At 43.8% G+C, this 136,804-nt stretch overlaps 17 protein-coding genes and 1 pseudogene across 17 annotated transcripts; 13 read left to right on the forward strand and 5 right to left on the reverse strand.

Moving 5' to 3' along the window:
• Positions 1–726: 726 nt before the first annotated feature.
• LOC107974625 (uncharacterized) lies at positions 727–17,779 on the reverse strand. Its single transcript, XM_054685371.2, is given in 4 exon segments — positions 727–953; positions 956–1,378; positions 17,117–17,607; positions 17,700–17,779. Coding segments are annotated over 3 exon segments (975 nt in total). The 5' UTR covers positions 17,520–17,607; positions 17,700–17,779; the 3' UTR covers positions 727–804.
• LOC129143932 (TATA-box binding protein associated factor 11 like protein 2-like) lies at positions 10,974–11,530 on the forward strand. Its single transcript, XM_054684191.2, has one exon. The coding sequence runs from the start codon at positions 10,974–10,976 to the stop codon at positions 11,496–11,498; it is 525 nt and encodes a 174-aa protein (XP_054540166.1). The 3' UTR covers positions 11,499–11,530.
• Positions 17,780–17,982: 203 nt separating the features above from the next.
• Positions 17,983–33,985, forward strand: LOC129144150 (TATA-box-binding protein-associated factor 11-like protein 5). The gene is made up of 2 exons (XM_054685372.2): positions 17,983–18,024; positions 33,384–33,985. Exons 1-2 carry the CDS (start codon positions 17,983–17,985, stop codon positions 33,738–33,740), a joined length of 399 nt encoding a protein of 132 aa, XP_054541347.2. The 3' UTR covers positions 33,741–33,985.
• A 2,831-nt stretch (positions 33,986–36,816) lies between these two features.
• LOC134810001 (TATA-box-binding protein-associated factor 11-like protein 5) lies at positions 36,817–37,418 on the forward strand (the record flags this gene model as incomplete). Its single annotated transcript, XM_063811000.1, has 1 exon — positions 36,817–37,418. A coding segment is annotated over one exon (357 nt), but the record flags the coding sequence as incomplete, so codon positions are not given.
• Positions 37,419–40,249: 2,831 nt separating this feature from the next.
• On the forward strand, positions 40,250–42,010 carry LOC134810002 (TATA-box-binding protein-associated factor 11-like protein 5; the record flags this gene model as incomplete). The annotated part of the gene is made up of 1 exon (XM_063811001.1): positions 40,250–42,010. A coding segment is annotated over one exon (357 nt), but the record flags the coding sequence as incomplete, so codon positions are not given.
• Positions 42,011–43,682: 1,672 nt separating this feature from the next.
• Positions 43,683–44,284, forward strand: LOC134810003 (TATA-box-binding protein-associated factor 11-like protein 5; the record flags this gene model as incomplete). The annotated part of the gene is made up of 1 exon (XM_063811002.1): positions 43,683–44,284. A coding segment is annotated over one exon (357 nt), but the record flags the coding sequence as incomplete, so codon positions are not given.
• A 2,831-nt stretch (positions 44,285–47,115) lies between these two features.
• Positions 47,116–47,717, forward strand: LOC134810004 (TATA-box-binding protein-associated factor 11-like protein 5; the record flags this gene model as incomplete). Its single annotated transcript, XM_063811003.1, has 1 exon — positions 47,116–47,717. A coding segment is annotated over one exon (357 nt), but the record flags the coding sequence as incomplete, so codon positions are not given.
• A 2,831-nt stretch (positions 47,718–50,548) lies between these two features.
• LOC134810005 (TATA-box-binding protein-associated factor 11-like protein 5) lies at positions 50,549–52,150 on the forward strand (the record flags this gene model as incomplete). The annotated part of the gene is made up of 1 exon (XM_063811004.1): positions 50,549–52,150. A coding segment is annotated over one exon (357 nt), but the record flags the coding sequence as incomplete, so codon positions are not given.
• Positions 52,151–53,981: 1,831 nt separating this feature from the next.
• LOC134810006 (TATA-box-binding protein-associated factor 11-like protein 5) lies at positions 53,982–55,583 on the forward strand (the record flags this gene model as incomplete). The annotated part of the gene is made up of 1 exon (XM_063811005.1): positions 53,982–55,583. A coding segment is annotated over one exon (357 nt), but the record flags the coding sequence as incomplete, so codon positions are not given.
• Positions 55,584–60,607: 5,024 nt separating this feature from the next.
• LOC134810007 (TATA-box-binding protein-associated factor 11-like protein 5) lies at positions 60,608–61,204 on the forward strand. The gene has a single exon (XM_063811006.1). It carries the CDS (start codon positions 60,608–60,610, stop codon positions 61,202–61,204), a length of 597 nt encoding a protein of 198 aa, XP_063667076.1.
• Positions 61,205–64,280: 3,076 nt separating this feature from the next.
• Positions 64,281–65,163, forward strand: LOC134810008 (TATA-box-binding protein-associated factor 11-like protein 5; the record flags this gene model as incomplete). Its single annotated transcript, XM_063811007.1, has 1 exon — positions 64,281–65,163. A coding segment is annotated over one exon (357 nt), but the record flags the coding sequence as incomplete, so codon positions are not given.
• Positions 65,164–72,737: 7,574 nt separating this feature from the next.
• On the reverse strand, positions 72,738–73,456 carry LOC100610779 (histone H3.X-like). Its single transcript, XM_024353702.3, has one exon. It carries the CDS (start codon positions 73,454–73,456, stop codon positions 73,013–73,015), a length of 444 nt encoding a protein of 147 aa, XP_024209470.2. The 3' UTR covers positions 72,738–73,012.
• Positions 73,163–82,109, forward strand: LOC107971480 (TATA-box-binding protein-associated factor 11-like protein 11). Its single transcript, XM_016944980.4, has 3 exons — positions 73,163–73,567; positions 80,131–80,683; positions 80,898–82,109. The coding sequence occupies exon 3, from the start codon at positions 80,986–80,988 to the stop codon at positions 81,580–81,582; it is 597 nt and encodes a 198-aa protein (XP_016800469.1). The 5' UTR covers positions 73,163–73,567; positions 80,131–80,683; positions 80,898–80,985; the 3' UTR covers positions 81,583–82,109.
• Positions 82,110–87,859: 5,750 nt separating this feature from the next.
• LOC129143933 (TATA-box-binding protein-associated factor 11-like protein 12) lies at positions 87,860–88,666 on the forward strand. The gene has a single exon (XM_054684192.2). It carries the CDS (start codon positions 87,951–87,953, stop codon positions 88,545–88,547), a length of 597 nt encoding a protein of 198 aa, XP_054540167.2. The 5' UTR covers positions 87,860–87,950; the 3' UTR covers positions 88,548–88,666.
• Positions 88,667–102,310: 13,644 nt separating this feature from the next.
• Positions 102,311–103,057, reverse strand: LOC129144132 (histone H3.Y-like). Its single transcript, XM_054685357.2, has one exon. The coding sequence runs from the start codon at positions 103,055–103,057 to the stop codon at positions 102,311–102,313; it is 747 nt and encodes a 248-aa protein (XP_054541332.2).
• A 2,608-nt stretch (positions 103,058–105,665) lies between these two features.
• On the reverse strand, positions 105,666–106,356 carry LOC129144151 (histone H3.Y-like; annotated as a pseudogene).
• Positions 106,357–115,880: 9,524 nt separating this feature from the next.
• LOC129143934 (TATA-box binding protein associated factor 11 like protein 2-like) lies at positions 115,881–116,405 on the forward strand. Its single transcript, XM_054684193.2, has one exon. It carries the CDS (start codon positions 115,881–115,883, stop codon positions 116,403–116,405), a length of 525 nt encoding a protein of 174 aa, XP_054540168.2.
• Positions 116,406–121,759: 5,354 nt separating this feature from the next.
• Positions 121,760–122,738, reverse strand: H3Y2 (H3.Y histone 2). Its single transcript, XM_024356552.3, has 2 exons — positions 122,611–122,738; positions 121,760–122,518 (listed from the first exon to the last, which is right to left on the reverse strand). The coding sequence occupies exon 2, from the start codon at positions 122,428–122,430 to the stop codon at positions 122,020–122,022; it is 411 nt and encodes a 136-aa protein (XP_024212320.2). The 5' UTR covers positions 122,431–122,518; positions 122,611–122,738; the 3' UTR covers positions 121,760–122,019.
• Positions 122,739–136,804: the final 14,066 nt, after the last annotated feature.

Genomic DNA, 136,804 nt, shown 5'->3' on the forward strand with positions numbered 1-136,804 from the left:
CAGCGCTCCCGTCTCCTTGGGCTGAGCCTGGGCAGCTGCAGGCTGTGCCCAGCCCTCCAAGGCTTGGGCTGCAATGGGGATTTGTCTCCCCACATCTCACACACGTCCAGGGCCTCTCCTACCACCTCCCCGGCCAAGACCTGGGTCATTTCAGCCAAGGCCACGACTGTGATCAGGTTCTAGGACACTGACCTGGAGCTGATGGACTGAACTGAACTTGTAACGGGTGCCTCTCTCCCTTTCCCACCCACAAACACACACTGGTTTTCCTGCCTCCTGTAATGTGAAGTGACTTCTGGATAGAGAGTCTATTCAACTTTCAGAAAGTAGAGTTGAATGTATGTTATAGCAAAGGAGCAGGAACAGCCCAGGAGACAGGGAACATTGAGAAAGTGGAGCCGCATATAGGAAAAGTCAAAGTGTGAATCTCATCTGCTGTTTGATCAAATGCAGGAGACATTATCTATTTGCCACCAATAAGAAATTTATTTGGTTTTCAATAATATTAATGAACAAATTTTTCACAATTGTTCTTGATTTGAACTGTTGAAAGGTGTTGAGTGAGAAATTCCCAGTTGACATGAATGCATTAGACCCTCAATGTAGATGGAAAGTTTACAAACAAAAGCAAACAGTAACAGTCATACCCGTTATATCTGCCTCTGTTGTTACTCCCAATCATATGCAGGGCTACTTTTGGACCCCGTGAGGGAAATAAAACCAAAAGTGAAGAAAAATGCTAATATCAGATCCAGGATGAACGCAGAGAAGAGTAAAAACACAATCAAACGGAAACGAAGCCGTCTAAAGTGCAGTGTTTGCCAGGAGTGTGGGCTCTCCGCGGAGGCGATGGGCCAGCTGCATGTCTCTGGGCATAACTGTGACACGCCTGGCATGGATTGCACATGGGTTGGCGTCTTCAAAGAGGCGCACCAGGTAGGCCTCGCTGGTACCCTGAGAGCACCAATGGCAGCGATCTGGAAGCGCAGGTCCGGGTTGATAGCCTGGGCGATCTCGCGCACCAGGAGCTGGAAGGGCAGCTTGCACAGGAGCGGCTGCGTGGACTTCTGCTGGTACTTTCTGATTTTGCGCAGCGCCAGTGTGCCAGGCCTGTAGCGCTGAGGCTTCTTGATGACTCCTGTGAACGGCGCCCTCTTGCCAGCGGCCTTGGTGGCCAGGGTCTTCCTTGGGGGGCAGAGGGTGGCTTTGCGGACGGTGGGCTTGGTGTGCGCCATGGTGTGGGTCACGGCCTTTCCTGTGTCCTTGGGCTGAGCCTGGTGAACAGGAGGCAGCGCTGGTACCTGACAGCAATGATGGTGGGGCTGTGGACAGGATTCAGCTGCAGGCTCTCCCCTCTCCTTGGGCTGAGCCTGGTCAGCTGCAGGCTACCCTAGCGTCAGAGAGCGAGGGCAGTGGGGCTATGGACAGGATTCAGAGAGCCTGTGAGTTGAGATCCATGAAGAAGATGCACCCACACGCTTAGCCCTTTCCAACCCAGCCCTGGACTTACCAGCTCCCAGGTCTGCGGGTCAGAGGCCCCACTGTTCCTTCTCCCCTGTGGGTTTCAGGCTTCCAAGGTCTACACAGCAGCAGCCAGGAATCTCCCTTCCAAGCTCTCTGGCTCTGGCTGAAGATCTCTGTGGTCTCAGCCAAGTGCAGCCTCTTATAAGGGGTCAGATGATTGCATTAGAACCACCCAGCTACCTTCCATTGTTCTCACTGCTTCACTAGACCCTCAACCTCATCAGGGCTGTGAAAACCTAATCAAATCCTTAGGTTCTGCTCACACCCAATGGAGGGAGGAACCTCTGGACTGTGCCTCATGAGAGGGATGGTAGGTGTGAGTTAGCTGGAATCTGGGTGCGAAAATGATTCTGAAAGTTTACATCTCATGATCATCATGGAAATAGTTACAATGAAAACGACATTTGAATAAAGTCACACGTTCGATGACTTTCATGACTGCTGCAGAACTCCACTGGGTGCCACCATGAGGTGTCTCTCAGATTCTCTGAGGATGAGGTGAAACAGGGAGGGAAAGATGGAAAACCGAAATGGTCACTCCTCTATCAGGGACCCCCCCAGGGACATTTTTCTCCCCAAAAGTGACATTCATGAAAATCTGCCTTGGGGAGAAAGCTGAAGTCTTTTTGATAAAAGTCTTTTTGATAAAAGTCTTTTTGATAAAATGGTCACATGTGCCCGTCACATCATATCATAGAAAAACTTTAGGTTTATGGCAAAATTGGGCAGAAGAAACAGAGGTCCCCTATATCCTCTACCCACTTACACTATCAACTTTCTGCCCTAGTCATTATTCTGACTCCAAGACCATTGCTCTCCTTAGGATTCACTTGTGTGTTGTACATTCTATTGGTTCAAGTAAAGGCATAATTACATGTATCCACCAGTATCGTATCCCAAGGAAGAGTCTTGTGGAGCAGTTTCACTTCCGTCCAAATCCACGGTGTCTTGTCTCTTCACTGCTCCTTCACCTTCCATCCTTTGCAACCACTCAACTATTGATTTATTTATTCATATTTAAATAAACACATCTCATTGTACCTATTTCTTATGTACAAAGTGATGTTTTAAATTATGTACACATTGCCTGATGTCTAAATCTAGGTAACTGAGAGCCATATGACCTCACATATGTACTATACTGGTGAGAACACCGCACATCCATGCTTTTAGCATTTTTCAAGAATACGATCTATTGTTAACTAAGTTACCATGTTGTACAATGCTTCTTGAGATTTTTTCCCCTGTGTAACTGAAATGTTGTGTGTTTTGACAAACATCTTCTCAAATCATGCACCTGCAGCCACCCCATCCCCTGACAACCACCATTCTTCTTTTTGACATCTAGTAGATTAACTTTGTGAGACTGCACATACCATTGAGATCATATAGTATTTATATTCCTCTGCCTGGCTTACTTCACTTAGCATGATGCTCTCCAGGTGCACTCATGTGTCATAAATGACAAGATTCCCTTCTTCTTTAAGGCTGCATAGTATTCCCTTATATATATATATATATATATATATATATATATATATATATATATATATATATATATATAAATATATGATACATATATTATATGATATATAATATATATCGTATATAAATAATATATATCTCATATATACATAATTTTTTCCTCATCCTGTCTTCCACTTTGGACATTTAGGTAAATTCCACATCTTATCTATTGTAAATAGTGCTGCAATCAATGTGGGAGTGCAGATATCTTTTCAATAAAATGATTTCATTTCCTTTGGATATATACCTAGCAGTGTGAGACTGCTGGATCATATGATAGCTCTATTTTTTCACTTTCTGGAGAAATATCTGTAATGTTTTCTTTAATGGCTGTCCTAATTTATGTTCCCAGGAATAGTGCAAGGGTTTCCTTTTCCTTCACATCCTCATCAACAAGTGTTGTTCTTTGGCTTTTTGATCATAACCATTCTAATGAGTGTGAAGTGATACATTATTTCAGTTTCAATTTGTGTTTTGCTGATGATTAGTGATGTTGATATATATATATCAACAGATATATGATGTTTATATATATCAACATATATATGATGTTTATATATATATCAACAGATATATGATGTTTATATATATCAACATACATATGATGTTTATATATATATCAACATATATATGATGTTTATATATCAACATACATATGATGTTTATATATATCAACATATATATGATGTTTATATATATACATATATATATATGTTGGGCACTTGTATATCTTATTGTCAGAAATGTCTATTATTTAGATTCTTTGCCCAGTCTTTAATTTGTGTTGTTTCTTGCTATTGAGTCGTTTGTATTCCTAGTATATTTTGGACAGTAATTAATCCCTTATATAACGTAGGGTTTGCAAATATTTTCTCCATTATGATTTTGTCTCTTCATGATGTTGATTTTTTCCTTTGCTGTGCAGATTTTTCTTTTCCAGTTGGATGCGAGCCACGTGTCTGTTTTCCCTTTTATTGTCTGTGCTTTTGGGTCATAGTCCAAAAATCGTTGGCTTTACCAATGGCAGGCAGGATGTTCCCTGTTTTCTTCTATAGGTTCACAGTTTGAAGTTTTTAATATATTATGGTCTATTCTTGTGTATAGTGAAAGATAAGAGTCTAATTTTGTTTTTCTTCATGTAGATACCTAGTTTTCCTATCAGCATTGATGGAAGAGACTGTCCTTTTGTCGTGTGTTGTTTGCACCTTTGTAAACAATCAGTTGGCTGTACGTGTATGGATTGATTTCTGGGTTCTCTGCTCTGTTCCAGTGGCTTAGGAGTCTGTTTTTATGCAAGTGTTATGCCGTTTTGGTTCCTACAACTTGATAGCATACTTTCAAGATAGGAATGTTTTATTTTCTCTACAGTTTGCCCTGTGACATCACCACTCAGTCAGATGTCCAAATAGATATTGATTCTTTACATTTTTAGTTTTTTACATTTGTTACCATTTGTCTTATATTCAGGGTATTTGATCAATTACATGTCAGTATAATTGCAAATAAGATTCAATTACACAAAATGCTTAATGCTCCAATTCCACAGTGAGAGGACATTTTATTTTTAACTTCTGTTATTTTGGTACAATAATTTGGAAATAAAGTAAAAATACAATATTATTTAGTATAAAAATACATTATTATTGCATATATTTTTGTTTTAGTGAAGCACAGAACAGTGATCAATATGTTATTTTAGCCATAAACATAGGTTACACTGGAACAAATTCTTTGGAGGTGAAGGCATGGAAATGAATGCAGAGATTGGACAGGGTTTCTGAGGTCCGTGTTTCTCTGACTAGTTTTCCATGCTGCTCCTAGAGTGTGTTACCCTCCTAACATCCTCAAAGATCACTCCCTGACATGAAATAGTCTTGGGAGAAAAGTGAAAAAATAATTTTGTAGGAAAAAGTGGCTTTTAGTTTCATTTTTATGTTTGCAAGCTGGAAAACAGTTTATTGATTCCCTAGGTAAAGTTATGGAAAAATATTAAATGTTTACAAGGGCAACTATTCCAGTGCTCTTAGAAAGCCCAGGGCATTCAGGATAGAGTATTGTAAGGGAAGACTTTTTCTTTATCTCCTAAAAATCACATAGGAGAAAAAACATTGTAAGTCATAGCAACTTCAGGATTCAGTGTGAATGCACAATAGTCTCTTTAAAAAATTTTTTTTCCCATAGGTTATTGGAGTACAGGTGGTATTTGGTTACATGAGTAAGTTCTTTAGTGGTGATCTGTGAGTTTTCGGTGCACCCATTACCTGAACAGTATCTGCTGCACCCTATTTATAGTCTTTTATCCCTTGCCTTCCTCCCACCCTTCCCCTCAAGTCCCCAAAATCCATTGTATCATTCTTATGCCTTTGTGTCCTCATAGTTTAGCTCCCACATATCAGTGAGAACATACAATATTTGATTTTCCATTCCTGAGTTACTTCACTTAGAATACTAGTCTCCAATCTCATCCAGGTTGCTGCAAATGCTGTTAATTCATTCTTTTTTATGGCGGAGTGGTATTCCATCATATGTATATACCACAGTTTCTTTATCCACTTGTTGAATGATGGACATTTCGATTGGTTCCACGATTTTGCAATTGCGAATTGTGCTGCTATAAACATGTGTGTGCAAATACCTTTTTCATATAATGGCTTCTTTTCCTCTGAGTAGATACCCAGTAGCAGGATTGCTGGATCAAATGGTAGTTCTACTTTTAGTTCTTTAAGGAATCTCCACACTGTTTTCCATAGTGGCTGTACTAGTTTACATTCCCACCAGTGGTGTAGAAGTGTTTCCTGATGGCTACATCCACGCCAACATCTACTGTTTTTTGATTTTCTGATTATGACCATTCTTGCAGGAGTAAGGTGGCATCACATTGTGGTTTTGATTTGCATTTGTCTCATTATTAATGATGTTGATCATTTTTTCGTATGTTTGTTGTCCATTTGAATATCTTCTTTTGAGAATTGTTTATTCATATCCTTAGCCCACTTTTTGATGGTATTGTTTGTTTTTTTGTTACTGATTTTTCTGAGTTTATTGTAGATTCTGGATGTTAGTTGTTTGTCAAATTGTATAGATTGTGAAGATTTTCTCCCAATCTGTGGGTTGTCTGTTTACTCTGCTGACTGTTCCTTTTGCTGGCAAAAAAATTAGTTTAATTAAGTCCCAACTAGGTTATCTTTGTTTTCATTGTATTTGCTTTTGGGTTCTTGGTCATGAAATTCTTGCCTAAGCTAATGCCTAGAAGGGGTTTTCCAATGTTATCTTCTAGAATTTTTATAGATTCAGGTCTTAGATTTAAGTCCTTATCCATCTTGAGTTGATTTTTGTAAAAGGTGAGGATCCTCATGTATAAGATAAGGATCCAGCTGGGCGCGGTCACTTATGCCTGTAATCCCAGCACTTTGGGAGGCCGAGGCAGGCGGATCACGAGGTCAGGAGATTGAGACCATCTTGGCTAGCATGGTGAAACCCCTCTCTACTAAAAATACAAAAAATTAGCCAGGTGTGGTGGCAGGCGCCTGTAGTCCCAGCTACTTGGGAGGCTGAGGCAGGAGAATGGCGTGAACCTGAGAGGTGGAGCTTGCGGTGAGCCGAGATATGCCACTGCACTCCAGCCTGGGTGACAGAGCGAGACTCCATCTCAAACATAACAACAACATAGAATTAGTTTTTCTAATTCTATAAATAATGATGGTGGTATTTTGACGGGGATTGCATTGAATTTGTAGATTGCTTTTGGCAGTATGGTCATTTTCACAATATTCTATCCATCCATGAGCATAGATTGTGTTTCCATTTGTTTGTGTCACTTATGATTTCTTTCAGCAGTGTTCTGTAGTTTTCCTTGTAGAGGTCTTTCACTTCCTTGTTTAGGTATATTCCTGAGTATTTAATTTTTTGCAGCTATTGTAAAAGGGGTTGTTATTGATTTGATTCTCTGCTTGGTTGCTGTTGGTGTATAGAAGAGCTGCTGATTTGTGTACATTAATCTTGTATCTGGAAACTTTGCTGAACTGTTTTATTAGTTCTAGGAGCTTTCTGAAGGAGTCTTTAGGGTTTTCGAGGTAAATGATCATATCACCTGCAAAGAGTGACAGTGTGACTTCCTGTTTACCAATTTGGATGCCCTTTATTTCTTTCTCTTGACTGATTGCTCTGGCTAGGACTTCCAGTACTATGTTGAAGACGAGTGGTAAGAGTGGGCATCCTTTTCTTGTTCCAGTTCTCAGAGGGAATGCTTTCAACTTTTCCTCATTCAGTATTATGTTGGCTGTTGGCTTGTCATAGATGTCTTTTATTACATTGAAGTGTGTCCCTTGTATGCTGATTTTGCTGACAGTTTTAATCATAAAGGGATGGTGAATTTTGTCAAATGCTTTTTCTGCATCTATTGAGATGATCATGTGATTTTTGTTTTTAATTCTGTTTATGTGGTGTATCACATTTATTGACTTGTGCATATTAAACCATCTCTGCATCCCTGGTATGAAACTCATTTGATCATGGTGGATTATCTTTTTGATATGTTTATGGATTTGGTTAGCTAATATTTTGTTAAGGATTTTAGCGTCTATGTTCACCAGGGATATCAGTCTGTAGTTTTCTTTTTTGGTTATGTCCTTTCCTGGTATAGTATTAAGGTGATACAAGCTTCATAGAAGGAATTAGGGAGGGTTCCCTCTTTATCCTGTGGAATACTGTCAAAAGGATTGGTACCAATTCTTTTTTGAATGTCTGGTAGAATTCTGCTGTGAATCCATCTGGTCCTGGACTTTTTTTTGGTAATTTTTAAATTACCATTTAAATCTTGCTGCTTGTTATTAGTCTGTTCAGGGCATCTAATTCTTCCTGATTCAAGCTAGGAGGGTTGTATTTTTTCCAGGAATGTATACATTTCTTCTAGGATTTCTAGTTTATGTGCATAAAGGTGTTCATAGTAGCCTTGAATGATCTTTTGTATTTCAGTGGTGTCAGTTGTAATACCTCCTGTTTTGTTTCTTAATGAGGTTATTTGTATTTTCTCTCTTCTTTTCTTGATTAATCTTGTTAATAAGTTTATCAATTTTATTTATCTTTTCAAAGAACCAGCTTTTTATTTCAGTTATCTTTCGTATTTTTTTTTTGTTTCAATTTCATTTAGTTCTGCTCTGATCTTGGTTATTTCCTTTCTTCTTCTGGGTTTGAGTTTAGCTGCTTCTTCTTTCTCTAGTTCCTTGAGGTGTGACATTAGAATGTAAGTTTGTGCTCTTTCAGTCTTTGATGTAGGTGTTTAGGGCTATGAACTTTCCTCTTAGCACCACCTTTGCTGTATCCCAGAGGTTTTGATAGGTTGTTTTATTTTTGTCATTCAGTTCAAAGAATGTTTTAATTTTCATCTTGATTTCGTTTTTGACCCACGGCTGGATTGGGTTAATTCAAGGACCTTGTCTTCAAGCTCTGAATTTCTTTCTTTTACTTGTTCAATTCTATCGCTGAGACTTTCCAGAGCATTTAGCATTTCTATAAGTTTGTTCAATGCTTCCTGAAGTTTTTATTGTTTTTCTGTATGCTATCTATTCCCTTGAATATTTCTCCCCTCACTGCTGGTATCACTTTTTGGATTTCCTTGCATTGGGCTTTGTCTTTCTCTGGTCCCTTGCTGATTAGCTTAATAACTAAACTTCTGAATCTTTTTCAGGTAAATCAGGGATTTCTTCTTGGTTTGGATCCATTGCTGGTGAGCTAGTGTGATTTTTTGCGGGTGTTAAAGAGCCTTGTTTTGTCATATTGCCAGAGTTAGTTTTCTGGTCCCTTCTCATCTGGGTAGGCTCTGCCAGAGGTAACGTATAGGGTTGAAGGCTATTGTTCAGATTATTTTGTCCCACAGGGTGTTCCCTTGATGTAGTACTCTCCTCCTTTTCCTATGGATGTGGCTTCCTGTGAGCCAAGCTGAATTGATTGCTATCTCTCTTCTGGATCCAGCCACCCAGGAAGTCTACCAGGTTCCAGGCTGGTACTGGAAGTTTTCTGCACAAAGTCCTGTGATGTGAACCATCTATAGGTCTCTCAGCTGTGGATACCAGCACAGTATCTGGGGTGTCTTCAGGTCCTGCAGAAGCAGTCCACTTCCTTTAGAGGGTCTGTGGGTCCTCTTGGGATTCCTGGTTTATTTTTGCAGTTGTTCTGGAGCTAAAAATTCCACCATAGTCTCTTAAAAGGGTTTATTTTTTCTCTCTGAAACAGCTCCCTATCCACAGGATGTTCAAGGGCCATACACCTTTCTTCCCTCAACTAGGAAGACCCAGAACAATGCCTGCCCATTCATGGACTTCAGAGATCCAAAGATGATGATGATAATTGTTATTTTTTTTAGACAGAGTCTTGTTCTCTTAGCCTGGTGGGAGGGCAGTGTTGCCATCTCGGCTCACTGCAACCTCCGTCTTCCAAGACTTAAGAAAGATGTTAAATCATGGGTAAATCCAGGATGGGCTGAGGTACTGAAGCTCCAGCCCACAGAGGATCCTGTCATAGAAAGACTGGGATGAGTAATTTCTTCTTTAAGATCAGGCCTTTCTATCTAAGCTGAGGTCCAGAGGGAGATGATTTTTTTTTGTACTCAGTGTTTGGGAAGTGGCCCCTGGGCTGTTGCCTGCTAAAGGCCTCCCTCCAATGCTTGGATTGCAGTGGCGGTATGTCTCCCCACATTGCACACATGTCCACAGTCTTCCCTACCACCTTGATGATCAAAATCTGGGTCATCCCAGCCATTACCTCATTCTAGGGCATCCACCTGCCAGTGATGGACTTCATCAGACTTCTAAAGTGTGCCTCTCTCCCTTTTCCATCCATGAACAGACCTACACTGGGTTTTCTTCCTCCTTTAATGTGATATGACTTTTGGATAGAGACTCTATTCACATTTCAGAAAGTAGAGTTGAATGTATGTTCATAGCCAATTAGCAGGAACAGCCTAGGAAACAGGGAACTTTGAAAACACATAGCTGCATATAGCAAAAGTCAAAGTGTGGATCTCACCTACTGTTTTGTTCAAGTGTAACAAACATTGAGTTGCCATCAAGAAGAAATTTATTTGGTTTGAAGTAGTCTAAATGTAGGCATAGTCCAGTGAAATGGACTATGTGAAAATGAACCGATTTCTTAACAATTGATGTAAACTTCTGAAACTCACTCACTGAGACACATCCACTTGACACTAGTGCCTTACAACCCTGGGGTTTCTTTGCTCCGACATTTAAGTTGTCTAATATGCAACTTCATAAAATATGTAATTTTTGCTGTCAATGTTTTCTTTATTGTTGTGAAATGTAAACTTTGAGATTCTGTGAGGCACACAGAATTCTTAAATGCCCCACACATTTCCTGCCCCTTGGAGACACACCCTACATCTGACCGTCCCTTGAGTGTGGGTGGAATCATGAATTGATGAGCCCACAAATCCCTGATTAGATTAGGGATACCCTGAACCAATGGACATTAAGTGCTGGGCCTGATCCAATCATCTGAGCTCTTTATAAGGAACTGAACCTCCCTAAGATCACAGAGATCTCCAGGCAGAGAGAAATTTTTCCCCACTGGAGAGTCCCCAGCGGTGGCTGTGCAGATCCAGAGATCCCCACAGCCCACACCTGAGTGACACCTCTAGGAGTGAGAATTTATTATGCATTGATCTAAAACTAATATACTCTCCATACACAAGTTTCTTCACATTGTGGAAGTCAGAAAAACCAGTGTGTATTTTTGTATGGGGGAGGGGGAGGCAGGGAGCTGTGCCTAGTTGTGGCTGAACTATGGCTCAGAAGAAACACAGTAGCTAAAATCTTTGAAAGGTTCTCATTGCAGATCCATAATCAAACCACCTTAGCTGGAACTTCTGCCTCTACAGCGCTGCCATGGACTAGATCTGCATCTAGCCCATGGTGACAGGCAGACAAACAGGTGTGTCTGCTGAGATGTTCACCATGCCCCGAGGTCTGAAGGGCAGCAACAAGGATGGAATCCCAGAGGACCTAGATGGGAACTTGGAAGAACCCAGGGATCAGGAAGGTGAGCTCAGGAGTCAGGACATCTTGGTTCTCAGAGCAGGTGACAAAGAAGCCTCAGCCTCAGCTCCTCCTGCAGCCAAAAAATGGAAAACAGATACCAAAGGAAAGAAGGAGAGGAAGCCCACCGTGGATGCAGAGGAGGCTCAGAGGATGACAACCCTGCTTTCTGCCACGTCTGAGGAGCAGCTGGCCCGCTACAAAGTGTGTCGCCGGTCAGCTTTCCCAAAAGCACGCATTGCGGGTCTGATGCAGTCTATCACTGGCAGATCGGTGTCTGAGAACGCGGCCATTGCCATGGCTGGAATAGCCAAGGTCTTGGTTGGAGAGGTGGTGCAAGAGGCCCTGGACATGTGTGAGATGGGGGAGAAATGCCCCCGCTGCATCCCAAGCATTTAAGGGAGGCTGTTCACAGGTTAAAGCCCAAGGGCCTCTTCCCCAATAGCAACTACAAAAAAAAAAAATATGTTCTTTTAGGCCCAAGGCCAGAGGGAAAGGTCTGTTTGTGCAGGAATAAGTATTGCATTCGTCTTCCAATGACAGGACTGTGTTTGCTGGAGCTTCTGCATCTCAGTCCACCCTGGATTTACTCACGACTTTAATGTCTTTCTCAAACTCTGACATTGGCCTTCCCTAGATGAAGACAGTGGCTTGTTTCATAATCACTTCGACTCAATATTTGGGCTTCCTAGGGCATATAGAGGCATTTTTCTGGGTCTGCCTAGTTGGAAGAAGATGGGTACATGGGCCTTGAGTGTTTTGTGGGCAGGGAGATGCTTTCAGAGAGGGAAATCTCTTCCAGGGGACTTGTATGGTTTTATACTGAAGCCTGGAGTTGCTGTGTCTTAGCTTTTATGATTATGTCTGGTATCAATAAATGAAGCCTGCAGAGACTTTTCTCTTGTGTTCTTCTGCCCTGAAGGCTGTGTCTGAGCAGGAGCACTGCAATTGTTGTCCTTGTATGTATTTTAAATACTTTTATGGATTTTTTTGGGTCATCATTGAACTGTTTCCAACCTGAGGAAATAAAAACAAAATCACAAAGCATTATTTTCTCTTATTTGACTGTTCTCATAGGTATTCCTCCCTACTTTGCTTTATGTCAGCAAGTTGATTGTCTACATTATTGGAAATTAACATAGTATAGGAGAATCTTATAAGACTAGAGAGAGAGAAACAGATTCCAAAAACCACCTGTCTGTGAACACCCATTTGTAATGATCATCCACAGTTTAAAAGACACATATAGAGAGAGCCTATTGATCCTGCAGGTTTGCTTCACGTGGTAATATTACCAGTGCTTCTATAGGCACCCAAATTTAGTTTAAAACACTGTTACAGAGTATTCTTGATTTTATGCTTTCTAGAGGCAATCTGCTCATAGAATCGAACCTGAGTACAGCAACATAAAAAATAAATTATTGAGATATGGAACAAAGTAGGTTCATCAGGAGTTATAAAGTTATCCCATAGTCTCCTTGTACATACTCTACTTTACCTTTATTATGGCAAAGAAGACTTTTCCATCATAAAATAAAGACCTGAGATTTATTATCAAATCATTGTGAACATTCCCAGCACAACTCGCAGATATTGACGGTGCTAGTTCAGCCTGTTTACCTTTGCCCTGTGCCCCCTAAATCACAGAATATGAGCAAAAAGGATCTAAAACCCCTTCCAGTTCAGTTCTAATATTGAACAGAGAGTAACATCAATTATTTTTTCCTGAAGCCAAATAGACCCCCTCAAAACTGTTACTTTGTTTATTTTTAAACTTAGCTTTTGCTCTTAAAATGGTACTTATGGTACATAGAACCTATCTTTGATTGGGTGAGTATTACAGAAACTTTTAAACTTTAACAAGGATGGGGAAATTCTGTTTCACACCACCATATTTTGACATTACATAGCTTTCATTTTATTTTACCAACTTCCTTGTAAAGGCATATAACAAGTTAGACTACTGGGTCTAAGGGAGGGATATGGAGGGTACAGATTCTTGGAAGAACTCATGGAGTTGGGAGGGCTCTCTCAGAAATTAAAGTGCTTGAGCAACCAAAATAAGGAAGATCCAAGGGTCTCAATATCACCCAGGCTTTATACTGCTGTCAGCTCATTCCTTTTTCCATGGCACTGGGGAGTCTTGGAAGCTGTGTTCTGGCAGATGTGGCAGGCCTAGTGCTCTCTGAACACTAGAAGTAAAGAGAACCTTGCCCAAGCAACCTGAGGTGGGACAAAAATCTACAGATAGCAGTGAGAGTAGTGATTGGACACACAAGGTTAGAATGTTTTTCTGGCCCCCACGTAGAACTCAATGCTTTTCGTGGTCTGAGTAAAGCTGAACTGCTGAAGACAGAAACAAGATCCCATCAAGGTCTCAGAGGTCAGGTCAGTTCAGGAGCAGAAACACAGTGTTGTTTTTTCAAAGAGGAAAAATGGATTCGCTGAGAAGGTTCAGTGCCCCTACACATTCTAAATCTTCTCAATATGTAATATCATATAGCCACAGTTCTCAAGAAGAAAATTTGTAGAAAGTGATATCTTTCCAGGAAAAATCTTTGACAGCTTTCATGGCTGGTTGTATTACATGTTAATAACAATGTAAGTTTTCCTGGAGCTTCACTGCCATTATTAAAGTCTATCTCATAATGTGCATTTGGAGACTGCCTAGAAAAATGTGGCCTCTGGTTGGAACTGGTGAGGTAGTGAGGAGATGACTAACAAATGAAGGGACTGCACTTCACAGCTTCTTTCTCTTTCTTTCCTTTCTTTCTTTCCTTTTCTTTCTTTCTTTCTTTCTTTCTTTCTTTCTTTCTTTCTTTCTTTCTTTCTTTCTTTCCTTTCTTCTGTCTTTCCTTCTTTCTTTCCTTCCTTTTTCCCTTCCCTTCCCCTCCCCTTCCCTCCCCTCCCCCTTCCTCTCACCTCCCCCTCCCTTCCTCTCCCCTCCCCCTCCCTTCCCCTCCCCTCCCCTTCCCTTCCTTCCCTCCTTTCTTTTTCTTTTTCTTTTTTTTTTTGATGGAGACTTGCTCGGTTGCCCAGGCTGGCATACAGTAGCATGATCTTGGTTCACTGCAACCTCTGCCTTCCAGGTTCAAACAATTCTCCTGCCTCAGCCTCCAGAGTAGCTGGGATTACAGTCATGTGCCACCACACTGGTTAATTTTTGTATTTTTAGTAGAGATGGAGTTTCACCATGTTGGCTAAGCTGGTCTTGAACCCCTGACTTCAAGAGATCCACCCGCCTCGCCTCTCAAAGTGCTGGGATTACAGGTGTGACCCACCGCATATGGCCTACAACTTCACAGTTATTTTCAATAATTTAGGATCACTCTGGAATAACCTTAACATCCGCCCTGCCTGCCTTTGCCCCAGAAAAGTACTTAGTCTGTGCCCAAATAAAGTTTAAACAATCTAGCTGCACTGTTTCCAAGTGTGTAGTATCTAGGGTCTGGTCTTCAAAAGTACAACTAAACAAACTGTTGTACCCCAATTAGACAAGTTTAAATAATAATTTGATGGTGTTATGTTTTCTATGAAGAAGGATACAAAGTAGAGTGGTAACTTTCATATATGGCGGAGAAGGGGGCCATGCTCTCACAAAATGAATGGAGTCAGATCTTTGTAAGAGTTTAATAACTATCATGAATATTGGAGAGACACATCATATAATTTCGAGTTAGTGCCGAGTATAGGAATATCTAGCAGTCTATTTTATAAGAAAATATTTTCTTTTATATGAACCTATTAATGAGATAGATGAAGTTTTTTTGTTTTTAATTCATTTTTCTTAGGCATATATTCAAGGGAGCATACTAGTGTTTGGTAAAACGAGATGATTCTGCATCAGGTTTTTGTTTTTAAAGATGAAAGAGCTAAAAATCCTTGTTTTGTCACAGCAATGCCATCCAGTTATTCAAATTTTTTGAGATCGTAATTCAAAAATTACATTGTGATTTAGCTTCAGATTTTTTTTTTTGTAATGACCTTTGAATTGACAACTCATTAAAATCTTCTGTAGTTTGGATAAAAACAAAACATTTGAAATCATCTAAATTGAAAAAATCGTGTTTGTCAAAATCTACCTCCTACTCCCTCACCTACCATGCCATGTTCAACTCTTGTACTTGAAAAGCATTGTAAAATTTAAGTTCTGTTAATTTCAATCCACTTTCACCAAAGTAATATTTTTTGTGAGAAAGCCATAATCTCATCAATAATGCCTTTAAAAAAATTCAACAGAAAATATGAACTAGTAACTGATCTTGATAAGAAAATAAAACCCAGAAAAAGCAAAGTCCTAAGGCAGAGCAACTTCTGTCTTCAATGTGAAATCACCATAGTCTCTTGGAAGTGGTTTCTCTTTCAAAGCAGTTTGCTGTCCAGAGGGTGCAAAAGGCCCATACAAGTTTATTCTTCCAAATAGGAGGATGTAGAAAAAACTCAGATGTCAGAAACGATCCAAATATTTAGTCAAAGTGATTATGAAATAGGTTGCCTCCTTCATCCAGGTGTGGCCAATTTAAGAGTTTGAGGAAGATATTAAAATTGTGGGTAAATTCAGGGTAGATTGAGACACTGAAGCTCTGGCACACAAAGTCTTCTGTCATAGGGAACATGGAACAAGTACGTTTCCCCCCAGGATTTCTTTTCTGGCCTTGAGTCTAAAATCACATGATTTTTTGGTACTTGTTAAAAATGTGGCCCTCTGTAATCCCAGTACTTTGGGAGGCCGAGGTAGGCAGATCACGAGGTCAGGAGATCGAGACCATCTTGGCCAACATGGTGAAACCCCGTCTTTACTAAAAGTACAAAAATTAGCTGTGCATGGTGGCGCGTGGCTGTAGTCCCAGCTACTCGGGAGGCTGAGGCAGGAGAATCGCTTGAACCAGGGAGTCAGAGATTGCAGTGAGTCGAGATCGCGCCACTGCACTCCAGCCTGGCGACAGAGCGAGAGTCCATCCCAAAAAAAGAAAAAAATTGGTTGAGCATGGTGGCTCACGCCTGTAATCCCAGCACTTTGGGAAGACAAGGTGGGTAGATCTCGAGGTCAGGAGATCGAGATCATCTTGGCTAACATGGTGAAACCCTGTCTCTACTAAAAATACAAAAATTAGCTGTGCATGGTGGCGGGCGCCTGTAGTCCCAGCTACTCAGGAGCCTGAGGCAGGAGAATGGCGTGAACCCGGGAGGCGGAGCTTGCAGTGAGCTGAGATCGCGCCACTGCACTCCAGCCTGGGAGACAGTGAGACTCCATCTCCAAAAAATAAAATAAAATAACATAATAAAAAAAGTAATAATAATAATAATAATAAGTGGCCCTTAAACTTGAACTTGCAGACAGCCTGCCTCAAATGGTTGGGCTGCAGCGGGGGCGTGTCTCCCCACGTCTCATACACTTCCAAGGCCTCTCCTACTACCTCCCCTACTAAGACCTGGGTCACTTCAGTCATGGCCATGGATGCGACCATATTCTAGGACGCTGAACTGCCAGAGATGGACGGTATCAGACTTCTAAAGGCTGCCTCTTTCCCTTTCCTACCCACGAACACACCCACACTGCCTCCCATAATGTGAAGTGACTTGTGGATACAGTCTATTCGTATTTTAGAAAGTGGAGTTGAATGTGTGTTCATAGCGAACTAGTAGAAACAGCCCACGACACAGGGAACATTGCAAACACAGAGGTGCATACAGGAAAAGTCGAAGTGTGGATCTCATCTACTGATCAAGTTAAACAAACATCACTGAGTTGCCATCAGGAAGAGATTTATTTGGTTTGAAGTAGTCTAAACACAGGCATAGTCCAGTGAAAATGAACAGGTTTCTTGAAAATTGATGTAGAGCTGAAGTGCTGAAACTCGCTCACTGAAACATTCCCACCTGACACTAGTGCCTTATGACCCTCAAGGTAGATTAGACATTAACAAACAAAAGCACACAGAAACACCACCAAGACCTGATTTCTGCCTGTTTCCACTCCCAATCCTATGCTTAGCTACCTTCGGGCTCTTAAGGACCCTCTCTGCGGAGGCGGCGGGCCAGCTGCATGTCTCGGGGCATAATTGTGACGCGCCTGGCATGGATGGCACACAGGTTGGTGTCTTCAAAGAGCTGCACCAGGTAGGCCTCGCTGGCCTCCTGCAGGGCGCCAATGGCCGCACTCTGGAAGCGCAGGTCCGGGCTGATGGCCTGGGCGATCTCGCGCACCAGGCGCTGGAAGGGCAGCTTGCGCAGGAGCAGCTGCGTGGACTTCTGGTACTTTCTGATTTCCCGCAGCGCCAGGGTGCCAGGCTTGTAGCGGTGAGGCTTCTTGATCCCTCCTGTAGGCGGCGCCCTTTTTCCAGCGGCTTTGGTGGCCAGGGGCTTCCTGGGGGCCTGCCAGGCGGTGGCTTTGCGGGCGGTCTGCTTGGTGCGCGCCATGTCGCGGGGCCTTAGCCTCTCCCCTGTCCTTGGGCTGAGCCTGGCCGGCTGCAGGCGGTGCTGGCGTCAGAGAGCGAGGGCAGTGGTGCTGTGGACAGGATTCAGAGAGCCTGTGAGTTGAGATCCATGCGCATGACTCTCCCACACACTTAGCCCCTGCCAACCCAGCCCCACACTTACCAGCTCTCAGGTCTGTGGGTCGGAGGCCACGCTGCTTAGTCTTCCCGGAGGGTCCTGGGTTTCCTTGGTCTACAAAGCAGCAGCCAGGAATCTCCCTCGCAGGCAGTCTCTTTCTGACTGGAGATCTCTGTGGTCTCAGTAAAACCCTGCCTCTTATAAGGAGCTCAGATGATTGGATTAGACCCACCCAGCTCCCTTCCATTGTACTTCCTGCTTCACTAGATCCTCAACCTAATCAGGGCTGTGAAAACCCAATCAAGTCCCCGGGTTCTGCACACGCCCAATGGAGAACGAACCTTCTGGAGTGCGCCTTGTGGGAGGGATGGTAGGTGGGTGGGTCACCTAAAGTTCTAGGTGTGAAAGAGAGTCTGAAAGTCTACATTTCTCCATCATCATGGAAATATTGACAGTGAAAAATTTTTTTTAATAAAGTCGAAAGTTAGCCAACTTGCACATCTGCTTCAAAACACCAATGCATGAGATCATGAGATTTTATCAGTTCCTTTGAGAATGAAGTGTTCCGGGAGCGGGGTGGGCGGGGGGCTATGGAAATTTGAAAAATTTGAAATGGTCACTTCTCTGTCAGGGATTCTCCTCTGACATTTTCTCCCCAAAAGTGACACTCGTGAAAATCTCGTAGCCTCCAGCAGGTTTGGCTCCGGATAAGCCAAAGCTTTCCTGAGAAAAGAATCACGTGACTGTCGCTGGTGCTCCCCCTCAGCCCCCTCAAGCTCCTTTTCCCCTATGAAGGTGGAAGGGACACCTGAGCTGAGCTATCCTGCCGTTGCCCATGATGGGAATGCCACGAGGTCCTGAGAAGCCAGCTTTGACCTCACTGACCTGCTGACCCGAGGTCACAGCAGAGCTAAGAAAACATTGAATATATTTTGTTATTTCAATATTTGTAGGGGTACCTGTGGTTTCAGGTTCCATGGATAAATTGTGTAGTTGTGAATTCTATTCAAATATACTGCTAAAAGACTTTAGTGATACCTATAGTAGAAATTAGTGCCCAATTCAATGTAGGTATGGCACACAGAACAATAGTTTCCATGTTATCAGTACTTACAAAATAAGTTCGTATTAGTGTTTTAAGATTCGAGCTTATTATTATTATTATTTTGTTGTTAAATTTTTAAAAATGTGTTTCAATAGCTCTAGGAGTACAAGTTGTCTTTCGTTCCGTAGATGAATTGTATAGTGCTGAAGTCTGGGATTTTAGTGCACTTATCACTCAGTTTACATTTTACTCAACAGGCAGTTTCTTCCTCCATCACCCTCCTCTCACCTTCCCCACTTCTGAGTCTCTAATGTTTAGTATACTACACTGCATGCTTTTGTGGACCCATAGCTTAGCTTTCACTTCTAGGTGAGATGGTGCACTATTTGCTTGTAGATTGCTGAGTTACTTTACGGAGAATAATGGCCTCCAGTTCCATCCAAGTTGCTGAAATGACATAGTTTCATTCCTGTTTATGGCTGAGTAGCAGTCCATGGTGTATATGTTCCTGTTTTCTTTTTGTTTGTTTTCTTTTGTTTTATTATTATTTCAATAGTTTTTGGGGAGCAGGTGGTGCTTGGTTACACGGATAAGTGATTTAATGGTGATTTCTGAAATTTTGGTGTGCCCATCACCTGAGCAGTGTACACTGTACCCAATGTGTAGTCTTTTATTCCTCACCCCTTTCCACCCTTCCATCTAAGTTCCACAAGGTCCACTGTAACATTCTTATGTTTTTGTGTTGTCATAGCTTAGCTCCTGTTTATAAGTGAGAACATATGATGTTTGATTTTCCATTCTTGAGTTACTTCACTTAAAGTAATGGTCTCCAATTCCATCCAGGCTGCTGGGAATACCATTATTTCTTTCCTATTTTTGGCTGAGTTGTATTCAGTGGTATATCTATACACACACACACACACATCTATATAACATTTATATATATATATATAACATTTTCTGTATCAACCCGATGATGGGCATTGGTTGTTTTTTTTTTTTTTTTTTTTTTTTTTGAGATGTAGTCTCACTCTGTCACCCAGGCTGGAGTGCAGTGGCACGATCTTGGCTCACTGCAAGCTCCACCTCCCGGGTTCACGCCATTCTCCTGCCTCAGCCTCCCTAATAGCTGGGACTACAGGTGCCTGCCACCACGCCTGGCTAATTTTTTGTATTTTTAGTAGAGGCAGGGTTTCACCATGTTAGCCAGGATGGTCTCGATCTCCTGACTTCATGATCCACCCACCTCGGCCTCCCAAAGTGCTGGGATTACAGGTGTGAGCCACTGTGCCCAGCCTGGTTTCATATTTTTGCAATTGTGAATTGTGCTGCTATAAACACGTGTGTGCAAGAGTTTTTTTCATATAATGACTTATTTTTCTCTGGGCAGATACCCAGTAGTGGGATTGGTGGATCAAATGATAGACCTCCTTTTAGTCCTTTAAGGAATCTCCACCCTGTTTTCCATAGTGGTTGTGCTAGTTTACATTCCTATCAGCAGTGAAAAAGTGTCCCTCACCTCATCCACCATAACATCTATTATTTTTTGATTTTTTTAATTATGGCGTTCTTGCAGGCGTAAGGTGGCATTGCATTGTGGTTTTGATTTACATTTCCATGATCATTATTGAACATTTTTTTCATATGTTTGGTGGCCATTTGTATATCTTCTTTTGAAAATTGCCTGTTTATGTTTTAGCCCACTTTTTGACGGGATTGTTTGTTCTTTTCCTTGAGGCTTTGTTTTAGTTCCTTGTAGATTCTGAATATTAGTCCTTTGTAAGATACACAGTATGTGAATATTTTCTCCCACTCTATAGGTTGTTTACTCTGCTGATTCTTACTAAGTTTTTTTGCTGTGCAGAAACTTTTTAGTTTAATTAAGTCCTATCTATTTATCTTTGTTTTTCTTGCATTTGCTTTTGGGTTCTTCTTGGTCATGAACTCTTTGCCTAAGCTAATGTCTAGAAGAGTTTTTCTGATGTTATCTTCTAGAATTTTTATGGTTTCAGGTCTTAGATTTAAAGTCTTTCATCCATCTTGAGTTGATTTTTGTATAAGGTGAGAGTTGAGGATCTGCTTTCATCCTTCTATATGAGGCTTGCCAATTATCCTGGCACTATTTGTTGAATAGGGTGTCCTTTCGCTCCTTTATGTTTTTGTTTGCTTTGTCGAAGATCAGTTGGCTGTAAGTATTTGGCTTTATTTCTGGATTATCTATTTTGTTTCATTGGTCTATATGCCTATTTTTATACCAGTAGCATGCTGTTTTGGTAACTATAGCCTTGTAGTATAATTTGAAGTTGGGTAATGTGATGCCTCTATATTCCTTCTTTGTGCTCAGCCTTACTTTGTCTATGCAGGCTCTTTTATACCTCCATATAAATTTTAGAACAGTTTTTTTCTAGTTCTGCGAAGAATGATAATGGAATATTGATGGAAATTGCATTGAATTTGTAGATTGCTTTTGGCAGTATGGTCATTTTTACAATATTGATTCTACCCCTCCATAAGCATGGGATGATTTTATGTTTGTTTCATCTATGATTTCTTTCAGCAGTATTTTGCACTTTTCCTTGTAGAGGTCTTTCACATCCTTGGATAGGTATATTCCTAAGTATTTTACTTTATTTTTTGCAGCTATTATAAAAGGGGCTGAGTTCTTGATTTGATTCTCAGCTTGGTCACTGTTGGTTTATAGCAGTGCTATTGATTTGTATACACTGATTTTGTATCCTTAAACTTTGCTGAATTCATTTAACAGATCTAGGAGCTTTCTACATGAGTCTTTAGATTTTCTAGGTATACAATCATACCATTGGAGACAGTGACAGTTTAACTTCCTCTTTAACAATTTGGATGCCCTTTATTTCTTTCTCTTGTCTGATTACTCTGGCTAAGACTTCCAGTACTATGTTGAATAGGAGTGGTGAGAAAGGGCAAACTTGTCTTGTGCCAGTTTACACAGGAAGTGCTTCCAGCCCTTGACCATTCAGTATGATATTGGCTGTGGATTTATCATACACGGCTCTTATTATTTTGAGGTATGTTCCTTTGATACCTAGTTTATTGAGAGTTTTTAACATGAAGTGATGTTGAATTTTATGAAAGGCCTTTTCTACATCTATTGAGATAATCACGTGGTTTTTGTCTTTAGTTCTGTTTACGTGATGAATCACATTTATTGATTTGTATATGTTGAACAAACCTTGCATCACAGGGATGAAGCCTACTTGATTGTGGTGGATAAGCTTTTTGATATGCTGCTGGATTTGGTTTGCCAGCATTTTGTTGAAGAATTTTGCATCAATGTTCATCAAGGATATTAGCCTGAAGTTTTCTTTTTTTGTTGTATCTCTGCCAGGTTTTGGTATCAGAATGATGCTGGCCTAATATTTTGGAATAGTTTCTGTAGGAATGGTGCCAGCTCCCTTTTTTTTTTTTTTACTTCTGGTAGAATTCAACTGTGAATCCTCTGGTCCTGGGCCTTTTTTTGGTTGGTAGGCTATTAATTACTGCTTCAATTTTAGAACTTATTGGTCTATTTGAGTATTTGATTTCTTTCTGGATCAGTCTTGTAGGGTATACGTGTCCAGGAATTTATCTATTTCTTCTAATTTTCTAGTTTATGTGCATGGAGGTGTTGTTTATAGTCTCTGATGGTTGTGTGTATTTCTGTGGGGTTAGTGGTGATATCCCCCGTATTTCTGATTTTGTGTGTGTGTGTGTGTTTTTTTTTTTTTTTGAGACGGAGTCTGTATCACCATACTGGAGTGCAGTGGCGCTATCTCGGCTCACTGCAACCTCCACCTCCCGGGTTCCAGCGATTCTCCTGCCTCAGCCTCCCGAGTAGCTGGGACTACAGGTGCACGTCGCCATGCCCAGCTAATTTTTGTATTTTTAGTAGAGACAGAGTTTCACCATTTTGGATCAGGATGGTCTTGATCTCTTGACCTTGTGATCCACCCGCCTCGGCCTCCCAAAGTGCTGGGATTACAGGCGTGAGCCACTGCACCCAGCCTGATTGTGTTTATTTTAATCTTCTCTTTTTCTTCTTTATTAGCCTAGCTAGAAGTTTATCTATTTTATTAATTTTTTCAAAACACCTGCTACTGAATTCATTGATTTTTTGAAGGGTTTTTTTGTGTCTCTATCTCCTTCAGTTCAGCTGTGATCTTGGTTATTTACTATCTTCTGTTAGCTTTGGCATTTGTTTGCTCCTGTCCTCTAGATCTTTAGTTGTGATGTTAGGTTTTTAACAAGTCCTTTCTAACTTTTTGATGTGGGTGTTTAGTGCAACAAATTTCCCTCTAACCCTGCTTTAGCTGCATCCCAGAGATTCTGGTACATTTTTATCTTCATTCTCATTAGTTTCAAAGAACTTCTTGATTTCTGCCTTAATTGCGTTATTTACCCAAAAGTCATTCCAGTGCGGGTTGTTCAGTTTCCACGTAGTTGTACGGTTTTGAGTGAATTTCTTAATTTTGAGTTCTAATTTGATTGTGCTGTGGTCCAAGAGACTGTTATAATTTCAGTTCTTTTGCATTTGGTGAAAAGTGTTTTACTTCCAATTATGTGATTAATTTTAGAGTAACTGCTGTGTGGTGATGAGAAGAACGTATATTCTATTGTTTTTGGGTGGAGAGTTTTGTTGATATCTATGAGGTCCATTTGATCCAGAGCTGAGTTCAGGTCCTGAATATCTGTTAATTTTCTGTCTTGATGATCTGTCTAATATTGTCAGTGGGGTGTTAAAGTCTCTCATTATTATTGTGTGGGAGTCTAAGTCCGCATTGTTTTATCATTATTCTTAGCTTCTTTCCATTGGGTTACAACATGATCTTTTAGGTCAGCGAAGTTTATTTTTATCCACATCCTGTAATTTTTTTATTTTTAAATTAAAAAAATTTTTTTTATTATACTTTATGTTCTAGGGTACATGTGCACATTGTGCAGGTTAGTTACATATGTATACATGTGCCATGCTGGTGCACTGCACCCACTAACTCGTCATCTAGCATTAGGTATATCTCCCAGTGCTATCCCTCCCCCCTCCCCCCACCCCACAACAGTCCCCAGAGTGTGATATTCCCCTTCCTGTGTCCATGTGATCTCATTGTTCAATTCCCACCTATGAGTGAGAATATGCAGTGTTTGGTTTTCTGTTCTTATGATAGTTTACTGGGAATGATGTTTTCCAATTTCATCCATGTCCCTACAAAGGACATGATGGCAAATTTTAGCCATCTCAGTCTCAGCCAATTTCTGAGCCCTTGGTGGAGAGGTGTTGTGGTCATTTGGAGGAAAAGGGGCACTCTGGGTTTTTGAGTTTTCAGGGTTTTTTTGTGCTAATTCTTTCTTTTCTTTTTTTTTTTTTTAAGAATAAAAAGAAGCAACATGAATTTCTTTTTTTTTTTCAGAATTGAAACTGATGAATATCAACATCACTTAGTAAAGTTCAGGAGAAAAAAATCAAGTTAGATATGCAAAAATGTGATATGAATGTGATAGAAGATGTTATTGTCTGAAGCTTAATTTCATCTGAAAGAAATGTAAGAGAAAATAAAAAGCATTGTCAAATTCTTTCTTATCTTTGTGGGTTTATCTAGCTTTAAGCTTTGAGGTTGCTGACCTTTAGATGGGGGTTTTGGTTTTGTTGTGGTTGTTTGCTGTTTGATTTTTTTTTTTTTTAAACACTCTGGCCACTCTTCTGTAGGGCTGCTGCAGTTTGCTGGGTGTCTGCTCCGGATTGTAGTCACCTGGGTTTTTCCCATACTTGGAATTATCACCCTTGAAAACTGCAAAACAGCACAGATGGCATCTTGCTTCTTCCTCTGGAAACTTTGTCCCAGGAGGGTACTAAACTTGTTACTGGCTTGAATGTATATGTAGGAGGTGGCTGGTTACACTGCTTGGGAAAATCTCATGCAGTTGAGGGGAATAGGATCAGGGACATACTTAAGCAATCTAACTGCTTTTTGGTGGAGCAGCTGTGCTGTATTGGGGATCCCTTCAGCCCCTGATCCATTAAGGCTCTCCAAGGCCCACAGGCTGGACCAGCTGAGATGCCTGAACAGTCATGGTGGCAGCATGCCCTACTTCATGGGCACTTAGACTCAGGGAGAAATTAGAACTCTGTCAGCTGTAGAACAGAGGCAGGTATGGCTGGAGGCCCTGGCTGGGAGGACCCACCCCACAAGGAGCAGTGGATTGAGGTCCTGCTTAAAGAAGCAGTCTGGCCACATTCTGGGAAAGCAGCTGTGCTGTGCTGGGGGTACTCTACCTCATCCCGACCATTTGGACTCTCCAAAGCCCACAGACCGAAACAGCCGAGTTGACCAAACAGCATAGATAGCAGCTTGGCCCTTTCCTGGGGTCTCTGTCCTGTCTCAGGCAGGCTCCACCTTGTTTCTTGTGGCTGGCTAGAATTCCAAGCCAGTGGATCCTATCTTGTGAGTTGCCATGTAAGTGGGGCCTGCAGATTGAAGCTGCTCAGCCCCCAGGATTTAGCCCCCTTCCTAGGGTTATGCACAGACCTTCTGCCTTGCCTGAGCTGCAGATGCCCTTGCCAGGGATCCCGAGGCCAGAATATGTAAAGCTCCTGGGTCTCTGTACATGTTCGAGCAGCTGCTCTGTGGAGACTCCACACAGCTGTGTGCATCAGATCCAAGGCGCTGGAGACACGGGCCTATAAGGGGACCTCCTGATCCACAGATTGCAAAGATCCACGGGAGAAGTGTGGTTTCCCGGGGGCACGCAATCACTCACTGCTTCCCTCCACCGGGGGTGCGGGTTCCCTTGGCTCTGTGTTGCTCCAGGGTGGACCGTTTCTCCACCCTGTTTTTCTTTTTCTTTTTCTTTCCTATTTTTGGCTGAGTTGTATTCAGTGGTGTATATACATATATATAAACATTTTCTTTATCGACCCGATTGATGGGCATTGGCTGGTTTCTTTCTTTCTTTTTTTTTTTGGGACGGAGTCTCCCTCTGTCGCCCAGGCTGGAGTGCAGTGGCGCAATCTCGGCTCACTGCAAGCTCCGCCTCCCAGGTTCACGCCATTCTCCTGCCTCAGCCTTCCGAGTAGCTGGGACTACAGGCGCCCGTCACCACGCCCGGCTAATTTTTTCTATTTTTTAGTAGAGATGGGGCTTCATCGTGTTAGCAAGGATGGTCTCGATCTCCTGACCTCGTGATCCGCCCGCCTCGGCCTCCCAAAGTGCTGGGATTAGAGGCGTGGGCCACCGCGCCCGGCCCATCCTGCTTTTCTTCATTCTCCATGGCTCAGGTTGTTTTCCTACATAGTCTCAATGTGAGTACGTGGATATTTCAGTTAAAGGTGCTGCATTCACTCGCCTCTCTTCCTCTCTGTGAGTGCCACAGACCAAAGCTGCTTCCGATTGGCCATCTTGGGACCCACTCGTCAGTTGATGGGCACTTAGGTTGATTTTATATCTTTGCAATTGTGAATTGTGCTGTGATAAAAATATGTGTGCAGGTTTCTTTGATATAATGACTTCTTTTTTTTAGGTGTGTACCCAGTAGTGGGATTGCTGGATGGAATGGTAGATCTACTTTGAGTTCCTTGTGAAATCTCTACACTGTTTTCTGCAGAGGTTGTACTAATTTACATTCCACCAGCAATGCCTAAACGTTTCCTTTTCACCACATTTACGCCAACACCTGCTGTTCTTTGACTATTGAATAATGGCCATTCTCGCTGGGGTAAGGTGGGTGAGAAACTCAGCTGTTTTTCATTGTGGCTTTAATTTGCATTTCCCTGATAATTAGAGATGTGAAGCATTTTCCCCTGTTTATTAGTTATTTGTGTGTCTTCTTTTGAGAAACGTCTATGCATGTTGTTTGCTCACTTTTTAATGGGATTATTTGTGTTTTCTTTGATTTGTTTCAATTTCTTGTAGATTCTGGATCTATCAGTCCTTTGCCAGAGGCATAATTTGCAAATAGTTTCTCCCATTCTGTAGGTTGTTTGTTTACTCTGATGATTTATTTTGCTTTGGAGAAGCTTTTTCTTTTCATTAGCTCCCACTGATTTATTTTTGCTTTTTTTGAATTTGCTTTTGGGGTCTTTGTTATAAGTTCTTTGCCTAGGCCAATGTCTAGAAGAGTTTTCCTGGTTTTCTTCTAGAGTTTTTATTGTTTCAGGACCTAGATTTAAGTCTTGAAGTCACCTTAAGTAAATTTTTGTGTATGATGAAAGATAGGGATCCAGTTTCCTTCTTCTGTGTGTGGCTATTCAATGTTCCCATCACCATTTATTCAATAGGGTGTTATTTCCCCAGTCGATGTTTCTGTATGCTTTGTCAAAATCAGTTGGCTTTATTTTTGTTTTCTCTATTTTGTTTCATTGGTCTGTGGATCTACTTTTATGCCAATACCACATTGTTTGGCATAGCCTTTTGGGATACTTTGAAGTCCGGTAATGTGATGCCTCCATATTTATTCCTTTTCCTTAGGATGGCTTGGCTATCCTAGCTGTTTTTGGTTCCATATGAATTTTAGAATTTTTTTTTTCTAACTCTGCATAAAATGACATTGTTTTTTGGGAAGAAATTGCATCGAATCTGTAGTTTGCTTTGGGCTGCATGGTTTTTTTTTTTTTTTTTAAACAATACTGTTTTTTCTAATCCACGGGCATGGAAAGTATTTCTGCTCATTTGTACCATCTATTACTTCTTTCAGCAGTGCCTTGTAGTTCTCCTTGTTGGGATCTTTCACTTTCTTTCTAAAGTATATTCCCATATACATATGTAGCTACTGTAAGAGGGATTGAGGTTTTGATTTAATTCTCATCTTGGTTGTTGTTGGTGTATAGCATGCTATTAATTTGTGTGCATGACTTTTGTAACCTGAGATTTCACTGAATTTACCTATAAGGTCTGGCTGTCTTTTGTAGGAGTGTTTAAGGTTTGCTGTGTATACCATCAGATCACCAGGCAACAGAGATAGTCTGAGTTGCTCTTTTCCAATGTTAATACCTTTTATTTCTTCCTCTTGCCTGATGGCTCTAGCTAAGAATTTTGTGCTCAATTTATAGAAAAGTTTTAGTTTTATGCAAAATCGGGCAAAAATTAGAGAGTTCCCCTATATCCTTTCCCCCACATAGGCATAGCCTCCCTCCGGTATCAACTCTCTATCCCAGATTGTATGTGAGTTACAATCATTGAACCCACATTGACCTATTATTATCACTCAAAGTCTGTAGCTTACATTAGGGTTCACTATGTTTTTGTTGTACATTCTATGGGTTTGGACAGATGCATCATGACAGGCATCCGCAACCATAGTGTCCTATGAAATAGTTTCACTTCTCTAAAAATCTTTTGTCTCTAGCTTCTCTATTCCTTCTTTCAACACCAACCCCTTCCAACCATGGATCTCTGTATTTATTTATTGGTAAATCTTGTCTACTGACATTTCATATTGTATATACTTGTTAGGTACAACATGATGTATTATATACATTTTACAATGTCAAAATCTAGCTAATTTTTACATAGTTATTGTAGTTTTGTCAAGAACACTTCACATTCACTCTTAGCATTTTTCAAGAGCACGGTATATTGTTAGGTGGAGTCACCACGCTGTAAAATAGATCTCTTGAACTTATTCCTCCCACGTGACTGAAATTTTGTATAGTTTGACTGTCTCCTCAAATACCCCACCCCTGCCACCCCAACCCATGGTAACTACCATGCTACTGTCTACTTCTATAAGATCAACTTTTTTAGATTCTACGTAAGATTGAGGTCAAGTAGTATTTGTCTTTCTATGCCTTGCGTATTTCACATAGCATAACTTAGCATAAGGATCTCCAGGTTCATCTATGTGTCCTTATTTTTTTAGGCTATTCCATAAGTAGCCTTAAAATATAAGAACACATAGATGAACCTGGAGATGTATTTTGTTGTGTATACATATCACATCTTCTTTATCCAATCATCTTTTTTTGGACACTTATGTTGATTTTATATCTTAGCTATTGTAAATACTGCTGCAATAGACATGAGCATACAGATAGCTCTTCAGTATACTAATTTTATTTCCTCTGGATATATATTTAGCAGTGTGGCATTGGTGGAACATATCGTAGCTCTATTTTTAGTTTTTGGAGGAACTGCCATACTAGTTTCTGTAGTGGTTGTACTAATTTGCATTCTCACCAACAGGGCAAGCGGTTTCCCTTTTCTTCGCATCTTCATCTACAATTGTTATCTCTTGACATTTTCATAACAGTTATTCTAATGGGTGTGATGTAATATTTTATTTTGGTTGTAGTTTGCATTTCTGTGATGGTTAGTGATGTGGAGCATTTTTCCATACACCCACTGGCCATACCTTTCTGTCTTTTTTTTAATAAATGTCTCTTTAGGTCTTTTGGTTATTTTTATTTTGGATTTTTGTTTTCTTCCTATTGAGTTGTTTGAGTTTCTTAGGTATTTTGGAAATTTATTCCTATCAGATATATGGTGTGCAAATATTTTGTTCCATTCTGCTGATTTCCTCTTCACTCTGATGATTGTTTCCTTTATTGTGCAGAAACTTGTTAGATGTAATTCCTTTTGTCTACTTTGCTTTCGTTGTCTGTGTTTTTGGGTTATATCTAAAAGATCACTGGCCTAACCAGCGTTGGGGATGTTTTTCCCTACGTTTCTTGTAGTAGGGTCATAGTTGAGGGTCCTGCTCTGAAGTTTGAAAGAGATTTTAGTGTATTTTTGTATATGCTAAGAGAAAACGGTGTAATTTGATTATTTTGCATGTGGATATCTAGTTTTCCTGTCACCATTGATTGAAAAGACAGTCATTTCTCCATTGTTGTTGTCACCTTTGTGTAAACTCCGTAGGCCGTACATGTCTGGATTGACTTCTGTGGCCTCTATTCTGTTCCAGTGGTCTAAGTGTCTGTTTTTAAGCCAGTGTTATTCTGCTTGGGTTACTATCATTTTATAGAATACTTTGAAGTGAGGAAAGCACAGATCTTTTTATTTTCTCCGCAGTTTGCCCTGTGACCTCACTACTCAGACAAATGTCAAAAGAGGTGTTGATTTTTCACTTTTTTTTTGAGACAGAGTTTCACTCTTGTTGCCCAGGCTGGAGTGCAATGGTGCGATCTTGGCTCACCGCAACCTCCACCTCCTAGGTTCAAGCGATTCTCCTACCTCAGCCTCTCGAGTAGCTGGGATTATAGGCATGCGTCACCATGCCCGGCTAATTTTTGTATTTTTTTTTTTTTTTTTTTTTTTTTTTTAGTAGAGATGGGGTTTCTCCATGTTGGCCAGGCTGGTCTTGAACTTCCGACCTCAGGTGATTTGCCTGCCTCAGCCTCCCAAAGTGCTGGGATTACCGGCATGAACCAGCATGCCTGGCCAATTTTGCACTTTTTAAATTTTATGCTTGTTGTTAGGGCAGAGTGATGACGACTAAGCTCCATCCACGCCACCGTGAACACTGGAAGTTCATTTGATTTTTTATTATACATTTGTTCCCATTTCTCTTATATTCAGAGTATTTGATGAATTATATGTCAGTGTAATTAGAAAGAGTGTTTTATTTTAATGAAAATATTTAATGCTTAAATCTTATAATCATAGGAATTTTCTCTTTAATTTTTGCATTTTAACACCATAATATAACATTAAAATATGTGAGAATTCTTATGTACTATAAAATTACATGTCAGATGTATTTTTCTTTCTCAGAAGGACAACAGAGAGATCAGTATATTACCTTAGCTATAAAAATAGTTTACAGTAAAACCGATTCTTCAGAGCTGAAGGCATGGAAATGAGTGCAGAGACTAGACAGTGTTTCTAGGGTCTGTTTTCTCTCTGAAGTTTTCCATGCAGCTTCTAGAATACTTTACCATTTTAATATTATCAAAGAGCCCTCCCTGACATAAAACAATCTTGGTAGAAATGTGAGTAAAGTCATTTTAGACAACAATTTGGTGTGTAATTTTAATTTCATTCTTGCAAAAGTCAGAAAATAGTTCAGTGGATGACAAATGAAAATTCAATTTTCATTCATTCAAATCAATTCCAGTCTCTTGGTCAGGACACAGCCTTCTGGATAGACTACCATAAGGAAATAGTTTCTGGAGGCTTCACCTGTTGAAATCAAGCAACAAGCATAAAAGCTAAGACATTGCAACTCCAGGCTTCAGTATGAAAACACATAAGTCTCTTGAAAGCGTTTTTCTCTCTGAAAGTAGCTTCCTGTCCCCAGGATGCTTTGGACTCACACAACTTTTTTCTTCCAGGTAGAAAGAAACAGAAAAATGTGTCTATATGCCCTTAGAAGCACAAATATTTAGTCAAAGCAATTATGAAAGAAGCTGCTGCCTTCATCTACATGAGATCAATGACACAGTTGGAGAAAGACTTTAAAATCATGGGTCAATTCAGCCTAGACTAAAACACAGAAGGTGCAGGGCACAGGCAGTCCTGTCATAGAAACAGTGGATTCAGTTCTTTGTCCTTTAAGAACAGGCCTTTCTATCTAGACTGGGGCCCAGAAGAAGATAGTTATTTTGTACTAGGTGTTGAGGAAGTGGCCCTTGGGTTTTCATCTGCGAACAGCCTCCTTCTAATGCTTGGGCTGCAGCGGGGCGTCTGATTCCCCATCTCACACACACCCAGGGCTGCTTCTACCACCTCCCTGAATAAGACCCCGGTCATTCCAGCCATGTGCATGGCCATGACCATGTTCTAGAACGCTGACCTACCAGTGACAGACTGCATTAGAAACTTCTAATAAGTGTCTCTCTCTTTCCTACCCATAAACAGACCCACGTTGGCTGTTCTGCCTCCTGTAACGTGTACCCTTTCAGCTACCATGCCACGTTCAACTATTGTACTTGATAAGTATTGGAAACTGAAGGTACTGATAATTTCAATAGAGTTTCACCAAAGTAGTATTTCTTGTGAGAAAGCCATAATCTCATCAGTAATGCCTTTCTAGAAGATCCAACAGGAAAGATGAACTAGCAACTCATCCTGACAAGAAAGTAAAACTCAGGAAAAATCCTAAGGCAGAGCAGCTTCGGGCTTCAGCGTGAAACTATCATAGTCTGGGCGCGGTGGCTCACGCCTATAGTCCCTTCTCTTTGGGAAGCCAAAGTGGGGCAGATCACCTGAAGTCAGCAGTTCAAGACCAGCCTGGCCAAAATGGTGAAACCTCGTCTGTACTTGAAAAGATACAAAAATTTGCCCGGCGTGGCAGCGCGCACATTTAGTCCCAGCCGCTCTGGAGGCCGAGGCAGGAGAATCCGTTGAGCCTAGGATGCCGAGGCTGCAGTGGGCTGAGAGCAGGCCGCTGTAATCCAGCCTGGGGGACAGAGCGAGACTCTGTCTCAGAAATAAAAAAATAAACCAAACTAAACTAAGATAAAATGACGTAAAATAAAAATTGAAATAATATTTTCACGTTTCCCTCACCCAGCCCATTTTGTTTTCAGAGTATTTGATAAACCGCTTGTTTCCCCGTGCGTTAGAGAGTTTTTTTCTCAGACATCGAAGTTTTCTAATGCTCAACTTCGTAAAATGTCTCATTTTTTACTGTAAATAGTTTCTTTATTGTTGTGAAATGTGAACTTTGCGATTCTGTGAAGGAGACTGAATTCTGAAATGCCCCCTGCATTTCCCGCCCCTCAGAGACTCGCCCTGTGTCTGCCCCTCCCTTGGGTGTGGGCGGAAGCATGAATTGATGTGCCGGCCCAACTTCCTGATTAGATTAGGGCTATCCTGAACCAATGGCTGCTAAGGGCTGGGTCTAATTCAGTCATCTGAGCCCTTTGTAAGGGACGACTGAACCCCCCTGTGATTACGCTCCCCTGTGGGAGATTCCCCAGCACTGGCTGTGCACACCCAGGGAGCCTCACAGCCGAGACCTGGGCAACACGGGTAGGAGCTGAGAGCCTCCTCACGGCAGCCGGCAGAACCAACAAGTGGGCCTGGGGCTCACAACCCCAAGGCACTGTTGAATTCTGCCACCAACTCGAATCGGATCGAAGCCAGACCCTTCTCGGGTGGAGGCGACGACCACACAGCCAGACCCATCCTGGAGGTCCCTCGTGTGCCTCTGAGCAGGAGGCGGTCACTTGGCCTAGCAGAACTTCTGACCTGTGAGCTGGTGTTTGTTTTAAGTATCCCAAATTGGTGAGAATTCGTTCTGCATTGACCTAAAACTAACATACTCTCCTTCCACAAGTTTCTTCACATTGTGGAAGTGAGAAAATTCAGTGTGTGTGTGTTTGTGTGTGGGAAGGGGAGGCCGGGAGCCGTGTCCGGTTACGGCGAAACTGGCTCAGCAGAAGCACAGCAGCTAAAATCTTTGAAAGGTTCTCATCGCAGATCCAGAATCAAACCACCCCAGCCGGAACTTCTGCCTGTACAGCTGCTGTCACGGAGCAGGCTTGAATCTCACCCATGGAGACCGGCAGGCAAACAGGTGTGTCTGCTGAGATGCTCGCCATGCCCCGAGGTCTGAAGGGCAGCAAGAAGGATGGAATCCCTGAGGAGCTAGATGGGAACTCGGAAGAACCCAGGGATCAGGAAGGTGAGCTCAGGAGTGAGGATGTCATGGACCTCCCAGAAGGTGACAATGAGGCCTCAGCCTCAGCTCCTCCTGCAGCCAAAAGACGGAAAACACATACGAAAGGCAAGAAGGAGAGGAAGCCCACCGTGGATGCAGAGGAGGCTCAGAGGATGACAACCCTGCTGTCTGCCATGTCTGAGGAGCAGCTGTCCCGCTACGAAGTGTGTCGCCGGTCAGCTTTCCCGAGAGCACGCATTGCGGGTCTGATGCGGGCTATCACTGGCAGTTCGGTGTCTGAGAACGCGGCCATTGCCATGGCTGGAATAGCCAAGGTCTTTGTCGGAGAGGTGGTGGAAGAGGCCCTGGACGTGTGTGAGATGTGGGGAGAGACGCCCCCGCTGCAGCCCAAGCATTTAAGGGAGGCCGTTCGCAGGTTAAAGCCCAGGGGCCTCTTCCCCAACAGCAACTGCAAAAGAATCATGTTCTAGGCCCGAGGCCAGAGGGCAGGGTCTGTTTGTGCAGGAAGAAGTACCGCGTTCATCTTCCAATGACAGGAGTGTGTGTGCTGGAGCTCCTGCATCTCAGTCCCACCTGGATTTACCCACGATCTCAGTGTCTTAAAATGTGCAGTTGCCCTTACCTGGATGAAGACAGCAGATCGTTTCATAGGAGCCTTGGCTAAATCTTTGGGCATTTTAATGGGATGTGGAGGCGTTTTTCTATGTCTTTCCAGTTGGAGGACTCGAGGTGCCTGGGCCCAGAGCATCCCGTGGACAGGCAGCCGCATTCAGAGAGGGAAGCCCTTCCCAGGAGATCTGTATGGTTTCCCGCTGAAGCCTGGTGTAGCTGTCTCTTAGCTTGTATGCTTCTGTCTGGGTTCCGGTGATTGGAGCTTGCAGAAATGTTTCCCCGATTGTTGTTCTTCTGTACATTTTCAATGCTCATATGTAATTTTGTGAGCCATCACGAGAACAGTTAAACTGAGCAACTGATTTCCAAACTGCAGACATCAAAATGAAATCACAAAGCACTTTTTTTCCCCCTAAGTTGACTCTTCTATTCCTGCCTGCTGTGCTTTATGTCAGCAAGTGACCCTTTCCTGCATTATAATGCAATAGAGTATAGATACATCATGTAAGACTAGAGAGAAACCAATTCCAAAACCACCTTTCCTCAAGCCGCCATTTGTAAGGATCATATGGGCGGTTTAAAGGACACAGAGAGAGCCCATTGATACTTCACTGTCGCTACACGTGGTGATTTTTCCAGTGCTTCCGGAGACACTGAAATTTAGTTGCAAACATCGCCTTAGAGGATTCTTGATTTTATTCATTCTACCGATGATCCGCTCAGAAAATCAAACCTGAGTACGGAGACATTGGAGAAGTCGTTAAAGTATTGGACCAAGTCGGTTCGTCACGAGTGACAAAGTTATTCCACACTCTACTTGTACATACTCTGCTTCACCTTCGTGATGGAAAAGAGTAATTTTTCGCTATAGAGTAAAAACCCGAGATTTATTATGGAATCAGCGTGAACCTTCCCAGCACAGCTCACAGATCGTACGCCAAAAATTACCCTGTGATTCCGTCTCAAAAATTCTCTGTAGTGACCTGTGAATTGACAGCTCGTGAGGACATTCTTTAGTTTGGCTGAAACCAAAAAACCTGAAACCATCGAAACTGAAAAAAATGGAGTCTGCCAAACTCTGCCTCTTACCCTTTCAGCTACCATGCCACGTTCAACTATTGTACTTGATAAGTATTGGAAACTGAAGGTACTGATAATTTCAATAGAGTTTCACCAAAGTAGTATTTCTTGTGGGAAAGCCATAATCTCATCAGTAATGCCTTTCTAGAAGATCCAACAGGAAAGATGAACTAGCAACTCATCCTGACAAGAAAGTAAAACTCAGGAAAAATCCTAAGGCAGAGCAGCTTCGGGCTTCAGCGTGCAACTATCATAGTCTGGGCGCGGTGGCTCACGCCTATAGTCCCTTCTCTTTGGGAAGCCAAAGTGGGGCAGATCACCTGAAGTCAGCAGTTCAAGACCAGCCTGGCCAAAATGGTGAAACCTCGTCTCTACTTGAAAAGATAGAAAAATTTGCCCGGCGTGGCAGCGCGCACATTTAGTCCCAGCCGCTCTGGAGGCCGAGGCAGGAGAATCCGTTGAGCCTAGGATGCCGAGGCTGCAGTGGGCTGAGAGCAGGCCGCTGTAATCCAGCCTGGGGGACAGAGCGAGACTCTGTCTCAGAAATTAACAAATAAACCAAACTAAACTAAGATAAAATGACGTAAAATAAAAATTGAAATAATATTTTCACGTTTCCCTCACCCAGCCCATTTTGTTTTCAGAGTATTTGATAAACCGCTTGTTTCCCCGTGCGTTAGAGAGTTTTTTTCTCAGACATCGAAGTTTTCTAATGCTCAACTTCGTAAAATGTCTCATTTTTTACTGTAAATAGTTTCTTTATTGTTGTGAAATGTGAACTTTGCGATTCTGTGAAGGAGACTGAATTCTGAAATGCCCCCTGCATTTCCCGCCCCTCAGAGACTCGCCCTGTGTCTGCCCCTCCCTTGGGTGTGGGCGGAAGCATGAATTGATGTGCCGGCCCAACTTCCTGATTAGATTAGGGCTATCCTGAACCAATGGCTGCTAAGGGCTGGGTCTAATTCAGTCATCTGAGCCCTTTGTAAGGGACGACTGAACCCCCCTGTGATTACGCTCCCCTGTGGGAGATTCCCCAGCACTGGCTGTGCACACCCAGGGAGCCTCACAGCCGAGACCTGGGCAACACGGGTAGGAGCTGAGAGCCTCCTCACGGCAGCCGGCAGAACCAACAAGTGGGCCTGGGGCTCACAACCCCAAGGCACTGTTGAATTCTGCCACCAACTCGAATCGGATCGAAGCCAGACCCTTCTCGGGTGGAGGCGACGACCACACAGCCAGACCCATCCTGGAGGTCCCTCGTGTGACTCTGAGCAGGAGGCGGTCACTTGGCCTAGCAGAACTTCTGACCTGTGAGCTGGTGTTTGTTTTAAGTATCCCAAATTGGTGAGAATTCGTTCTGCATTGACCTAAAACTAACATACTCTCCTTCCACAAGTTTCTTCACATTGTGGAAGTGAGAAAATTCAGTGTGTGTGTGTTTGTGTGTGGGAAGGGGAGGCCGGGAGCCGTGTCCGGTTACGGCGAAACTGGCTCAGCAGAAGCACAGCAGCTAAAATCTTTGAAAGGTTCTCATCGCAGATCCAGAATCAAACCACCCCAGCCGGAACTTCTGCCTGTACAGCTGCTGTCACGGAGCAGGCTTGAATCTCACCCATGGAGACCGGCAGGCAAACAGGTGTGTCTGCTGAGATGCTCGCCATGCCCCGAGGTCTGAAGGGCAGCAAGAAGGATGGAATCCCTGAGGAGCTAGATGGGAACTCGGAAGAACCCAGGGATCAGGAAGGTGAGCTCAGGAGTGAGGATGTCATGGACCTCCCAGAAGGTGACAATGAGGCCTCAGCCTCAGCTCCTCCTGCAGCCAAAAGACGGAAAACACATACGAAAGGCAAGAAGGAGAGGAAGCCCACCGTGGATGCAGAGGAGGCTCAGAGGATGACAACCCTGCTGTCTGCCATGTCTGAGGAGCAGCTGTCCCGCTACGAAGTGTGTCGCCGGTCAGCTTTCCCGAGAGCACGCATTGCGGGTCTGATGCGGGCTATCACTGGCAGTTCGGTGTCTGAGAACGCGGCCATTGCCATGGCTGGAATAGCCAAGGTCTTTGTCGGAGAGGTGGTGGAAGAGGCCCTGGACGTGTGTGAGATGTGGGGAGAGACGCCCCCGCTGCAGCCCAAGCATTTAAGGGAGGCCGTTCGCAGGTTAAAGCCCAGGGGCCTCTTCCCCAACAGCAACTGCAAAAGAATCATGTTCTAGGCCCGAGGCCAGAGGGCAGGGTCTGTTTGTGCAGGAAGAAGTACCGCGTTCATCTTCCAATGACAGGAGTGTGTGTGCTGGAGCTCCTGCATCTCAGTCCCACCTGGATTTACCCACGATCTCAGTGTCTTAAAATGTGCAGTTGCCCTTACCTGGATGAAGACAGCAGATCGTTTCATAGGAGCCTTGGCTAAATCTTTGGGCATTTTAATGGGATGTGGAGGCGTTTTTCTATGTCTTTCCAGTTGGAGGACTCGAGGTGCCTGGGCCCAGAGCATCCCGTGGACAGGCAGCCGCATTCAGAGAGGGAAGCCCTTCCCAGGAGATCTGTATGGTTTCCCGCTGAAGCCTGGTGTAGCTGTCTCTTAGCTTGTATGCTTCTGTCTGGGTTCCGGTGATTGGAGCTTGCAGAAATGTTTCCCCGATTGTTGTTCTTCTGTACATTTTCAATGCTCATATGTAATTTTGTGAGCCATCACGAGAACAGTTAAACTGAGCAACTGATTTCCAAACTGCAGACATCAAAATGAAATCACAAAGCACTTTTTTTCCCCCTAAGTTGACTCTTCTATTCCTGCCTGCTGTGCTTTATGTCAGCAAGTGACCCTTTCCTGCATTATAATGCAATAGAGTATAGATACATCATGTAAGACTAGAGAGAAACCAATTCCAAAACCACCTTTCCTCAAGCCGCCATTTGTAAGGATCATATGGGCGGTTTAAAGGACACAGAGAGAGCCCATTGATACTTCACTGTCGCTACACGTGGTGATTTTTCCAGTGCTTCCGGAGACACTGAAATTTAGTTGCAAACATCGCCTTAGAGGATTCTTGATTTTATTCATTCTACCGATGATCCGCTCAGAAAATCAAACCTGAGTACGGAGACATTGGAGAAGTCGTTAAAGTATTGGACCAAGTCGGTTCGTCACGAGTGACAAAGTTATTCCACACTCTACTTGTACATACTCTGCTTCACCTTCGTGATGGAAAAGAGTAATTTTTCGCTATAGAGTAAAAACCCGAGATTTATTATGGAATCAGCGTGAACCTTCCCAGCACAGCTCACAGATCGTACGCCAAAAATTACCCTGTGATTCCGTCTCAAAAATTCTCTGTAGTGACCTGTGAATTGACAGCTCGTGAGGACATTCTTTAGTTTGGCTGAAACCAAAAAACCTGAAACCATCGAAACTGAAAAAAATGGAGTCTGCCAAACTCTGCCTCTTACCCTTTCAGCTACCATGCCACGTTCAACTATTGTACTTGATAAGTATTGGAAACTGAAGGTACTGATAATTTCAATAGAGTTTCACCAAAGTAGTATTTCTTGTGGGAAAGCCATAATCTCATCAGTAATGCCTTTCTAGAAGATCCAACAGGAAAGATGAACTAGCAACTCATCCTGACAAGAAAGTAAAACTCAGGAAAAATCCTAAGGCAGAGCAGCTTCGGGCTTCAGCGTGCAACTATCATAGTCTGGGCGCGGTGGCTCACGCCTATAGTCCCTTCTCTTTGGGAAGCCAAAGTGGGGCAGATCACCTGAAGTCAGCAGTTCAAGACCAGCCTGGCCAAAATGGTGAAACCTCGTCTGTACTTGAAAAGATAGAAAAATTTGCCCGGCGTGGCAGCGCGCACATTTAGTCCCAGCCGCTCTGGAGGCCGAGGCAGGAGAATCCGTTGAGCCTAGGATGCCGAGGCTGCAGTGGGCTGAGAGCAGGCCGCTGTAATCCAGCCTGGGGGACAGAGCGAGACTCTGTCTCAGAAATTAACAAATAAACCAAACTAAACTAAGATAAAATGACGTAAAATAAAAATTGAAATAATATTTTCACGTTTCCCTCACCCAGCCCATTTTGTTTTCAGAGTATTTGATAAACCGCTTGTTTCCCCGTGCGTTAGAGAGTTTTTTTCTCAGACATCGAAGTTTTCTAATGCTCAACTTCGTAAAATGTCTCATTTTTTACTGTAAATAGTTTCTTTATTGTTGTGAAATGTGAACTTTGCGATTCTGTGAAGGAGACTGAATTCTGAAATGCCCCCTGCATTTCCCGCCCCTCAGAGACTCGCCCTGTGTCTGCCCCTCCCTTGGGTGTGGGCGGAAGCATGAATTGATGTGCCGGCCCAACTTCCTGATTAGATTAGGGCTATCCTGAACCAATGGCTGCTAAGGGCTGGGTCTAATTCAGTCATCTGAGCCCTTTGTAAGGGACGACTGAACCCCCCTGTGATTACGCTCCCCTGTGGGAGATTCCCCAGCACTGGCTGTGCACACCCAGGGAGCCTCACAGCCGAGACCTGGGCAACACGGGTAGGAGCTGAGAGCCTCCTCACGGCAGCCGGCAGAACCAACAAGTGGGCCTGGGGCTCACAACCCCAAGGCACTGTTGAATTCTGCCACCAACTCGAATCGGATCGAAGCCAGACCCTTCTCGGGTGGAGGCGACGACCACACAGCCAGACCCATCCTGGAGGTCCCTCGTGTGACTCTGAGCAGGAGGCGGTCACTTGGCCTAGCAGAACTTCTGACCTGTGAGCTGGTGTTTGTTTTAAGTATCCCAAATTGGTGAGAATTCGTTCTGCATTGACCTAAAACTAACATACTCTCCTTCCACAAGTTTCTTCACATTGTGGAAGTGAGAAAATTCAGTGTGTGTGTGTTTGTGTGTGGGAAGGGGAGGCCGGGAGCCGTGTCCGGTTACGGCGAAACTGGCTCAGCAGAAGCACAGCAGCTAAAATCTTTGAAAGGTTCTCATCGCAGATCCAGAATCAAACCACCCCAGCCGGAACTTCTGCCTGTACAGCTGCTGTCACGGAGCAGGCTTGAATCTCACCCATGGAGACCGGCAGGCAAACAGGTGTGTCTGCTGAGATGCTCGCCATGCCCCGAGGTCTGAAGGGCAGCAAGAAGGATGGAATCCCTGAGGAGCTAGATGGGAACTCGGAAGAACCCAGGGATCAGGAAGGTGAGCTCAGGAGTGAGGATGTCATGGACCTCCCAGAAGGTGACAATGAGGCCTCAGCCTCAGCTCCTCCTGCAGCCAAAAGACGGAAAACACATACGAAAGGCAAGAAGGAGAGGAAGCCCACCGTGGATGCAGAGGAGGCTCAGAGGATGACAACCCTGCTGTCTGCCATGTCTGAGGAGCAGCTGTCCCGCTACGAAGTGTGTCGCCGGTCAGCTTTCCCGAGAGCACGCATTGCGGGTCTGATGCGGGCTATCACTGGCAGTTCGGTGTCTGAGAACGCGGCCATTGCCATGGCTGGAATAGCCAAGGTCTTTGTCGGAGAGGTGGTGGAAGAGGCCCTGGACGTGTGTGAGATGTGGGGAGAGACGCCCCCGCTGCAGCCCAAGCATTTAAGGGAGGCCGTTCGCAGGTTAAAGCCCAGGGGCCTCTTCCCCAACAGCAACTGCAAAAGAATCATGTTCTAGGCCCGAGGCCAGAGGGCAGGGTCTGTTTGTGCAGGAAGAAGTACCGCGTTCATCTTCCAATGACAGGAGTGTGTGTGCTGGAGCTCCTGCATCTCAGTCCCACCTGGATTTACCCACGATCTCAGTGTCTTAAAATGTGCAGTTGCCCTTACCTGGATGAAGACAGCAGATCGTTTCATAGGAGCCTTGGCTAAATCTTTGGGCATTTTAATGGGATGTGGAGGCGTTTTTCTATGTCTTTCCAGTTGGAGGACTCGAGGTGCCTGGGCCCAGAGCATCCCGTGGACAGGCAGCCGCATTCAGAGAGGGAAGCCCTTCCCAGGAGATCTGTATGGTTTCCCGCTGAAGCCTGGTGTAGCTGTCTCTTAGCTTGTATGCTTCTGTCTGGGTTCCGGTGATTGGAGCTTGCAGAAATGTTTCCCCGATTGTTGTTCTTCTGTACATTTTCAATGCTCATATGTAATTTTGTGAGCCATCACGAGAACAGTTAAACTGAGCAACTGATTTCCAAACTGCAGACATCAAAATGAAATCACAAAGCACTTTTTTTCCCCCTAAGTTGACTCTTCTATTCCTGCCTGCTGTGCTTTATGTCAGCAAGTGACCCTTTCCTGCATTATAATGCAATAGAGTATAGATACATCATGTAAGACTAGAGAGAAACCAATTCCAAAACCACCTTTCCTCAAGCCGCCATTTGTAAGGATCATATGGGCGGTTTAAAGGACACAGAGAGAGCCCATTGATACTTCACTGTCGCTACACGTGGTGATTTTTCCAGTGCTTCCGGAGACACTGAAATTTAGTTGCAAACATCGCCTTAGAGGATTCTTGATTTTATTCATTCTACCGATGATCCGCTCAGAAAATCAAACCTGAGTACGGAGACATTGGAGAAGTCGTTAAAGTATTGGACCAAGTCGGTTCGTCACGAGTGACAAAGTTATTCCACACTCTACTTGTACATACTCTGCTTCACCTTCGTGATGGAAAAGAGTAATTTTTCGCTATAGAGTAAAAACCCGAGATTTATTATGGAATCAGCGTGAACCTTCCCAGCACAGCTCACAGATCGTACGCCAAAAATTACCCTGTGATTCCGTCTCAAAAATTCTCTGTAGTGACCTGTGAATTGACAGCTCGTGAGGACATTCTTTAGTTTGGCTGAAACCAAAAAACCTGAAACCATCGAAACTGAAAAAAATGGAGTCTGCCAAACTCTGCCTCTTACCCTTTCAGCTACCATGCCACGTTCAACTATTGTACTTGATAAGTATTGGAAACTGAAGGTACTGATAATTTCAATAGAGTTTCACCAAAGTAGTATTTCTTGTGAGAAAGCCATAATCTCATCAGTAATGCCTTTCTAGAAGATCCAACAGGAAAGATGAACTAGCAACTCATCCTGACAGGAAAGTAAAACTCAGGAAAAATCCTAAGGCAGAGCAGCTTCGGGCTTCAGCGTGCAACTATCATAGTCTGGGCGCGGTGGCTCACGCCTATAGTCCCTTCTCTTTGGGAAGCCAAAGTGGGGCAGATCACCTGAAGTCAGCAGTTCAAGACCAGCCTGGCCAAAATGGTGAAACCTCGTCTGTACTTGAAAAGATAGAAAAATTTGCCCGGCGTGGCAGCGCGCACATTTAGTCCCAGCCGCTCTGGAGGCCGAGGCAGGAGAATCCGTTGAGCCTAGGATGCCGAGGCTGCAGTGGGCTGAGAGCAGGCCGCTGTAATCCAGCCTGGGGGACAGAGCGAGACTCTGTCTCAGAAATTAACAAATAAACCAAACTAAACTAAGATAAAATGACGTAAAATAAAAATTGAAATAATATTTTCACGTTTCCCTCACCCAGCCCATTTTGTTTTCAGAGTATTTGATAAACCGCTTGTTTCCCCGTGCGTTAGAGAGTTTTTTTCTCAGACATCGAAGTTTTCTAATGCTCAACTTCGTAAAATGTCTCATTTTTTACTGTAAATAGTTTCTTTATTGTTGTGAAATGTGAACTTTGCGATTCTGTGAAGGAGACTGAATTCTGAAATGCCCCCTGCATTTCCCGCCCCTCAGAGACTCGCCCTGTGTCTGCCCCTCCCTTGGGTGTGGGCGGAAGCATGAATTGATGTGCCGGCCCAACTTCCTGATTAGATTAGGGCTATCCTGAACCAATGGCTGCTAAGGGCTGGGTCTAATTCAGTCATCTGAGCCCTTTGTAAGGGACGACTGAACCCCCCTGTGATTACGCTCCCCTGTGGGAGATTCCCCAGCACTGGCTGTGCACACCCAGGGAGCCTCACAGCCGAGACCTGGGCAACACGGGTAGGAGCTGAGAGCCTCCTCACGGCAGCCGGCAGAACCAACAAGTGGGCCTGGGGCTCACAACCCCAAGGCACTGTTGAATTCTGCCACCAACTCGAATCGGATCGAAGCCAGACCCTTCTCGGGTGGAGGCGACGACCACACAGCCAGACCCATCCTGGAGGTCCCTCGTGTGACTCTGAGCAGGAGGCGGTCACTTGGCCTAGCAGAACTTCTGACCTGTGAGCTGGTGTTTGTTTTAAGTATCCCAAATTGGTGAGAATTCGTTCTGCATTGACCTAAAACTAACATACTCTCCTTCCACAAGTTTCTTCACATTGTGGAAGTGAGAAAATTCAGTGTGTGTGTGTTTGTGTGTGGGAAGGGGAGGCCGGGAGCCGTGTCCGGTTACGGCGAAACTGGCTCAGCAGAAGCACAGCAGCTAAAATCTTTGAAAGGTTCTCATCGCAGATCCAGAATCAAACCACCCCAGCCGGAACTTCTGCCTGTACAGCTGCTGTCACGGAGCAGGCTTGAATCTCACCCATGGAGACCGGCAGGCAAACAGGTGTGTCTGCTGAGATGCTCGCCATGCCCCGAGGTCTGAAGGGCAGCAAGAAGGATGGAATCCCTGAGGAGCTAGATGGGAACTCGGAAGAACCCAGGGATCAGGAAGGTGAGCTCAGGAGTGAGGATGTCATGGACCTCCCAGAAGGTGACAATGAGGCCTCAGCCTCAGCTCCTCCTGCAGCCAAAAGACGGAAAACACATACGAAAGGCAAGAAGGAGAGGAAGCCCACCGTGGATGCAGAGGAGGCTCAGAGGATGACAACCCTGCTGTCTGCCATGTCTGAGGAGCAGCTGTCCCGCTACGAAGTGTGTCGCCGGTCAGCTTTCCCGAGAGCACGCATTGCGGGTCTGATGCGGGCTATCACTGGCAGTTCGGTGTCTGAGAACGCGGCCATTGCCATGGCTGGAATAGCCAAGGTCTTTGTCGGAGAGGTGGTGGAAGAGGCCCTGGACGTGTGTGAGATGTGGGGAGAGACGCCCCCGCTGCAGCCCAAGCATTTAAGGGAGGCCGTTCGCAGGTTAAAGCCCAGGGGCCTCTTCCCCAACAGCAACTGCAAAAGAATCATGTTCTAGGCCCGAGGCCAGAGGGCAGGGTCTGTTTGTGCAGGAAGAAGTACCGCGTTCATCTTCCAATGACAGGAGTGTGTGTGCTGGAGCTCCTGCATCTCAGTCCCACCTGGATTTACCCACGATCTCAGTGTCTTAAAATGTGCAGTTGCCCTTACCTGGATGAAGACAGCAGATCGTTTCATAGGAGCCTTGGCTAAATCTTTGGGCATTTTAATGGGATGTGGAGGCGTTTTTCTATGTCTTTCCAGTTGGAGGACTCGAGGTGCCTGGGCCCAGAGCATCCCGTGGACAGGCAGCCGCATTCAGAGAGGGAAGCCCTTCCCAGGAGATCTGTATGGTTTCCCGCTGAAGCCTGGTGTAGCTGTCTCTTAGCTTGTATGCTTCTGTCTGGGTTCCGGTGATTGGAGCTTGCAGAAATGTTTCCCCGATTGTTGTTCTTCTGTACATTTTCAATGCTCATATGTAATTTTGTGAGCCATCACGAGAACAGTTAAACTGAGCAACTGATTTCCAAACTGCAGACATCAAAATGAAATCACAAAGCACTTTTTTTCCCCCTAAGTTGACTCTTCTATTCCTGCCTGCTGTGCTTTATGTCAGCAAGTGACCCTTTCCTGCATTATAATGCAATAGAGTATAGATACATCATGTAAGACTAGAGAGAAACCAATTCCAAAACCACCTTTCCTCAAGCCGCCATTTGTAAGGATCATATGGGCGGTTTAAAGGACACAGAGAGAGCCCATTGATACTTCACTGTCGCTACACGTGGTGATTTTTCCAGTGCTTCCGGAGACACTGAAATTTAGTTGCAAACATCGCCTTAGAGGATTCTTGATTTTATTCATTCTACCGATGATCCGCTCAGAAAATCAAACCTGAGTACGGAGACATTGGAGAAGTCGTTAAAGTATTGGACCAAGTCGGTTCGTCACGAGTGACAAAGTTATTCCACACTCTACTTGTACATACTCTGCTTCACCTTCGTGATGGAAAAGAGTAATTTTTCGCTATAGAGTAAAAACCCGAGATTTATTATGGAATCAGCGTGAACCTTCCCAGCACAGCTCACAGATCGTACGCCAAAAATTACCCTGTGATTCCGTCTCAAAAATTCTCTGTAGTGACCTGTGAATTGACAGCTCGTGAGGACATTCTTTAGTTTGGCTGAAACCAAAAAACCTGAAACCATCGAAACTGAAAAAAATGGAGTCTGCCAAACTCTGCCTCTTACCCTTTCAGCTACCATGCCACGTTCAACTATTGTACTTGATAAGTATTGGAAACTGAAGGTACTGATAATTTCAATAGAGTTTCACCAAAGTAGTATTTCTTGTGGGAAAGCCATAATCTCATCAGTAATGCCTTTCTAGAAGATCCAACAGGAAAGATGAACTAGCAACTCATCCTGACAAGAAAGTAAAACTCAGGAAAAATCCTAAGGCAGAGCAGCTTCGGGCTTCAGCGTGCAACTATCATAGTCTGGGCGCGGTGGCTCACGCCTATAGTCCCTTCTCTTTGGGAAGCCAAAGTGGGGCAGATCACCTGAAGTCAGCAGTTCAAGACCAGCCTGGCCAAAATGGTGAAACCTCGTCTCTACTTGAAAAGATACAAAAATTTGCCCGGCGTGGCAGCGCGCACATTTAGTCCCAGCCGCTCTGGAGGCCGAGGCAGGAGAATCCGTTGAGCCTAGGATGCCGAGGCTGCAGTGGGCTGAGAGCAGGCCGCTGTAATCCAGCCTGGGGGACAGAGCGAGACTCTGTCTCAGAAATTAACAAATAAACCAAACTAAACTAAGATAAAATGACGTAAAATAAAAATTGAAATAATATTTTCACGTTTCCCTCACCCAGCCCATTTTGTTTTCAGAGTATTTGATAAACCGCTTGTTTCCCCGTGCGTTAGAGAGTTTTTTTCTCAGACATCGAAGTTTTCTAATGCTCAACTTCGTAAAATGTCTCATTTTTTACTGTAAATAGTTTCTTTATTGTTGTGAAATGTGAACTTTGCGATTCTGTGAAGGAGACTGAATTCTGAAATGCCCCCTGCATTTCCCGCCCCTCAGAGACTCGCCCTGTGTCTGCCCCTCCCTTGGGTGTGGGCGGAAGCATGAATTGATGTGCCGGCCCAACTTCCTGATTAGATTAGGGCTATCCTGAACCAATGGCTGCTAAGGGCTGGGTCTAATTCAGTCATCTGAGCCCTTTGTAAGGGACGACTGAACCCCCCTGTGATTACGCTCCCCTGTGGGAGATTCCCCAGCACTGGCTGTGCACACCCAGGGAGCCTCACAGCCGAGACCTGGGCAACACGGGTAGGAGCTGAGAGCCTCCTCACGGCAGCCGGCAGAACCAACAAGTGGGCCTGGGGCTCACAACCCCAAGGCACTGTTGAATTCTGCCACCAACTCGAATCGGATCGAAGCCAGACCCTTCTCGGGTGGAGGCGACGACCACACAGCCAGACCCATCCTGGAGGTCCCTCGTGTGACTCTGAGCAGGAGGCGGTCACTTGGCCTAGCAGAACTTCTGACCTGTGAGCTGGTGTTTGTTTTAAGTATCCCAAATTGGTGAGAATTCGTTCTGCATTGACCTAAAACTAACATACTCTCCTTCCACAAGTTTCTTCACATTGTGGAAGTGAGAAAATTCAGTGTGTGTGTGTTTGTGTGTGGGAAGGGGAGGCCGGGAGCCGTGTCCGGTTACGGCGAAACTGGCTCAGCAGAAGCACAGCAGCTAAAATCTTTGAAAGGTTCTCATCGCAGATCCAGAATCAAACCACCCCAGCCGGAACTTCTGCCTGTACAGCTGCTGTCACGGAGCAGGCTTGAATCTCACCCATGGAGACCGGCAGGCAAACAGGTGTGTCTGCTGAGATGCTCGCCATGCCCCGAGGTCTGAAGGGCAGCAAGAAGGATGGAATCCCTGAGGAGCTAGATGGGAACTCGGAAGAACCCAGGGATCAGGAAGGTGAGCTCAGGAGTGAGGATGTCATGGACCTCCCAGAAGGTGACAATGAGGCCTCAGCCTCAGCTCCTCCTGCAGCCAAAAGACGGAAAACACATACGAAAGGCAAGAAGGAGAGGAAGCCCACCGTGGATGCAGAGGAGGCTCAGAGGATGACAACCCTGCTGTCTGCCATGTCTGAGGAGCAGCTGTCCCGCTACGAAGTGTGTCGCCGGTCAGCTTTCCCGAGAGCACGCATTGCGGGTCTGATGCGGGCTATCACTGGCAGTTCGGTGTCTGAGAACGCGGCCATTGCCATGGCTGGAATAGCCAAGGTCTTTGTCGGAGAGGTGGTGGAAGAGGCCCTGGACGTGTGTGAGATGTGGGGAGAGACGCCCCCGCTGCAGCCCAAGCATTTAAGGGAGGCCGTTCGCAGGTTAAAGCCCAGGGGCCTCTTCCCCAACAGCAACTGCAAAAGAATCATGTTCTAGGCCCGAGGCCAGAGGGCAGGGTCTGTTTGTGCAGGAAGAAGTACCGCGTTCATCTTCCAATGACAGGAGTGTGTGTGCTGGAGCTCCTGCATCTCAGTCCCACCTGGATTTACCCACGATCTCAGTGTCTTAAAATGTGCAGTTGCCCTTACCTGGATGAAGACAGCAGATCGTTTCATAGGAGCCTTGGCTAAATCTTTGGGCATTTTAATGGGATGTGGAGGCGTTTTTCTATGTCTTTCCAGTTGGAGGACTCGAGGTGCCTGGGCCCAGAGCATCCCGTGGACAGGCAGCCGCATTCAGAGAGGGAAGCCCTTCCCAGGAGATCTGTATGGTTTCCCGCTGAAGCCTGGTGTAGCTGTCTCTTAGCTTGTATGCTTCTGTCTGGGTTCCGGTGATTGGAGCTTGCAGAAATGTTTCCCCGATTGTTGTTCTTCTGTACATTTTCAATGCTCATATGTAATTTTGTGAGCCATCACGAGAACAGTTAAACTGAGCAACTGATTTCCAAACTGCAGACATCAAAATGAAATCACAAAGCACTTTTTTTCCCCCTAAGTTGACTCTTCTATTCCTGCCTGCTGTGCTTTATGTCAGCAAGTGACCCTTTCCTGCATTATAATGCAATAGAGTATAGATACATCATGTAAGACTAGAGAGAAACCAATTCCAAAACCACCTTTCCTCAAGCCGCCATTTGTAAGGATCATATGGGCGGTTTAAAGGACACAGAGAGAGCCCATTGATACTTCACTGTCGCTACACGTGGTGATTTTTCCAGTGCTTCCGGAGACACTGAAATTTAGTTGCAAACATCGCCTTAGAGGATTCTTGATTTTATTCATTCTACCGATGATCCGCTCAGAAAATCAAACCTGAGTACGGAGACATTGGAGAAGTCGTTAAAGTATTGGACCAAGTCGGTTCGTCACGAGTGACAAAGTTATTCCACACTCTACTTGTACATACTCTGCTTCACCTTCGTGATGGAAAAGAGTAATTTTTCGCTATAGAGTAAAAACCCGAGATTTATTATGGAATCAGCGTGAACCTTCCCAGCACAGCTCACAGATCGTACGCCAAAAATTACCCTGTGATTCCGTCTCAAAAATTCTCTGTAGTGACCTGTGAATTGACAGCTCGTGAGGACATTCTTTAGTTTGGCTGAAACCAAAAAACCTGAAACCATCGAAACTGAAAAAAATGGAGTCTGCCAAACTCTGCCTCTTACCCTTTCAGCTACCATGCCACGTTCAACTATTGTACTTGATAAGTATTGGAAACTGAAGGTACTGATAATTTCAATAGAGTTTCACCAAAGTAGTATTTCTTGTGGGAAAGCCATAATCTCATCAGTAATGCCTTTCTAGAAGATCCCACAGGAAAGATGAACTAGCAACTCATCCTGACAAGAAAGTAAAACTCAGGAAAAATCCTAAGGCAGAGCAGCTTCGGGCTTCAGCGTGCAACTATCATAGTCTGGGCGCGGTGGCTCACGCCTATAGTCCCTTCTCTTTGGGAAGCCAAAGTGGGGCAGATCACCTGAAGTCAGCAGTTCAAGACCAGCCTGGCCAAAATGGTGAAACCTCGTCTGTACTTGAAAAGATACAAAAATTTGCCCGGCGTGGCAGCGCGCACATTTAGTCCCAGCCGCTCTGGAGGCCGAGGCAGGAGAATCCGTTGAGCCTAGGATGCCGAGGCTGCAGTGGGCTGAGAGCAGGCCGCTGTAATCCAGCCTGGGGGACAGAGCGAGACTCTGTCTCAGAAATTAACAAATAAACCAAACTAAACTAAGATAAAATGACGTAAAATAAAAATTGAAATAATATTTTCACGTTTCCCTCACCCAGCCCATTTTGTTTTCAGAGTATTTGATAAACCGCTTGTTTCCCCGTGCGTTAGAGAGTTTTTTTCTCAGACATCGAAGTTTTCTAATGCTCAACTTCGTAAAATGTCTCATTTTTTACTGTAAATAGTTTCTTTATTGTTGTGAAATGTGAACTTTGCGATTCTGTGAAGGAGACTGAATTCTGAAATGCCCCCTGCATTTCCCGCCCCTCAGAGACTCGCCCTGTGTCTGCCCCTCCCTTGGGTGTGGGCGGAAGCATGAATTGATGTGCCGGCCCAACTTCCTGATTAGATTAGGGCTATCCTGAACCAATGGCTGCTAAGGGCTGGGTCTAATTCAGTCATCTGAGCCCTTTGTAAGGGACGACTGAACCCCCCTGTGATTACGCTCCCCTGTGGGAGATTCCCCAGCACTGGCTGTGCACACCCAGGGAGCCTCACAGCCGAGACCTGGGCAACACGGGTAGGAGCTGAGAGCCTCCTCACGGCAGCCGGCAGAACCAACAAGTGGGCCTGGGGCTCACAACCCCAAGGCACTGTTGAATTCTGCCACCAACTCGAATCGGATCGAAGCCAGACCCTTCTCGGGTGGAGGCGACGACCACACAGCCAGACCCATCCTGGAGGTCCCTCGTGTGACTCTGAGCAGGAGGCGGTCACTTGGCCTAGCAGAACTTCTGACCTGTGAGCTGGTGTTTGTTTTAAGTATCCCAAATTGGTGAGAATTCGTTCTGCATTGACCTAAAACTAACATACTCTCCTTCCACAAGTTTCTTCACATTGTGGAAGTGAGAAAATTCAGTGTGTGTGTGTTTGTGTGTGGGAAGGGGAGGCCGGGAGCCGTGTCCGGTTACGGCGAAACTGGCTCAGCAGAAGCACAGCAGCTAAAATCTTTGAAAGGTTCTCATCGCAGATCCAGAATCAAACCACCCCAGCCGGAACTTCTGCCTGTACAGCTGCTGTCACGGAGCAGGCTTGAATCTCACCCATGGAGACCGGCAGGCAAACAGGTGTGTCTGCTGAGATGCTCGCCATGCCCCGAGGTCTGAAGGGCAGCAAGAAGGCTGGAATCCCTGAGGAGCTAGATGGGAACTCGGAAGAACCCAGGGATCAGGAAGGTGAGCTCAGGAGTGAGGATGTCATGGACCTCCCAGAAGGTGACAATGAGGCCTCAGCCTCAGCTCCTCCTGCAGCCAAAAGACGGAAAACACATACGAAAGGCAAGAAGGAGAGGAAGCCCACCGTGGATGCAGAGGAGGCTCAGAGGATGACAACCCTGCTGTCTGCCATGTCTGAGGAGCAGCTGTCCCGCTACGAAGTGTGTCGCCGGTCAGCTTTCCCGAGAGCACGCATTGCGGGTCTGATGCGGGCTATCACTGGCAGTTCGGTGTCTGAGAACGCGGCCATTGCCATGGCTGGAATAGCCAAGGTCTTTGTCGGAGAGGTGGTGGAAGAGGCCCTGGACGTGTGTGAGATGTGGGGAGAGACGCCCCCGCTGCAGCCCAAGCATTTAAGGGAGGCCGTTCGCAGGTTAAAGCCCAGGGGCCTCTTCCCCAACAGCAACTGCAAAAGAATCATGTTCTAGGCCCGAGGCCAGAGGGCAGGGTCTGTTTGTGCAGGAAGAAGTACCGCGTTCATCTTCCAATGACAGGAGTGTGTGTGCTGGAGCTCCTGCATCTCAGTCCCACCTGGATTTACCCACGATCTCAGTGTCTTAAAATGTGCAGTTGCCCTTACCTGGATGAAGACAGCAGATCGTTTCATAGGAGCCTTGGCTAAATCTTTGGGCATTTTAATGGGATGTGGAGGCGTTTTTCTATGTCTTTCCAGTTGGAGGACTCGAGGTGCCTGGGCCCAGAGCATCCCGTGGACAGGCAGCCGCATTCAGAGAGGGAAGCCCTTCCCAGGAGATCTGTATGGTTTCCCGCTGAAGCCTGGTGTAGCTGTCTCTTAGCTTGTATGCTTCTGTCTGGGTTCCGGTGATTGGAGCTTGCAGAAATGTTTCCCCGATTGTTGTTCTTCTGTACATTTTCAATGCTCATATGTAATTTTGTGAGCCATCACGAGAACAGTTAAACTGAGCAACTGATTTCCAAACTGCAGACATCAAAATGAAATCACAAAGCACTTTTTTTCCCCCTAAGTTGACTCTTCTATTCCTGCCTGCTGTGCTTTATGTCAGCAAGTGACCCTTTCCTGCATTATAATGCAATAGAGTATAGATACATCATGTAAGACTAGAGAGAAACCAATTCCAAAACCACCTTTCCTCAAGCCGCCATTTGTAAGGATCATATGGGCGGTTTAAAGGACACAGAGAGAGCCCATTGATACTTCACTGTCGCTACACGTGGTGATTTTTCCAGTGCTTCCGGAGACACTGAAATTTAGTTCCAAACATCGCCTTAGAGGATTCTTGATTTTATTCATTCTACCGATGATCCGCTCAGAAAATCAAACCTGAGTACGGAGACATTGGAGAAGTCGTTAAAGTATTGGACCAAGTCGGTTCGTCACGAGTGACAAAGTTATTCCACACTCTACTTGTACATACTCTGCTTCACCTTCGTGATGGAAAAGAGTAATTTTTCGCTATAGAGTAAAAACCCGAGATTTATTATGGAATCAGCGTGAACCTTCCCAGCACAGCTCACAGATCGTACGCCAAAAATTACCCTGTGATTCCGTCTCAAAAATTCTCTGTAGTGACCTGTGAATTGACAGCTCGTGAGGACATTCTTTAGTTTGGCTGAAACCAAAAAACCTGAAACCATCGAAACTGAAAAAAATGGAGTCTGCCAAACTCTGCCTCTTACCCTTTCAGCTACCATGCCACGTTCAACTATTGTACTTGATAAGTATTGGAAACTGAAGGTACTGATAATTTCAATAGAGTTTCACCAAAGTAGTATTTCTTGTGGGAAAGCCATAATCTCATCAGTAATGCCTTTCTAGAAGATCCAACAGGAAAGATGAACTAGCAACTCATCCTGACAAGAAAGTAAAACTCAGGAAAAATCCTAAGGCAGAGCAGCTTCGGGCTTCAGCGTGCAACTATCATAGTCTGGGCGCGGTGGCTCACGCCTATAGTCCCTTCTCTTTGGGAAGCCAAAGTGGGGCAGATCACCTGAAGTCAGCAGTTCAAGACCAGCCTGGCCAAAATGGTGAAACCTCGTCTCTACTTGAAAAGATACAAAAATTTGCCCGGCGTGGCAGCGCGCACATTTAGTCCCAGCCGCTCTGGAGGCCGAGGCAGGAGAATCCGTTGAGCCTAGGATGCCGAGGCTGCAGTGGGCTGAGAGCAGGCCGCTGTAATCCAGCCTGGGGGACAGAGCGAGACTCTGTCTCAGAAATAAACAAATAAACCAAACTAAACTAAGATAAAATGACGTAAAATAAAAATTGAAATAATATTTTCACGTTTCCCTCACCCAGCCCATTTTGTTTTCAGAGTATTTGATAAACCGCTTGTTTCCCCGTGCGTTAGAGAGTTTTTTTCTCAGACATCGAAGTTTTCTAATGCTCAACTTCGTAAAATGTCTCATTTTTTACTGTAAATAGTTTCTTTATTGTTGTGAAATGTGAACTTTGCGATTCTGTGAAGGAGACTGAATTCTGAAATGCCCCCTGCATTTCCCGCCCCTCAGAGACTCGCCCTGTGTCTGCCCCTCCCTTGGGTGTGGGCGGAAGCATGAATTGATGTGCCGGCCCAACTTCCTGATTAGATTAGGGCTATCCTGAACCAATGGCTGCTAAGGGCTGGGTCTAATTCAGTCATCTGAGCCCTTTGTAAGGGACGACTGAACCCCCCTGTGATTACGCTCCCCTGTGGGAGATTCCCCAGCACTGGCTGTGCACACCCAGGGAGCCTCACAGCCGAGACCTGGGCAACACGGGTAGGAGCTGAGAGCCTCCTCACGGCAGCCGGCAGAACCAACAAGTGGGCCTGGGGCTCACAACCCCAAGGCACTGTTGAATTCTGCCACCAACTCGAATCGGATCGAAGCCAGACCCTTCTCGGGTGGAGGCGACGACCACACAGCCAGACCCATCCTGGAGGTCCCTCGTGTGACTCTGAGCAGGAGGCGGTCACTTGGCCTAGCAGAACTTCTGACCTGTGAGCTGGTGTTTGTTTTAAATATCCCAAATTGGTGAGAATTCGTTCTGCATTGACCTAAAACTAACATACTCTCCTTCCACAAGTTTCTTCACATTGTGGAAGTGAGAAAATTCAGTGTGTGTGTGTTTGTGCGTGGGAAGGGGAGGCCGGGAGCCGTGTCCGGTTACGGCGGAACTGGCTCAGCAGAAGCACAGCAGCTAAAATCTTTGAAAGGTTCTCATCGCAGATCCAGAATCAAACCACCCCAGCCGGAACTTCTGCCTGTACAGCTGCTGTCACGGAGCAGGCTTGAATCTCACCCATGGAGACCGGCAGGCAAACAGGTGTGTCTGCTGAGATGCTCGCCATGCCCCGAGGTCTGAAGGGCAGCAAGAAGGATGGAATCCCTGAGGAGCTAGATGGGAACTCGGAAGAACCCAGGGATCAGGAAGGTGAGCTCAGGAGTGAGGATGTCATGGACCTCCCAGAAGGTGACAATGAGGCCTCAGCCTCAGCTCCTCCTGCAGCCAAAAGACGGAAAACACATACGAAAGGCAAGAAGGAGAGGAAGCCCACCGTGGATGCAGAGGAGGCTCAGAGGATGACAACCCTGCTGTCTGCCATGTCTGAGGAGCAGCTGTCCCGCTACGAAGTGTGTCGCCGGTCAGCTTTCCCGAGAGCACGCATTGCGGGTCTGATGCGGGCTATCACTGGCAGTTCGGTGTCTGAGAACGCGGCCATTGCCATGGCTGGAATAGCCAAGGTCTTTGTCGGAGAGGTGGTGGAAGAGGCCCTGGACGTGTGTGAGATGTGGGGAGAGACGCCCCCGCTGCAGCCCAAGCATTTAAGGGAGGCCGTTCGCAGGTTAAAGCCCAGGGGCCTCTTCCCCAACAGCAACTGCAAAAGAATCATGTTCTAGGCCCGAGGCCAGAGGGCAGGGTCTGTTTGTGCAGGAAGAAGTACCGCGTTCATCTTCCAATGACAGGAGTGTGTGTGCTGGAGCTCCTGCATCTCAGTCCCACCTGGATTTACCCACGATCTCAGTGTCTTAAAATGTGCAGTTGCCCTTACCTGGATGAAGACAGCAGATCGTTTCATAGGAGCCTTGGCTAAATCTTTGGGCATTTTAATGGGATGTGGAGGCGTTTTTCTATGTCTTTCCAGTTGGAGGACTCGAGGTGCCTGGGCCCAGAGCATCCCGTGGACAGGCAGCCGCATTCAGAGAGGGAAGCCCTTCCCAGGAGATCTGTATGGTTTCCCGCTGAAGCCTGGTGTAGCTGTCTCTTAGCTTGTATGCTTCTGTCTGGGTTCCGGTGATTGGAGCTTGCAGAAATGTTTCCCCGATTGTTGTTCTTCTGTACATTTTCAATGCTCATATGTAATTTTGTGAGCCATCACGAGAACAGTTAAACTGAGCAACTGATTTCCAAACTGCAGACATCAAAATGAAATCACAAAGCACTTTTTTTCCCCCTAAGTTGACTCTTCTATTCCTGCCTGCTGTGCTTTATGTCAGCAAGTGACCCTTTCCTGCATTATAATGCAATAGAGTATAGATACATCATGTAAGACTAGAGAGAAACCAATTCCAAAACCACCTTTCCTCAAGCCGCCATTTGTAAGGATCATATGGGCGGTTTAAAGGACACAGAGAGAGCCCATTGATACTTCACTGTCGCTACACGTGGTGATTTTTCCAGTGCTTCCGGAGACACTGAAATTTAGTTCCAAACATCGCCTTAGAGGATTCTTGATTTTATTCATTCTACCGATGATCCGCTCAGAAAATCAAACCTGAGTACGGAGACATTGGAGAAGTCGTTAAAGTATTGGACCAAGTCGGTTCGTCACGAGTGACAAAGTTATTCCACACTCTACTTGTACATACTCTGCTTCACCTTCGTGATGGAAAAGAGTAATTTTTCGCTATAGAGTAAAAACCCGAGATTTATTATGGAATCAGCGTGAACCTTCCCAGCACAGCTCACAGATCGTACGCCAAAAATTACCCTGTGATTCCGTCTCAAAAATTCTCTGTAGTGACCTGTGAATTGACAGCTCGTGAGGACATTCTTTAGTTTGGCTGAAACCAAAAAACCTGAAACCATCGAAACTGAAAAAAATGGAGTCTGCCAAACTCTGCCTCTTACCCTTTCAGCTACCATGCCACGTTCAACTATTGTACTTGATAAGTATTGGAAACTGAAGGTACTGATAATTTCAATAGAGTTTCACCAAAGTAGTATTTCTTGTGGGAAAGCCATAATCTCATCAGTAATGCCTTTCTAGAAGATCCAACAGGAAAGATGAACTAGCAACTCATCCTGACAAGAAAGTAAAACTCAGGAAAAATCCTAAGGCAGAGCAGCTTCGGGCTTCAGCGTGCAACTATCATAGTCTGGGCGCGGTGGCTCACGCCTATAGTCCCTTCTCTTTGGGAAGCCAAAGTGGGGCAGATCACCTGAAGTCAGCAGTTCAAGACCAGCCTGGCCAAAATGGTGAAACCTCGTCTCTACTTGAAAAGATACAAAAATTTGCCCGGCGTGGCAGCGCGCACATTTAGTCCCAGCCGCTCTGGAGGCCGAGGCAGGAGAATCCGTTGAGCCTAGGATGCCGAGGCTGCAGTGGGCTGAGAGCAGGCCGCTGTAATCCAGCCTGGGGGACAGAGCGAGACTCTGTCTCAGAAATAAACAAATAAACCAAACTAAACTAAGATAAAATGACGTAAAATAAAAATTGAAATAATATTTTCACGTTTCCCTCACCCAGCCCATTTTGTTTTCAGAGTATTTGATAAACCGCTTGTTTCCCCGTGCGTTAGAGAGTTTTTTTCTCAGACATCGAAGTTTTCTAATGCTCAACTTCGTAAAATGTCTCATTTTTTACTGTAAATAGTTTCTTTATTGTTGTGAAATGTGAACTTTGCGATTCTGTGAAGGAGACTGAATTCTGAAATGCCCCCTGCATTTCCCGCCCCTCAGAGACTCGCCCTGTGTCTGCCCCTCCCTTGGGTGTGGGCGGAAGCATGAATTGATGTGCCGGCCCAACTTCCTGATTAGATTAGGGCTATCCTGAACCAATGGCTGCTAAGGGCTGGGTCTAATTCAGTCATCTGAGCCCTTTGTAAGGGACGACTGAACCCCCCTGTGATTACGCTCCCCTGTGGGAGATTCCCCAGCACTGGCTGTGCACACCCAGGGAGCCTCACAGCCGAGACCTGGGCAACACGGGTAGGAGCTGAGAGCCTCCTCACGGCAGCCGGCAGAACCAACAAGTGGGCCTGGGGCTCACAACCCCAAGGCATTGTTGAATTCTGCCACCAACTCGAATCGGATCGAAGCCAGACCCTTCTCGGGTGGAGGCGACGACCACACAGCCAGACCCATCCTGGAGGTCCCTCGTGTGACTCTGAGCAGGAGGCGGTCACTTGGCCTAGCAGAACTTCTGACCTGTGAGCTGGTGTTTGTTTTAAATATCCCAAATTGGTGAGAATTCGTTCTGCATTGACCTAAAACTAACATACTCTCCTTCCACAAGTTTCTTCACATTGTGGAAGTGAGAAAATTCAGTGTGTGTGTGTTTGTGCGTGGGAAGGGGAGGCCGGGAGCCGTGTCCGGTTACGGCGGAACTGGCTCAGCAGAAGCACAGCAGCTAAAATCTTTGAAAGGTTCTCATCGCAGATCCAGAATCAAACCACCCCAGCCGGAACTTCTGCCTGTACAGCTGCTGTCACGGAGCAGGCTTGAATCTCACCCATGGAGACCGGCAGGCAAACAGGTGTGTCTGCTGAGATGCTCGCCATGCCCCGAGGTCTGAAGGGCAGCAAGAAGGATGGAATCCCTGAGGAGCTAGATGGGAACTCGGAAGAACCCAGGGATCAGGAAGGTGAGCTCAGGAGTGAGGATGTCATGGACCTCCCAGAAGGTGACAATGAGGCCTCAGCCTCAGCTCCTCCTGCAGCCAAAAGACGGAAAACACATACGAAAGGCAAGAAGGAGAGGAAGCCCACCGTGGATGCAGAGGAGGCTCAGAGGATGACAACCCTGCTGTCTGCCATGTCTGAGGAGCAGCTGTCCCGCTACGAAGTGTGTCGCCGGTCAGCTTTCCCGAGAGCACGCATTGCGGGTCTGATGCGGGCTATCACTGGCAGTTCGGTGTCTGAGAACGCGGCCATTGCCATGGCTGGAATAGCCAAGGTCTTTGTCGGAGAGGTGGTGGAAGAGGCCCTGGACGTGTGTGAGATGTGGGGAGAGACGCCCCCGCTGCAGCCCAAGCATTTAAGGGAGGCCGTTCGCAGGTTAAAGCACAAGGGCCTCTTCCCCAACAGCAACTGCAAAAGAATCATGTTCTAGGCCCGAGGCCAGAGGGCAGGGTCTGTTTGTGCAGGAAGAAGTACCGCGTTCATCTTCCAATGACAGGAGTGTGTGTGCTGGAGCTCCTGCATCTCAGTCCCACCTGGATTTACCCACGATCTCAGTGTCTTAAAATGTGCAGTTGCCCTTACCTGGATGAAGACAGCAGATCGTTTCATAGGAGCCTTGGCTAAATCTCTGGGCATTTTAATGGGATGTGGAGGCGTTTTTCTATGTCTTTCCAGTTGGAGGAATCAAGGTGCCTGGGCCCAGAGCATCCCGTGGACAGGCAGCCGCATTCAGAGAGGGAAGCCCTTCCCAGGAGATCTGTATGGTTTCCCGCTGAAGCCTGGTGTAGCTGTCTCTTAGCTTGTATGCTTCTGTCTGGGTTCCGGTGATTGGAGCTTGCAGAAATGTTTCCCCGATTGTTGTTCTTCTGTACATTTTCAATGCTCATATGTAATTTTGTGAGCCATCACGAGAACAGTTAAACTGAGCAACTGATTTCCAAACTGCAGACATCAAAATGAAATCACAAAGCACTTTTTTTCCCCCTAAGTTGACTCTTCTATTCCTGCCTGCTGTGCTTTATGTCAGCAAGTGACCCTTTCCTGCATTATAATGCAATAGAGTATAGATACATCATGTAAGACTAGAGAGAAACCAATTCCAAAACCACCTTTCCTCAAGCCGCCATTTGTAACGAGCATATGGGCGGTTTAAAGGACACAGAGAGAGCCCATTGATACTTCGCTGTCGCTACACGTGGTGATTTTTCCAGTGCTTCCGGAGACACTGAAATTTAGTTGCAAACATCGCCTTAGAGGATTCTTGGTTTTATTCATTCTACCGATGATCCGCTCAGAAAATCAAACCTGAGTACGGAGACATTGGAGAAGTCGTTAAAGTATTGGACCAAGTCGGTTCGTCACGAGTGACAAAGTTATTCCACACTCTACTTGTACATACTCTGCTTTACCTTCGTGATGGAAAAGAGTAATTTTTCGCTATAGAGTAAAAACCCGAGATTTATTATGGAATCAGCGTGAACCTCCCCAGCACAGCTCACAGATCATACGCCAAAAATTACCCTGTGATTCCGTCTCAAAAATTCTCTGTAGTGACCTGTGAATTGACAGCTCGTGAGGACATTCTTTAGTTTGGCTGAAACCAAAAAACCTGAAACCATCGAAACTGAAAAAAATGGAGTCTGCCAAACTCTGCCTCTTACCCTTTCAGCTACCATGCCACGTTCAACTATTGTACTTGATAAGTATTGGAAACTGAAGGTACTGATAATTTCAATAGAGTTTCACCAAAGTAGTATTTCTTGTGAGAAAGCCATAATCTCATCAGTAATGCCTTTCTAGAAGATCCAACAGGAAAGATGAACTAGCAACTCATCCTGACAAGAAAGTAAAACTCAGGAAAAATCCTAAGGCAGAGCAGCTTCGGGCTTCAGCGTGCAACTATCATAGTCTGGGCGCGGTGGCTCACGCCTATAGTCCCTTCTCTTCGGGAAGCCAAAGTGGGGCAGATCACCTGAAGTCAGCAGTTCAAGACCAGCCTGGCCAAAATGGTGAAACCTCGTCTCTACTTGAAAAGATAGAAAAATTTGCCCGGCGTGGCAGCGCGCACATTTAGTCCCAGCCGCTCTGGAGGCTGAGGCAGGAGAATCCGTTGAGCCTAGGATGCCGAGGCTGCAGTGGGCTGAGAGCAGGCCGCTGTAATCCAGCCTGGGGGACAGAGCGAGACTCTGTCTCAGAAATAAACAAATAAACCAAACTAAACTAAGATAAAATGACGTAAAATAAAAATTGAAATAATATTTTCACGTTTCCCTCACCCAGCCCATTTTATTTTCAGAGTATTTGATAAACCGCTTGTTTCCCCGTGCGTTAGAGAGTTTTTTTCTCAGACATCGAAGTTTTCTAATGCTCAACTTCGTAAAATGTCTCATTTTTTACTGTAAATAGTTTCTTTATTGTTGTGAAATGTGAACTTTGCGATTCTGTGAAGGAGACTGAATTCTGAAATGCCCCCTGCATTTCCCGCCCCTCAGAGACTCGCCCTGTGTCTGCCCCTCCCTTGGGTGTGGGCGGAAGCATGAATTGATGTGCCGGCCCAACTTCCTGATTAGATTAGGGCTATCCTGAACCAATGGCTGCTAAGGGCTGGGTCTAATTCAGTCATCTGAGCCCTTTGTAAGGGACGACTGAACCCCCCTGTGATTACGCTCCCCTGTGGGAGATTCCCCAGCACTGGCTGTGCACACCCAGGGAGCCTCACAGCCGCGACCTGGGCAACACGGGTAGGAGCTGAGAGCATCCTCACGGCAGCCGGCAGAACCAACAAGTGGGCCTGGGGCTCACAACCCTAAGGCATTGTTGAATTCTGCCACCAACTCGAATCGGATCGAAGCCAGACCCTTCTCGGGTGGAGGCGACGACCACACAGCCAGACCCATCCTGGAGGTCCCTCGTGTGACTCTGAGCAGGAGGCGGTCACTTGGCCTAGCAGAACTTCTGACCTGTGAGCTGGTGTTTGTTTTAAATATCCCAAATTGGTGAGAATTCGTTCTGCATTGACCTAAAACTAACATACTCTCCTTCCACAAGTTTCTTCACATTGTGGAAGTGAGAAAATTCAGTGTGTGTGTGTTTGTGCGTGGGAAGGGGAGGCCGGGAGCCGTGTCCGGTTATGGCGGAACTGGCTCAGCAGAAGCACAGCAGCTAAAATCTTTGAAAGGTTCTCATCGCAGATCCATAATCAAACCACCCCAGCCGGAACTTCTGCCTGTACAGCTGCTGTCACGGAGCAGGCTTGAATCTCACCCATGGAGACCGGCAGGCAAACAGGTGTGTCTGCTGAGATGCTCGCCATGCCCCGAGGTCTGAAGGGCAGCAAGAAGGATGGAATCCCTGAGGAGCTAGATGGGAACTCGGAAGAACCCAGGGATCAGGAAGGTGAGCTCAGGAGTGAGGATGTCATGGACCTCCCAGAAGGTGACAATGAGGCCTCAGCCTCAGCTCCTCCTGCAGCCAAAAGACGGAAAACACATACGAAAGGCAAGAAGGAGAGGAAGCCCACCGTGGATGCAGAGGAGGCTCAGAGGATGACAACCCTGCTGTCTGCCATGTCTGAGGAGCAGCTGTCCCGCTACGAAGTGTGTCGCCGGTCAGCTTTCCCGAGAGCACGCATTGCGGGTCTGATGCGGGCTATCACTGGCAGTTCGGTGTCTGAGAACGCGGCCATTGCCATGGCTGGAATAGCCAAGGTCTTTGTCGGAGAGGTGGTGGAAGAGGCCCTGGACGTGTGTGAGATGTGGGGAGAGACGCCCCCGCTGCAGCCCAAGCATTTAAGGGAGGCCGTTCGCAGGTTAAAGCCCAAGGGCCTCTTCCCCAACAGCAACTGCAAAAGAATCATGTTCTAGGCCCGAGGCCAGAGGGCGGGGTCTGTTTGTGCAGGAAGAAGTACCGCGTTCATCTTCCAATGACAGGAGTGTGTGTGCTGGAGCTCCTGCATCTCAGTCCCACCTGGATTTACCCACGATCTCAGTGTCTTAAAATGTGCAGTTGCCCTTACCTGGATGAAGACAGCAGATCGTTTCATAGGAGCCTTGGCTAAATCTCTGGGCATTTTAATGGGATGTGGAGGCGTTTTTCTATGTCTTTCCAGTTGGAGGACTCAAGGTGCCTGGGCCCAGAGCATCCCGTGGACAGGCAGCCGCATTCAGAGAGGGAAGCCCTTCCCAGGAGATCTGTATGGTTTCCCGCTGAAGCCTGGTGTAGCTGTCTCTTAGCTTGTATGCTTCTGTCTGGGTTCCGGTGATTGGAGCTTGCAGAAATGTTTCCCCGATTGTTGTTCTTCTGTACATTTTCAATGCTCATATGTAATTTTGTGAGCCATCACGAGAACAGTTAAACTGAGCAACTGATTTCCAAACTGCAGACATCAAAATGAAATCACAAAGCACTTTTTTTCCCCCTAAGTTGACTCTTCTATTCCTGCCTGCTGTGCTTTATGTCAGCAAGTGACCCTTTCCTGCATTATAATGCAATAGAGTATAGATACATCATGTAAGACTAGAGAGAAACCAATTCCAAAACCACCTTTCCTCAAGCCGCCATTTGTAACGAGCATATGGGCGGTTTAAAGGACACAGAGAGAGCCCATTGATACTTCGCTGTCGCTACACGTGGTGATTTTTCCAGTGCTTCCGGAGACACTGAAATTTAGTTGCAAACATCGCCTTAGAGGATTCTTGATTTTATTCATTCTACCGATGATCCGCTCAGAAAATCAAACCTGAGTACGGAGACATTGGAGAAGTCGTTAAAGTATTGGACCAAGTCGGTTCGTCACGAGTGACAAAGTTATTCCACACTCTACTTGTACATACTCTGCTTTACCTTCGTGATGGAAAAGAGTAATTTTTCGCTATAGAGTAAAAACCCGAGATTTATTATGGAATCAGCGTGAACCTTCCCAGCACAGCTCACAGATCATACGCCAAAAATTACCCTGTGATTCCATCTCAAAAATTCTCTGTAGTGACCTGTGAATTGACAGCTCGTGAGGACATTCTTTAGTTTGGCTGAAACCAAAAAACCTGAAACCATCGAAACTGAAAAAAATGGAGTCTGCCAAACTCTGCCTCTTACCCTTTCAGCTACCATGCCACGTTCAACTATTGTACTTGATAAGTATTGGAAACTGAAGGTACTGATAATTTCAATAGAGTTTCACCAAAGTAGTATTTCTTGTGAGAAAGCCATAATCTCATCAGTAATGCCTTTCTAGAAGATCCAACAGGAAAGATGAACTAGCAACTCATCCTGACAAGAAAGTAAAACTCAGGAAAAATCCTAAGGCAGAGCAGCTTCGGGCTTCAGCGTGCAACTATCATAGTCTGGGCGCGGTGGCTCACGCCTATAGTCCCTTCTCTTCGGGAAGACAAAGTGGGGCAGATCACCTGAAGTCAGCAGTTCAAGACCAGCCTGGCCAAAATGGTGAAACCTCGTCTCTACTTGAAAAGATAGAAAAATTTGCCCGGCGTGGCAGCGCGCACATTTAGTCCCAGCCGCTCTGGAGGCTGAGGCAGGAGAATCCGTTGAGCCTAGGATGCCGAGGCTGCAGTGGGCTGAGAGCAGGCCGCTGTAATCCAGCCTGGGGGACAGAGCGAGACTCTGTCTCAGAAATAAACAAATAAACCAAACTAAACTAAGATAAAATGACGTAAAATAAAAATTGAAATAATATTTTCACGTTTCCCTCACCCAGCCCATTTTATTTTCAGAGTATTTGATAAACCGCTTGTTTCCCCGTGCGTTAGAGAGTTTTTTTCTCAGACATCGAAGTTTTCTAATGCTCAACTTCGTAAAATGTCTCATTTTTTACTGTAAATAGTTTCTTTATTGTTGTGAAATGTGAACTTTGCGATTCTGTGAAGGAAACTGAATTCTGAAATGCCCCCTGCATTTCCCGCCCCTCAGAGACTCGCCCTGTGTCTGCCCCTCCCTTGGGTGTGGGCGGAAGCATGAATTGATGTGCCGGCCCAACTTCCTGATTAGATTAGGGCTATCCTGAACCAATGGCTGCTAAGGGCTGGGTCTAATTCAGTCATCTGAGCCCTTTGTAAGGGACGACTGAACCCCCCTGTGATTACGCTCCCCTGTGGGAGATTCCCCAGCACTGGCTGTGCACACCCAGGGAGCCTCACAGCCGAGACCTGGGCAACACGGGTAGGAGCTGAGAGCATCCTCACGGCAGCCGGCAGAACCAACAAGTGGGCCTGGGGCTCACAACCCCAAGGCATTGTTGAATTCTGCCACCAACTCGAATCGGATCGAAGCCAGACCCTTCTCGGGTGGAGGCGACGACCACACAGCCAGACCCATCCTGGAGGTCCCTCGTGTGACTCTGAGCAGGAGGCGGTCACTTGGCCTAGCAGAACTTCTGACCTGTGAGCTGGTGTTTGTTTTAAATATCCCAAATTGGTGAGAATTCGTTCTGCATTGACCTAAAACTAACATACTCTCCTTCCACAAGTTTCTTCACATTGTGGAAGTGAGAAAATTCAGTGTGTGTGTGTTTGTGCGTGGGAAGGGGAGGCCGGGAGCCGTGTCCGGTTACGGCGGAACTGGCTCAGCAGAAGCACAGCAGCTAAAATCTTTGAAAGGTTCTCATCGCAGATCCATAATCAAACCACCCCAGCCGGAACTTCTGCCTGTACAGCTGCTGTCACGGAGCAGGCTTGAATCTCACCCATGGAGACCGGCAGGCAAACAGGTGTGTCTGCTGAGATGCTCGCCATGCCCCGAGGTCTGAAGGGCAGCAAGAAGGATGGAATCCCTGAGGAGCTAGATGGGAACTCGGAAGAACCCAGGGATCAGGAAGGTGAGCTCAGGAGTGAGGATGTCATGGACCTCCCAGAAGGTGACAATGAGGCCTCAGCCTCAGCTCCTCCTGCAGCCAAAAGACGGAAAACACATACGAAAGGCAAGAAGGAGAGGAAGCCCACCGTGGATGCAGAGGAGGCTCAGAGGATGACAACCCTGCTGTCTGCCATGTCTGAGGAGCAGCTGTCCCGCTACGAAGTGTGTCGCCGGTCAGCTTTCCCGAGAGCACGCATTGCGGGTCTGATGCGGGCTATCACTGGCAGTTCGGTGTCTGAGAACGCGGCCATTGCCATGGCTGGAATAGCCAAGGTCTTTGTCGGAGAGGTGGTGGAAGAGGCCCTGGACGTGTGTGAGATGTGGGGAGAGACGCCCCCGCTGCAGCCCAAGCATTTAAGGGAGGCCGTTCGCAGGTTAAAGCCCAGGGGCCTCTTCCCCAACAGCAACTGCAAAAGAATCATGTTCTAGGCCCGAGGCCAGAGGGCAGGGTCTGTTTGTGCAGGAAGAAGTACCGCGTTCATCTTCCAATGACAGGAGTGTGTGTGCTGGAGCTCCTGCATCTCAGTCCCACCTGGATTTACCCACGATCTCAGTGTCTTAAAATGTGCAGTTGCCCTTACCTGGATGAAGACAGCAGATCGTTTCATAGGAGCCTTGGCTAAATCTTTGGGCATTTTAATGGGATGTGGAGGCGTTTTTCTATGTCTTTCCAGTTGGAGGACTCAAGGTGCCTGGGCCCAGAGCATCCCGTGGACAGGCAGCCGCATTCAGAGAGGGAAGCCCTTCCCAGGAGATCTGTATGGTTTCCCGCTGAAGCCTGGTGTAGCTGTCTCTTAGCTTGTATGCTTCTGTCTGGGTTCCGGTGATTGGAGCTTGCAGAAATGTTTCCCCGATTGTTGTTCTTCTGTACATTTTCAATGCTCATATGTAATTTTGTGAGCCATCACGAGAACAGTTAAACTGAGCAACTGATTTCCAAACTGCAGACATCAAAATGAAATCACAAAGCACTTTTTTTCCCCCTAAGTTGACTCTTCTATTCCTGCCTGCTGTGCTTTATGTCAGCAAGTGACCCTTTCCTGCATTATAATGCAATAGAGTATAGATACATCATGTAAGACTAGAGAGAAACCAATTCCAAAACCACCTTTCCTCAAGCCGCCATTTGTAACGAGCATATGGGCGGTTTAAAGGACACAGAGAGAGCCCATTGATACTTCGCTGTCGCTACACGTGGTGATTTTTCCAGTGCTTCCGGAGACACTGAAATTTAGTTGCAAACATCGCCTTAGAGGATTCTTGATTTTATTCATTCTACCGATGATCCGCTCAGAAAATCAAACCTGAGTACGGAGACATTGGAGAAGTCGTTAAAGTATTGGACCAAGTCGGTTCGTCACGAGTGACAAAGTTATTCCACACTCTACTTGTACATACTCTGCTTTACCTTCGTGATGGAAAAGAGTAATTTTTCGCTATAGAGTAAAAACCCGAGATTTATTATGGAATCAGCGTGAACCTTCCCAGCACAGCTCACAGATCATACGCCAAAAATTACCCTGTGATTCCGTCTCAAAAATTCTCTGTAGTGACCTGTGAATTGACAGCTCGTGAGGACATTCTTTAGTTTGGCTGAAACCAAAAAACCTGAAACCATCGAAACTGAAAAAAATGGAGTCTGCCAAACTCTGCCTCTTACCCTTTCAGCTACCATGCCACGTTCAACTATTGTACTTGATAAGTATTGGAAACTGAAGGTACTGATAATTTCAATAGAGTTTCACCAAAGTAGTATTTCTTGTGAGAAAGCCATAATCTCATCAGTAATGCCTTTCTAGAAGATCCAACAGGAAAGATGAACTAGCAACTCATCCTGACAGGAAAGTAAAACTCAGGAAAAATCCTAAGGCAGAGCAGCTTCGGGCTTCAGCGTGCAACTATCATAGTCTGGGCGCGGTGGCTCACGCCTATAGTCCCTTCTCTTTGGGAAGCCAAAGTGGGGCAGATCACCTGAAGTCAGCAGTTCAAGACCAGCCTGGCCAAAATGGTGAAACCTCGTCTCTACTTGAAAAGATACAAAAATTTGCCCGGCGTGGCAGCGCGCACATTTAGTCCCAGCCGCTCTGGAGGCCGAGGCAGGAGAATCCGTTGAGCCTAGGATGCCGAGGCTGCAGTGGGCTGAGAGCAGGCCGCTGTAATCCAGCCTGGGGGACAGAGCGAGACTCTGTCTCAGAAATAAACAAATAAACCAAACTAAACTAAGATAAAATGACGTAAAATAAAAATTGAAATAATATTTTCACGTTTCCCTCACCCAGCCCATTTTATTTTCAGAGTATTTGATAAACCGCTTGTTTCCCCGTGCGTTAGAGAGTTTTTTTCTCAGACATCGAAGTTTTCTAATGCTCAACTTCGTAAAATGTCTCATTTTTTACTGTAAATAGTTTCTTTATTGTTGTGAAATGTGAACTTTGCGATTCTGTGAAGGAGACTGAATTCTGAAATGCCCCCTGCATTTCCCGCCCCTCAGAGACTCGCCCTGTGTCTGCCCCTCCCTTGGGTGTGGGCGGAAGCATGAATTGATGTGCCGGCCCAACTTCCTGATTAGATTAGGGCTATCCTGAACCAATGGCTGCTAAGGGCTGGGTCTAATTCAGTCATCTGAGCCCTTTGTAAGGGACGACTGAACCCCCCTGTGATTACGCTCCCCTGTGGGAGATTCCCCAGCACTGGCTGTGCACACCCAGGGAGCCTCACAGCCGAGACCTGGGCAACACTGGTAGGAGCTGAGATCATCCTCAGCTCAAACATCCTCAAACATCACTCCTCTGCCTGAGAGAGTCTTGGTAGGAAAGTGAAAAGAGTCATTTTAGAGAAGAATCGTTTTTTAATTTCATTTTTATTTTTACAAGCTTGGAAAGAGGTGCTTGATTCCGCAGGAATAGTTATGGAAAAGTACCATATGTTTCCAAGGGCAGCTACTCCAGTACTCTTAGAAAGCCCAGCACCTTCAGGATAGAGTATTGTAAGGGAGGACTTTGTTGTGTCTCCTTAAAATCACATATGAGCAAAATAAAATTGAAATAGTATTTTCATATTTCCCTCACCCAGCCCATTTTATTTTCAGAGTATTTGATAAACCGCTTGTTTCCCTGTGAGTTAGAGATATTTTCTCTGACATTGAAGTTTTCTAATGTGCAACTTCATAACATGTCTCATTTTTACTGTAAATAATTTCTTTATTGTTTTGAAATGTGAAGTTTGTGATTCTGTGAGGAAGACAGAATTCTGAAATGCCCCCTGCATTTCCCGCCCCTCAGAGACTCGCCCTGTGTCTGCCCCTCCCTTTAGTGCGGGCAGAATCATGAATTGATGAGACCACCCAAATCCCTGATTAGAATAGGGATACCCTGAACCAATAGCTGCTGAGGGCTGGGTCTAGTTCAATCATCTGAGCCCTTTATAAGGGAGGACTGAAGCTCCCTGAGATTACATTCCCCTGTGGGAGATTCCCCAGCACTGGCTCTGCAGACCCAGGGAGCCTCACAACCCAGACCTGGGCAACACTTGTAGGATCTGAGAGCATCTTCACGGCAGCAGGCAGAAGAAACAAGTGGGCCTGGGGCTGACAACCCTAAGGCATTGAATTCTGCCACCAACTCAAATCAGATCGAAGCCAGACCCTTCTCAGGTGAAGGCAACGACCATACAGCCAGACCCATCCTGGAAGTCCCTCGTGTGACTCTGAGCAGGAGGCAGTCACTTGGCCTAGCAGAACTTCTGACCTGTGAGCTGGTGTTTGTTTTAAATATCTAAAATTGGTGAGAATTTATTCTGCATTGATCCAAAACTAATATACTCTCCATCCACAAGTTTCTTCACCTTGTGGAAATGGGACCATTCAGTGTGGGCGTTTGATTGTGGGAAGGGGAGGTAGGGAGCTGTCTCCAGTTATGGTTAAACTGGCTCAGCAGAAGCACAGCAGCTAAACTCTTTGAAAGGTTCTCATTGCAGATGCATAATCGAACCACCCCAGCCAGAACTTCTGCCTCTACAGCTTCTGTCACGGAGCAGACTTGAATCTCACCCATGGAGACAGGCAGGCAAACAGGTGTGTCTACTGAGATTTTCGCCATGCCCCGAGGTCTGAAGGGCAGCAAGAAGGATGGAATCCCTGAGGACCTAGATGGGAACTCGGAAGAACCCAGGGATCAGGAAGGTGAGCTCAGGAGTGAGGATGTCATGGACCTCCCAGAAGGTGACAATGAGGCCTCAGCCTCAGCTCCTCCTGCAGCCAAAAGACGGAAAACACATACGAAAGGCAAGAAGGAGAGGAAGCCCACCGTGGATGCAGAGGAGGCTCAGAGGATGACAACCCTGCTGTCTGCCATGTCTGAGGAGCAGCTGTCCCGCTACCAAGTGTGTCGCTGGTCAGCTTTCCCAAGAGCTCGCATTGCGGGTCTGATGCAGTCTATCCCTGGCAGTTCGGTGTCTGAGAAACCGCCATTGCTATGGCTGGAATAGCCAAGGTCTTTGTTGGAGAGGTGGTGGAAGAGGCCCTGGATTTGTGTGAGATGTGGGGAGAAACGCCCCCGCTGCAGTCCAAGCATTTAAGGGAGGCCGTTCGCAGGTTAAAGCCCAAGGGCCTCCTCCCCAACAGCAACTACAAAAAAATCATATTCTAGGCCCAAGGCCAGAGGAAAGGGTCTGTTTGTGCAGGAATAAGTACTGCACTCGTCTTCCAATGACAGGACTGTGTTTGCTGGAGCTTCTGAATCTCAGTCTACCCTGGATTTACCCACGATCTTAGTGTCTTAAAATGTCAACTTGCCCTTACCTGGATGAAGACAGCAGATTGTTTCATAGGAGCCTTGTCTAAATGTTTGGGCATTTTAATGAGATGTTGAGGCATTTTTCTATGTCTTTCTAGTTGGAAGAGTAAAGTTGCCTGGGCCTAGAGCATCCTGTGGACAGGTAGCTGCATTCAGAGAGGGAAGCCCTTCCCAGGAGATTTGTATAGTTTCATGCTGAAGCCTGGGTTTGCTGTGTCTTATCTTGTATGCTTAGGTCTGGGTTTCAGTAATTGAAGCTTCCAGAAATCTTTCCCGATTCTTGTTCTTCTTTATATTTTCAATGCTCATATGTAATTTTGTGAGTCATGATGAAAAGGGTTAAACTGTTAAACTGTTTTCCATACTGCAGAAATCAAAATAAAATCACAAATCATTTTTTTCCCTAAGTTGACTCTTCTATTCCTGCCTGCTGTGCTTTATGTCAGCAAGTGACCCTTTACTTTATCATAATGCAATATAGTATAGATGCATCATGTAAGACTAGAGAGAAACCAATTCCAAAACCACCTTTCCTCAAGCCACCTTTTGTAATGATCATATATGCAGTTTTAAAGGCACAGAGTGTCTATTGATACTTCATATTTGCTACACATGGTGATATTAACAGTGCTTCCAGATACACTGAAATTTAGTTCCAAAGATTGTTTTAGAGTATTCTTGATTTTATTCATTCTACTGATGATCCACTCAGAAAATGCAACCTTAGTACAGAGACATCGGAGAAGTTATTAACATATCGTACCAAGTAGGTTCATCACGAGTGACAAAGTTATTCCATACTCTACTTATACATAGTCTGCTTTACCTTTATGATGGAAAAGAGTAATTTTTCATTATAGAGGAAAGACCTGGAGTCATGGAATCACTGTGGACCTTCCCAGCACAGCTCACAGATATCCACGGTGCTACTTCAGTCTGTTTACCTTTGCCATGTGCCCCCTGAATCACAGAGTATAAGCAAAACTATCTAAAAGACCCCATAGTTCAGCTCTAGTATTGAATGGAGAATAACATGTGCTCTTTCTTCCTGAAGCCAAAGATACACCCCCAAAATATAGTTGTATTTCCTCATACACTCAGCTTTTGCTCTTAAAATAGGACTTATTGTACATAGAATCTGTCTTTGGGTATTGCACAACTTTCTAAACTTTACCAAGTATGGGAAATTGTGTTTCACACCTCCATATTCTGACGTTGTTTAGCTTTCCTTTTATTTTACCAACTTGTGTGTAAAGGCATATAACAAGTTAGACCAGTGTGTCTTAGAGAGACACAAGCAGGGCACAGGTTTTTGGAAGAACTGATGGAGATGGGAGGGCTTTCTCAGGAATTAAAGTGCTTGAGCAACCAAAAGAGGTATAATCCAAGAGACTCATTATCTCCCAGTCTAAAGACTCTCAGCTCATTCCTTTCCCATGGCATTGAGGAGTCTTGGGAGCTGTGTTCTGGCATATGTTGCAGGCCTAGCAGTCTCTTAACACTAGAGTAAAGAAAACCTGGCCCAAGTAGCCTGAAGTGGGGATGAGCCACTGCAGGGAGCAGTGCCAGTGGTGATTGGACACACAAGCTTAGAATGTTTTTCTGGCCCCCCATAGAACTCAATGCTTTGAGTGGGTCTGAGTAAAGCTGAACTGCTGAAGACAGAAAAAAGTTCCCATCAAGATCTCAGAGGTCAGCTCAGGAGCAGGAACACAGCGCTGTTTCTCAAAGAGGAAAAATGGATTAGCTGGGAAGGTTCAGTGTCCCTACACATTCAAAATCTTCTCACTATGTAATATCATATAGCCACAGCTCTCGAGAAAGGAATCTGTAGAAAGTGGAATCTTTCCAGGAGAAATCTTTGATAGCTTTCATGGCTGGTTATATTACATGTTAATGACAATAAAGTTTTTTCTGGAGATTCATCACTATTCTTAAAGTCTATCTGATAATGTGCCTTTGGAGACTGCCTAGAAAAATGTGGTGTCTGGTAAGGTGGTGATGAAATTTCTAACAGGTAAAGTGACTGTACTTGACTATTTTCAAAAATTCAATATTTTGGGATAAGCTTAACATCCTCACTGCCTGCCTTTGCCCCCACAAAAGTACTTAGCATATGCCCAAATAAAGTTTAAGCAATCTATCTCCACTATTCTCAAGCACATAATATCTAGGGTCTAGTCTTTAAAAGTACAAAGCAAAAAGTTTAAAAGTATAACTCACAAAAAGTTGTACCCAGACTGAAAAAGCTGAAATGATAAATTGATGGGTTTGTGTTTTCTACGGAAGAGAGTACAACGCAGAGTGCTAGCATACATATATAGGGGAGAAGAGGGCAGGGCTCTTATAAAAGGAATGCAGTCAAATCTTTTCTAATAGTTTCTGAAGTAACATGCATATTAGAGAGACAATTCATGAGATTTTAAAGTGCCCTGTCTAGGAATATCAAGACATAGCTAGCATTTTGTAAAAAATATATTTTTAAATGAATCTATTAATGAGATAGGCAAGGTGTTTCTTTTTTTCTAATTACTTAGATTTTCTTCATCACACATTCAAGGGAACATACTAATGTTGGGTAAAATGGTGTTTGTCAAATTCTACTTCTCACTTTCACCTACCATGCCACGTTCAACTATTGTACTTGTAAGTATTGAAAATTCAAGTATTGTTCATTTTAACATACTTTCACCAAAGTAGTATTTTTTATGAGAATGCCGTAATCTCATCAGTAAGCCCTTTTTAAAAATCCAACAGAAAATATAAACTAGTAGCTGATTATGATATGAAAAGGAACCCAGAAATAATCCTAAGGCAGAGCAACTTCGGGCTTCAGTGTGAAACCATCACAGTCTCTTGGGAGGTGTTTCTGTCTCAAAGCAGCTGTGTGATCGAAAGGTGCTCAGGGACCGTGCACTTTTCTTCTTCCAACTAGGAAGATGTAGAAAAATGACTCAATTCACCCAAGGAGAGACAAATATTTAGTCAAAGTGATTATGAGAAAGGCTGCCTCCATGATCTAGGTGAGACCATGTCAGAGTTTGAGAAAGATGTTAAAATCGAGGATGAGTCCAGGGTAGACTGAGATACAGAAGCTCTAGCACACAGAGTCTTCTGTCATGAGAAAATGGAGCCAGTACTTCTTCCCTCAGGAACAGGATTTCTTTTCTAGTCTGGGGCTGGAAATCACGTAATGTTTTGGTACTTGATAAAAAATGTGGCTCTTAAACTTGCATGTGCAGGCAGGCTTTCTCAGGGGCATCTCTTTTTCAAACCTCACACATGTCCAGGGCCTGTTCTACGACCTGCCTGACCAAGGCCTTGACCATTCCAGCCGTGACAATGATCACACTCCGGGATATAGACCACCAGGGATGGACTGCATCAGACTCCCAATGGGTGCCTCTCACTCCCTTCAACACACAGATATACCACATTGGATTTTAGCCACACAGCTTCCACAATGTGCAGTAACTTGTAAACAGAAAAGTCTATTCACATTTTAGAAAGTAAAGTTTAATGTATTTTCATAGCTAACTCGGAGAAAGAGCACAGGAGAAAGGAAACACTGAAAACATCTAGTCGGATACATAAAACCTCCAAGTATACCTGGGATCTATTGTTTCAAAAAATGCAATAAACACCGTTTAGCTCTCATTGATAAGAAATTTATTTTGTTTACAGAACATGTATGCAGACATAGTAAAGAAAACAGAAACCGATTTCTTTATAATTTTATAGAGTTGAACTGAAACTCGCTCACAGAGATATTTCCACTTGACACTGGTGCCTTGGGAGCCTCATAGTAGATGAGACGTTTACTAACAAGCACACACAAACACAACCGCCACCTGATTTCTGCCTACCTTTCCACTGGCAGTCCTATGCTTAGCTACCTTTGGACCCCCGGAGGGAAAAGAAACCAAAACAGAAGAACATTTCTCACATCAGAACTACCAGTTACAGGGGGAAGAGAAAAAACAAAACACAAGCAAACAGAAAAGAAGTCCTCTAGAGTGCAAGGTTTCCCAGGAGCGTGGGCTCTCCGGCACCCTCTCCACGGAGGCGGCGGGCCAGCTGCATGTCTTGGGGCATAATTGTGACGCGCCTGGCACGGATGGCACGCAAGTTGGTGTCTTCAAAGAGTTGCACCAGGTAGGCCTCGCTGGCCTCCTGCAGGGCGCCAATGGCCGCGCTCTGGAAGCGCAGGTCCGGCCTGATGGCCTGGGCGATCTCGCGCACCAGGCGCTGGAAGGGCAGCTTGCGCAGGAGCAGCTGCGTGGACTTCTGGTACTTTCTGATTTCCCGCAGCGCCAGGGTGCCAGGCTTGTAGCGGTGAGGCTTCTTGATCCCTCCTGTAGGCGGCGCCCTTTTTCTGGCGGCTTTGGTGGCCAGGGGCTTCCTGGGGGCCTGCCAGGCGGTGGCTTTGCGGGCGGTCTGCTTGGTGCCTGCCATGTTGTGGGGCCTTGTGCTCTCTCCTCTCTGAGGCTGAGCCTGGCCTGCTGCAGGCAGTACTGGCGTCAGAAAACAAGGGCAGTGGTGCTGTGGACAGGATTCAGAGAGCCTGTGAGTTGAGATCCATGCGCATGACTCTCCCACACACTTAACTCTTGCCAACCCAGCCCCACACTTACCAGCTCTCAGGTCTGTGGGTCGGAGGCCACGCTGCTTAGTCTTCCCGGAGGGTCCTGGGTTTCCTTGGTCTACCTAGCAGCAGCCAGGAATCTCCCTCGCAGGCAGTCTGTTTCTGACTGGAGATCTCTGTGGTCTCAGTAAAGCCCTGCCTCTTATAAGGAGCTCAGATGATTGCATTAGACTCACCCAGCTCCCTTCCATTGTACTCACTGCTTCACTAGACTCTCAGCCTCGTCAGCGCTGTGAAAACCCAATCGAGTCCCCGGGTTCTGCACACACCCCAGGGAGGGAGGAACCTCTGCCGTGTGCATCATGGGAGGGATGGTAGGTGCGAGTTAGATAAAATTCTGGGTGCCAAGGAGATTCTGAAAGTTTACACATCATGACCATCATGGAAGTCATTACAATGAAAAAGACATTTGAATAAAATTGCATGTTACACGGCATCGGTGACTGCTGCAAAACACCAAGGGTGTGATCATGAGGTGTCTCTCAGGTTCCCTGAGGATGAGGTGAAACGGGGAGGGAAAGATGGAACACCTAAATGGTCACTCCTCTAACAGAGATGCCCCTGGGGGCATTTTTCTCCCCCAAAGTGACATTCATGGGAATCTGCGGGTAGCCTTCAGGCAAAGCTGTGGCTTTTTGATCAAATGGTCCTATGTGCCTGTCACTGAGGCTCTCTGGCTCTTTTTTTTTTTTTTTTAACCTTGGTACCGGTAACAGTATTATTGTTAACTATAGTCACCACGTTGTACAATAATTCTTGAGCTTGTTCCCCCATGTAACTGACGTGTTGTGTGTTTTGACCAACATCTCCTCAAATTCCCCATCCCCAGCCACCACAGCCCCAGACAACCATCTTTCTTATTTTTTTGTGTCTATCAGATTAACTTTGTGAGATTCCAGGTATCATGGAGACCATGTAGTGTTTGTATTCTTATGCCTGGCTTATTTCACTTAGCATGATGTTCTCCAAGTGCATCCATATGTACACAAAGGACAAGATTTCCTTCTTCTTTAAGGCTGCATAGTATTCCCTTGTGTATGTATATCGGATTTTCCTCATCCTGTTATCTGCTTTTGGACATTTAGGTGGATTCCCTATCTTCGGTCTTGTAAATAGTGCTGCAATGAACATGGGAGTATAGATATCTCTTCAATAGACTGATCTCATTTCCTTTTCATATACACTTCCCAGTGTGGGATTGCTGGATCATATGGTAGCTGTATTTATGTAGTTTTTGGAGGAAGTTCCATAGTGTTTTCTAGAATGGCTCCCTAGTTTACATTCCCAGGAATAATGCAAGGGTTCCCTTTCCTCCACATCCTCATCAGCAAGTGTTGTCCTTTGATGTTTTGATTGCAGCCATTCTAAAGAGTGTGAGGTGATGTCTTCTTTTAGTTTTTATATGCATTTCTCTGAAGATTGGTGACGACGAGTATATATATATGCCTGCTGGTCACTTGTATATCTTCTCTCCCGAGATGTCTATTATTTAGGTCCTTTGCCCAGTTTTTAAACTGTGTTGTTTCTTGCTGTTGAGTCCTTTGAGTTCATGGTATATTTTGAACAGTAACTAATTAATCCCTTATTAGATCTAGTGTTTGCAAGTATTTTTTCTCATGATGATTTTGTCTCTTCATGGTGTTAATTATTTCTTTTACTGTGTAGAATTTTTGTTTCATTTGGGCAATCCATTCGTCTATTTTCCCTTGTGCTGCCTATGCGTTTGGGACATATTTCAAAAATTATTGGCGTAACCAGTGTCAATGAGGATGTCCCCTGTTTTCTTCTAGTAGGTTCACAGTTTAAAGTTTTGACTATATTTTGGTTGATTCTTGTGTATGATAAGAGATTAGGGCCCAATTTCATTTTCCTGCCTGTAGATACCCAGTTTCCTATCACCACTGATGGAAGAGACTGTCCTTTTGTCATTGTGTGTTGTTGGCGCATTTGTAAAACTGTAATTGGCTGTACACATTTCGAGTGATTTCTGGGCTCTCTGCTCTGTTCCATTGGCTTTGATTTCTGTTTTGATGCCATTCTTATGCCATTTTTGTTCCTACCGCTTGATAGAATACTTTGAAACAAGGAAGGCATGGATTTTTAAATTTTCTCTATGGTTTGCCCTATGACAGCACCACTCAGACAGATGTCAAAGAGATATAGATTCTTTACTTTTTCAGTTTTTTACTGATTGTTAAGACAGAGGAATGACATGGAATCTTTTTTATGGGCCATCCTGAAAACTGGAACTCCATTTTATTGTTGCTATATGTTTATTAGAGTTTATCTTATTTTCAAGATATTTGATCAATTACTTGTTCATATAATGACAAGTAGGGTTCAATTGTACAAAATATCCAATGGTCAAATCCTACAGAGAGAGAACATTTTGTTTTTTATTTCTGTATTTCTTATATAATCATTTGAAAAATAAAGTAAAAATAGAATATTATCTAGAATAAAATATAATATTATTATATGCATTTCTGTTTTAGAGAAGGACAAAACAGAGATCAATATGTTATTTCAGTCATAAACAAAGGTTACTTTGGGACCAGTTCTTTGGAGGTGAAGGCATGGAAATGAATGCAGAGGTTAGACAGGGTTTCTGGGGTCTTTGTTTCTCTGTCTAGTTTTCCATGTGGCTCCTAGAGTGTGTTACTATTCCAGCATCCTCAAAGATTGCTCTCTGACATGAAACAATTTTGGCCAGAACGTGAAAAAAGTCATTGTAGAGGAAAATCTGGTATTTAATTCAATTTTTATTTTTGCAAGCTCGAAAACAGTTGATTCCCCAGACAAAGTTATGAAAAGTACAAATGTTTATAAGGGGATCTATTCCAATGCTTTTAGAAAGCCAGGGCCTTCAGGAAAAAGTATTATAAGGGAAGACTCTGTTTTATCTCCTACAAGTCATATAGGAGCAAAAACATCCTAAGTCATAGCAACTTCAGGATACAGTGTGATTTCATCATAGTCTCTGAAAAGAGTTTCCTTTTTCTTTGTAAAAACAGCTCACCATTCACACGATGCTCGAGGCTCGTGTACCATTCTTCTCCCAACCAGGATGCCCCAGAACAATGCCTGAGCATGCGTGGACCTCAGAGTTCCAAATATGATGGTGATGATTGTTACTAATTTTGAGACAGGGTCTCACCCTGTTGGCCAGGTGTGAGGGCAGTGGCGCCATCTCTACTTACTGCAACCTCCACCTCTGGTGCACCAACGATTCTCCTACCACACACTCCAGAATGAGTAGGTGAAACAGCAGGAACTAGTGACCATGCCCAGCTCATTTTTTTTTTTTTTTAAAGATAGGCGGTCTGGAACTCGAGTTCAAGTGATCTGCCAGTTCGGCCACCCAAAATGCTGGGATAACAGGAATAAGCCACTGTGCACGGTCTGAGATACAAATATGATTGAAAGGGATGATCAAACAGGCTGCTGCCTTCATCTGGGTGTAACCAATGTAAGATGTAAGAAAGACGTTAAATCACGGGTGAATCCAGGATGGGCTGAGATACTGAAGCTCCAGCATAGCAAGGGTGCTCTCATAGAAAGACTAGAAGCAGTACTTTCTCCTCTAAAATCAGGCCTTTCTATCTGGGCTGGGATCTGGAAGAAGGTTTTGTTTTTTTTTTTCTCGATGTTGGGGGAATGGGCCCTGGGCGGTCCCCTGTGTAAGGCCTCGCTGCAATGCTTGGGTTGCAGCAGGGATATGTCTCCCCACATCTCACACATGTCCAGCGCCTCTCCTACCAGCTTGTGGACCAAGACCTGGGTCATTCCAGCCATGGCTATGGCTGTGACCACGTTCCAGGACACTGAACTGCTGGTGATGGACTGCATCGGACTTCTAAAGGCTGCCTGTCTCCCTTTTCCACCCACAAACAGACCTACACTGGTTTTTCTGCCTCCTGTAATGTGAAGCAACTTGTGGATATAGAGTATTTTCACATTTTAGAAAGTAGAGGTCAATGTGTATTCACAGGAAACTAGCAGGAGCAGTCTGTGAGACAGGGAACATTGCAAACATGGAGCTGCATATAGAAAAAGTTAAAGTGTGGATCCCATCTACCGTTTGATCAATTGCAGGAGACATTGTCTATTTGGCACCTATACATTTACTTGATTTTCAATAATATTAAGGAACTCATTTCTCCACCATTTTTCTTGATGTGATATGCAGAAACGTGTTCACTGAGACATTTCGATGAATGCATTAGACCCTCAATGTAGATTGAAAGTTTACAAACAAAACAAAATGGAAACACAGTCACTAGCTGTGACTTCTGCTTCTATTTTTACTCCCAATCACATGCTTAGCTACTTTTTGACCCCATGCGAGAAACGATACTATCTCTGAACAGAACTTCTAACATCATATCTATCATTAACAGAAAGAAAACACAACACAGCAAAAAAGAAACCATTAACAGAGAAAAACACAACACAACACAAAGGAAACCATTTGCAATGCAAGATTTCCCAGGAGTGTGGGCTCTTAAGCACCCTCTCCATGGAGGCTGTGGGCCAGCTGCACGTCTCTGGGCATAACTGGGACGCTCCTGGCATGGATGACACACAGTTTGGTGTCTTTCCAAAAGGACACAGGAAGGGGAACATCACACACCGGGGACTGTTGTGGGGTGGGGGGAGGGGGGAGGGATAGCATTAGGAGATATACCTAATGCTAAATGATGAGTTAATTGGTGCAGCACACCAACATGGCACATGTATACATATGTAACAAACCTGCACGTTATGCACATGTACCCTAAAACTTAAAGTATAATCATAATAAAATTGAAAAAAAAAAAGAAAAGAAAAAGTTCCGATGTCAATGTGTTGCTGGAAAAGAGTGGTTTCCCCATGTTGTCCAGGCTGGTCTTAAACTCCTGATCTCAGGAGATCCACCCACCTCGGCCTCCCAAAATACTGAGATTACAGGTATGAGCCACCACGCCTGGCCAGTAATTTCATATCTTCTACCAACTATTTTTGAATAAACAAAAGCTCTTTAAAGGTCAGATATCTGAGTTTCTGCTTTATATTCTGAAGTACTTTTTATGCCATTTCTCAGCATAATTTTCCCTAAATGTGATTTATGTCTTTGTGCATGACATAATTTTATGTCTCTTTGATGCTTCTCTGTGTCCTATGTATACATATACATGTAATATATAAATTGAAGTCTGGGCGCAGTGGCTCATGCCTGTAATCACTTCATTTTGAGAAACCAAGGGAGGCAGATCACTTGAAGTAAGCGGTTCAAGACCAGCCTGGCCAAAATGGTGAAACCTCCTTTCTACTTTAAAAAATACAAAAATTATACCGGTGTGGTGGGGTGCACATTTAGTCCCAGCTACTCTGGAGGCTGAGGCAGGAGAGTTGCTTGTGCCCAAGAGGCGGAGGCGGCAGTGAGCTGAGATCAGGCCACTGCAATCCAGCCTGGGGGATGGAGTGAGACTGTCTCAAAAATAAATAAATACATAAAATAAAGTAAAATAAAATTGAAATAATATTTTCATATTCCCCTCACCCAGCCTAGTCTATTTTCAGAGTATCTGGTAAACCACTTGTTTCTCTGAGTCAGATTTTTTTCTCAGACAGTTTTCTACTGTGCAACCTCATAAAATTTCTCATTTTTAATGTAAATGTTTTCTTTATTGTTGTGAAATGTGAACTTTGTGATTCTGTGAGGAAGACTGAATTCTGAAATGCCCCCTGTATTTCCCACCCCTGGGAGACTCGCCCGGTGTCTGCCCCTCCCTTGAGTGTGGGCAGAACCATGAATTGATGAGCCCGCCCAAATTCAATCATCTTAGCTCCTTATAAGGGACTGAATCTCCCTGAGATTACATTCCCCTGAGATTACATTCTCATCAGTAATGCCTTTCTAAAAGATCCAACAGAAAATATGAACTAGCAACTCATCATACAAGAAAGTAAAACTCAGGAAAAATCCTAAGGCAGAGCAGCTTCAGGCTTCAGTGTGAAACTATCATAATCTGGGCGCAGTGGCTCACACCTATAATCACTTCACTTTGGGAAGCCAAGGTGGGGCAGATCACCTGAAGTCAGCAGTTCAAGACCAGCCTGGCCAAAATGGTGAAACCTCATCTCTACTTTTAAAAAGACAAAAATATGCCTGGTGTGGTGCCACGTACATTTAGTCCCAGCTACTTTGGAGGCTAAGGCAGGAGAATCCCTGGAGCCCAGGATGCGGAGGCTGCAGTGAGCTGAGATCAGGCCACTGTAATCCAGCCTGTGGGACAGAGCGAGACTCTGTCTCAAAAACAAATAAATCAATAAAATAAAATAAAATTGAAATAATATTTTCATATTCCCCTCACCTAGCCCATTTTATTTTCAGAGTATTTGATAAAACACTTATTTCCCTGTGAGTTAGAGACTTCTTTCTCAGACATTGAAGTTTTCTAATGTGCAACTTCATAAAAAGTCTCATTTTTACCTTAAATAGTTTCTTTATTGTTGTGAAATGTGAACTTTGCAATTCTGTGAGGAAGACTGAATTCTGAAATGCCCCTGGCATTTCCCACCACTCAGAGACTTGCCCTGTGTCTGCCCCTCCCTTGAGTGTGGGTGGAACCATGAATTGATGAGCCCGGCCAAATCCCTGAATAGATTAGGGATATCCTGAACCAATGGCTGCTATGGGCTGGGTCTAATTCAATCATCTGAGCTCTTTATAAGGGAGGACTGAACCTCCTTGAAATTACACTCCCCTGTGGGAGATTCCCCAGCACTGGCTGTGCACACCCAGGGAGCCTCACAGCCGAGACCTGGGCAACACTTGTAGGAGCTGAGAGCATCCTCACGGCAGCAGGCAGAACCAACAAGTGGCCCTGGGGCTCACAACCCTAAGGCATTGAATTCTGCCACTAACTCGAATGAGATCCAAGCCAGACCCTTCTCAGGTGAAGGTGACGACCACACAGCCAGACCCATCCTGGAGGTCCCTCATGTGACTCTGAGCAGGAGGCAGTCACTTGGCCTAGCAGAACTTCTGACCTGTGAGTTGGTGTTTGTTTTAAATATCCAAAATTGGTGAGAATTGATTCTGCATTGATCTAAAACTAATATACTCTCCTTCCACAAGTTTCTTCACATTGTGGAAGTGAGAACATTCAGTGTGTGTGTTTGTGTGTGGGAAGGGGAGGCAGGGGGCTGTGTCCAGTTATGGTTAAACTGGCTCAGCAGAAACACAGCAGCTAAACTCTTTGAAAGGTTCTCATTGCAGATCCGTAATCGAACCACCCCAGTCAGAACTTCTGCCTCTACAGCTGCTGTCGTGGAGCAGACTTGAATCTCACCCATGGAGACAGGCAGGCAAAGAGATGCCTCTGCTGAGATGTTCGCCATGCCCCGAGGCCTGAAGGGCAGCAACAAGGATGGAATCCCTGAGGAACTAGATGGGAATTTGGAAGAACCCAGGGATGAGGAAAGTGAGCTCAGGAGTCAGGATGTCATGGACCTCACAGAAGGTGACAATGAAGGGTCAGCCTCAGCTCCTCCTGCACCCAAAAGGCAGAAAACAGATACCAAGGAGAAGAAGGAGAGGAAGCCCACCATGGATGCAGAGGAGGCTCAGAGGATCACAACCCTGCTTTCTGCCATGTCTGAGGAGCAGCTGTCCTGCTACGAAGTGTGTCGCCGGTCAGCTTTCCCAAAAGCACGCATTGCAGCTCTGATGCAGTCCATCACTGGCAGATCGGTGTCTGAGAACACCGCCATTGCTATGGCTGGAATAGCCAAGGTCTTTGTCGGAGAGGTGGTGGAAGAGGCCCTGGACGTGTGCGAGATGTGGGGAGAGATGGCCCCGCTGCAGCCCAAGCATTTAAGGGAGGCTGTTCACAGGTTAAAGCCCAAGGGCCTCCTCCCCAACAGCAACTACAAAAAAATCATGTTCTAGGCTCAAGGCCAGGGGGAAGGGTCTGTTTGTGCAGGAATAAGTATCGCATTCATCTTCCAATGAGAGGACTGCGTTTGCTGGAGCTTCCTTATCTCAGTCCACCCTGGATTTACCCAGGATCTTAGTGTCTGAAACTGTGAAGTTGACCGTACCTAGGTGAAGACAGCAGGTTGTTTCATAGGAGCCTTGGCTAAATATTTGGACATTTTAATGGTGTGTTGAGGTATTTTTCTCTGTCTTTCTAGTTGGAAGAATCAAGGTGCCTGGGCCTAGAGCATCCTGTGGACAGGTAGCTGCATCCAGAGAGGGAAGCCCTTCCCAGGAGATTTGTATGGTTTCATGCTGAAGCCTGGTGTAGCTGTGTCTTAGCTTGTATGCTTATATCTGGGTTTCAGTAATTGAAGCTTCCAGAAATGTTTCCCAATTGTTGTTCTTCTGTACATTTTCAATGCTCATATGTATTTTTGTGAGTCATCACAAAAGCAGTTAAACTGTTTTCCAAACTTCAGAAATAAAAATAAATTCACAAAGCACTTTTTTCTCTAAGTTGACTCTTCTATTCCTGCCTACGGTGCTTTACGTCAGTAAGTGACCCTTTCCTGTATTATAATGCAATATAGTATAGATGCGTCATGTAAGACTAGAGAGAAACCAATTCCAACACCACCTTTGCTCAAGCCGCCTTTTGTAATGGTCATATGGGCCGTTTCAAAGACACAGAGAGAGTCTATTGATACTTCACATTGGCTACACATGGTGATTTTATCAGTGCTTCCGGAGACACTGAAATTTAGTTCCAAACATTGCTTTAGAGTATTCTTGATTTCATTCATTCTACCGATGATCCACTCAGAAAATCAAACCTGAGTACAGAGACATTGGAGAAGTTGTTAAAGTATCAGACCGAGTAGATTCATCACGAGTGACAAAGTTATTCCATACTCTAATTGTACATACTCTGCTTTACCTTTATGATGTAAAGAGTAATTTTTCATTATAGAATAAAGACCGGAGGTTTATTATGGAATCACCGTGAGCCTTCCCAGCACAGCTCACAGATGTCCAAGGTGCTGTTTCAGTCTGTTGACCTTTGCCATGTGCCCCCTGAATCACAGAGTATAAGCAAAAAGGATCCAAAAGACCCCATAGTTCAACTCTAATATTGAATGCAGAGTAACATGTACTCTTTCTTCCTGAAGCCAAAGATACCCCCATAAAATATAGTTTTATTTCCTCATACACTCAGCTTTTGCTCTGAAAATAGGACTGAGTGTACATAGAATCTGCCTTTGGGTATCACACAAATTTCTAAACGTTACCAAGTATGGGGAAATTCTGTTTCATACCTCCATATTCTGACATGGTTTAGCTTTCCTTTTATTTCACCAACTTTCTTGTAAAGGCATATATCAAGGTAGACCAGTGTGTCTTAGAGACACAAGGAGGGTACAGGTTCTTGGAAGAACTGATGGAGATGGGAGGGCTCTCTCAGGAATTAAAGTGCTGGAGCAACCAAAAGAAGTAAGATCCAAGAGACTTAATATCTCCCAGCCTTTAGATTGCTCTCAGCTCATTCCTTTTCCATGGCACTGAGGAGTCATGGAAGCTGTATTTTGTCAGGTGTTGCAGGTCTAGCACTTTCTGAACAGTAGAGGCAAAGAGAACCTGGCCCAAGCAGGTTGGTCTGCTGAGGTGGAGGCAAGCATCTGTAGAGAGCAGTGCTGATGGTGATTCCACACACAAGCTTAGAATATTTTAATGTTCTAATTAGAATATCAGAACATTTTTCTGGCCCCTCATAGAACTCAATAGTCTGAGTGGGGTCTGAGTAAAGCTGAACTGCTGAAGACAGAAACAAGTTCCCATCAAGGTCTCAGAGGTCAGCTCAGGAGCAGGAACACAGCATTGTTTTCTCAGAGAGGAAAATTGGATTAGCTGAGAATGTTCAATGTCCTTACACATTTTTTTTTTTTAACTTTCAGTTTTGGGATCCATGTGCAGAATGTGCAGGTTTGTTACAAACGTATACATGTGCCCTAGTGGTTTGCTGCACCTATCAACCCATCATGGAGGCTTTAAGCCCTGCATGCATTGCATATTTGTCCTGATGCTCTCCCTTCCCTTGCCTCCCATCACTTGACAGGCCACGCTGTGTGATGTTCCCCTCTCTGTGTCGGTGTGTTCTCATTGATCAACTCCCACGTATGAGTGAGAACATAGGGTGTTTGGTTTTCTGTTCCTGTGTTAGTTTGCTGAGAATGATGGTTTTCAGTGTTATCCACGTCACCGCAAAAAGAGGAGCTCATTCTTTTTTATGGCTGCATAGTATTCCATGCTGTATATATGCCACATGTTCTTTTTTTTTTTTTTTTTTTCTTTTTTATTGATCATTCTTGGGTGTTTCTCGCAGAGGGGGATTTGGCAGGGTCACAGGACAATAGTGGAGGGAAGGTCAGCAGATAAACAAGTGAACAAAGTTCTCTAGTTTTCCTAGGCAGAAGACCCTGCAGCCTTCCGCAGTGTTTGTGTCCCTGGGTACTTGAGATTAGGGAGTGGTGATGACTCTTAACGAACATGCTGCCTTCAAGCATCTGTTTAACAAAGCACATCTTGCACCGCCCTTAATCCATTCAACCCTGAGTGGATACAGCACATGTTTCAGAGAGCACAGGGTTGGGGGTAAGGTCAGAGATCAACAGGATCCCAAGGCAGAAGAATTTTTCTTAGTACAGAACAAAATGAAAAGTCTCCCTTGTCTACCTCTTTCTACACAGACATGGCAACCATCCGATTTCTCAATCTTTTCCCCACCTTTCCCCCCTTTCTATTCCACAAAACCGCCATTGTCTTCATGGCCCGTTCTCAATGAGCTGTTGAGTACACCTCCCAGATGGGGTGGTGGCTGGGCAGAGGAGCTCCTCACTTCCCAGTAGGGGCGGCCGGGCAGAAGCGCCCCTCACCTCCCGGACGGGGCGGCTGGCTGGGCAGGGGGCTGACCCCCCCCACCTCCCTCCCGGACAGGGCGGCTGGCCGGGCAGAGGGGCTCTTCACTTCCCAGTAGGGGCAGCCAGGCAGAGGTGCCCCTCACTTCCCCGACGGGGCGGCTGGCCCGGCGGGGGGCTGACCCCCCCACCTCCCTCCCGGACGGGGCGTATGCCACATGTTCTTTATCCAGTCTATCATTGATGGGCATTTGGGTTGGTTCCAAGTCTTTGCTATTGTAAACTGTGCTGCAGTAAACTTACATGTATATGTGTCTTTATAGTAGAATGATGTATAATCCTTTGGGTATATACCCAGTAATGAAATTGCTGGGTCCAATGGTATTTCTGGTTCTAGATCCTTGAGGAATCGCCACACTGTCTTCCACAATGGTTGAACTAATTTACACTCTCACAGATATTGTAAAAGTGTTTCTATATCTCCACAGCCTTGCCAGCATCTGTTGTTTTCTGACCTTTTAATAATCACATACTAAATCTTCTCAATATATAATATCATATAGCCACAGCTCTCAAGAAAGAAATCTGTAGAAAGTGGTATCTTTTCAGGAGAAATCTTTGACAGCATTCATGGCTGATTGTATTACATGTTAATGACAATGCAATTTTTCCTGGAGCTTCATCACTATTCTTAAAGTACATTACTATTCATAATGTACATTTGGAGACTGCCTAGAAAAATGTGGTCTCTGATTGGTGCTGCTTAAGTGGTGACAAGATACCACTCGGCTCACTGCAAGCTCCGCCTTCCAGGTTCATGCTATTCTCCTGCCTCGGCCTCCTGAGTATCTGGGACTAGAAGCGCCTGCCACCACGCCCAGCTAATGTTTGTATTTATAGCAGAGACCGGGTTTCACCGTGTTAATCGTGATGGTCTCGATCTCCTGACCTCGAGACTGGGTGCCTCGGCCTCCCAAAGTGCTGGGATTACAGGCGTGGGCCACCGTGCCCGGCCCGTACTTGACTATTTTCCAAAATTGACTATTTTGGGATAAGCTTAACATCCTCACTGCCTGCCTTTGCTCCCCACAAGTAATTAGCATATGTCTAAATAAAGTTTAAGCAAGCTAGCTCCACTATTCCCAAGCACATATTATCTGGGTCTAGTCTTTAGAAGTATAAAGTGCAAATCTTACAACTATACAAATAGTTGTACCCAAACTGGAAAGGCTTAAAACATCAATTGATGGATTTGTGTTTCCTATGGAAGAAGGTACAAAGCAGAGTGCTAATATACGTACATAGGGGAGAGGAGGGCAGGGCTTTTATGAAATGAATGCAGTCCAATCTTGGGAAGAGTTTCTTAAGTAGCATGAATGTTAGAGAGACGATTCATGAAATTTCAACTTATTGCCATGTCTAAAAATATCAAGACATAGCCAGCAGTTTTTAAAAAATACATTTTTCTCAATGAAACTATTATTGAGACAGAGGAGGTTTTTCCTTTATTTATTTTTTTCCAATGACTTACTTTCCCTAGTCACATATTCAAGGGAGCATACTGCTGTTTGGTAAAATGCGAGAATTCCACATCCTATTTTGCTTGTTTTTAAAGATGAAAGCCTGAACAACCATGTTTTGTGTTAGCAATATCACCAGATTATTCAAATTTCTTTAGAGTCATACTCCAAAAATTAAACTGTGATTTAGTTTCAAAAATTGTCTGTTGTGACCTGTGAATTGACAGCTCATTAGGACATTCTTTAGTTTGGCTGAAACCAAAAAACCTGAAACCATCAAAATTGAAAAAAATGGAGTTTGCCAAATTCTGCTTCTTACACATTCACCTACCATGGCATGTTCAAATATTGTACTTGATAAGTATTGGAAACTTAAGGTACTGTTAATTTCAATAGAGTTTCACCAAAGTAGTATTTCTTGTGAGAAAGCCATAATCTCATCAGTAATGCCTTTCTAGAAGATCCCACAGGAAAGATGAACTAGCAACTCATCCTGACAGGAAAGTAAAACTCAGGAAAAATCCTAAGGCAGAGCAGCTTCGGACTTCAGCGTGAAACTATCATAGTCTGGGCGCGGTGGCTCACGCCTATAGTCCCTTCTCTTCAGGAAGCCAAAGTGGGGCAGATCACCTGAAGTCAGCAGTTGAAGACCAACCTGGCCAAAGTGGTGAAACCTCGTCTCTACTTTAAAAAAGACAAAAATTTGCCTGGCGTGGTGGCACGTACATTTAGTCCCAGCTACTCTGGAGGCTGAGGCGGGAGCATCCCTTGAGCCCAGGATGCGGAGGCTGCAGTGAGCTGAGATCAGGCCACTGTAACCCAGCCTGTGGGACAGAGCAAGACTCTGTCTCAAAATTAAATCAATAAAATAAAATAAAATAAGATAAAATAAAATTGAAATAATACTTTCATATTCCCCTCACCCAGCCCATTTTATTTTCAGAGTATTTGATAAAACACTTGTTTCCCTGTGAGTTAGAGACTTTTTTCTCAGACATTGAAGTTTTCTAATGTGCAACTTCATAAAATATCTCAGTTTTACTGTAAATAGTTTCTTTATTGTTGTGAAATGTGAACTTTGCGATTCTGTGAAGGAGACTGAATTCTGAAATGCCCCCTGCATTTCCCACCCCTCAGAGACTCGCCCTGTGTCTGCCCCTCCCTTGGGTGTGGGCGGAACCACGAATTGATGAGCCTGCCCAACTTCCTGATTAGATTAGGGATATCCTGAACCAATAGCTGCTAAGGGCTGGGTCTAATTCAATCATCTGAGCTCTTTATAAGGGAGGACTGAACCTCCCTGAGATTACATTCCCCTGTGGGAGATTCCCCAGCATTGGCTGTGCACACCCAGGGAGCCTCACAGCCCAGACCTGGGCAACACTTGTAGGAGCTGAGAGCATCCTCACGGCAGCAGGCAGAACCAACAAGTGGGCCTGGGGCTCACAACCCTAAGGCATTGAATTCTGCCACCAACTCGAATGAGATCGAAGACAGACACTTCTCACGTGAAGGTAACGACCACACAGCCAGACCCATCCTGGAGGTCCCTCGTGTGACTCTGAGCAGGAGGCAGTCACTTGGCCTAGCAGTACTTCTGACTTGTGAGCTGGTGTTTGTTTTAAATATCCCAAATTGGTGAGAATTGATTCTGCATTGATCTAAAACTAATATACTCTCCTTCCACAAGTTTCTTCACATTGTGGAAGTGAGAACATTCAGTGTGTGTGTTTGTGTGTGGGAAGGGGAGGCAGGGGGCTGTGTCCAGTTATGGTTAAACTGGCTCAGCAGAAACACAGCAGCTAAACTCTTTGAAAGGTTCTCATTGCAGATCCATAATCGAACCACCCCAGCCAGAACTTCTGCCTCTACAGTTGCTGTCGTGGAGCAGACTTGAATCTCACCCATGGAGACAGGCAGGCAAACAGGTGTGTCTGCTGAGATGTTCGCCATGCCCCAAGGTCTGAAGGGCAGCAACAACGATGGAATCCCTGAGGAACTAGATGGGAACTTGGAAGAACCCAGGGATCAGGAAAGTGAGCTCAGGAGTCAGGATGTCATGGACCTCACAGAAGGTGACAATGAAGCATCAGCCTCAGCTCCTCCTGCAGCCAAAAGACAGAAAACAGATACCAAGGAGAAGAAGGAGAGGAAGCCCACCGTGGATGCAGAGGAGGTTCAGAGGATGACAGCCCTGCTTTCTGCCATGTCTGAGGAGCAGCTGGCCCGCTACGAAGTGTGTCGCCGCTCAGCTTTCCCGAGAGCACGCATTGCGGGTCTGATGCAGTCTATCAGTGGCAGATCGGTGTCTGAGAACACCGCCATTGCTATGGCTGGAATAGCTAAGGTCTTTGTCGGAGAGGTGGTGGAAGAGGCCCTGGACGTGTGCGAGATGTGGGGAGAGACGCCCCCGCTGCAGCCCAAGCATTTAAGGGAGGCCGTTCGCAGGTTAAAGCCCAAGGGCCTCTTCCCCAACAGCAACTATAAAAAAATCATGTTCTAGGCCCAAGGCCAGAGGGCAGGGTCTGTTTGTGCAGGAATAAGTATCGCATTCATCTTCCAATGACAGGACTGCATTTGCTGGAGCTTCCTTATCTCAGTCCACCCTGGATTCACCCACAATCTTAGTGTCTGATACTGTGAAGTTGACCTTACCTAGGTGAAGACAGCAGATTGTTTCACAGTGGCCTTGGCTAAATGTTTGGGACTCCAGGGGCATATTGAGGCATTTTTCTCAGTCTTTCTAGTTGGAAGAATAAAGGTGCCTGGGCCTTGAGCATCCTGTGGACAGGTAGCTGCATTCGGAGAGGGAAGCCCTTTCCAGGAGATTTGTACGGATTCATTCTGAAGCCTGGTGTTGCTGTGTCTTACCTTGTATGCTGATGTCTGGGTTTCGGTAAGCGAAGCCTCCAGAAATGTTTCCCATTTGTTGTCCCTCTCTGATTTTCAATGCTCATATGTATTTGTTTTAGTCATCACAAAAGCAGTTAAACTGTTTTCCAAACTGTAGAAATAAAAATATAATCACAAAGAATTTTTTTTCTCCATGTTGACTCTTCCATTCCTGCCTACTTTGCTTTACGTCAGCAAGTGACCCTTTAGTTTATCATAATGCAATATAGTATAGGTGCATCGTGTAAGACTAGAGAGAAACCAATTCCAAAACCACCTTTCCTCAAGCCTCCATTTGTAATGATCATATGGGCAGTTCCAAAGACACAGACAGAGCCTATTTATACTGCACGTTCGCTACACATGGTGATTTTACCAGTGCTTCTGGAGACACTGAAATTTAGTTCCAAACATTGCTTTAGAGGAGTCTTGATTTTATTCATTCTACCAATGAGCCACTCAGGAAATCAAACCTGAGTACGGAGACATTGGGGAAGTTGTTAAAGTATTGGACCAAGTAGGTTCATCACGAGTGACAAAGTTATTCAATACTCTACTTGTACATACTCTGCTTTACCTTTATGATGGAAAAGAGTAATTTTTCATTATCGAATAAAGACCTCAGAGTTATTATAGAATCACTGTGAACCTTCCCAGCACAGCTCACCAATATCCACGATGCTGTTTCTGCCTGTTTACCTTTGCCATGTGCCCTCTGATTCACAGCGTGTAAGCAAAAAGGATCAAAAAGACCCCATAGTTCAGCTCTAATATTGAATGGAGAATAATATTTACTCTTTCTTCCTGAAGCCAAAGATACCCCCATAAAATACAGTTTTATTTCCTCATACACTCAGCTTTTGCTCTGAAAATAGGACTGAGTGTACATAGAATCTGCCTTTGGGTATCACACAAATTTCTAAACGTTACCAAGTATGGGGAAATTCTGTTTCATACCTCCATATTCTGACATGGTTTAGCTTTCCTTTTATTTCACCAACTTTCTTGTAAAGGCATCTAACAAGTTAGACCAGTGTGTCTTAGAGACACAAGGAGGGTACAGGTTCTTGGAAGAACTGATGGAGATGGGAGGGCTCTCTCAGGAATTAAAGTGCTGGAGCAACCAAAAGAAGTAAGATCCAAGAGACTTAATATCTCCCAGCCTTTAGATTGCTCTCAGCTCATTCCTTTTCCATGGCACTGAGGAGTCATGGAAGCTGTATTTTGTCAGGTGTTGCAGGTCTAGCACTTTCTGAACAGTAGAGGAAAAGAGAACCTGGCCCAAGCAGCCTGAGGTGGAGAGAAGCATCTGTAGAGAGCAGTGCTATGGTGATTCCACACACAAGCCTATAACATTTCTCTGGCCTCTCATGGAACTCAGTATTTTGAATGGGGTCTGAGTAAAGCTGAACTGCTGAAGACAGAAACAAGTTCCCATCAAGGTCTCAGAGGTCAGCTCAGGAGCAGGAACACAGTGTTGTTTTCTCAGAAAGGAAAATTGGATTAGCTGAGAAGGTTCAGCGTTCTTACAGATTCTTTTTTTTCTTTTTTACTGTATGTTATGGGATACATGTGCAGAATGTGCAGGTTTGTAACAAAGCTTTACATGTTCCCTAGTGGTTTGCTGCGCCAATCAACCCATCATCTAGGCTTTAAGCTCCACATGCATTGGGATGTTTCCTAATGCTGTCCTTTCCCTTGCCTCCCACCCCTTGACAGACCACGGTGTGTGATGTTCCCCTTTCTGTTTCCGTGTGTTCTCATTGATCAACTCCCACTTATGAGTGAGAACATGTGGTGTTTGGTTTTCTGTTCCTGTGTTAGTTTGCTGAGAATGATGGTTTCCAGTGTCATCCATGTCACCGCAAAGAACACGAACTCATTCTCTTTTATGGCTGCATAGTATTCCGTGGTGTATATATGCCACATGGTCTTTATCCAGTCTATCATTGATGGGCATTTGGGTTGGTTCCAAGCCTTTGCTATTGTAAACTGTGCTGCAATGTATTGTGTGTATGTGTCTTTATAGTAGAATGATTTATAATCCTTTGGGTATATACACAGTAATGAGATGGCTGTGTCCAATGGTATTTCTGGTTCTAGATCCTTGAGGAATCGCCACACTGTCTACCACAATGGTTGAACTAATTGACACTCTCACAGACATTGTAAAAGTGTTTCTATATCTCCACAGCCTTGCCAACATCTGTTGTTTTCTGACTTTTTAATAATCACATACTAAATGTTCTCAATATATAGTATCATATAGTCACGGCTCTCTGGAAAGAAGTCTGTAGAAAGTGGTATCTTTCCAGCAGAAATCTTTGACAGCTTTCATGGCTGATTGTATTACATGTTAATGACAATGAATTTTTTCCTGGAGCTTCATCACTATTCTTAAAGTCTACCTCATAATGTACAGTTGGAGACTGCCTAGAAAAATGTGATCTCTGATTGGTGCTGGTTAATTGGTGACAAGATACCTCACAAATAAAGTGACTGTAGTTGACTATTTTCCAAAATTCACTATTTTGGGATAAGCTTAACATCCTCACTGCCTGCCTTTGCCCCCACAAAATGCCTAAATAAAGTTTAAGTAAGCTAGCTCCACTATTCCAAGCACATATTATCTAGGGTCTAATCTTTAGAAGTATAAAGTACAAAGCATACAAGTACAACTACACTAAAATTTGTACCCAAATTAGAAAGGCTTAAATGATCAACTGATGGAATTTTGTTTCCTATGGAAGAGGGTACAAAGCAGAGCACTAATATACATATATAGGGGAGAAGAGGCCAGGGCTTTTATGGATGGCACAGAGCTAGGTGTCTTCAAAGAGGTGCACCAGGTAAGCCTCACTGGGCTCCTGCAGGTCGCCAATGGTAGCGCTTGGAAGCGCAGGACCAGGATGATGGCCTGGGAGATCTTGCACACCAGGCGCTGGAAGGGCAGCTTGAGGAGTAACAGCTGCGTGGACTTCTGGTACTTTCTGATTTCGCGCATTGTCAGGCCTGTAGCGGTGAGGCTTCTTGATCCCTCCTGTAGGACGTGCTCTTTTGCTGGCGGCTTTAGTGGCCAGGGTCTTCGTGGCGCCTGCCAGGCCGTGGCTTTGCTGGCTGTTGGCTTGGTGCGTGCAGTGGCCTGGGGCTGTGGTCTCTCTCCTGTCCTTGGGCTGAGCCAGGTTAACTGGAGGCAGCGCTGGTTTCAGACTGCAATGATGGTGGGGCTGTGGACAAAAATCAGAGAGTCTGCGAGTTGAGATCCATGCAGAAGACTCTTCAGACACTTAACCCCTTCCAAGCCAGCCCCAGACTTACCAGCTCGCAAGTGTGTGGGTCAGAGGTCCTGCTGCTCGGTCTCCCGGGGGTCCTGGGCTTCCTTGGTCTACACATCAGCTGTGGGGAATCTCCCTCCCCCGAGGCAGCCTGGCTCTGGCTGGACATCTGTGTAGTCTCAGCCAAGTCCAGCCTATGATAAGGGGCTCAGATGATTGCATTAGACCCACGCAGCTACCTTCCATTGCTCTCACTGCTTCGCCAGACCCTCAACCTCATCAGGGTTGTGAAAACCCGATCAAGTCCTGGGTTCTGCATGCAGCCCGGGGAGGGCTGAACCTCTGGACTGTGCCTCATGGGAGAGATGATAGGTGAGAGTTAGCTAGAATCTAGGTGCCAAAGAGATCCCAAAAGTTGACATTTCATGATCATCATGGAAGTTACAATGAAAAAGACATTTCAATACAGTTGCACATTAGATGACTTCTGTGACTGCCGCAAAACACCAAGGGTGCCATCGTGAGGTGTCTCTCAGGTTCTCTGAGGATGAGTTGAAACCGGGAGGGATGGATGGAAAATCAAAAAGGTCACTCCTCTATTAGGGATGCTCTGGGGGACATGTTTTCTCCCCCAAAGTGACATTCGTGGAAATTTGGGGGTAGCCTTTGGGGGAAGCTGAGACTTTTTGATCAAATGGTCATATATGCCTGTCACTGAGGCATCCTGGCTCCTTTTTTTACCTTGACGCCAGGGCTGAGCCTTGTTTCCATTGCCCATTTTGGAAATGGCATGAGGCCCAGTGAAGGCCCTGAGTTCACTGAACTGCCGAACCCAGGTCACAGCTGCTACCTTCATACTTCTGGCTCCATGAGAAAAAGTAAAGCAAACAAAAACAAACAAACAATCAAACAATACACATACAAAAGGCCCCTATTTTGATACACTATTAACAGGCTTCTCTGATACTTGTAGTAGAAATTGAATGCCCTTCTATGCAATGCACAGACCATGCCCAGAACAGGAAATCCCATGATAATCAATACTCACAAAATAAGTTCACATTCCTGTTTTAAAAGGAGAGCTACTTTTGTAGAAAACCTTAGGTTCACAGCAAAATCAGGCAGAAGAAGCAGAGATTTCCCTTATCCCTTTTCCCCACATATGCATAGCCCCCTTCACTATCAACTTTCTGCTCCAGAGTAGTATGTTGGCTACAGTCATTCAACCTGCATGGACACAGCACTCTGACTCCAAGACCATAGCTCTCCTTAGGGACTCACTTGGGTGTTGTACATTCTATGGACTCGAGCAAAGGTGTAATTACATGTATCCACCGTTATTGCATTCTGTGGACTAGTTTCACTTCTGTACAAATGCACTGTGTCCCGTCTCTGCACTCCCCCTTGACCCTCGGTCTCTTGCAACCACTCAACTATTGATTTATTTCTTTGTATTTAAAATACACACATCTCATTGTATATATTTCTTATGTACATAATGCTGTTATAAAGTATGTACACATTGTCTAATATCTAAATTAGGTAACTGACAGCCATTACCTGACATATGTATTATTTTGGTGAGAACATTTCACATCCAGGCTAATAGCACTTCTCAAGAATATGATCTATTGTTAAACTATAGTCACCATGTTGTAATATAGTCGTTGAGCTTATTCTCCCTATATAACTGAAATGTTGTGTATTTCGACAAACGTCTTCTCAATCCTTCACCCACAGCCACCCAGCCCCTGACAACCAGAATTCTTCTTTTTGACATCTATTAGATTAACTTTGTGAGATTCCACATATCATTGAGATGACGTGGTATTTGTCTTCCTACACCTGGCTTATTTCACGTAGCATGATGTTCTCCAGGTGCACCCATGTGTCACAAATGACAAGATGTCCTTCTTTAAGACTGCATAGTATTCCATTGTGCATGTATATCAGATTTACCCCATCCTGTCATCCATTTTTGGACATTTAGGTGAATTCCATATCTTAGTTATTGTGAATTAACGTGGGAGTGCAGATATCTCTTCAATACTGATTTCATTTCCTTTTGGTATATACCTGGCAGTGTGGGATTGCTGGATCATATGGTAGCTCTATTCTTTCCATTTTTGGAGGAACGTCCATCCTGCTTCCTATAATGGCTGTCCTAATTTACGTTCCCATGAATAGTGCAAGGGTTCCCTTTCCTCCACATCCTCATCAACAAGTGTTGTCTTTTGACTTTTTGATCATAGACATCCTAATGAGTGTGAGGTGGTATCTTCTTTCAGTTTTAACTTGCATTTCTCTGATGATTAGCGATGTTGAGCATATATATGTATATACATACCAGTTGGCCACTGTATGTCTTCTTTTCACAAAGGTATGTCATTTAGGTCCTTTGCCCGGTTTTTAAATTGTGTTGTTTCTTGCTATTGAGTCGTTTGAGTTCCTAGAGTATTTTGGAGAGTAATTAATCCCTTATATGATGTAGGGTTTGCAAATATTTTCTCTCATTTTGATTTTGTCTCTTCATGATGTTTATTGTCTTGTCGGCTTTGCAGATTTTTTTTTTAAGTTGGATGCAATCCGTCTGTCTATTCACCCTTTTGTTGTCTGTGCTTTTGGGTCATATTCCAAAAGTTTTTGGCTTAACCAGAGTCAATGAGGATGTCCCCTGTTTTCTTCTAGTTGGTTGATAGTTTCAAGTTTTTAATTTATTGGGATTTATTCTTGTGTACAGTAAGATATAGGGGTCCAATTTCATTTTTCTTCATGTGGCTGCCAGGTTTCCCTATCGCCATTGATGGAAGAAACTGTGGTTTCGTGGTGGTGGGTTGTTGGCACCCTTTTAAACTATCAGTTGGCTGTATATGGATGGGCTGATTTCTAGACTCTCTGCTCTGATCCGGTGGCTTAAGTGTCTGTTTTTATGCCAGTGTTATGCCATTTTGGTTCCTACAGATTGATAGCATACTTTGAAGACAGAAAACCATGAAATCTTTTTGTTTGCTCTTTGTATTTGCCACTGACATCATCACTTAGAGAGATTTCCAAGGAGATATTGATTCTTTGCTTTTTCAGTTTTTTTCTCATTGTGAAGATAGAGTGATGACATTGAATTTCCTTAGGAGTCACCCCAAAAACTGGAACTCCATTTTATTTTTGCTATATATTTATTACCATTTATCTTATATACATGGTATTTGGCAATTACATGTCAGTATAATTACAAATAGGCTTCAATTACACAAAATATTTAATGCTCAAATCCTACAGTGAGAGGACATTATATTTTTAATACAGTAATCTGCAAAATAAACTAAAAATAAAACATCATGCAGTATAACAATATATTGTTATTGTATGCATTTCTGTTTTAGACATGCACGAAACACACATCAATATGTTATTTCAGCCATTAGCATTGGTTACATTGGGACCAGCTCTTTGGAGGCGAATGTGTGGAAATGAATGAAGAGATTAGACAGGGTCTCTGGGGTTTGTGTTTCTCTGTGTAGTTTTTCATGCAGCTCCTACAGTGTTCTACCCTCCTAACATCATGAAAGATCACTCCGTGACATAAAACAATCTTGGTCCAAATGTGAAAAAACCCATTTTAGAGGAAAAACTAATTTTTAATTTCATTTTTATTTTTGCAAGCTGAAAAACAGTTGGTTGATTTCCCAGGAAAATTATGGAAAAGTATTAAATGTTTACAAGGTAACTATTCCAGTGCTCTTAGAAAGCCCGGGACCTTCTGGATTGAGTATTGTCAGGGAAGACTTACTGTTTGTTTTATCTCTTTAAAATCACATTTGAGCAAAAACATCCAAAGTCATAGCAACTTCAGGATTCAGTGTGAATCCACCATAGTCTCTTAAAAGGATGTCTTTTTTCTCTCTGAAAACAGCTCCCCATCCACAGGATGCCCAAGGCCCATGCCCCTTTCTTCCTCCAACTAGGAAGACCCAGAAAAGCACCCACTCATGCATGGACCTCAGAGAACCAAATATAATGACAATGATTGTTAGTTTTTTGAGACAGAGTCTTACTCTGTTGGCCAAGTGGAAGGGCAGTGATGTCAATTTAGCTCCCTTTAACTTCCACCTCCAGAGCTCAATCAGTCCTTCTACCTCAGCCTCCGAGTAGGTGAAACCATAGACACCAGCAACCGTACCCAGCTAATTTTTTTTTTTTTTTTTTTTTTTTTTTTTTTTTTGGAGAGGAGGTTTTGCCAAGATTCCTGGCCTGGACAGGAACTCCTGAGCTCAATCGATCTGCCGCCCTTGGCCACCCAAAATGTTGGTTTTACAGAAATGAGTCATTGTGCCTGGTCTGAGATATAAACATGATTGAAAGGGATTATGAAACCGGCTGCTGCCTTCATCTGGGTGAGACCAATATCTTCCCAGAGGAAGATGATTTTTCTAGTTTATTTTTGTACTGGATGTTGGGGAAGCGGGACCTGGGTTGTCCCGTGTGAAAGGCCTTTTTCCAGTGCCTGGGGTGTAACAGGGGCATTTTCCCACATCTCACACATGGCCAGGGCTTCTCCTACCACCTCCCCGACAAAGTTCTGGGTCATTACAGCCATGTGCACGGCAGTAACCTGGTTCTAGGACACTGACCTGCACCTGACGGAATGCATCCGACTTCTACAGGGTGCCTCTCTCCCTTTCCCACCACAAACACACCCACACTGGTAATTCTGCCAACCCTAATGTGAAGTGACTTGTGGATACAGAGTGTATTCATACGGAGTCTATTCATGTTGTAGAAAGTAGAGATCAATGTATGTTCATCGCAAACTAGGAGGAACAGCCAAGGTGACAGGGAACATTGCAAACATGGAACTGTATATGGAGAAAGCCAAAGTGTGGATCTCCTCTACTGTTTGATCAATCACAGGAGACATTATCGGTTTGACGCCAATAAGTTTCTTTGGTTTTTAATAAAATTAAGGAACCAGTTTTTTCACAATAGTTCTTGATTTGAACTAGTGAAACGTGTTCACTCAGACATTTCCACTTGACATGAATGCATTAACTCCTCAATGTAGATTGAAAATTTACAATTAAAAGAAAATAGAAAAACAGTCACTACCTGTGATTTCTGCTTCGGTTTCTGTTCTCCATCGTATGCTTAGCTACTTTTAGACCCCGTGCAGGAAATGATACTGATACTGAACACAACTTCTAACATCATATCTATCATTAACAGAGAGAAGAGGAAAAACACAACAGAACGCAAAGGAAACCATTTACAATGCAAGATTTCCCAGGAGGGCTCTTCAGCACCCTCTCCACGGAGGCTGTGGGCCAGCTGCACGTCTCTTGGCATAATTGGGACGCTTCTGGCATGGATGACATACAGGTTGGTGTCTTCAAAGAGGCGCACCAGGTAGGCCTCATTGGTCCCCTGAAAGCACCAACGGCCACGCTCTGGAAGCCCAGGTCCCGGCTGATGGTCCGGGGGATCTCGCGCACCAGGCGCTGGAGGGTTAGCTTGTGCTGGAGCGAGCAGCTGAGTGGACTTGTGGTACTTTCTGATTTCACTCAGCGCCATGGGGCCAGGTCTGCAGCTGTGAGACTTCTTGATCCATCCTCTAGAGGGCGCCCTTTAGCCGATAGCTTTTGTGGCCTGGGGCTTCCTGGGGGCCTGCCAGGTGGTGGCTTTGCAGGCGGTCTGTTTGATGGGCCCCATGGGGGCGGGCAGTAGCCTCTCCCCTCTCCTTGGGCTGAGCCTGGCCCACTGCAGGCGGCGCTGGAGTCAGAGAGAAAGGGCATTGGGGCTGTGGACAGGATTCAGAGAGCCTGTGAGTTGAAATCCATGTACAAGATGCTCCCACACACTGAGCCCCTTCCAACCCACCCGACTTACCAGCAGGAGAAGATGCAAACCGAAATGGTCACTCCGCTACCAGGGATGCTCTGGGAGCATTTTTCTCTCCCAAAGTGACATTCATGGAAATCTGCGCGTAGCCTTCAGGGGAAGCTGAGGTTTTTGATCTAATGGTCATATGTGTCTGTCACTGAAGCCCTCCCCGGGTCTTTTTTTACCTTGATGGAGGGGGTGAGCCTTCTTTCCACTGCCTGCTTTGGAAATGCCATGAAGCCCCGCGAAGCCAGCCCTGAGTTCACTGAGTTGCTGAACCGAGGACTCAGCAGCTACCTTCATACTACTGGCTTCATGAGTAAAAGCAAAGCAGAGTAAAGAAAAGAAACAAACAAATAAACAACACACCAACCAAAGGCCCCTATTTCAATACACGGTGCACAGGCTTCTCTGACAAATTATAGTATAAATTTAATGCCCATGCCTGCAATGCATATACCACACACAGAACAGGAATTTCCAGGATAATCAATACTCACAAAATAAGTTCACATTTCTCTTTAAAAATAGAGATCATTTTGTAACAAACCTTTAGTTTCATGCCAAAATTGGGCAGAGGGAACATAGGTCCCCAATATCCTCTCACCACACATATGCATAGCCCCCTTCACTATGAACTTTCTGCCCCAGAGTGGTACGTTGTCTACAACCTTTCAACCTACATGGACACATCACTGTGACTGCAACTCCATCGCTCTTCTTAGGATTCACTTCAGTGTTGTATATTCCATGGATTCAAGCAAAGGCATAATTACATGTATGCACCATTATTGTATTCTATGGACTAGTTTCACTTCCATGCAATCGTACTCTGTCCAGTCTCTGCACTTCTCCTTCACTCTCAGTCCCTTGCAACCACTCAACTATTGACTTGTGTATTCATATTTAAAGTGTGGATACATCTCGTCGTATATATTTCTTATGTACAAAGTGCTGTTTTAAAGTATGTACACATTGTCTAATGTCTAAATCTAGGTAATTGACATTCATTACCTCACATATATATTACTGTGGTCAGAACACTGCACATCCATGCTAATGGGATTTTTCAAAAATACGATATATTGTTAACTGTAGTCATCATGTTATACAATAATCCTTGAACTTATTCCCCCTATGTAACTGAAATGTTGTGTATTTTGACCAATGTCTTCTCAAATTCCCCACCGCCTGTCACCACAGCACCAAATAACCACCTTTCTTCTCTTTTACATCCATCAGACTACCTTTGTGACATTCTACATAGCATTGAGATTATGTGGTATTTGTGTTCCTACCTATGCCTGACTTATTTCACTTAGCATGATGTTCTCCAGGTGTACCCATGTGTCACAAATGACAAGATTTCCTTCTTCTTTAAGGCTGTATAGTATTCCCTTGTGTATATATGTCAGATTTTCCTCCTCCTGTTATCTGCTTTTGGATATTTAGGTGGATACCCTATCTTAGGTCTTGTAAGTAGTGCTGCAATCAATGTGGGAGTGCAGATATCTCTTCAATAGACGGATTTCATTTCCTTTTGATATACACCTCCCAGTGTGGGCTTGCTGCATCATATGGTAGCTGTATTTGTTTAGTTTGTGGAGGAAGGTCCATACTGTTTTCTGTAATGGCTCTCCTAATTTACATGGCGAGGAAGAATGCAAGGGCTCCCTTTCCTCCACATCCTCATCGACAAGTTTTGTCCTTTGATGTTTTGATCATAGCCATTCTAATGAACATAAGGTGTTATCTTCTTTCAGTTTTTATCTGCATTTCTCTGGAGATTAGTGATGTTAAGTATATATATATACTAGTAACAGCAGGTATATATGGATATATACCTGGTGACCACTTTCATGGCTTCTCTTCAGAAATGTCTATTATTGAGTTCCTTTGCCCAGTTTTTAAATTGTATTGTTTCTTGGTTTCGAGTCCTTAGAGTTCCTAGTATATTTTGGACAGTAAATAGTTAATTCCTTATTGAATGTAGGGTTTGCAAATATTTTCTCTCTTTATGATTCTGTGTCTTCATGGTGTTGATTGTTTTGTCGGCTCTGCAGATTTTTTGTTTTTTCATTTGGATGCAATCCATTTATGTATTTTCCCTCTTGCTGTCTCTGCTTTTGGGACATATTCCAAAAATCATTGGGTTAACCATTGTCAATGAGGACATCCCCTGTTTTCTTCTAGTAGGTTATACATTTGTTACCATTTATCTTATATTCAGGGTATTGGATCAATTACATGTCAGTATAATTACAAATAATGTTCAATTACACAAAATATTTAATGGTCAAATCCTACACTGAGAGGGAATTTTATTTCTAATTTTTGTGTTCTTATAGAATAATTTGGAAAATCAAGCCACAATTGAATATTATCTAGTATGAAAATGTATTGTCATCATACGTATTTCTGTTTTAGAGAAGCACAAAACAGAAATAAACATGTTATTTCAGCCATAAACCTAGTTTACATTGGGGCCATTCCTTGGAGGTGAAGGTGTGGAAAGGAGTGCCCCGATGAGACGGGGTATCTGGGGTCTGTCCTTCTCTTAGTTTTCCATGTGGCTCCCAGAGTGTGTTACCATTCTGACATCATCAAACATCACTCCTCGACGTGAAAGAGTCTTGGTAGGAAAGTGAAAAGAGTCATTTTAGAGAAGAATAGTTTTTTAATTTCATTTTTATTTTTACAAGCTGGGAAAGAGGTGCTTGATTCCCCAGGAAAAGTTACGGAAAAGTACTAAATGTTTCCAAGGGCAACTACTCCAGTACTCTTAGAAAGCCCAGCACCTTCAGGATAGAGTATTGTAAGGGAGGACTTTGTTGTGTCTCCTTAAAATCACATATGAGCAAAAATCCTGTTATATCCACTTAAGGATTCGGTATGAAACCACCATAGTCTCTTAAAAGGGTTTCTTTCTTCTCTCTGAAGACAGCTCCACACCCAAAGGATGCTCAAGGCCCATGTACCTTTGTTCTTCCAGCTAGGAAGCCCTAGAACAATGCCTGCTCATACATGGACCTCAGAGACCCAAACATGATGATAATGATTGTTATTTTCTTGAGCCAGGATTTCACTGTCAGCCAGGTAGGAGGGAAGTGGTTCCATCTCGGCTCACTATAATCTCCATTTCTGGAGCTCAAGAGATCCTCCTACCTCAGTCTCTGGAGTAGCTGAAACAGCAGGCACCAACCACCATATTTAGCTTTCTTTTTTTTCCATTTTAATTGTGGAGGGGAAGTTTTGTCATGTTGCCCAGGCTGGTCTGGAACTCCTGAGTTCAAGTGATCCACCAACCCCGGTCTCCCAAAATGCTCTCTGATCATAGAAATAAGCCATTGTGCCCCATCTGAGATACAAATATGATTGGATGACATTATTAATCAGGCTGCTGCCTTCATCTGGGTGAGACTAATGTAAAATGTAAGAAAGATGTTAAGTCATGGATAAGTCGAGGATGGGCTGAGCTACTGAAGCTCCAGCCTACAGAGGGCTCTGTCATAGAAAGACTGGAACCAGTACTTTTTCCTCTAAGATCAGGCCTTTCTTTCTAGACTGGGGCCCAGAGGAAGATGACTTTGTTTTGTAGTAGGTGTTTGAGAAATGGTCACTTGTCTATCCCCTGAGAAAGGTCTCCCTCCAATGCTTGGGCTGCAGTGGGGCATGTCTCCCCACATCTCAAACACAAGCAGGGCCTCTCCTACCACTTCCCTAACCAAGACCTGTATCATTCCAGCCATGGCCAGGGCTATGACCTCGTTGTAGGATGCTGAGCTTCTGGGGATGAACTGCATCGGACTTCTCACAGGTGCCTCTCTCCCTTTCCCACCCACAAACAGACCCACACTGGTTCTTGCCTCCCATAATGTGAAATGACTTGTGTATAGAGACTCTATTCACATTTTAGAAAGTAGGGTGTAATGTATGTTCATAGCAAACAAACACACAGGAAAAGACAAAGTGTGGATCGCATCTGCTGTTTGATCAAATGCAGGAGACATTATCTATTTGCCACCAATAAGAAATTTATTTGGTTTTCAATAATACTAATGAACAAATTTTTTCACAATTGTTCTTGATTTGAACTGTTGAAAGGCGTTCAGTGAGAAATTCCCAGTTGACATGAATGTATTAGACCCTCAATGTAGATGGAAAGTTTACAAACAAAAGAAAACAGAAACACTCATACCCTTTATATCTGCCTGTGTTGTTACTCCTAATCATGTTCAGGGCTGCTTTTGGACCCCATGAGGGACATAAAACCAAAAATGAAGAGAACTGCTAATATCAGAACTATGATGAACACAGAGACGTTGAAAAACACAACCAAATGGAAACGAAGCCGTCTAGAGTGCAGCGTTTCCCAGGAGCGTGGGCTCCTCAGCACCCTCTCTGCAGAGTTGGCAGGCCAGCTGCATGTCTCTGGGCATAATTGTGACACACCTGGCATGGATAACACATAGGTTGATGTCTTTAAAGAGGGGGACCAGGTAGGCCTCGCTGTTTCCCTGAAATCGCCAGTGGCCGCACATTGGAAGTGCAGGTCTGGGTTGATGGCCTGGGCAATCTCGTGCACCAGGCGCTGGAAGGTCAGCTTGTGCAGAAGCAGCTGCGTGGACTTCTGGTACCTCCTGGTTTTGTGCAGCGCCAGGGTGCCAAGCCTGTGGCGGTGAGGCTTCTTGATCCCTCGTGTAGCCCGGACCCTCTTGCCGGCAGCTTTGGTGGCCAGGGGCTTCCTGGGGGCCTGCCAGGCGGTGGCTTTGTGGTCAGTCTGCCTAATGCGAGCCATGGTGTAGGGCTGTGTCCTCTCCCTTGTCACTGGGCTGAACCTGGTGAACTGGAAGCAGTGCCGGTACCAGACAGCAATGGTGGTGAGGCTGTGGGCAGGATTCAGAGAGGTTGTGTGTTGGGATCTATGCAGAAGATGCTCCCATACACTTAGCCCCTTCCAACCCAGCCCCATACTTACCAGCTCACTGATCAGTGGGTCTGAGGTCCCTGTATTCAGTCTCCTTGAGTAGCCTTGGGATTCCTAGGTCTACACACAGCAGTGGGGAATCTTTCTCCCAGGCAGTCTTGCTCTAGCTGGAGATCTCTGTGATCTCAGCCAAATTCAGTCATTTATAGGAGGCTTGGATGATTGGATTAGACCCACCCAGCTACCTTCCACTGCGTTCTGTGCTGCAGCAGATGTTTAACCTAATCAGGGCTGTGAAAGCCCATTAAGTCCCTGCATTCTTCCTCACCCAAGAGAGGTACAGACCTCTGGATTGTGCATTGTGGGAGGGATGATAAATGAGATCTGTCACTTAATGTTTTGGGTGCCGAATGGATTCTGAAAGTTTACATTTTATTTACATCAAGGAAATAGTTACTTAAAGTTGCATGTTAGGCCAGGCATGGTGGCTCACGCCTGCAATCCCAGCACTTTGGGAAGCCGAGGTGGATGGATCATGAGGTCAACAGATTGAGACCATCCTGGCTTAACTCGGTGAAACCCCGTCTCTACTAAAAATACAAAAATTGACCAGGTGTGGTGGCATGCACCTGTAATCACAGCTACTTGGAGGTTGAGGCAGGAGAATTGCTTGAACCTGGGGGCGGAAGTTGCAGTGAGCCGAGATCACACCACTGCACTCCAGCCTGGGTGACAAAGTGAGACTCCATCTCAAAAGAAAAACAAAAACAAGTTGCACGTTAGACAACTTACATGTGTGTGGAAAAACACCAAGGCTTGAGATCATGAGGTCTTCATCAGATCCCATGAGGATGAAGTGAACTGGGAAGGGGAATATGGAAACCTGAAATGGTATTTAATATTTACAAGGACAACTATTCCAGTGCTCTTAGCCCAGGGCTTTCAGGATAGAGTATTGTAAGGGAAGACTTTCTGTTTGTTTTGTCTCTAAATCCCATATGAGAAAAATTCCTAAGTCATAGCAGCTTTAGGATTCAGTGTGAATGCACCATAGCCTCTTCAGAGGGTTTCTTTTCTCTCTCTGAAAACAGCTCCCTGTCCACAGGATGCTCAAAGCCCATGTACCTTTCTTCCTCTAACTAGGAAGCCCCAGAACAATGCCTACCCATGCATTGACCTCAGAGATCCAAACGTGATGATGATGATTGTTATTATTTTTGAGACAGGGTTTTGCTCTGTCAGCCAGGCGAAATGACAGTGGTGCCCTCAGCTCACTGCAGCCTCCAACTCCAGAGTTCAAGTGATCCTCCTGCTTCAGTTTCTTGAGTAGGTGAATCCTCAGGCTCCAGTTACCATGTCCAGCTAATTTTTTTTCTTAAATTATAGAGAGGAGGTTTTGCCATGTTTCCTAGGCTGATCATTAGCCGTTTAGCTCAAGTGATCTGCCTGCCTCAGCCTCCTAAAATGCTGGGATATTAGGAATGAGCCACTGTGCCTGGTCTGAGATATAAATATGATTAAAAGGGATTGTGAAACAGGCTGCTGTCTTCATCTGGGTGAGACCAACGTAAGCTATAAGAAAGACGTTGGATCATGGTTGAGTCCAGGATGTGATGAGATACTGAAGCCCTAGCCTGCAGAGGGTCTTGTCATAGAAAGACTGGAACCAGTACTTTCTCCTCTAAGATCAGGCCTTTCTATCAGGGCTGGGGCCCAGAGGAAGATGATTTTTATTTTGTACGCGGTGTTGGGGAAGTGACCCATGGGCTGTCCCCTGTGAAAGGTCACACAAGAAAAGCAGTGAACCCACACCATGGCGTGCACCAAGCCCACTGCCCGCAAAGCCACCGTCTGCCCCCCAAGGAAGACCCTGGCCACCAAAGCCGCCGGCAAGAGGGTGCCGCTCACAGGAGCGATCAAGAAGCCTCAGCGCTCCCGTCTCCTTGGGCTGAGCCTGGGCAGCTGCAGGCTGTGCCCAGCCCTCCAAGGCTTGGGCTGCAATGGGGATTTGTCTCCCCACATCTCACACACGTCCAGGGCCTCTCCTACCACCTCCCCGGCCAAGACCTGGGTCATTTCAGCCAAGGCCACGACTGTGATCAGGTTCTAGGACACTGACCTGGAGCTGATGGACTGAACTGAACTTGTAACGGGTGCCTCTCTCCCTTTCCCACCCACAAACACACACTGGTTTTCCTGCCTCCTGTAATGTGAAGTGACTTCTGGATAGAGAGTCTATTCAACTTTCAGAAAGTAGAGTTGAATGTATGTTATAGCAAAGGAGCAGGAACAGCCCAGGAGACAGGGAACATTGAGAAAGTGGAGCCGCATATAGGAAAAGTCAAAGTGTGAATCTCATCTGCTGTTTGATCAAATGCAGGAGACATTATCTATTTGCCACCAATAAGAAATTTATTTGGTTTTCAATAATATTAATGAACAAATTTTTCACAATTGTTCTTGATTTGAACTGTTGAAAGGTGTTGAGTGAGAAATTCCCAGTTGACATGAATGCATTAGACCCTCAATGTAGATGGAAAGTTTACAAACAAAAGCAAACAGTAACAGTCATACCCGTTATATCTGCCTCTGTTGTTACTCCCAATCATATGCAGGGCTACTTTTGGACCCCGTGAGGGAAATAAAACCAAAAGTGAAGAAAAATGCTAATATCAGATCCAGGATGAACGCAGAGAAGAGTAAAAACACAATCAAACGGAAACGAAGCCGTCTAAAGTGCAGTGTTTGCCAGGAGTGTGGGCTCTCCGCGGAGGCGATGGGCCAGCTGCATGTCTCTGGGCATAACTGTGACACGCCTGGCATGGATTGCACATGGGTTGGCGTCTTCAAAGAGGCGCACCAGGTAGGCCTCGCTGGTACCCTGAGAGCACCAATGGCAGCGATCTGGAAGCGCAGGTCCGGGTTGATAGCCTGGGCGATCTCGCGCACCAGGAGCTGGAAGGGCAGCTTGCACAGGAGCGGCTGCGTGGACTTCTGCTGGTACTTTCTGATTTTGCGCAGCGCCAGTGTGCCAGGCCTGTAGCGCTGAGGCTTCTTGATGACTCCTGTGAACGGCGCCCTCTTGCCAGCGGCCTTGGTGGCCAGGGTCTTCCTTGGGGGGCAGAGGGTGGCTTTGCGGACGGTGGGCTTGGTGTGCGCCATGGTGTGGGTCACGGCCTTTCCTGTGTCCTTGGGCTGAGCCTGGTGAACAGGAGGCAGCGCTGGTACCTGACAGCAATGATGGTGGGGCTGTGGACAGGATTCAGCTGCAGGCTCTCCCCTCTCCTTGGGCTGAGCCTGGTCAGCTGCAGGCTACCCTAGCGTCAGAGAGCGAGGGCAGTGGGGCTATGGACAGGATTCAGAGAGCCTGTGAGTTGAGATCCATGAAGAAGATGCACCCACACGCTTAGCCCTTTCCAACCCAGCCCTGGACTTACCAGCTCCCAGGTCTGCGGGTCAGAGGCCCCACTGTTCCTTCTCCCCTGTGGGTTTCAGGCTTCCAAGGTCTACACAGCAGCAGCCAGGAATCTCCCTTCCAAGCTGTCTGGCTCTGGCTGAAGATCTCTGTGGTCTCAGCCAAGTGCAGCCTCTTATAAGGGGTCAGATGATTGCATTAGAACCACCCAGCTACCTTCCATTGTTCTCACTGCTTCACTAGACCCTCAACCTCATCAGGGCTGTGAAAACCTAATCAAATCCTTGGGTTCTGCTCACACCCAATGGAGGGAGGAACCTCTGGACTGTGCCTCATGAGAGGGATGGTAGGTGTGAGTTAGGTGGAATCTGGGTGCGAAAATGATTCTGAAAGTTTACATCTCATGATCATCATGGAAATAGTTACAATGAAAACGACATTTGAATAAAGTCACACATTCGATGACTTTCATGACTGCTGCAGAACTCCACTGGGTGCCACCATGAGGTGTCTCTCAGATTCTCTGAGGATGAGGTGAAACAGGGAGGGAAAGATGGAAAACCGAAATGGTCACTCCTCTATCAGGGACCCCCCCAGGGACATTTTTCTCCCCAAAAGTGACATTCATGAAAATCTGCCTTGGGGAGAAAGCTGAAGTCTTTTTGATAAAAGTCTTTTTGATAAAATGGTCACATGTGCCCGTCACATCATATCATAGAAAAACTTTAGGTTTATGGCAAAATTGGGCAGAAGAAACAGAGGTCCCCTATATCCTCTACCCACTTACACTATCAACTTTCTGCCCTAGTCATTATTCTGACTCCAAGACCATTGCTCTCCTTAGGATTCACTTGTGTGTTGTACATTCTATTGGTTCAAGTAAAGGCATAATTACATGTATCCACCAGTATCGTATCCCAAGGAAGAGTCTTGTGGAGCAGTTTCACTTCCGTCCAAATCCACGGTGTCTTGTCTCTTCACTGCTCCTTCACCTTCCATCCTTTGCAACCACTCAACTATTGATTTATTTATTCATATTTAAATAAACACATCTCATTGTACCTATTTCTTATGTACAAAGTGATGTTTTAAATTATGTACACATTGCCTGATGTCTAAATCTAGGTAACTGAGAGCCATATGACCTCACATATGTACTATACTGGTGAGAACACCGCACATCCATGCTTTTAGCATTTTTCAAGAATACGATCTATTGTTAACTAAGTTACCATGTTGTACAATGCTTCTTGAGATTTTTTCCCCTGTGTAACTGAAATGTTGTGTGTTTTGACAAACATCTTCTCAAATCATGCACCTGCAGCCACCCCATCCCCTGACAACCACCATTCTTCTTTTTGACATCTAGTAGATTAACTTTGTGAGACTGCACATACCATTGAGATCATATAGTATTTATATTCCTCTGCCTGGCTTACTTCACTTAGCATGATGCTCTCCAGGTGCACTCATGTGTCATAAATGACAAGATTCCCTTCTTCTTTAAGGCTGCATAGTATTCCCTTATATATATATATATATATATATATATATATATATATATATAAAATATATGATACATATATTATATGATATATAATATATATCGTATATAAATAATATATATCTCATATATACATAATTTTTTCCTCATCCTGTCTTCCACTTTGGACATTTAGGTAAATTCCACATCTTATCTATTGTAAATAGTGCTGCAATCAATGTGGGAGTGCAGATATCTTTTCAATAAAATGATTTCATTTCCTTTGGATATATACCTAGCAGTGTGAGACTGCTGGATCATATGATAGCTCTATTTTTTCACTTTCTGGAGAAATATCTGTAATGTTTTCTTTAATGGCTGTCCTAATTTATGTTCCCAGGAATAGTGCAAGGGTTTCCTTTTCCTTCACATCCTCATCAACAAGTGTTGTTCTTTGGCTTTTTGATCATAACCATTCTAATGAGTGTGAAGTGATACATTATTTCAGTTTCAATTTGTGTTTTGCTGATGATTAGTGATGTTGATATATATATATCAACAGATATATGATGTTTATATATATCAACATATATATGATGTTTATATATATATCAACAGATATATGATGTTTATATATATCAACATACATATGATGTTTATATATATATCAACATATATATGATGTTTATATATCAACATACATATGATGTTTATATATATCAACATATATATGATGTTTATATATATACATATATATATATGTTGGGCACTTGTATATCTTATTGTCAGAAATGTCTATTATTTAGATTCTTTGCCCAGTCTTTAATTTGTGTTGTTTCTTGCTATTGAGTCGTTTGTATTCCTAGTATATTTTGGACAGTAATTAATCCCTTATATAACGTAGGGTTTGCAAATATTTTCTCCATTATGATTTTGTCTCTTCATGATGTTGATTTTTTCCTTTGCTGTGCAGATTTTTCTTTTCCAGTTGGATGCGAGCCACGTGTCTGTTTTCCCTTTTATTGTCTGTGCTTTTGGGTCATAGTCCAAAAATCGTTGGCTTTACCAATGGCAGGCAGGATGTTCCCTGTTTTCTTCTATAGGTTCACAGTTTGAAGTTTTTAATATATTATGGTCTATTCTTGTGTATAGTGAAAGATAAGAGTCTAATTTTGTTTTTCTTCATGTAGATACCTAGTTTTCCTATCAGCATTGATGGAAGAGACTGTCCTTTTGTCGTGTGTTGTTTGCACCTTTGTAAACAATCAGTTGGCTGTACGTGTATGGATTGATTTCTGGGTTCTCTGCTCTGTTCCAGTGGCTTAGGAGTCTGTTTTTACGCAAGTGTTATGCCGTTTTGGTTCCTACAACTTGATAGCATACTTTCAAGATAGGAATGTTTTATTTTCTCTACAGTTTGCCCTGTGACATCACCACTCAGTCAGATGTCCAAATAGATATTGATTCTTTACATTTTTAGTTTTTTACATTTGTTACCATTTGTCTTATATTCAGGGTATTTGATCAATTACATGTCAGTATAATTGCAAATAAGATTCAATTACACAAAATGCTTAATGCTCCAATTCCACAGTGAGAGGACATTTTATTTTTAACTTCTGTTATTTTGGTACAATAATTTGGAAATAAAGTAAAAATACAATATTATTTAGTATAAAAATACATTATTATTGCATATATTTTTGTTTTAGTGAAGCACAGAACAGTGATCAATATGTTATTTTAGCCATAAACATAGGTTACACTGGAACAAATTCTTTGGAGGTGAAGGCATGGAAATGAATGCAGAGATTGGACAGGGTTTCTGAGGTCCGTGTTTCTCTGACTAGTTTTCCATGCTGCTCCTAGAGTGTGTTACCCTCCTAACATCCTCAAAGATCACTCCCTGACATGAAATAGTCTTGGGAGAAAAGTGAAAAAATAATTTTGTAGGAAAAAGTGGCTTTTAGTTTCATTTTTATGTTTGCAAGCTGGAAAACAGTTTATTGATTCCCTAGGTAAAGTTATGGAAAAATATTAAATGTTTACAAGGGCAACTATTCCAGTGCTCTTAGAAAGCCCAGGGCATTCAGGATAGAGTATTGTAAGGGAAGACTTTTTCTTTATCTCCTAAAAATCACATAGGAGAAAAAACATTGTAAGTCATAGCAACTTCAGGATTCAGTGTGAATGCACAATAGTCTCTTTTAAAAAATTTTTTTCCCATAGGTTATTGGAGTACAGGTGGTATTTGGTTACATGAGTAAGTTCTTTAGTGGTGATCTGTGAGTTTTCGGTGCACCCATTACCTGAACAGTATCTGCTGCACCCTATTTATAGTCTTTTATCCCTTGCCTTCCTCCCACCCTTCCCCTCAAGTCCCCAAAATCCATTGTATCATTCTTATGCCTTTGTGTCCTCATAGTTTAGCTCCCACATATCAGTGAGAACATACAATATTTGATTTTCCATTCCTGAGTTACTTCACTTAGAATACTAGTCTCCAATCTCATCCAGGTTGCTGCAAATGCTGTTAATTCATTCTTTTTTATGGCTGAGTGGTATTCCATCATATGTATATACCACAGTTTCTTTATCCACTTGTTGAATGATGGACATTTCGATTGGTTCCACGATTTTGCAATTGCGAATTGTGCTGCTATAAACATGTGTGTGCAAATACCTTTTTCATATAATGGCTTCTTTTCCTCTGAGTAGATACCCAGTAGCAGGATTGCTGGATCAAATGGTAGTTCTACTTTTAGTTCTTTAAGGAATCTCCACACTGTTTTCCATAGTGGCTGTACTAGTTTACATTCCCACCAGTGGTGTAGAAGTGTTTCCTGATGGCTACATCCACGCCAACATCTACTGTTTTTTGATTTTCTGATTATGACCATTCTTGCAGGAGTAAGGTGGCATCACATTGTGGTTTTGATTTGCATTTGTCTCATTATTAATGATGTTGATCATTTTTTCGTATGTTTGTTGTCCATTTGAATATCTTCTTTTGAGAATTGTTTATTCATATCCTTAGCCCACTTTTTGATGGTATTGTTTGTTTTTTTGTTACTGATTTTTCTGAGTTTATTGTAGATTCTGGATGTTAGTTGTTTGTCAAATTGTATAGATTGTGAAGATTTTCTCCCACTCTGTGGGTTGTCTGTTTACTCTGCTGACTGTTCCTTTTGCTGGCAAAAAAATTAGTTTAATTAAGTCCCAACTAGGTTATCTTTGTTTTCATTGTATTTGCTTTTGGGTTCTTGGTCATGAAATTCTTGCCTAAGCTAATGCCTAGAAGGGGTTTTCCAATGTTATCTTCTAGAATTTTTATAGATTCAGGTCTTAGATTTAAGTCCTTATCCATCTTGAGTTGATTTTTGTAAAAGGTGAGGATCCTCATGTATAAGATAAGGATCCAGCTGGGCGCGGTCACTTATGCCTGTAATCCCAGCACTTTGGGAGGCCGAGGCAGGCGGATCACGAGGTCAGGAGATTGAGACCATCTTGGCTAGCATGGTGAAACCCCTCTCTACTAAAAATACAAAAAATTAGCCAGGTGTGGTGGCAGGCGCCTGTAGTCCCAGCTACTTGGGAGGCTGAGGCAGGAGAATGGCGTGAACCTGAGAGGTGGAGCTTGCGGTGAGCCGAGATATGCCACTGCACTCCAGCCTGGGTGACAGAGCGAGACTCCATCTCAAACATAACAACAACATAGAATTAGTTTTTCTAATTCTATAAATAATGATGGTGGTATTTTGACGGGGATTGCATTGAATTTGTAGATTGCTTTTGGCAGTATGGTCATTTTCACAATATTCTATCCATCCATGAGCATAGATTGTGTTTCCATTTGTTTGTGTCACTTATGATTTCTTTCAGCAGTGTTCTGTAGTTTTCCTTGTAGAGGTCTTTCACTTCCTTGTTTAGGTATATTCCTGAGTATTTAATTTTTTGCAGCTATTGTAAAAGGGGTTGTTATTGATTTGATTCTCTGCTTGGTTGCTGTTGGTGTATAGAAGAGCTGCTGATTTGTGTACATTAATCTTGTATCTGGAAACTTTGCTGAACTGTTTTATTAGTTCTAGGAGCTTTCTGAAGGAGTCTTTAGGGTTTTCGAGGTAAATGATCATATCACCTGCAAAGAGTGACAGTGTGACTTCCTGTTTACCAATTTGGATGCCCTTTATTTCTTTCTCTTGACTGATTGCTCTGGCTAGGACTTCCAGTACTATGTTGAAGACGAGTGGTAAGAGTGGGCATCCTTTTCTTGTTCCAGTTCTCAGAGGGAATGCTTTCAACTTTTCCTCATTCAGTATTATGTTGGCTGTTGGCTTGTCATAGATGTCTTTTATTACATTGAAGTGTGTCCCTTGTATGCTGATTTTGCTGACAGTTTTAATCATAAAGGGATGGTGAATTTTGTCAAATGCTTTTTCTGCATCTATTGAGATGATCATGTGATTTTTGTTTTTAATTCTGTTTATGTGGTGTATCACATTTATTGACTTGTGCATATTAAACCATCTCTGCATCCCTGGTATGAAACTCATTTGATCATGGTGGATTATCTTTTTGATATGTTTATGGATTTGGTTAGCTAATATTTTGTTAAGGATTTTAGCGTCTATGTTCACCAGGGATATCAGTCTGTAGTTTTCTTTTTTGGTTATGTCCTTTCCTGGTATAGTATTAAGGTGATACAAGCTTCATAGAAGGAATTAGGGAGGGTTCCCTCTTTATCCTGTGGAATACTGTCAAAAGGATTGGTACCAATTCTTTTTTGAATGTCTGGTAGAATTCTGCTGTGAATCCATCTGGTCCTGGACTTTTTTTTGGTAATTTTTAAATTACCATTTAAATCTTGCTGCTTGTTATTAGTCTGTTCAGGGCATCTAATTCTTCCTGATTCAAGCTAGGAGGGTTGTATTTTTTCCAGGAATGTATACATTTCTTCTAGGATTTCTAGTTTATGTGCATAAAGGTGTTCATAGTAGCCTTGAATGATCTTTTGTATTTCAGTGGTGTCAGTTGTAATACCTCCTGTTTTGTTTCTTAATGAGGTTATTTGTATTTTCTCTCTTCTTTTCTTGATTAATCTTGTTAATAAGTTTATCAATTTTATTTATCTTTTCAAAGAACCAGCTTTTTATTTCAGTTATCTTTCGTATTTTTTTTTTGTTTCAATTTCATTTAGTTCTGCTCTGATCTTGGTTATTTCCTTTCTTCTTCTGGGTTTGAGTTTAGCTGCTTCTTCTTTCTCTAGTTCCTTGAGGTGTGACATTAGAATGTAAGTTTGTGCTCTTTCAGTCTTTGATGTAGGTGTTTAGGGCTATGAACTTTCCTCTTAGCACCACCTTTGCTGTATCCCAGAGGTTTTGATAGGTTGTTTTATTTTTGTCATTCAGTTCAAAGAATGTTTTAATTTTCATCTTGATTTCGTTTTTGACCCACGGCTGGATTGGGTTAATTCAAGGACCTTGTCTTCAAGCTCTGAATTTCTTTCTTTTACTTGTTGAATTCTATCGCTGAGACTTTCCAGAGCATTTAGCATTTCTATAAGTTTGTTCAATGCTTCCTGAAGTTTTTATTGTTTTTCTGTATGCTATCTATTCCCTTGAATATTTCTCCCCTCACTGCTGGTATCACTTTTTGGATTTCCTTGCATTGGGCTTTGTCTTTCTCTGGTCCCTTGCTGATTAGCTTAATAACTAAACTTCTGAATCTTTTTCAGGTAAATCAGGGATTTCTTCTTGGTTTGGATCCATTGCTGGTGAGCTAGTGTGATTTTTTGCGGGTGTTAAAGAGCCTTGTTTTGTCATATTGCCAGAGTTAGTTTTCTGGTCCCTTCTCATCTGGGTAGGCTCTGCCAGAGGTAACGTATAGGGTTGAAGGCTATTGTTCAGATTATTTTGTCCCACAGGGTGTTCCCTTGATGTAGTACTCTCCTCCTTTTCCTATGGATGTGGCTTCCTGTGAGCCAAGCTGAATTGATTGCTATCTCTCTTCTGGATCCAGCCACCCAGGAAGTCTACCAGGTTCCAGGCTGGTACTGGAAGTTTTCTGCACAAAGTCCTGTGATGTGAACCATCTATAGGTCTCTCAGCTGTGGATACCAGCACAGTATCTGGGGTGTCTTCAGGTCCTGCAGAAGCAGTCCACTTCCTTTAGAGGGTCTGTGGGTCCTCTTGGGATTCCTGGTTTATTTTTGCAGTTGTTCTGGAGCTAAAAATTCCACCATAGTCTCTTAAAAGGGTTTATTTTTTCTCTCTGAAACAGCTCCCTATCCACAGGATGTTCAAGGGCCATACACCTTTCTTCCCTCAACTAGGAAGACCCAGAACAATGCCTGCCCATTCATGGACTTCAGAGATCCAAAGATGATGATGATAATTGTTATTTTTTTTAGACAGAGTCTTGTTCTCTTAGCCTGGTGGGAGGGCAGTGTTGCCATCTCGGCTCACTGCAACCTCCGTCTTCCAAGACTTAAGAAAGATGTTAAATCATGGGTAAATCCAGGATGGGCTGAGGTACTGAAGCTCCAGCCCACAGAGGATCCTGTCATAGAAAGACTGGGATGAGTAATTTCTTCTTTAAGATCAGGCCTTTCTATCTAAGCTGAGGTCCAGAGGGAGATGATTTTTTTTTGTACTCAGTGTTTGGGAAGTGGCCCCTGGGCTGTTGCCTGCTAAAGGCCTCCCTCCAATGCTTGGATTGCAGTGGCGGTATGTCTCCCCACATTGCACACATGTCCACAGTCTTCCCTACCACCTTGATGATCAAAATCTGGGTCATCCCAGCCATTACCTCATTCTAGGGCATCCACCTGCCAGTGATGGACTTCATCAGACTTCTAAAGTGTGCCTCTCTCCCTTTTCCATCCATGAACAGACCTACACTGGGTTTTCTTCCTCCTTTAATGTGATATGACTTTTGGATAGAGACTCTATTCACATTTCAGAAAGTAGAGTTGAATGTATGTTCATAGCCAATTAGCAGGAACAGCCTAGGAAACAGGGAACTTTGAAAACACATAGCTGCATATAGCAAAAGTCAAAGTGTGGATCTCACCTACTGTTTTGTTCAAGTGTAACAAACATTGAGTTGCCATCAAGAAGAAATTTATTTGGTTTGAAGTAGTCTAAATGTAGGCATAGTCCAGTGAAATGGACTATGTGAAAATGAACCGATTTCTTAACAATTGATGTAAACTTCTGAAACTCACTCACTGAGACACATCCACTTGACACTAGTGCCTTACAACCCTGGGGTTTCTTTGCTCCGACATTTAAGTTGTCTAATATGCAACTTCATAAAATATGTAATTTTTGCTGTCAATGTTTTCTTTATTGTTGTGAAATGTAAACTTTGAGATTCTGTGAGGCACACAGAATTCTTAAATGCCCCACACATTTCCTGCCCCTTGGAGACACACCCTACATCTGACCGTCCCTTGAGTGTGGGTGGAATCATGAATTGATGAGCCCACAAATCCCTGATTAGATTAGGGATACCCTGAACCAATGGACATTAAGTGCTGGGCCTGATCCAATCATCTGAGCTCTTTATAAGGAACTGAACCTCCTTAAGATCACAGAGATCTCCAGGCAGAGAGAAATTTTTCCCCACTGGAGAGTCCCCAGCGGTGGCTGTGCAGATCCAGAGATCCCCACAGCCCACACCTGAGTGACACCTCTAGGAGTGAGAATTTATTATGCATTGATCTAAAACTAATATACTCTCCATACCCAAGTTTCTTCACATTGTGGAAGTCAGAAAAACCAGTGTGTATTTTTGTATGGGGGAGGGGGAGGCAGGGAGCTGTGCCTAGTTGTGGCTGAACTATGGCTCAGAAGAAACACAGTAGCTAAAATCTTTGAAAGGTTCTCATTGCAGATCCATAATCAAACCACCTTAGCTGGAACTTCTGCCTCTACAGCGCTGCCATGGACTAGATCTGCATCTAGCCCATGGTGACAGGCAGACAAACAGGTGTGTCTGCTGAGATGTTCACCATGCCCCGAGGTCTGAAGGGCAGCAACAAGGATGGAATCCCAGAGGACCTAGATGGGAACTTGGAAGAACCCAGGGATCAGGAAGGTGAGCTCAGGAGTCAGGACATCTTGGTTCTCAGAGCAGGTGACAAAGAAGCCTCAGCCTCAGCTCCTCCTGCAGCCAAAAAATGGAAAACAGATACCAAAGGAAAGAAGGAGAGGAAGCCAACCGTGGATGCAGAGGAGGCTCAGAGGATGACAATCCTGCTTTCTGCCATGTCTGAGGAGCAGCTGGCCCGCTACAAAGTGTGTCGCCGGTCAGCTTTCCCAAAAGCACGCATTGCGGGTCTGATGCAGTCTATCACTGGCAGATCGGTGTCTGAGAACGCGGCCATTGCCATGGCTGGAATAGCCAAGGTCTTGGTTGGAGAGGTGGTGCAAGAGGCCCTGGACATGTGTGAGATGGGGGAGAAATGCCCCCGCTGCATCCCAAGCATTTAAGTGAGGCTGTTCACAGGTTAAAGCCCAAGGGCCTCTTCCCCAACAGCAACTACAAAAAAAAAAAAAAAAAATATGTTCTTTTAGGCCCAAGGCCAGAGGGAAAGGTCTGTTTGTGCAGGAATAAGTATTGCATTCATCTTCCAATGACAGGACTGTGTTTGCTGGAGCTTCTGCATCTCAGTCCACCCTGGATTTACCCACGACTTTAATGTCTTTCTCAAACTCTGACATTGGCCTTCCCTAGATGAAGACAGTGGCTTGTTTCATAATCACTTCGACTAAATATTTGGGCTTCCTAGGGCATATAGAGGCATTTTTCTGGGTCTGCCTATTTGGAAGAAGATGGGTACATGGGCCTTGAGTTTTTTGTGGGCAGGGAGATGCTTTCAGAGAGGGAAATCTCTTCCAGGGGACTTGTACGGTTTTATACTGAAGCCTGGAGTTGCTGTGTCTTAGCTTTTATGATTATGTCTGGTATCAATAAATGAAGCCTGCAGAGACTTTTCTCTTGTGTTCTTCTGCCCTGAAGGCTGTGTCTGAGCAGGAGCACTGCAATTGTTGTCCTTGTATGTATTTTAAATACTTTTATGGATTTTTTTGGGTCATCATTGAACTGTTTCCAACCTGAGGAAATAAAAACAAAATCACAAAGCATTATTTTCTCTTATTTGACTGTTCTCATAGGTATTCCTCCCTACTTTGCTTTATGTCAGCAAGTTGATTGTCTACATTATTGGAAATTAACATAGTATAGGAGAATCTTATAAGACTAGAGAGAGAGAAACAGATTCCAAAAACCACCTGTCTGTGAACACCCATTTGTAATGATCATCCACAGTTTAAAAGACACATATAGAGAGAGCCTATTGATCCTGCAGGTTTGCTTCACGTGGTAATATTACCAGTGCTTCTATAGGCACCCAAATTTAGTTTAAAACACTGTTACAGAGTATTCTTGATTTTATGCATTCTAGAGGCAATCTGCTCATAGAATCGAACCTGAGTACAGCAACATAAAAAATAAATTATTGAGATATGGAACAAAGTAGGTTCATCAGGAGTTATAAAGTTATCCCACAGTCTCCTTGTACATACTCTACTTTACCTTTATTATGGCAAAGAAGACTTTTCCATCATAAAATAAAGACCTGAGATTTATTATCAAATCATTGTGAACATTCCCAGCACAACTCGCAGATATTGACGGTGCTAGTTCAGCCTGTTTACCTTTGCCCTGTGCCCCCTAAATCACAGAATATGAGCAAAAAGATCTAAAACCCCTTCCAGTTCAGTTCTAATATTGAACAGAGAGTAACATCAATTATTTTTTCCTGAAGCCAAATAGACCCCCTCAAAACTGTTACTTTGTTTATTTTTAAACTTAGCTTTTGCTCTTAAAATGGTACTTATGGTACATAGAACCTATCTTTGATTGGGTGAGTATTACAGAAACTTTTAAACTTTAACAAGGATGGGGAAATTCTGTTTCACACCACCATATTTTGACATTACATAGCTTTCATTTTATTTTACCAACTTCCTTGTAAAGGCATATAACAAGTTAGACTACTGGGTCTAAGGGAGGGATATGGAGGGTACAGATTCTTGGAAGAACTCATGGAGTTGGGAGGGCTCTCTCAGAAATTAAAGTGCTTGAGCAACCAAAATAAGGAAGATCCAAGGGTCTCAATATCACCCAGGCTTTATACTGCTGTCAGCTCATTCCTTTTTCCATGGCACTGGGGAGTCTTGGAAGCTGTGTTCTGGCAGATGTGGCAGGCCTAGTGCTCTCTGAACACTAGAAGTAAAGAGAACCTTGCCCAAGCAACCTGAGGTGGGACAAAAATCTACAGATAGCAGTGAGAGTAGTGATTGGACACACAAGGTTAGAATGTTTTTCTGGCCCCCACGTAGAACTCAATGCTTTTCGTGGTCTGAGTAAAGCTGAACTGCTGAAGACAGAAACAAGATCCCATCAAGGTCTCAGAGGTCAGGTCAGTTCAGGAGCAGAAACACAGTGTTGTTTTTTCAAAGAGGAAAAATGGATTTGCTGAGAAGGTTCAGTGCCCCTACACATTCTAAATCTTCTCAATATGTAATATCATATAGCCACAGTTCTCAAGAAGAAAATTTGTAGAAAGTGATATCTTTCCAGGAAAAATCTTTGACAGCTTTCATGGCTGGTTGTATTACATGTTAATAACAATGTAAGTTTTCCTGGAGCTTCACTGCCATTATTAAAGTCTATCTCATAATGTGCATTTGGAGACTGCCTAGAAAAATGTGGCCTCTGGTTGGAACTGGTGAGGTAGTGAGGAGATGACTAACAAATGAAGGGACTGCACTTCACAGCTTCTTTCTCTTTCTTTCCTTTCTTTCTTTCCTTTTCTTTCTTTCTTTCTTTCTTTCTTTCTTTCTTTCTTTCTTTCTTTCTTTCTTTCTTTCCTTTCTTCTGTCTTTCCTTCTTTCTTTCCTTCCTTTTTCCCTTCCCTTCCCCTCCCCTTCCCTCCCCTCCCCCTTCCTCTCACCTCCCCCTCCCTTCCTCTCCCCTCCCCCTCCCTTCCCCTCCCCTCCCCTTCCCTTCCTTCCCTCCTTTCTTTTTCTTTTTCTTTTTTTTTTTGATGGAGACTTGCTCGGTTGCCCAGGCTGGCATACAGTAGCATGATCTTGGTTCACTGCAACCTCTGCCTTCCAGGTTCAAACAATTCTCCTGCCTCAGCCTCCAGAGTAGCTGGGATTACAGGCATGTGCCACCACACTGGTTAATTTTTGTATTTTTAGTAGAGATGGAGTTTCACCATGTTGGCTAAGCTGGTCTTGAACCCCTGACTTCAAGAGATCCACCCGCCTCGCCTCTCAAAGTGCTGGGATTACAGGTGTGACCCACCGCATATGGCCTACAACTTCACAGTTATTTTCAATAATTTAGGATCACTCTGGAATAACCTTAACATCCGCCCTGCCTGCCTTTGCCCCAGAAAAGTACTTAGTCTGTGCCCAAATAAAGTTTAAACAATCTAGCTGCACTGTTTCCAAGTGTGTAGTATCTAGGGTCTGGTCTTCAAATGTACAACTAAACAAACTGTTGTACCCCAATTAGACAAGTTTAAATAATAATTTGATGGTGTTATGTTTTCTATGAAGAAGGATACAAAGTAGAGTGGTAACTTTCATATATGGCGGAGAAGGGGGCCATGCTCTCACAAAATGAATGGAGTCAGATCTTTGTAAGAGTTTAATAACTATCATGAATATTGGAGAGACACATCATATAATTTCGAGTTAGTGCCGAGTATAGGAATATCTAGCAGTCTATTTTATAAGAAAATATTTTCTTTTATATGAACCTATTAATGAGATAGATGAAGTTTTTTTGTTTTTAATTCATTTTTCTTAGGCATATATTCAAGGGAGCATACTAGTGTTTGGTAAAATGAGATGATTCTGCATCAGGTTTTTGTTTTTAAAGATGAAAGAGCTGAAAATCCTTGTTTTGTCACAGCAATGCCATCCAGTTATTCAAATTTTTTGAGATCGTAATTCAAAAATTACATTGTGATTTAGCTTCAGATTTTTTTTTTTGTAATGACCTTTGAATTGACAACTCATTAAAATCTTCTGTAGTTTGGATAAAAACAAAACATTTGAAATCATCTAAATTGAAAAAATCGTGTTTGTCAAAATCTACCTCCTACTCCCTCACCTACCATGCCATGTTCAACTCTTGTACTTGAAAAGCATTGTAAAATTTAAGTTCTGTTAATTTCAATCCACTTTCACCAAAGTAATATTTTTTGTGAGAAAGCCATAATCTCATCAATAATGCCTTTAAAAAAATTCAACAGAAAATATGAACTAGTAACTGATCTTGATAAGAAAATAAAACCCAGAAAAAGCAAAGTCCTAAGGCAGAGCAACTTCTGTCTTCAATGTGAAATCACCATAGTCTCTTGGAAGTGGTTTCTCTTTCAAAGCAGTTTGCTGTCCAGAGGGTGCAAAAGGCCCATACAAGTTTATTCTTCCAAATAGGAGGATGTAGAAAAAACTCAGATGTCAGAAACGATCCAAATATTTAGTCAAAGTGATTATGAAATAGGTTGCCTCCTTCATCCAGGTGTGGCCAATTTAAGAGTTTGAGGAAGATATTAAAATTGTGGGTAAATTCAGGGTAGATTGAGACACTGAAGCTCTGGCACACAAAGTCTTCTGTCATAGGGAACATGGAACAAGTACGTTTCCCCCCAGGATTTCTTTTCTGGCCTTGAGTCTAAAATCACATGATTTTTTGGTACTTGTTAAAAATGTGGCCCTCTGTAATCCCAGTACTTTGGGAGGCCGAGGTAGGCAGATCACGAGGTCAGGAGATCGAGACCATCTTGGCCAACATGGTGAAACCCCGTCTTTACTAAAAGTACAAAAATTAGCTGTGCATGGTGGCGCGTGGCTGTAGTCCCAGCTACTCGGGAGGCTGAGGCAGGAGAATCGCTTGAACCAGGGAGTCAGAGATTGCAGTGAGTCGAGATCGCGCCACTGCACTCCAGCCTGGCGACAGAGCGAGAGTCCATCCCAAAAAAAGAAAAAAATTGGTTGAGCATGGTGGCTCACGCCTGTAATCCCAGCACTTTGGGAAGCCAAGGTGGGCAGATCTCGAGGTCAGGAGATCGAGATCATCTTGGCTAACATGGTGAAACCCTGTCTCTACTAAAAATACAAAAATTAGCTGTGCATGGTGGCGGGCGCCTGTAGTCCCAGCTACTCAGGAGCCTGAGGCAGGAGAATGGCGTGAACCCGGGAGGCGGAGCTTGCAGTGAGCTGAGATCGCGCCACTGCACTCCAGCCTGGGAGACAGTGAGACTCCATCTCCAAAAAATAAAATAAAATAAAATAATAAAAAAGTAATAATAATAATAATAATAAGTGGCCCTTAAACTTGAACTTGCAGACAGCCTGCCTCAAATGGTTGGGCTGCAGCGGGGGCGTGTCTCCCCACGTCTCATACACTTCCAAGGCCTCTCCTACTACCTCCCCTACTAAGACCTGGGTCACTTCAGTCATGGCCATGGATGCGACCATATTCTAGGACGCTGAACTGCCAGAGATGGACGGTATCAGACTTCTAAAGGCTGCCTCTTTCCCTTTCCTACCCACGAACACACCCACACTGCCTCCCATAATGTGAAGTGACTTGTGGATACAGTCTATTCGTATTTTAGAAAGTGGAGTTGAATGTGTGTTCATAGCAAACTAGTAGAAACAGCCCACGACACAGGGAACATTGCAAACACAGAGCTGCATACAGGAAAAGTCGAAGTGTGGATCTCATCTACTGATCAAGTTAAACAAACATCACTGAGTTGCCATCAGGAAGAGATTTATTTGGTTTGAAGTAGTCTAAACACAGGCATAGTCCAGTGAAAATGAACAGGTTTCTTGAAAATTGATGTAGAGCTGAAGTGCTGAAACTCGCTCACTGAAACATTCCCACCTGACACTAGTGCCTTATGACCCTCAAGGTAGATTAGACATTAACAAACAAAAGCACACAGAAACACCACCAAGACCTGATTTCTGCCTGTTTCCACTCCCAATCCTATGCTTAGCTACCTTCGGGCTCTTAAGGACCCTCTCTGCGGAGGCGGCGGGCCAGCTGCATGTCTCGGGGCATAATTGTGACGCGCCTGGCATGGATGGCACACAGGTTGGTGTCTTCAAAGAGCTGCACCAGGTAGGCCTCGCTGGCCTCCTGCAGGGCGCCAATGGCCGCACTCTGGAAGCGCAGGTCCGGGCTGATGGCCTGGGCGATCTCGCGCACCAGGCGCTGGAAGGGCAGCTTGCGCAGGAGCAGCTGCGTGGACTTCTGGTACTTTCTGATTTCCCGCAGCGCCAGGGTGCCAGGCTTGTAGCGGTGAGGCTTCTTGATCCCTCCTGTAGGCGGCGCCCTTTTTCCGGCGGCTTTGGTGGCCAGGGGCTTCCTGGGGGCCTGCCAGGCGGTGGCTTTGCGGGCGGTCTGCTTGGTGCGCGCCATGTCGCGGGGCCTTAGCCTCTCCCCTGTCCTTGGGCTGAGCCTGGCCGGCTGCAGGCCGTGCTGGCGTCAGAGAGCGAGGGCAGTGGTGCTGTGGACAGGATTCAGAGAGCCTGTGAGTTGAGATCCATGCGCATGACTCTCCCACACACTTAGCCCCTGCCAACCCAGCCCCACACTTACCAGCTCTCAGGTCTGTGGGTCGGAGGCCACGCTGCTTAGTCTTCCCGGAGGGTCCTGGGTTTCCTTGGTCTACAAAGCAGCAGCCAGGAATCTCCCTCGCAGGCAGTCTCTTTCTGACTGGAGATCTCTGTGGTCTCAGTAAAACCCTGCCTCTTATAAGGAGCTCAGATGATTGGATTAGACCCACCCAGCTCCCTTCCATTGTACTTCCTGCTTCACTAGATCCTCAACCTAATCAGGGCTGTGAAAACCCAATCAAGTCCCCGGGTTCTGCACACGCCCAATGGAGAACGAACCTTCTGGAGTGCGCCTTGTGGGAGGGATGGTAGGTGGGTGGGTCACCTAAAGTTCTAGGTGTGAAAGAGAGTCTGAAAGTCTACATTTCTCCATCATCATGGAAATATTGACAGTGAAAAATTTTTTTTAATAAAGTCGAAAGTTAGCCAACTTGCACATCTGCTTCAAAACACCAATGCATGAGATCATGAGATTTTATCAGTTCCTTTGAGAATGAAGTGTTCCGGGAGCGGGGTGGGCGGGGGGCTATGGAAATTTGAAAAATTTGAAATGGTCACTTCTCTGTCAGGGATTCTCCTCTGACATTTTCTCCCCAAAAGTGACACTCGTGAAAATCTCGTAGCCTCCAGCAGGTTTGGCTCCGGATAAGCCAAAGCTTTCCTGAGAAAAGAATCACGTGACTGTCGCTGGTGCTCCCCCTCAGCCCCCTCAAGCTCCTTTTCCCCTATGAAGGTGGAAGGGACACCTGAGCTGAGCTATCCTGCCGTTGCCCATGATGGGAATGCCACGAGGTCCTGAGAAGCCAGCTTTGACCTCACTGACCTGCTGACCCGAGGTCACAGCAGAGCTAAGAAAACATTGAATATATTTTGTTATTTCAATATTTGTAGGGGTACCTGTGGTTTCAGGTTCCATGGATAAATTGTGTAGTTGTGAATTCTATTCAAATATACTGCTAAAAGACTTTAGTGATACCTATAGTAGAAATTAGTGCCCAATTCAATGTAGGTATGGCACACAGAACAATAGTTTCCATGTTATCAGTACTTACAAAATAAGTTCGTATTAGTGTTTTAAGATTCGAGCTTATTATTATTATTATTTTGTTGTTAAATTTTTAAAAATGTGTTTCAATAGCTCTAGGAGTACAAGTTGTCTTTCGTTCCGTAGATGAATTGTATAGTGCTGAAGTCTGGGATTTTAGTGCACTTATCACTCAGTTTACATTTTACTCAACAGGCAGTTTCTTCCTCCATCACCCTCCTCTCACCTTCCCCACTTCTGAGTCTCTAATGTTTAGTATACTACACTGCATGCTTTTGTGGACCCATAGCTTAGCTTTCACTTCTAGGTGAGATGGTGCACTATTTGCTTGTAGATTGCTGAGTTACTTTACGGAGAATAATGGCCTCCAGTTCCATCCAAGTTGCTGAAATGACATAGTTTCATTCCTGTTTATGGCTGAGTAGCAGTCCATGGTGTATATGTTCCTGTTTTCTTTTTGTTTGTTTTCTTTTGTTTTATTATTATTTCAATAGTTTTTGGGGAGCAGGTGGTGCTTGGTTACACGGATAAGTGATTTAATGGTGATTTCTGAAATTTTGGTGTGCCCATCACCTGAGCAGTGTACACTGTACCCAATGTGTAGTCTTTTATTCCTCACCCCTTTCCACCCTTCCATCTAAGTTCCACAAGGTCCACTGTAACATTCTTATGTTTTTGTGTTGCCATAGCTTAGCTCCTGTTTATAAGTGAGAACATATGATGTTTGATTTTCCATTCTTGAGTTACTTCACTTAAAGTAATGGTCTCCAATTCCATCCAGGCTGCTGGGAATACCATTATTTCTTTCCTATTTTTGGCTGAGTTGTATTCAGTGGTATATCTATACACACACACACACACATCTATATAACATTTATATATATATATATATAACATTTTCTGTATCAACCCGATGATGGGCATTGGTTTTTTTTTTTTTTTTTTTTTTTGAGATGGAGTCTCACTCTGTCACCCAGGCTGGAGTGCAGTGGCACGATCTTGGCTCACTGCAAGCTCCACCTCCCGGGTTCACGCCATTCTCCTGCCTCAGCCTCCCTAATAGCTGGGACTACAGGTGCCTGCCACCACGCCTGGCTAATTTTTTTGTATTTTTAGTAGAGGCAGGGTTTCACCATGTTAGCCAGGATGGTCTCGATCTCCTGACTTCATGATCCACCCACCTCGGCCTCCCAAAGTGCTGGGATTACAGGTGTGAGCCACTGTGCCCAGCCTGGTTTCATATTTTTGCAATTGTGAATTGTGCTGCTATAAACACGTGTGTGCAAGAGTTTTTTTCATATAATGACTTATTTTTCTCTGGGCAGATACCCAGTAGTGGGATTGGTGGATCAAATGATAGACCTCCTTTTAGTCCTTTAAGGAATCTCCACCCTGTTTTCCATAGTGGTTGTGCTAGTTTACATTCCTATCAGCAGTGAAAAAGTGTCCCTCACCTCATCCACCATAACATCTACTATTTTTTGATTTTTTTAATTATGGCGTTCTTGCAGGCGTAAGGTGGCATTGCATTGTGGTTTTGATTTACATTTCCGTGATCATTATTGAACATTTTTTTCATATGTTTGGTGGCCATTTGTATATCTTCTTTTGAAAATTGCCTGTTTATGTTTTAGCCCACTTTTTGATGGGATTGTTTGTTCTTTTCCTTGAGGCTTTGTTTTAGTTCCTTGTAGATTCTGAATATTAGTCCTTTGTAAGATACACAGTATGTGAATATTTTCTCCCACTCTATAGGTTGTTTACTCTGCTGATTCTTACTAAGTTTTTTTGCTGTGCAGAAACTTTTTAGTTTAATTAAGTCCTATCTATTTATCTTTGTTTTTCTTGCATTTGCTTTTGGGTTCTTCTTGGTCATGAACTCTTTGCCTAAGCTAATGTCTAGAAGAGTTTTTCTGATGTTATCTTCTAGAATTTTTATGGTTTCAGGTCTTAGATTTAAAGTCTTTCATCCATCTTGAGTTGATTTTTGTATAAGGTGAGAGTTGAGGATCTGCTTTCATCCTTCTATATGAGGCTTGCCAATTATCCTGGCACTATTTGTTGAATAGGGTGTCCTTTCGCTCCTTTATGTTTTTGTTTGCTTTGTCGAAGATCAGTTGGCTGTAAGTATTTGGCTTTATTTCTGGATTATCTATTTTGTTTCATTGGTCTATATGCCTATTTTTATACCAGTAGCATGCTGTTTTGGTAACTATAGCCTTGTAGTATAATTTGAAGTTGGGTAATGTGATGCCTCTATATTCCTTCTTTGTGCTCAGCCTTATTTTGTCTATGCAGGCTCTTTTATACCTCCATATAAATTTTAGAACAGTTTTTTTCTAGTTCTGCGAAGAATGATAATGGAATATTGATGGAAATTGCATTGAATTTGTAGATTGCTTTTGGCAGTATGGTCATTTTTACAATATTGATTCTACCCCTCCATAAGCATGGGATGTTTTTATGTTTGTTTCATCTATGATTTCTTTCAGCAGTATTTTGCACTTTTCCTTGTAGAGGTCTTTCACATCCTTGGATAGGTATATTCCTAAGTATTTTACTTTATTTTTTGCAGCTATTATAAAAGGGGCTGAGTTCTTGATTTGATTCTCAGCTTGGTCACTGTTGGTTTATTGCAGTGCTACTGATTTGTATACACTGATTTTGTATCCTTAAACTTTGCTGAATTCATTTAACAGATCTAGGAGCTTTCTACATGAGTCTTTAGATTTTCTAGGTATACAATCATACCATTGGAGACAGTGACAGTTTAACTTCCTCTTTAACAATTTGGATGCCCTTTATTTCTTTCTCTTGTCTGATTACTCTGGCTAAGACTTCCAGTACTATGTTGAATAGGAGTGGTGAGAAAGGGCAAACTTGTCTTGTGCCAGTTTGCACAGAAAGTGCTTCCAGCCCTTGACCATTCAGTATGATATTGGCTGTGGATTTATCATACACGGCTCTTATTATTTTGAGGTATGTTCCTTTGATACCTAGTTTATTGAGAGTTTTTAACATGAAGTGATGTTGAATTTTATGAAAGGCCTTTTCTACATCTATTTAGATAATCATGTGGTTTTTGTCTTTAGTTCTGTTTACGTGATGAATCACATTTATTGATTTGTATATGTTGAACAAGCCTTGCATCACAGGGATGAAGCCTACTTGATTGTGGTGGATAAGCTTTTTGATATGCTGCTGGATTCGGTTTGCCAGTATTTTGTTGAAGAATTTTGCATCAATGTTCATCAAGGATATTAGCCTGAAGTTTTCTTTTTTTGTTGTATCCCTGCCAGGTTTTGGTATCAGAATGATGCTGGCCTAATATTTTGGAATAGTTTCTATAGGAATGGTGCCAGCTCCCTTTTTTTTTTTTTTTACTTTCGGTAGAATTCAACTGTGAATCCTCTGGTCCTGGGCCTTTTTTTGGTTGGTAGGCTATTAATTACTGCTTCAATTTTAGAACTTATTGGTCTATTTGAGTATTTGATTTCTTTCTGGATCAGTCTTGGTAGGGTATACGTGTCCAGGAATTTATCTATTTCTTCTAATTTTCTAGTTTATGTGCATGGAGGTGTTGTTTATAGTCTCTGATGGTTGTGTGTATTTCTGTGGGGTTAGTGGTGATATCCCCCGTATTTCTGATTGTGTGTGTGTGTTTTTTTTTTTTTTTTTTTTTGAGACGGAGTCTGTATCACCATGCTGGAGTGCAGTGGCGCTACCTCGGCTCACTGCAACCTCCACCTCCCGGGTTCCAGCGATTCTCCTGCCTCAGCCTCCCGAGTAGCTGGGACTACAGGTGCATGCCACCATGCCCAGCTAATTTTTGTATTTTTAGTAGAGACAGAGTTTCACCATTTTGGATCAGGATGGTCTTGATCTCTTGACCTTGTGATCCACCCGCCTCGGCCTCCCAAAGTGCTGGGATTACAGGCGTGAGCCACTGCACCCAGCCTGATTGTGTTTATTTTAATCTTCTCTTTTTCTTCTTTATTAGCCTAGCTAGAAGTTTATCTATTTTATTAATTTTTTCAAAACACCTGCTACTGAATTCATTGATTTTTTGAAGGGTTTTTTTTGTGTCTCTATCTCCTTCAGTTCAGCTGTGATCTTGGTTATTTACTATCTTCTGTTAGCTTTGGCATTTGTTTGCTCCTGTCCTCTAGATCTTTAGTTGTGATGTTAGGTTTTTAACAAGTCCTTTCTAACTTTTTGATGTGGGTGTTTAGTGCAACAAATTTCCCTCTTAACACTGCTTTAGCTGCATCCCAGAGATTCTGGTACATTTTTATCTTCATTCTCATTAGTTTCAAAGAACTTCTTGATTTCTGCCTTAATTGCATTATTTACCCAAAAGTCATTCCAGTGCGAGTTGTTCAGTTTCCATGTAGTTGTATGGTTTTGAGTGAATTTCTTAATTTTGAGTTCTAATTTGATTGTGCTGTGGTCCAAGAGACTGTTATAATTTCAGTTCTTTTGCATTTGGTGAAAAGTGTTTTACTTTCAATTACGTGATTAATTTTAGAGTAACTGCTGTGTGGTGATGAGAATATACATTCTATTGTTTTTGGGTGGAGAGTTTTGTAGATATCTATTAGGTCCATTTGATCCAGAGCTGAGTTCAGGTCCTGAATATCTGTTAATTTTCTGTCTTGATGATCTGTCTAATATTGTCAGTGGGGTGTTAAAGTCTCTCATTATTATTGTGTGGGAGTCTAAGTCCGCATTGTTTTATCATGATTCTTAGCTTCTTTCCATTGGGTTACAACATGATCTTTTAGGTCAGCGAAGTTTATTTTTATCCACATCCTGTAATTTTTTAATTTTTTATTTTTTTAATTTTTTAAATTTTTTTTATTATACTTTAAGTTTTAGGGTACATGTGCACATTGTGCAGGTTAGTTACATATGTATACATGTGCCATGCTGGTGCACTGCACCCACTAACTCGTCATCTAGCATTAGGTATATCTCCCAATGCTATCCCTCCCCCCTCCCCCCACCCCACAACAGTCCCCAGAGTGTGATATTCCCCTTCCTGTGTCCATGTGATCTCATTGTTCAATTCTCACCTATGAGTGAGAATATGCGGTGTTTGGTTTTTTGTTCTTGCGATAGTTTACTGGGAATGATGTTTTCCAATTTCATCCATGTCCCTACAAAGGACATGATGGCAAATTTTAGCCATCTCAGTCTCAGCCCATTTCTGAGCCCTTGGTGGAGAGGTGTTGTGGTCATTTGGAGGAAAAGGGGCACTCTGGGTTTTTGAGTTTTCAGGGTTTTTTTGTGCTAATTCTTTCTTTTCTTTTTTTATTTAAGAATTAAAAGAGGCAACATGAATTTCTTTTTTTTTTCAGAATTGAAACTGATGAATATCAACATCACTTAGTAAAGTTCAGGAGAAAAAAATCAAGTTAGATATGCAAAAATGTGATATGAACGTGATAGGAGATGTTATTGTCTGAAGCTTAATTTCATCTGAAAGAAATGTAAGAGAAAATAAAAAGCATTGTCAAATTCTTTCTTATCTTTGTGGGTTTATCTAGCTTTCAGCTTTGAGGTTGCTGACCTTTAGATGGGGGTTTTGGTTTTGTTGTGGTTGTTGTTTGCTGTTTGATTTTTTTTTTTTTTTTTAAACACTCTGGCCACTCTTCTGTAGGGCTGCTGCAGTTTGCTGGGTGTCTGCTCCAGATTGTAGTCACCTGGGTTTTTCCCATACTTGGAATTATCACCCTTGAAAACTGCAAAACAGCACAGATGGCATCTTGCTTCTTCCTCTGGAAACTTTGTCCCAGGAGGGTACTAAACTTGTTACTGGCTTGAATGTATATGTAGGAGGTGGCTGGTTACACTGCTTGGGAAAATCTCATGCAGTTGAGGGGAATAGGATCAGGGACATACTTAAGCAATCTAACTGCTTTTTGGTGGAGCAGCTGTGCTGTATTGGGGATCCCTTCAGCCCCTGATCCATTAAGGCTCTCCAAGGCCCACAGGCTGGACCAGCTGAGATGCCTGAACAGTCATGGTGGCAGCATGCCCTACTTCATGGGCACTTAGACTCAGGGAGAAATTAGAACTCTGTCAGCTGTAGAACAGAGGCAGGTATGGCTGGAGGCCCTGGCTGGGAGGACCCACCCCACAAGGAGCAGTGGATTGAGGTCCTGCTTAAAGAAGCAGTCTGGCCACATTCTGGGAAAGCAGCTGTGCTGTGCTGGGGGTACCCTACCTCATCCCGACCATTTGGACTCTCCAAAGCCCACAGACCGAAACAGCCGAGTTGACCAAACAGCATAGATAGCAGCTTGGCCCTTTCCTGGGGTCTCTGTCCTGTCTCAGGCAGGCTCCACCTTGTTTCTTGTGGCTGGCTAGAATTCCAAGCCAGTGGATCCTATCTTGTGAGTTGCCATTAAGTGGGGCCTGCAGATTGAAGCTGCTCAGCCCCCAGGATTTAGCCCCCTTCCTAGGGTTATGCACAGACCTTCTGCCTTGCCTGAGCTGCAGATGCCCTTGCCAGGGATCCCGAGGCCAGAATATGTAAAGCTCCTGGGTCTCTGTACATGTTCGAGCAGCTGCTCTGTGGAGACTCCACACAGCTGTGTGCATCAGATCCAAGGCGCTGGAGACACGGGCCTATAAGGGGACCTCCTCATCCACAGATTGCAAAGATCCACGGGAGAAGTATGGTTTCCCGGGGGCACGCAATCACTCACTGCTTCCCTCCACCGGGGGTGCGGGTTCCCTTGGCTCTGTGTTGCTCCAGGGTGGACCGTTTCTCCACCCTGTTTTTCTTTTTCTTTTTCTTTCCTATTTTTGGCTGAGTTGTATTCAGTGGTGTATATACATATATATAAACATTTTCTTTATCGACCCGATTGATGGGCATTGGCTGGTTTCTTTCTTTCTTTTTTTTTTTTTTTTGGGACGGAGTCTCCCTCTGTCGCCCAGGCTGGAGTGCAGTGGCGCAATCTCGGCTCACTGCAAGCTCCGCCTCCCAGGTTCACGCCATTCTCCTGCCTCAGCCTTCCGAGTAGCTGGGACTACAGGCGCCCGTCACCATGCCCGGCTAATTTTTTCTATTTTTTAGTAGAGATGGGGCTTCATCGTGTTAGCAAGGATGGTCTCGATCTCCTGACCTCGTGATCCGCCCGCCTCGGCCTCCCAAAGTGCTGGGATTAGAGGCGTGGGCCACCGCGCCCGGCCCATCCTGCTTTTCTTCATTCTCCATGGCTCAGGTTGTTTTCCTACGTAGTCTCAATGTGAGTACGTGGATATTTCAGTTAAAGGTGCTGCATTCACTCGCCTCTCTTCCTCTCTGTGAGTGCCACAGACCAAAGCTGCTTCCGATTGGCCATCTTGGGACCCACTCGTCAGTTGATGGGCACTTAGGTTGATTTTATATCTTTGCAATTGTGAATTGTGCTGTGATAAAAATATGTGTGCAGGTTTCTTTGATATAATGACTCCTTTTTTTTAGGTGTGTACCCAGTAGTGGGATTGCTGGATGGAATGGTAGATCTACTTTGAGTTCCTTGTGAAATCTCTACACTGTTTTCTGCAGAGGTTGTACTAATTTACATTCCACCAGCAATGCCTAAACGTTTCCTTTTCACCACATTTACGCCAACACCTGCTGTTCTTTGACTATTGAATAATGGCCATTCTCACTGAGGTAAGGTGGGTGAGAAACTCAGCTGTTTTTCATTGTGGCTTTAATTTGCATTTCCCTGATAATTAGAGATGTGGAGCATTTTCCCCTGTTTAATAGTTATTTGTGTGTCTTCTTTTGAGAAACGTCTATGCATGTTGTTTGCTCACTTTTTAATGGGATTATTTGTGTTTTCTTTGATTTGTTTCAATTTCTTGTAGATTCTGGATCTATCAGTCCTTTGCCAGAGGCATAATTTGCAAATAGTTTCTCCCATTCTGTAGGTTGTTTGTTTACTCTGATGATTTATTTTGCTTTGGAGAAGCTTTTTCTTTTCATTAGCTCCCACTGATTTATTTTTGCTTTTTTTGAATTTGCTTTTGGGGTCTTTGTTATAAGTTCTTTGCCTAGGCCAATGTCTAGAAGAGTTTTCCTGGTTTTCTTCTAGAGTTTTTATTGTTTCAGGACCTAGATTTAAGTCTTGAAGTCACCTTAAGTAAATTTTTGTGTATGATGAAAGATAGGGATCCAGTTTCCTTCTTCTGTGTGTGGCTATTCAATGTTCCCATCACCATTTATTCAATAGGGTGTTATTTCCCCAGTCGATGTCTCTGTATGCTTTGTCAAAATCAGTTGGCTTTATTTTTGTTTTCTCTATTTTGTTTCATTGGTCTGTGGATCTACTTTTATGCCAATACCACATTGTTTGGCATAGCCTTTTGGGATACTTTGAAGTCCGGTAATGTGATGCCTCCATATTTATTCCTTTTCCTTAGGATGGCTTGGCTATCCTAGCTGTTTTTGGTTCCATATGAATTTTAGATTTTTTTTTTTCTAACTCTGCATAAAATGACATTGTTTTTTGGGAAGAAATTGCATCGAATCTGTAGTTTGCTTTGGGCTGCATGGTTTTTTTTTTTTTTTTTTTTTTTTTTTTTTTTTTAACAATACTGTTTTTTCTAATCCACGGGCATGGAAAGTATTTCTGCTCGTTTGTACCATCTATTACTTCTTTCAGCAGTGCCTTGTAGTTCTCCTTGTTGGGATCTTTCACTTTCTTTCTAAAGTATATTCCCATATACATATGTAGCTACTGTAAGAGGGATTGAGGTTTTGATTTAATTCTCATCTTGGTTGTTGTTGGTGTATAGCATGCTATTAATTTGTGTGCATGACTTTTGTAACCTGAGATTTCACTGAATTTACCTATAAGGTCTGGCTGTCTTTTGTAGGAGTGTTTAAGGTTTGCTGTGTATACCATCAGATCACCAGGCAACAGAGATAGTCTGAGTTGCTCTTTTCCAATGTTAATACCTTTTATTTCTTCCTCTTGCCTGATGGCTCTAGCTAAGAATTTTGTGCTCAATTTATAGAAAAGTTTTAGTTTTATGCAAAATCGGGCAAAAATTAGAGAGTTCCCCTATATCCTTTCCCCCACATAGGCATAGCCTCCCTCCGGTATCAACTCTCTATCCCAGATTGTATGTGAGTTACAATCATTGAACCCACATTGACCTATTATTATCACTCAAAGTCTGTAGCTTACATTAGGGTTCACTATGTTTTTGTTGTACATTCTATGGGTTTGGACAGATGCATCATGACAGGCATCCGCAACCATAGTGTCCTATGAAATAGTTTCACTTCTCTAAAAATCTTTTGTCTCTAGCTTCTCTATTCCTTCTTTCAACACCAACCCCTTCCAACCATGGATCTCTGTATTTATTTATTGGTAAATCTTGTCTACTGACATTTCATATTGTATATACTTGTTAGGTACAACATGATGTATTATATACATTTTACAATGTCAAAATCTAGCTAATTTTTACATAGTTATTGTAGTTTTGTCAAGAACACTTCACATTCACTCTTAGCATTTTTCAAGAGCACGGTATATTGTTAGGTGGAGTCACCACGCTGTAAAATAGATCTCTTGAACTTATTCCTCCCACGTGACTGAAATTTTGTATAGTTTGACTGTCTCCTCAAATACCCCACCCCTGCCACCCCAACCCATGGTAACTACCATGCTACTGTCTACTTCTATAAGATCAACTTTTTTAGATTCTACGTAAGATTGAGGTCAAGTAGTATTTGTCTTTCTATGCCTTGCGTATTTCACATAGCATAACATAGCATAAGGATCTCCAGGTTCATCTATGTGTCCTTATTTTTTTAGGCTATTCCTTAAGTAGCCTTAAAATATAAGAACACATAGATGAACCTGGAGATGTATTTTGTTGTGTATACATATCACATCTTCTTTATCCAATCATCTTTTTTTGGACACTTATGTTGATTTTATATCTTAGCTATTGTAAATACTGCTGCAATAGACATGAGCATACAGATAGCTCTTCAGTATACTAATTTTATTTCCTCTGGATATATATTTAACAGTGTGGCATTGGTGCAACATATTGTAGCTCTATTTTTAGTTTTTGGAGGAACTGCCATACTAGTTTCTGTAGTGGTTGTACTAATTTGCATTCTCACCAACAGGGCAAGCGGTTTCCCTTTTCTTCACATCTTCATCTACAATTGTTATCTCTTGACATTTTCATAACAGTTATTCTAATGGGTGTGACGTAATATATTATTTTGGTTGTAGTTTGCATTTCTGTGGTGGTTAGTGATGTGGAGCATTTTTCCATACACCCACTGGCCATACCTTTCTTTTTTTTATAAATGTCTCTTCAGGTCTTTTGGTTATTTTTATTTTGGATTTTTGTTTTCTTCCTATTGAGTTGTTTGAGTTTCTTAGGTATTTTGGAAATTTATTCCTATCAGATATATGGTGTGCAAATATTTTGTTTCATTCTGCTGGGTTTCTCTTCACTCTGATGATTGTTTCCTTTGTTGTGCAGAAACTTGTTAGATGTAATTCCTTTTGTCTACTTTTGCTTTCGTTGTCTGTGTTTTTGGGTTATATCTAAAAGATCACTGGCCTAACCAGCGTTGGGGATGTTTTTCCCTACGTTTCTTGTAGTAGGGTCATAGTTGAGGGTCCTGCTCTGAAGTTTGAAAGAGATTTTAGTGTATTTTTGTATATGCTAAGAGAAAAGGGTGTAATCTGATTATTTTGCATGTGGATATCTAGTTTTCCTGTCACCATTGATTGAAAAGACAGTCATTTCTTCATTGTTGTTGTCACCTTTGTGTAAACTCAGTAGGCCGTACATGTCTGGATTGACTTCTGTGGCCTCTATTCTGTTCCAGTGGTCTAAGTGTCTGTTTTTAAGCCAGTGTTATTCTGCTTGGGTTACTATCATTTTATAGAATACTTTGAAGTGAGGAAAGCACAGATCTTTTTATTTTCTCCGCAGTTTGCCCTGTGACCTCACTACTCAGAGAAATGTCAAAAGAGATGTTGATTTTTCACTTTTTTTTTGAGACAGAGTTTCACTCTTGTTGCCCAGGCTGGAGTGCAATGGTGCGATCTTGGCTCACCGCAACCTCCACCTCCTAGGTTCAAGCGATTCTCCTACCTCAGCCTCTCGAGTAGCTGGGATTAAAGGCATGCGCCACCATGCCCGGCTAATTTTTGTATTTTTTTTTTTTTTTTTTTTTTAGTAGAGATGGGGTTTCTCCATGTTGGCCAGGCTGGTCTTGAACTTCCGACCTCAGGTGATTTGCCTGCCTCAGCCTCCCAAAGTGCTGGGATTACCGGCATGAACCAGCATGCCTGGCCAGTTTTGCACTTTTTAAATTTTATGCTTGTTGTTAGGGCAGAGTGATGATGACTAAGCTCCATCCACGCCACCGTGAACACTGGAAGTTCATTTGATTTTTTATTATACATTTGTTCCCATTTCTCTTATATTCAGAGTATTTGATGAATTATATGTCAGTGTAATTAGAAAGAGTGTTTTATTTTAATGAAAATATTTAATGCTTAAATCTTATAATCATAGGAATTTTCTCTTTAATTTTTGCATTTTAACACCATAATATAACATTAAAATATGTGAGAATTCTTATGTACTATAAAATTACATGTCAGATGTATTTTTCTTTCTCAGAAGGACAACAGAGAGATCAGTATATTACCTTAGCTATAAAAATAGTTTACAGTAAAACCGATTCTTCAGAGCTGAAGGCATGGAAATGAGTGCAGAGACTAGACAGTGTTTCTAGGGTCTGTTTTCTCTCTGAAGTTTTCCATGCAGCTTCTAGAATACTTTACCATTTTAATATTATCAAAGAGCCCTCCCTGACATAAAACAATCTTGGTAGCAATGTGAGTAAAGTCATTTTAGACAACAATTTGGTGTGTAATTTTAATTTCATTCTTGCAAAAGTCAGAAAATAGTTCAGTGGATGACAAATGAAAATTCAATTTTCATTCATTCAAATCAATTCCAGTCTCCTGGTCAGGACACAGCCTTCTGGATAGACTACCATAAGGAAATAGTTTCTGGAGGCTTCACCTGTTGAAATCAAGCAACAAGCATAAAAGCTAAGACATTGCAACTCCAGGCTTCAGTATGAAAACACATAAGTCTCTTGAAAGCGTTTTTCTCTCTGAAAGTAGCTTCCTGTCCCCAGGATGCTTTGGACTCACACAACTTTTTTCTTCCAGGTAGAAAGAAACAGAAAAATGTGTCTATATGCCCTTAGAAGCACAAATATTTAGTCAAAGCAATTATGAAAGAAGCTGCTGCCTTCATCTAGATGAGATCAATGACACAGTTGGAGAAAGACTTTAAAATCATGGGTCAATTCAGCCTAGACTAAAACACAGAAGGTGCAGGGCACAGGCAGTCCTGTCATAGAAACAGTGGATTCAGTTCTTTGTCCTTTAAGAACAGGCCTTTCTATCTAGACTGGGGCCCAGAAGAAGACAGTTATTTTGTACTAGGTGTTGAGGAAGTGGCCCTTGGGTTTTCATCTGCGAACAGCCTCCTTCTAATGCTTAGGCTGCCCCGGGGCGTCTGATTCCCCATCTCACACACACCCAGGGCTGCTTCTACCACCTCCCTGAATAAGACCCCGGTCATTCCAGCCATGTGCATGGCCATGACCATGTTCTAGAACGCTGACCTACCAGTGACAGACTGCATTAGAAACTTCTAATAAGTGTCTCTCTCTTTCCTACACATAAACAGACCCACGTTGGCTGTTCTGCCTCCTGTAATGTGAAGTGACTTGTGGATAGAGAGTCTATTCACTTTTTAGAAAGTAGAGTTGGATGTATTTTCATAGCAAACTAGCAGGAACAGCCCAGGAGACAGGGAACATTGAAACCATGTAGCTGTATATAGAAAACTTCAAAGTGTGGGTCTCATCTACTGTTTGATCAAGTGCGACAAATATCGAGTTTCCATCAAGAAGAAATGTATTTGCTTGTAAATAGTCTAAATGAGGCATTCTCCAAACAAAAGAGCAAATGTATTGACAATAGATGTAGAGTTGAAGTGCTGAAACTTGCTCACTGAGACATTTCCACTCAACACTAATGCATTAGACCCTCAATGCAGA

Source organism: Pan troglodytes, chromosome 4 (assembly GCF_028858775.2).
Source record: "Pan troglodytes isolate AG18354 chromosome 4, NHGRI_mPanTro3-v2.0_pri, whole genome shotgun sequence".
NCBI classification, from domain to species: Eukaryota; Metazoa; Chordata; class Mammalia; order Primates; family Hominidae; genus Pan; species Pan troglodytes.

What these genes read in the sequence shown, in the direction of transcription:
- LOC129143932 (XM_054684191.2), top strand. Translation starts at nt 10,974, where the DNA reads ATGGTGACAGGCAGACAAACAGGTGTGTCTGCTGAGATGTTCACCATG.
- LOC129144150 (XM_054685372.2), top strand. Translation starts at nt 17,983, where the DNA reads ATGGAGAACGAACCTTCTGGAGTGCGCCTTGTGGGAGGGATG. An exon ending in TGCGCCTTGTGGGAGGGATG is followed by an intron (nt 18,025 to 33,383) that starts GTAGGTGGGTGG and finishes AAAGGCAAGAAG; the next exon opens with GAGAGGAAGCCCACCGTGGA.
- LOC134810007 (XM_063811006.1), top strand. Translation starts at nt 60,608, where the DNA reads ATGGAGACCGGCAGGCAAACAGGTGTGTCTGCTGAGATGCTCGCCATG.
- LOC100610779 (XM_024353702.3), bottom strand. Translation starts at nt 73,456, where the DNA reads ATGGCAGGCACCAAGCAGACCGCCCGCAAAGCCACCGCCTGGCAGGCC.
- LOC107971480 (XM_016944980.4), top strand. Translation starts at nt 80,986, where the DNA reads ATGGAGACAGGCAGGCAAAGAGATGCCTCTGCTGAGATGTTCGCCATG.
- LOC129143933 (XM_054684192.2), top strand. Translation starts at nt 87,951, where the DNA reads ATGGAGACAGGCAGGCAAACAGGTGTGTCTGCTGAGATGTTCGCCATG.
- LOC129144132 (XM_054685357.2), bottom strand. Translation starts at nt 103,057, where the DNA reads ATGGGGCTGGGTTGGAAGGGGCTAAGTGTATGGGAGCATCTTCTGCAT.
- LOC129143934 (XM_054684193.2), top strand. Translation starts at nt 115,881, where the DNA reads ATGGTGACAGGCAGACAAACAGGTGTGTCTGCTGAGATGTTCACCATG.
- H3Y2 (XM_024356552.3), bottom strand. Translation starts at nt 122,430, where the DNA reads ATGGCGCGCACCAAGCAGACCGCCCGCAAAGCCACCGCCTGGCAGGCC.